The 114,884-nt window shown below is 42.7% G+C and overlaps 4 protein-coding genes and 1 pseudogene across 6 annotated transcripts; 2 read left to right on the forward strand and 3 right to left on the reverse strand.

Annotated features, from left to right (window-relative positions):
• Positions 1–19,793: 19,793 nt before the first annotated feature.
• On the reverse strand, positions 19,794–82,017 carry LOC120032043 (transcription factor EC-like). Of its 3 annotated transcripts, XM_038977969.1 has the most exons (10): positions 81,967–82,017; positions 76,967–77,113; positions 64,163–64,468; positions 30,967–31,218; positions 28,613–28,714; positions 26,352–26,394; positions 24,415–24,471; positions 24,146–24,221; positions 23,064–23,211; positions 19,794–21,020 (listed from the first exon to the last, which is right to left on the reverse strand). In XM_038977969.1, the coding sequence occupies exons 2-10, from the start codon at positions 76,982–76,984 to the stop codon at positions 20,556–20,558; spliced, it is 1,467 nt and encodes a 488-aa protein (XP_038833897.1). In that variant the 5' UTR covers positions 76,985–77,113; positions 81,967–82,017; the 3' UTR covers positions 19,794–20,555. The 3 variants fall into 3 exon arrangements, 1 of the variants encoding a protein (XP_038833897.1); XR_005473782.1 differs by lacking the exons at positions 19,794–21,020; positions 23,064–23,211; positions 24,146–24,221; ... (4 more) ...; positions 64,163–64,468; positions 81,967–82,017 and adding exons at positions 74,664–75,700; positions 76,126–76,373; positions 76,814–76,875 and having other exon boundaries at positions 76,967–77,219; XR_005473781.1 differs by lacking the exons at positions 19,794–21,020; positions 23,064–23,211; positions 24,146–24,221; ... (4 more) ...; positions 64,163–64,468; positions 81,967–82,017 and adding exons at positions 74,664–75,700; positions 76,126–76,875 and having other exon boundaries at positions 76,967–77,219.
• Positions 81,587–93,338, forward strand: LOC120032045 (annotated as a pseudogene).
• A 325-nt stretch (positions 93,339–93,663) lies between these two features.
• LOC120032046 (aldo-keto reductase family 1 member B1-like) lies at positions 93,664–98,258 on the reverse strand. Its single transcript, XM_038977970.1, has 10 exons — positions 98,187–98,258; positions 97,537–97,704; positions 97,094–97,210; positions 96,908–96,985; positions 96,666–96,788; positions 96,442–96,548; positions 96,091–96,172; positions 95,357–95,440; positions 93,988–94,070; positions 93,664–93,896 (listed from the first exon to the last, which is right to left on the reverse strand). Exons 1-10 carry the CDS (start codon positions 98,256–98,258, stop codon positions 93,854–93,856), a joined length of 957 nt encoding a protein of 318 aa, XP_038833898.1. The 3' UTR covers positions 93,664–93,853.
• Positions 98,259–109,065: 10,807 nt separating this feature from the next.
• LOC120032028 (short transmembrane mitochondrial protein 1) lies at positions 109,066–110,820 on the forward strand. Its single transcript, XM_038977941.1, has 3 exons — positions 109,066–109,212; positions 109,401–109,454; positions 110,085–110,820. Exons 1-3 carry the CDS (start codon positions 109,198–109,200, stop codon positions 110,157–110,159), a joined length of 144 nt encoding a protein of 47 aa, XP_038833869.1. The 5' UTR covers positions 109,066–109,197; the 3' UTR covers positions 110,160–110,820.
• On the reverse strand, positions 110,804–112,477 carry LOC120032027 (small lysine-rich protein 1). Its single transcript, XM_038977940.1, has 3 exons — positions 112,210–112,477; positions 111,965–112,040; positions 110,804–111,797 (listed from the first exon to the last, which is right to left on the reverse strand). The coding sequence occupies exons 2-3, from the start codon at positions 111,965–111,967 to the stop codon at positions 111,522–111,524; spliced, it is 279 nt and encodes a 92-aa protein (XP_038833868.1). The 5' UTR covers positions 111,968–112,040; positions 112,210–112,477; the 3' UTR covers positions 110,804–111,521.
• Positions 112,478–114,884: the final 2,407 nt, after the last annotated feature.

Genomic DNA, 114,884 nt, shown 5'->3' on the forward strand with positions numbered 1-114,884 from the left:
TTGCTTTTTGCTAATAAGAATTGTTTTTCTTCTTTTTGACCTTTTTTTAATTTAAAACAATCACAGTAACGTACTTAATTGTTCCCACAGAAACTATTTGATATTGAGATAAAAATGGCTGCATTGGACCTTTAAGAGTCAGTGTAAGACTGTTCCGTGTAAAGGTATTGTACAGTAACACACCTACTAATTCAAGGGATTTTCTTAATTTCTACTGTTGTTCTACATTGTAGAATAATAGTGAAGACATCAAACTATGAAATAACACATATGGTATCATGTAGTAACCAAAACAGTGTTAAATCAAAATATATTTTAGATTATTCAAAGTAGCCACCCTTTTCTTGATGACAGCTTTGCACAATCTTGGCATTCTCTCAACCAGCTTCACCTGAAATGCTTTTCCAACAGTCTTGAAGGAGTTCCCACATATGCTGAGCACTTGTTGGCTGCTTTTCCTTCACTCTGTGGTCCAACTCATCCCAAACCATCTCAATTGGGTTGAGGTCGGGTGATTGTGAAGGCCAGGTCATCTGATGCAGCACTCTACCACTCTCCTTCTTGGTTAAATAGCCCTTACACAGCCTGGATGTGTGTTGGGTCATTGTCCTGTTGAAAAACAAATGATAGTCCCACTAAGCACAAGCCAGATGGGATGGCGTATCGCTGCAGAATGCTGTGGTAGCCATGCTGGTTAACTTCTTTGGGCTGCAAGCCCGAAGCCGGGCACAATATGACAACAGCCACTTCAAGTGCAGGGCGCGAAATTTAAAATATATTTTTTAGAAATATTTAACTTTCACACATTAACAAGTCCAATACAGCATATGAAAGATAAACATCTTGTGAATCCAGCCAACATGTCCGATTTTTTAAATGTTTTACAGCGAAAACACCACATATATTTATGTTAGCTCACCACCAAATACAAAAAAGGACAGACATTTTTCACAGCACAGGTAGCATGCACAAAGCCAACCTAACTAACCAAGAACCAACCAAACTAACCAAGAAACAACTTAATCAGATGACAGTCTTATAACATGTTATACAATAAATCTATGTTTTGTTTGAAAAATGTGCATATTTGAGGTATAAATCAGTTTTACATTGCAGCTACCATCACAGCTACCGTCACAAATAGGACCGAAGCAGCCAGAGTAATTACAGACACCAACGTCAAATACCTAAATACTCATCATAAAACATTTCTGAAAAATACATGGTGTACAGCAAATGAAAGACAGGCATCTTGTGATTCCAGCCAATATTTCCGATTTCTTAAGTGTTTTACAGCGAAAACACAATATAGCATTATATTAGCTTACCACAATAGCCAGAAACACAAGCCATTCCCCAGCAGCAAAAGTTAGCGATCGTAACAAACCAGCAAAAGATATATAATTTTTGACTAACCTTGATACGCTTCATCAGATGACAGTCCTATAACATCAGGTTATACATACACTTATGTTTTGTTAGAAAATGTGCATATTTAGAGCTGAAATCAGTGGTTATACATTGTGCTAACGTAGCATCTTTTTCCCACAACGTCCGGATATTTTTCTGACACCCACATATTCTGACCAAATAACTATTCATAAACATTACTAAAAAATACATGTTGTATAGGAAATGATAGATACACTAGTTCTTAATGCAATCGCCGTGTTAGAATTCTAAAAATAACTTCATTACGACATCCAGCTTAGTTATAGCGAGAGAGTGCCCAAACTCTGGGCGCAAACTACTAGTACAACATATTCGACAGATATATGAAATAGCATCATAAAATGGGTCCTACTTTTGACGATCTTCCATCAGAATGTTGTACAAGGGGTCCTTTGTCCAGAACAATCGTTGTTTGGATTTAGAATGTCCTCTTCTCCAGTCAATTAGCACGGAAAGCTAGCAAAGTGGCGCGAAGCTCTCCTTCCTGAACAAAGGCACACAACGCAACACGCCTAACGTCCCGAATAAATTTCAATAATCTAATAAAACTATATTGAAAAAACATACTTTACGATGATATTGTCACATGTATCAAATAAAATCAAAGCCGGAGATATTAGTCGTCTATAACGACAGCTTATCAGAAGGCAAAACCAGGTCCCTTCACGCGCTCTCCAGAAAACAAGAAACTGGTGACACGTCATACAAAGAGCTTTTATTCGACCCCAGATCAAGTTATACACTCCATTTCTTCTCTCACTGCCTGTCGACATCTAGTGGAAGACGTATGAAGTGCATGTATTCTAATAAATATCAAGGACATTTATAGGCAGGCCCTAGAACAGAGCATCGATTTCAGATTTTCCACTTCCTGTCAGGAAGTTTGCTGCAAAATGAGTTCTGTTTTACTCACAGATATAATTCAAACGGTTTTAGAAACTAGAGAGTGTTTTCTATCCAATAGTAATAATAATATGCATATTGTACGAGCAAGAATTGAGTACGAGGCCGTTTGAAATGGGCACCTTTTATCCAGGCTACTCAATACTGCCCCTGCAGCCCAAAGAGGTTAAGTGTGCCTTGAATTCTAAATAAATCACTGACAGTGTTCACCTACTCTGCGTCTCACGATGTCACGGCGGTTAGAACCAAAAATCTCAAATTTGGACTCATCAGACCAAAGGACAGATTTCCACCGGTCTAATTTCCATTGCTCGTGTTTCTTGGCCAAAGTAAGTCTCTTATTTTTATTGGTGTCCTTTAGTAGTGGTTTCTTTGCAGCAATTCGACCATGAAGGCCTGATTCACGCAGTCTCCTCTGAACAGTTGGTGTTGAGATGTGTCTGTTACTTGAACTCTGTGAAGCATTTATTTGGGCTGCAATCTGAATTTATCCTCTGCAGCAGAGGTAACTCTGGGTCTTCCTTTCCTGTGGCGGTCCTCATGAGAGCCAGTTTCATCATAGCTCTTGATGAATTTTTGTGACTGCACTTGAGGAAACATTAAAAGTTCTTGAAATTTTCCTGATTGACTGACCTTCATGTCTTAAAGTAATGATGGACTGTCATTTCTCCTTGCTTATTACAGCTGTTTCTTGCCATAATTTGGACTTGGTCTTTGTGAAGCAGTAACCGAAGCAGCGGATTGGACAGTGAGGAGACAGACAGGATGTTCTGGTGCTCACCAATCTTAGAGGCTTTTATTTACAATATTAACAGGTGCAGGACTAATTGGCCAATAAACTATGTACAGAAAACAACAAACAGGATGTTGACAAAGACTTGAATAAATCAAACATTCTCAGTATAAACTATTCCGGCAACAACTGTTTGCCTTTAACAAACCTCAGGTATAACTCTACTCTAGCCAACCTGTTACCTGCCCAGCCTGCTCTCCCTCAGGTATAACTCTACTCTAGCCAACCTGCCCAGCCTGCTCTCCCCCAGGTATAACTCTACTCTAGCCAACCTGTTACCTGCCCAGCCTGCTCTCCCCCAGGTATAACTCTACCCTAGCCAACCTGTTACCTGCCCAGCCTGCTCTCCCCCAGGTATAACTCTACCCTAGCCAACCTGTTACCTGCCCAGCCTGCTCTCCCCCAGGTATAACTCTACCCTAGCCAACCTGTTACCTGCCCAGCCTACTCTCCCCCAGGCAAAACCCAACTGAGCACCTTAAGTACTCTCCCTTCAGCTAGGAATGTTCCATCACGATAGCCCCAAAACTAATTTCTACCATAAATGCATAATTTCCCATAGACCTAACATCATAAGCAATGGTTTTACATCAACACACACACTTCAATAACCTGTGCCATAACTACTTCATGTCACACAATACACATTCATGAAGTAATTCGCCCCCGCAATAATTCATCACTGTGGTTATTCCTGTCAACCAATACATATTTTGATTTGTTGAACACTTTTTTGGTTACCACATGATTCCATATGTGTTATTTCATAGTTTTGTTGTCTTCACTATTATTCTACAATGTAGAAAATAGTAAAAAATAAAGAAAAACCCTGCAATGATTAGGTGTGTCCAAACTTTTGACTGGTACTATATATATGTCCATGCTATGTGATGATATTGTACATAGTGCACCGTACCATTAATCATTTTCTTTAGGCTGAATGTCACAGTCGTGTGCAATGCCTCCTGCTTCTAGCTCGCCTTGTATAAACATCCCTTCAGGATCAACCTTCTCATATTTCTTTGTATTTTCATGTGATAGTGTCTTCTGGTGGCTGGTGAGGCCTCAGAAGGCTAGACGAGCATGTACAGTAAATAAAATAACAACGGGACGCGTGTGAGACTGAGTGTGTGCATCGGCCGGCGCGTGTGTGATTACACTGAGGCATAGCAGGTCCCCTCTCTTTCCCTCGTTTGTTATCGTTAGGGTGATTGCCTCAATGTCTCGCTGACCTTCAGACACCATCCTCTGCTCTAGTCTACACACACGCGCACACACACACACACACACACACACACACACACACACACACACACACACCAACAGATGATTACTTCTGTTTCTATATATTCTCTCTATCTCTCCCTTTCTGTCTTTGTCTGTGCGTGTGTATTGCTGTGTAATAGCAGAAATGTGGATATTTTCATAGCGATGTATGTTTTCACTGTTAATTTTCAGCTTCCTATGATGACTTCCTATGAGGCTACTACTTTCACTCCCTTTCTGTATTTCCAAAATAACCTGTTCATAATGGACAGTAGTACAGTACAGTGCTGTGTAGCTAGCCTAGGTGGTTGCTGGGGGCAACGCATGGCTGTCCAATCCCTGATTCCCAGTTGGCAGTGACAGTTGGAAGTTTCCTGTGTGTGTGAGTGTGCATGTGTGTGCTGAGACTGAGGCACTGTTTCACTGAGCGGCTTTGACCTTCAACCGTGATTAGGGACAATTAAATTGTAAACAGGCGGTTGAAACAGGCCCTCAGTAGAGAGGAACAGTCCACACGGGGGGAGAGTAGAGGGCAGTTGGGTGTCAACGTGTCACTTCCTCCTGAACCAGGAGCCAGCCCTGACTGGTCAGGGCTACTGTGGGCGTGGTCATCATAGGGTCGTGACCTCACTGTCAGCGTAGAGGCCAACCGTATCATCTGAAGTCGACAGAGAAATGGTAGTGGGGGGGGGGCTTGAGTGTGTGTAGATGCATGTGCTTGCTTGTATTTCTCACATTTTCACGACCTCGCCCAAAGTTAGCAGTACATTATTTTTGTTATTGCTCATCGTCATCACAGCACCATATCAATATTTATCAGCAGCAGCAGGACTGAAATGGAGGAACGATGATGAATATTAATTACAGGCGACAACGTGATTGAAGGCAGCAAGGTTTCTCATGGTGGAGTGGCTGATGATGTCTCCAGAGTCCCTCCCACGCAGAGTGAGCAGCCCCAGCCAGCCAGGGGAGGGTTGCCTGAGTAGCAGCCCAGCCGGGACTGACATAGTGGGGAGGGAGGATTCTCTCAGTGCTCCATGCTGTCTGTTTCTCCTCCACAATGTTTTCTCAGACTGCAACGTGGTTGAGCACGTTTCCCCTTCCTTCAGATACGCCTTATTGGAACAAATTACGCCGTCGCCATTCCTCCGCGAAATACCCCTCAGCACCAAGTGATTAATTATGTCTACTCAACCATTTAACATACATACAGCTATGTCAGTCTCTCCTCCCAAACAGTGAGACAATCATGGGTGGCGAAGGGTGGTGTGCTATGGAATTGATTTCTATGGTAACAAGTCAGCCAGCATGCACGCGCCACTCATCTGAGATGAAAAGTGTCAATGTTAGCATTCTGAACTCTCTCTCTCTCCTACCAATAAAGTTGGTTTGAGTCTTCCAGACCTTTAGACCCCACAGTCCAGCCCTTGTCTGTTATTGTAGACTGACTGAAACGACTTCAGTATCTCTATAGCTGACCAGTCCTAACCCGGGTGGTGCTATAGTAGATTATGCATGATGTGGTCCACTCTGTGTTGAGTGTTAATGTGTGTGGAGGCTGGAGGACCAGGCTCTGGTGATGGGGTTGTGTTGGGGCCCCGGGAGGGGTTAGTTGGGGTAGTGGGGGCACTGAGGGACCTCTGAAAATTAAGAATGATTATCACCAGGAGCGGTGCTGTGGAGCGGGGCAGGGGAACAAGTCTCAGCTAATGAACAGAGCCAGGGGACGAAAGGAAAGCCCAGTGGAGATGGATACAGAGAAATGCACACACACACAAACACACACACAGTCGGCTCTGATCAAATGCAGTAGTTCAGGAGGGGTAACTATCTTGACGGCTTTGGGTACAGCTAGCATGCTAATGCTAATTAGCAATGGCTCGCGAAACTACCTCCTTCGTACTGGACGGGGAGCCATAAAAATGGTATCCACAAGTTCATCTGACTCGAGGAAAATCCTGAACTATTAACTTCACCATAACTAGGAAGTCAAGTGTTCATTTATTTCATTTTGTGTATTTAGAAGAGAAATGGGTGTGACAGAGTAAATGTTGAAAAAGCACAGGCAGCCGGTGTGGTATTATTGCAGCATTCACTGCTCAATAATTTGATGAGTTTATAAGTGTCAGCATAATTAATATCACTGTCAAGTTACTTCAATGAGAAACATTTTTGTTGGCTTCGCCGGTGATGTAATTTACCTTTAGACTTTCCTGTTAGCGGGAGTTTTTCAACGCAGATGTGCCAATGAAAACAGCTCCGCCGCTACACCCCCCTCTCCATTTTCCTCCTCTGACTCTCACTCTCTCTCTCTTCCCCTTTCTCTCATTCTCTCTCTCTATCTGCCATTTTCTCAAATGTCCCTCTCTCTCTCTTTCTATCTCTCTCTCTCCTTTCTCTTAGTCCCACTACCCCTGGCACTGGAGATGTTTTCAAGCATAAAAGCTATCCATACACACCATAAGGGTTTGTAACCAATGTGAGTGGCTTTCACTTCTCTGCCATCAACACAAAAGCTTTTCCTTGCTTTGTAACAATTTACTATTCCCGGGAGAAGTGCGTGTTTACGAGTAGGCTTCAATCGTTCTGACACTCTGGAATTGCTTAGCAGAGCAAACATTTCATCAGTTTCATGCATTGTGTTGGACGGACTGAAAATAGAATCCCATACATGTTTGCAGGGAACATGTTCTTGGCGCACCCCAGGAATACTCCATAAAAACAATTCTGGATTTCACTTCACCTACTTACTCATATTGCACTGTTGAGTTGTACTTTTAGAATGATGAAGAATGAATACATGGCATAAATTCACTTTGAATAACCCCCATCGTAGCACTTCACATTGCATGGAGGTAACTCACCACACCTGTAAGAATTAGGTGGTATCTCCCATGGGGGGTTGAGGTATGTAGACGTCAGGCCAGCCCACTCCTCTCAGAGGACCAGTGCACGGGGGAGTCAGTCAGTGAGAGGGCATGCAGCCCTCCCACACAGAGCAGGTGTGCTTTTAAAACCTCCCTGGCCATATCATCTCTAGTGAATAATGATGCTGGGGCTGTTGTTTATTTGCTGGCTCTGAAACAGGATCAGGCTTATTTAGCAGGACCTCTCACTCGTCCTCCATCTCTCTCAGCCCTCCCTCTCTTTCTCTCCTCTTTATATCTCTCTCACTCTCTCTCTCCCTCCCTTTCTCTCTCTCTCGCTCTCTCTATCCCTCTCTCCCACACACAATCTCGCTCTCTCTCTCTCCCGCTCTCCGTTTCTCTCTCTCTCTCTGTTTTTCTCTCTGTTTCTCTGTTACTCTCCGTCCCTCCCTGCCGATACATAGCTAATGGTTGGCAGATGCAGTGGGGAGCCGTGTGTTTGTTTGCACAGGCCAATTCCTCAGACTAAACTGGTATCAGCCTCTGCCAGCTGGGTTGTATCAAAACAGTGCGACTGTGGCGGCTCCACCTGGCAAAACAAGATGGGAACCAACGTGACCGGAGTATAACATCTCTCTTTTAACAAACGACCAGTTTACTGAGCGAACGCATCTGAGCCCCCGCTGTTGTTTTAGCTGTAAATCCTATCGCGTCGCGCAGACGAAGAAGTGAGATATTAGATGTGTTGAGAAAAGGAGAGGAAGGGAAAAAAAGAAAAAAACATTGAGTGCTTTCTTTGTCTGTTGAAACGAGGTCAGACTGAAATATGTGATCCAACGGTACAAAAGCCCGACTCTATATTTAGTCTTTAAGGGTTGTGAAAAGATGGAAAAAATATTTCCTCTCCTGTCTGACTTATATGATACAGTACACACACTCAGTGATACTGATGATAACAACCTTAAGTTCCTCTCAAGTGTCTTGCCAGCAGATGCTCCTCTGTAGCGTTTATATTGGCATTTGGTTTACATTTAACCATGTAAGTCATGCTGTTAAAAATTTGTCTGGGAGTGTGTGTTTATAACTTCGTCATACGCAAGCCTAATCAAGTATCATGTTGGAGCCCAATAACTTTGACTGTCCTAGCTAAGTTTGTTAAGTTTGTTTAAAAGGAAAAGTAACTCACCTTAGTTACTCAGTAAACACCACTGGTACTATGTGGCCCTCGGGAAATGGGGATTGCAGTTAGTTGGTAACAGAATGAAGTGAAGAAACAATGGGGGATGTGTTCCTGATGCTTCACTACTCCACAGGTGTGTCCGGTTTAAGCTGAGGTAAAATAGGCCACCTCCCCCCGCGTACACCCCTTACAGTACCTCACCTAGCTCTCCCCCCTGGCAGCGGGATAGGGGAGGAAGAGGCAGGGAGGGAAGGATGAGAGGGAGGAAAAGGGAGAGGTGGAAATGGAGGCAAAGAGACAGAGGTAGAAGAGGAGGAAAATTGAGAAGAGGTAGGAGTGGAAGCCAGAAGTGGTGAAAGACAGAGTGGTGGTGGTAGAGGAGGAAAAGGGAGAGGGTAGCCGAGGAAGGAGTGGAAAGGAAGGGGGATCCATCCGCCCCATCTGCATCTGTCTCCACAGGTGGGTGGATCTGCAATGAGTGTAATGGATTCATTTTGGTGAGGAGTTGTTCCTCTCTGGGCAGTACTGCAGAGATTTCCTGATTTCCTGGTTTTAGAGACACGCCTTTCCATGACTGGAACGTTCCCCAGGTGTCGTCGGCAAAAAGGGATCTAGTCATGCTTTTCTCAGCCTCCAGTATTTATGCTGTAGTAGTTTATGTGTCGGGGGCTAGGGTCAGTTTGTTATATCTGGAGTACTTCTCCTGTCTTATCCGGTGTCCTGTGTGAATTTAAGTATGCTCTCTCTAATTCTCTCCTTCTCTCTTTCTTTCTCTCTCTCGGAGGACCTGAGCCCTAGGACCATGCGTCAGGACTACCGGGCATGATGACTCCTTGCTGTCCCCAGTCCACCTGGCCTTGCTGCTGTTCCAGTTTCAACTGTTCTGCCTGCGGCTATGGAACCCTGACCTGTCCACCGGACGTGCTACCTGTCCCAGACCTGCTGTTTTCAACTCTCTAGAGACCGCAGGAGCGGTAGAGATACTCTTAATGATCGGCTATGAAAAGCCAACTGACATTTACTCCTGAGGTGCTGACTTCCTACACCCTCGATAACTACTGTGATTATTATTATTTGACCATGCTGGTCATTTATGAACATTTGAACATCTTGGCCATGTTCTGTTATAATCTCCACCCGGCACAGCCAGAAGAGGACTGGCCACCCCTCATAGCCTGGTTCCTCTCTAGGTTTCTTCCTAGGTTTTGGCTTTTCTAGGGAGTTTTTCCTAGCCACCGTGCTTCTACACCTGCATTGCTTGCTGTTTGGGGTTTTAGGCTGGGTTTCTGTACAGCACTTCGAGATATTAGCTGATGTACGAAGGGCTATATAAAATAAATTTGATTTGATTTTATGGCCAGTTAGAGAGCAACTGTTTTCTCACACAATTCCAAAAATTTGACTCAACACGCGTCAAAAGAGTCAGTGAATACTGCACTGTAGCTACTGATGCTGCTGATTTGAATGTAATGACCGTGTCAGTGTGATTTTAATTGTCCGTCAGTCCGACTTGATGATCAAGCAAACCGACAGAGGGAGAAGATCATCTCAAGGGCATTTTTCATTTCTCCGGACTATTCAAATCCTCCGGTGGAGACCTCACACGTGATTGCCTCCCGTTAACGACATTCAAATCAGATGAATGTGATCATACGAAATCATATCTTTGAAATATTTTCAACACCAACAATTACTTGTAAAATACCGTTACGGAACAGAAATTATTTTTATTCCAGCACAGCATTTTATTTACGCGCTTGCCCTCAGTCCCCTGACTGCCGCTCACATGATGGACCATTCCTCACGCAAAACAGCATCAATCTTTAAAATGTGTGAGGATTGCATAGCTACTGTGGCTGACTGCATTATCTCGCTGCCTGCCAGCGTGTACTACTTCATAAATAAAGCCATTCCACACCACTGAATGTACTGAGGATAGGTAGCTAGGTACTCATTCTTCTGTCATGGGACGATTCAAGCCCCCTCTCTCTCTCACTCACTCAACCCTGATGGAATGACTTCTCGGGGTAGAACTAAGGGAGGTAGTGTAAATGTAATATATTGACAATATAAGCCAATCTAATACATTGACAATAAACAAACAATGAACGTATCTGATATTATACTTTCCTTCGTTGTCAATGTCAATTGATTGCTTTTAAAAGTGGTATGCTTTTATGACTCTTTTAACTGGAGATTCTGAGGGGATAAGTACGTAGGTGGCGGCCATTTTCTTTCCTCCCCTTCACTCTCCCCCAAATTCTCCCGTTGATTGGCAATATAAGGCTTGAATTTGTTTCAGCACTTCTAGTAACTTCAATACAGCTGTCTACGGAGCAATATACATACAGCACTTGCAAGCCTGGGTCTGTGAGTGATTTCCAGGCGGCTCAGTCAGGGTTTGTGCTGATGCTGGGGGAACAGAGTGAAGGCCTGACTGAAGTGTTGGGTCTGACAGAAACCTCCATCTGCTACATGCAGCTCCCAATGGGCCTCAGGGGCTAAAGCCCTCCAGAGCCCGTTGGTGTGTTTGTAATCAGCCCCCCCACCATCACCAGCCTCTCAGGCCCTTTCTCCGTTTCCACAAAAAAATGGAGGAGGATCTGAGCCAAGCAAAACGGGAGGGCCTTGTTTAAAACATATTTTTTTTTGAAGACGCCCTCACGGTGATGTGGCTGTGCGCTGATGTTCCAGCAGTCTCAGGTGGGGAAGTTTGAACAAACAGGCCTCTGTTGAGGGAGAGAGAAGGAACAGGGAGAGGGGCCGGGCGTTTTAAGCCCTGCTGTTATCGTACACCCGCTGCAGGGAGAGCACGAATTAGGACGGTGGCTCTGCTCCTCTTTCCCCGAGGCCCCAGCCCCAGAGAGGGAGAGAGAGGGGGATAGGATAGAGAGGGAGTGGGGGAAGAAGTAGGGAGAGGGAGACATGGGGGGAGGGAGGGAGAGAGAGAGAGGGATGGAGAGAGGAAGCAGGAGAGAAGGTGGAAAGCTTTCAAATGTTCTCTTTTTTCTTTCTACCTGCTTCCTACTTAAGGGGGAAGCAACAAACTGGCATACATGCACTCTGTGGCATGCTTGGGTGAAACAGTGAAAGATTGTGTGGAATAGTTTGTAAAATATGTATTTGTTTTCCACGTTGCGGCTTTGATTTGAATTCTAGCCTAAAGCATTTTTGTATCCACTCTGCTTGATCCTTGCTCCTTGGCAAACACACACACACACACACACACACACACACACACACACACACACACACACACACACACACACACACACACACACACACACACACACACACACACACACACACACACACTCACCAGCCAGCATCATAATAGAACAGCAGCCAGCCTCTGCCAAAGTGGATCATTATTTACTGAACAAGTTGCTTGCCTAACAAGAGAAGACTGATGTGTTGCAAAGCAGATGACACACATTAACGCACACACTCCTAGATATGACAGCTCCAACTGAACATGACAAATTCCATAATGCGAGAAAAGGTATTTTGATCCGGGTATTAGGATGCAAAACGGCAAGTAACAAAGGAGCATTTGCATGTTGTGTGTGTGTGCGTGTGTGTGTGTGTGTACACGCACCCCACCTCTCTCTCCTCTTCTCTCCCCACTCCTTAATTACATTTTATTTGTTGCAGAAGGTTCCTTCTGTACTGTAAACTGTTGTTGGCCTGGCAGGCCTTCTCCTCAGTTCATAATATATTCACTCATCTGTGTTAGCTAATCCTAACATGGCATTAGCTACGTAGCTGCTCCGTACGATGTGTTTGAGCTGGGGGTGACAGCTGCTGTGGTATTATTTACAGAACGCGACGCATGTTATCCATAGCACAACAGAGAAGCTCATTTAAATTGGCTTGCTCATTCATTTGGACGGCATTAGCCTGCTCTACCGTCAGGCGGTATAAATAGGCTTTTGGATAGATGCGCGTTTCACTCCTCACCCTTCTCTCTCTAGTTCAGTTAATCAACTCAACAGCGTTGAGCGGGTCTGCCTCTGGAACTTCAGTTTCCTTACTGTTCAGTAGTGTACGCCTTGGTGGAAGGATGAGGAGAGTTGTATCTAGATCGGGTCGTGGCTATTTGATAAAGGCCTACATCTGATAAACCATTTTCATAGTTATTTGTTTTTGTAATTTATTTCATTTCCGATTTTTTTTAACTTCAGAATAGTATGTTCTGTTGTTCACGTGTACCGATAGTTGATTTCACTAGTAGCCATTTCTTTATCCAGGCTGCGTTTAGTGATTATGAGTTGAGGCAGAGTGCACTTTCCCACAAGGTTTCTATAGCACTAGGTGAGCCTGAAGTGCAGCGTCTACAGTTAAAATGCACTGTATTACACAACGTTGTATGTGTCATTTAAAATGTTTCAATTACATTTTGTCCTTTGCACAAACTTCAGTCTTATCAGTAATATTATTATGTATTTATCATGTTGTAAATTGTGCTATTTTATCACAGCATACATTAACTTTGATTAACTCAATATACAAAATGTTTAATTCAGAGTCTATTTTAGACTGTTATTGTGAACCGTGTTATTGTTTTAATACATTTTGTTGAAAAGAAGCCAGCAGTAGCTGGATCTCTACTGTGTGTTTATGTGTAGAGAGGAGCGAACTCTTCAGAACTGTGTCGTTAGATTAGCAACACACCCACTCCTTAGGCTACGATCTCTTAATTAACACTCCGTGTTAATCACCTTGAACCCAGCCAATGTAATGACATTCCATCTTACAGATCTCTACACACACTACACCTCACACAATATTTCCTCCTTTCATTTCATCTCTGTGTGTGTGTGTGTGTGTGTGTGTGTGTGTGTGTGTGTGTGTGTGTGTGTGTGTGTGTGTGTGTGTGTGTGTGTGTGTGTGTGTGTGTGTGTGTGTGTGTGTGTGTGTGTGTGGAAAGATACTGTAGTATTTCAATGAGGGCTTTTGTGTAATGAATGTGTGTAAAAAGGGAATTGTATTGAACAAAACTGTCAATCACTTTGTGGCGTCACATCGACTATACAAACACTTAGTGTGATATGACACCAAGTACGCTAGGAAATTAAACACCCCGCCTCCTTTTACACTCAGCCATCTGCGGATATGCATAGATTTTTAAAAACTATTTTCCCCAAGACTTAATATAACTTAATGGCACATTAATATGTGTTAGGATACATGCAGCACACAGTAGGCTATCTAATCCATTAACCGAGTTCCTACTTTATATACACTGATATAGGCTGTTTTAAGTACATGTTGGCTAAATATCTTCTGCCTGCCTGGCGACGCGTTAGCTGAAATAATGATTTCGATATAAGTTAAGCTGATTTGCCTAAGCTACCGAGTAATTAACTGAACTTAATCATTTCATTTTGATTCATTTCCATCACCTGAATTATGTTTTGTCCTCCCTTTTGTGATGGTTGCATCTTCTTAAGCTTTAGCCTCAGCCATGTCAGGCATTTAGAGATACCTTTTAAATCTGTAGCCACACTGACCTCTAGTGGTGTCTGGTCCCAATCAGGTCCTCTCTGCGTCTCTGTCCCTCCCTGGCAGAGATGACATTTAACTGGGCTCAGTGGTGGCCAGACAGACACTCACGCTGTGTCCCAAATGGCAACCTATTCCCCTATATAGTGCACTGTTTTTGACCATAGCCCAACACGGTGCCATTTGGCACACAGCCTCAGTCCCATCTCAGGTAATGAATCCGCTTTGAACGGACGGTCTCGTCGGAGGCTTTACCCTCCTAACGCCCAGAGCTGGGATTGCCCACGACGGGCCGTGGAGAGATTAAGAGTCAATGTAATGAGAGCAAAAGAGGTTCTTTTAGCTCCTTTGTCTCTCGTCCTATCCTCTCACTCTGTACGGAGACTGACTTAACTTCTCACAAACTCCACACGGGCCAATCGCATTGACTTCTTTCTTCATCATTCCTCTCCTCCCTCGGCCGGCTTCCTCTCTTTCGTTTTTTTCCCCCTTTCCCTACACCTCCGTTATCCCTTGCGTCCATCCATCCATCCATACCCACTCATCCATACGATCCCATCTCCTAAGATCTTTAGAATATGGAAAAATGCACACACTACTACTCTGCAGACATGGTAATAGGTATAATAGTGTCAGGTCTTGCATTTAATAAACAATTACCCATCAATTATGAATGAAGGCCCAGCGATGGCCTGGATTCCTGGGCGAGGGAGGAGAGGAGAGGGAGATAAAGAGGTGGATGAATAATGTAGACGAGTAGAAAGATGCCCATTGGAGAGAAGAGGCGCCCACCAAACGCCTCGGCCCACACAGCTAGATCCAATTATCTCAGTGTGGTAATGATCATCATATCAACCCCAAACTTGGCTGACATTTACCCACACGTCACGCCCTGCACCTCGCCTCACCTCGTCTCTCTCTTGACTAACACACACTCACTTACGCCGGAGACACGCAGGAGAATAGACAGACACACTACAGCACATTGTCCAATTGCACTCTCCACTATTAGATTCAACTTTTTTTTTTCTCTTTTTTTTTACAGAATATTTTTGGCTCGGTTGGTTTCCCCCTCAGGTGTTTGGGGGGTTCGGGGCGGTTCTGGTTCTGGTGTTGGCAGTTATAGCAGCGAACATCATAGCCCTAGACCTGCCGCTCCCGTTTTGAATTACAAATCAATCAGGGCCTTCCATGGCCACGGCCCCGCCGCCCCCCCCCCCCCCCCACTGTTCCCGCCAACCCCACTGCCCCACCAAGGTCACCCAGATTACAGAAGGTTACCAGAGAGAGAACGAGGAAGAGTGGGAGCGGGGGCCAACGATGGGAGGATTAGCATAGCAGTTCCCAATAGTGGAGGAATTAAACGGGGAAAGTTAGACGCTAGCCCAACAAAACGGACCTGCTTTTCTGCTCCGTTAGAATACGTTAGCCGGAGATATTATGGATGGAGAGGGGGAGAGAGTCGGAGAAGGGATATTTTGGCCCCCTCGGATCAGAGGCTGGGCCGGAGGTGCTCAAGGCAACCCGTTAGTGTGGAGAATGAGGCCGAATCAGGGAGCCACAATTGAACCCCAATTGAGCCCCAGTGGATGGCTCCTCTATGGGCCAAGGCTGGATAACACGGACATCTTGGATCCCTGGTGGGTCCCCAATGGCTCCCTCAGGCCCCGGGGCTCTCCTTGTAATGGGATCAGAGGCAGCCAGGACCCAGCCTGGACACAGTGCAGCTAGACACACTATTAGCCGAGTCTGTGGCATAAAGGAGGCTACCGGCTGCAACTACTTCATCAGTACCTTCCTTCTTATACTGTAGTTCTTGGTATGTTCATAGACTTGCATATAGACATCTGGCCATGTAATTGAATGTATGTCCATATGCATGACCATATGCCTAGGCTATTCATGTGAACACCCATATAAAATAGTGAGTTCAGTAATTGTTCCCTTTTTCATTTCATTTGAACACTGAAAGAGAGATATGCAGAGGGATCACATTAACATTTCAGAGAAACCTTGATACGGTTTGTCCTGGCTTCCTGCACGGAGATATTAACTGACTATATGAACGCTACAGTGTTCTGTTCTCTCTGTCGCTGGTTGGATTGACATTTTCCTAATGATGTGCTTTCTGTCTCTCTTCTATGTCCCCCCACTCACCTCTCAGCCCGCCCACTGATTTAAAACACATACAACTGTAACCGCCTGCCTTTATTGTCAGATTAAAACAAAAACGCAGTTCGAGACACCTTTGGTTCCCCCCCTCCGCGCCTCCATCTGTTGAACATCTGGAATTGTGTGGCTCAAATAATTGGGAGTCAATTTGTTTGAAGTTATGTTTTGGCATCTGTTTCGATTCATAAAAACCTCTGGAAATCACATTCATTTAATAGCGTTTCGAAGCCCAGCTGGTTATTTTTCATCCCTTTGTGTTCCGTCGTTAATGCGATGGTTTGCTGGCGTGTGACGTGGGAGTTTGTGAGAGACTGGTCATGGTGTGGTCTCGCCTCGTAAAGGCTCAATGGACTGGAGGCCCAGCCCCAAAGGATCATGGGATGTATTGTGGTGCATGGCGGAGGGGCGCTACAGTATCTGCAAATATCCAATGACACTCTGGTTCTGTTCAAAAGTAGTGCATTATATTATAGGGAATACTGTGTCACTTGGCCATGGTCAAAAGTAGTGCATTATATTATAGGGAATACGGTGTCACTTGGCCATGGTCAAAAGTAGTGCATTATATTATAGGCAATACGGTGTCACTTGGCCATGGTCAAAAGTAATGCATTATATTATAAGGAATACGGTGTCACTTGGCCATGGTCAAAAGTAGTGCATTATATTATAAGGAATACGGTGTCACTTGGCCATGGTCAAAAGTAGTGCATTATATTATAAGGAATACGGTGTCACTTGGCCATGGTCAAAAGTAGTGCATTATATTATAAGGAATACGGTGTCACTTGGCCATGGTCAAAAGTAGTGCATTATATTATAGGGAATACGGTGTCACTTGGCCATGGTCAAAAGTAGTGCATTATATTATAGGGAATACGGTGTCACTTGGCCATGGTCAAAAGTAGTGCATTATATTATAGGCAATACGGTGTCACTTGGCCATGGTCAAAAGTAATGCATTATATTATAAGGAATACGGTGTCACTTGGCCATGGTCAAAAGTAGTGCATTATATTATAAGGAATACGGTGTCACTTGGCCATGGTCAAAAGTAATGCATTATATTATAAGGAATACGGTGTCACTTGGCCATGGTCAAAAGTAGTGCATTATATTATAAGGAATACGGTGTCACTTGGCCATGGTCAAAAGTAGTGCATTATATTATAAGGAATACGGTGTCACTTGGCCATGGTCAAAAGTACTGTACTAGATTATCAGTGGAGTGCAAGTTGCCATATGTATCCAGTACCCAGGATCTCTGGATCAGAATCAGCATGTTGTTTACCACACAGCAACTCTGAGTCCAGGCATGAAAATACATATCACACTGCTGTCACTTTGTTACTCACAGTCAAGTTCATTGAACTTGTGCACAAGCCTTGTCACAGTCCAGATGCTGATGACCGTTTGTAAAAATGTATTTTTTTCCCCTCAAGCTCGGGTTGGTGTGGCAGGTGTGTTCCAGAGTTGCCATTGGCAGCTTCAGCAGGGGGAAGCGTTGTAGCACGCTACACTGGCAGCGGTGGCATTCTGTACAGGTGACAGCTCTGCAGCATCCGTGTCAACCTTAGTGGGAAAAGGGGTGAGAAATTGTTAGCCGCGCTAGTACCTCGGAGGTTCATTACATCAATTGGGTTCATAAGACTGGTCTTTATTGGAGTCCATATACTGTACATCTAGAAGAAACTCAAATGTACTTGTAATTTTACTGGCATAATGTTAAAATTATATGTTCATAATAAATAAAAAAATATACTAGAAAGGAAGGAGTCAATTAACATTAACATGAAAGCCTTTTGGGGTTTGTTCGTTTGCCTCGCTGGTTAAATCAACCACAATAACTCTCTGGGTTTGTATTGGGATTGGTAAAACGAGAGCTATGGGGTTTTGACCAGAGTACACAGCATACTGCTGCCACCTACTGGTGAACTATGGCATTGAACTACTCCTGCTTCAGGAAATGGTGAGGTAACGCTCTGCTACGCACAGAAGTTATACAATAAAGCAATGGAAAGATTGTTTTACAAACCACACAGTTTTGGCAGTTATTCTAGTAGAGGAATAATTATAATCTCTGTCGTATGCAGAAGATTAGACAGGGGGCATGGCAGCACCATATCAAGGAAGGTTTTAAATATTATAAACCAATCTGTTTTACATCTTTACATAAAATTTGTTTTACATCTTTACGTTCATCTTTAGTTATTGAATGTATCGGTTAATGTTTTCTATATTAAACTGTTATCGGATACATTATTAAGAGTATGACTGTTTTGTCAATACATATGTTGTATCCTTGTCTTGCCCCTGAGTTTCCAAAGCTGCGGTTTAATGAACTGTGATATTCCCGAATAAAACTTCCTAGTTCTGATGTCACCGTTGCCTTAGGCCAAATCACTGTTTGAAGCCCTTGAGTCGAAACCATGAACTTTGTTCAATATTATCTTTGATGACGCAAGGATTCTGGACAGGGTTGAAATGCATTCAATTTATGTGATGTGTTGATTATTTTAGTCACATAATGATAAGCTTGTGTATACAAATAATGTATTTTATATTTTTTTGCAATAGGAGAGTATCTGGAGATAATCATATTGACATCAAAATGTAAATTGTGCCTTTGGAAAATGAATTTTAGTCAATCAAAATTCTCCGAGACCCTCCATGTTTTCTCGTTAATGAAAATCCATATTTACCTTCCATAATTGCATTGGCCAATTACCTGTAAACATCACTCATCGCTTTGTAGTTGGGCTGTCTATTGAATAATGATTGGGGATTCAATTTAATTTTGTAGCTATAGAGGAGATGCAGGCAGTTATCTTTCAATTTCATTATGGGAGAAACATACAAGCTAATAACATTCTAAAACATTAATTTAGAAGAGCTTTGATGAGGAACACAGGGTATCCACTGAAACGCATTGAATGTTGCTTTTTTTCCCAATCTGGACTGTTTGTTGTATTATTAATGCATAAATGTAATATGGTTAGAAAATATCCACTAATGAAATATTTATTCAAAAGATTTCAGCGTTATATGTATCCAAAACAAGTCTGACTAAACTTTTATGAGTAAAGTTTAGATTTTATTTTAAGCAACTATTTTGATTCTCAATGATTAATTGGACAGTATATTCTTTAAAACCAGTCATCTAGCTTCTTCAGAGAACTTTTAACGGACAAGTTTTTTAAAGCCTACTCTATACTCTCCTTTAATTCGGCCTTTTCCCAGTCCTTAAGAGCCCTTAATTGGATCAGCACCATCACTCCTCATTTTCCCATTCTCTCTGTCTTCTCTCTGTCACTCATTTACTGTCTGTCACCCTGGGTGAAACCCTCATTTTACTCACACCCACCTCTGTTCAGACACAGCTCCCCTGTATGGACCTTCATTCATCAGTTTAGCCTCATAGGTCTTGCCTCTGACTATGTGATAATCAACCTCTCTGTCACTCTTCCTGGTTCATAACTGAAATGCTCCTGTTGGATAGGAAAGAATGAAAGTTAACAGGTCTCCATACTTTTTTGATAATAGAGTAGGGCGTAATATTACAAATTAGACATGAGAGCTTTTGTGTTGGGTATGTGGTGCGCATGTGTGATTATAATGACAAAACGCCAAGTCTGATTTATTAAAAAAAGGGGTTTATTATATTTTCCCCACCCCCACCAATAGAAAAGAGAGCATGTTAGATAATGTAATGTTTTTTAGGAATACATGGATTAAAACACATATAAATACATAAAACATTTTATAAAAATAAATGTAAAGATGAACGAAGGACGTGTTAGGCTTTTTCGGCTAGTATCACTGTTCCATTTTAATTTCTGTTTGGAAGAGGAACCACCAGTAACTAGCTCTAGATAGGGCCCATCAGTGAACCTCAATGGTTTAAAGTCCTTTTATACAATAACAGTAATACTATACCTCTGAAAAGGAAGCAATCCTCTTTTGGCATGTCGCAAAGACACATGATAGGTACAGTGAAGTAGTCTTTATAGTTTACAGTGGTGTTCAACAACCCCAGTGTTCAATGCACTGTGGAGCAGTATTATATGATCAGTATGTACCGATTGTCTTTCTCCCTTTTTCTCATGAGTCTGGTTCTGTCTGCGAGGCAGAGGTGCTGTATGTACTCTCGACCAAAGTTTTTAAAAAGTGGGAGTGCCAGTGGTAACTAACCCTGGTCCTGGAGAGCCACATGGTGTGCAGGCTTCTGCTCCAGCCCAGCACTAACACACCTGCGCCCACGAACCAAGTTCTCAATGATTCGAGCTGGTCAGTGGAATCGAATATGTTGGTGCTGGGCTGGAACAAATCCCTGCACCACTTTGTGAGGGTGACCAACTGCTGTTTGTCCTTTGACCTTTGACACGGGGTCACCGTGGGGTCGCGGAGGGGTCAGGGATCATAGGTCATCGTCGCCATCGTCCGAGCTGAAGCTGCTCCTGTGACTGGAGTCCTTGGAGGCGTCGGGCGAGCCGGCGGAGAGAAGCGGGTCGGTGCCGAAAGGCGAGAGCGGGTTGTCCATGAGGATCTCGTCCAGCCGTTGCTCCTCTTTGAGCGTGGAGCTGAAGAAGTCTGTGAAGTGAGACAGCGGGTCGGAGAAAGTGGTGGAGCCATCAACCACCCCCTGACCCTGGTCTGTAACCCCGGTGACCATGGCTGGCATGGAGGTCCTCTGGAGGTACTCCCCGTTCAGCTCTTCCTGGTACAGGGGTGGTTGGAGACCCTGCTGTGACTGGGGAGCCAAGGGCTGCTGCTGCTGCTGCTGTTGCTGTTTTTGTTTGAGGAGGTGGGAGGAGAGCTCTACAGTACCCAGGGAAGTGGCCATGTTGGGGAGGCCGTGAGCACGGGCCTGGATCTCCAGCTCCTGAAACGCACAGAAAAGGACCAAGGATCAGGACAGTGTTATTCTCAAATACATATGAATGGGAACAGTGTTGAAGAAGAAGACTTTTAATGAAGGAGATGACTTTTCTCAGAATGAGCTCGGTACGAGTTGGCAACCCTTACACACACACACAAACACACACACACACACACACACACACACACACACACACACACACACACACAAACACAAACACATGGGTGCATACACATTACACACATACACCCCCCCTCCTCCCCGACACACACGCACACATCCCTCATATTCTGGTAGATTATTATGGATTGACTTTAGAACTTCTTCGGGATCGGGGACGGTTGAGCTAACGTAGACTAATGCGATTAGAATGAGGTTGTAAGTAACAAGAACATTTCCCAGGACATAGACATATCTAATATTGGCAGAAAGCTTAAATTCTTGTTAATCGAACTGCACTGTCCAATTTACAGTAGCTATTACAGTGAAAGAATACCATGCTATTGTTTGAGGAGAGTGCACAATTTTGAACATGAAAAGTTATTAATAAACAGATTAGGCACATTTGGGCAGTCTTGATACAACATTTTGAACAGAATTGCAATGGTTCATTGGATCAGTCTAAAACTTTGCACAACACTGATGCCATCTAGTGGCCAAAATCTAAACTTGCCCTGGCCTGAAATAATACATTAGGGCTTTTCTCTTGCATTTCAAAGATGACGGTACAAAAAAATGACAAAAGAACGGTTGTTTTTTCTTTGTAATGTCTCTAACCAGATCTATTGTGTTATATTCCACTACATTCTTTTGACATTTCCATGACCTTCAAAGTGTTTCGTTCCAAATGGTACCAAGAATATGCATATCCTTGCTTCAGGGCCTGAGCTACGGGCAGATAGATTCGGGTATGTCATTTCAGTCGAAAATTGAAAACAAAAAAAGGGGTTAATCCTTAAGAGGATTCTAATAGCACTCTAATGTAGTGGAGGCCAATCCATTTAATCAACCCCTCGTCTCCAGACCCCCCCTCTCAGGAAGCCAGGGCCCTTGGGGTTTGTGTCATAAACATGACAGGGAGGAACCAATGACAAAACCTCATCAATCAGCTACCAGCAATATGGTTCACGCCTCCCCATCGACGCTCTACTAGCAGTAACAATATGGATAATAGTCTGTTTGTCAGTCTACCTTGATAACGGTTAACCTAGCATGTCGTTTAGCTAAAAAAAAAACACGGGGGATGAAAAAAAAAGTGTAGAGTAATGCGCAGCAAGTTAGAAGCATCACTGTTCCCGCGTTACGTGATGCAAAGTTATAACCGCCTGTTTTTCTCAGTTTAAACATCTTTCTGTAGGATTCCAACAGTACATTTAAGTAAGACTAGCTGTGATGCTTCTGTGGGTGACGCTTGGTGTCGATGCCGTCTTTCTCCCTACAGTGTGTTATCAACTGTCACCAGCACTTATTTGGCTAACACTGTGAAGCTAGCATTCGGTTCGATGCTTTCGTTAGCTCTCTCCACATGAAATGTCTCTTTACGCCTCTTTTGAGTTGTATGTGTTTTGTTGGTCTCAACGTCCTTTAGGATGACACTGTTCCATTGAGAAGTTTAGCTTGACTCGGCGTAAGAGACAGAGCCGTGAATGTGCTGATTCATTCGGTGGTTAATTGTGAAGTCTCAGTGGCTGAGGACTTGTGGTAACGTCTCCACTGTCTGCTTGGCTCTGCTCTGCTGCCATGTCAATTATTGTGTCTTGGAGAGGTGGAAAAGAGGAGAGGCGGAAGAGAAGAGAGGTGATGGGGAACTGCTTGACAAACATCAATACGAGCAGGGCCGGTCTCTGCCAGGGAATGGGGGTTAGTTAGGTATATAGCACTGAGCTAGCTGGGGAAGGGGTGGGGGGGTCTCTATTGAGCATCAGGGCCCCGTGATGGTGCGCATTGGCATGGTGTTAAGGATGAGGAAGTCGCTGGGTTGGGGATCAGTAGTGGTAGGGGGCCGAGTTTTGAGGGTGTCTGTCTTTCTCTCTCCATAGTCCATACCTGGATCCTGAGCAGTAGCCTCCTGTTGGCCTGCTCCATCTTCTTCTGCCTGTTCTCCAGCTCTCTGGCGTGCTGCTGCTCCTTCTGCAGCCACTTGATGTACTCCACCGACGCCTTGAGAATGGTGCCTTTGTTCCAGCGCATATCACTACGGCAGAGGGACGTAAAAGATAACCTTTTATTCACCGCCTCAGCGGAATGTTCTGTACAAAAACGTATGCAGGGACCCATTTTTTATATATGAATAAGAAATGGTGATTTACATGGCCAATTATTCATTTCATCGGACATTACATCCAGCCTTTGAATGGGAATTTTAATAGAATAGTTAAGTATAAGTACGTCTACAGAAAGTCCATTCTGGAACTGCTTGTATGGTAAAATTAATCCTCAAGTAAAAATAGGTATCGGAAGAGGGGGGGGGGGGGGGGGGATGTGACTTTGGAAGAAGCCAAGAGTGCAGGCTCCATTCCCTGATACCATTACCTTTTTAAACCAGGACGCTGCTGTAAAATGCACCTTTCTTTGGAACAAGACGTTGGTCTGCTCCACAGCCAATAATCTTCTTTATCTTGTCTTAATGGCACGGCGACAGCGGTAACCTTCCATTTAAATTCTATCAAAAGTTCAATTGCGGTTGGGCCAGTCGGATTCCAATTCCGGCTTCCGTATTCCACCTTAGTGGGCCAATTGTGCTCAAACTTTGATTCAAACGGGTGGTGGCCCTCTTTGCGTTTGACCCCAATCTTCATCATTGAGCTCTAAGCTGTAGTCTACTGTTAAGAACCCAAAGAAGATTCAGACTCACTACTTTGCAGAGCGTGAAGACTACAATAGCTACTCAAGTACACCCTTGAAATAGGAGCGAAATGTGCTCTTGAGTATTAATTTGAATTCAATTAACAACATTTAGCGGGCTGTGCTTAGTTTTTGATATGCTTTACAGCAGCCAGACATGTGTACATTTATTCATGGCAATAGACTTGACCGTGGGGAGTTGCTTTGCAATATTGAGTCAGGTAAACTAATGTTTTGAACATAATAAACACTGAGAAAAGTGTAACAAGCGCTAGATCACTTACGGGTCATTCGACTTTGGTATCATTGTTCCAAGTTCTTTGATTCTGTAGTTGATGTTGTACCTTCTTCTTCTTTCAACTGGAGAGAGAGAGAGAGAGAGAGAGAGAGAGAGAGAGAGAGAGAGAGAGAGAGAGAGAGAGAGAGAGAGAGAGAGAGAAAGAGAGAGGGAGAGAGAGAGAGAGAGAGAGAGAGAGAGGGAGAGGGAGAGGTTACTTTAGTGCCCCACACAATGTTTCTGAAGGCAGTCTGTGTTGAGTGGGGCGGCTCGTACTCAAGTTGTGGTTGTCTTTCTTCTGTCGTTCTTTGGCCATCACTCTCGTTTCATGTTCTGTGAAACACAAAAAAGAGCACAGGCTGATAAGAAACACACAGAGCATCAAAGAAGCTCCAGTCAGTTGATACACAGTTCTGGCCTGGATATTTCTGGGGTGGCAGACAGAGTGGAGATCATCTTTGCCACCACAGACACAGAGTCTGAACCTTCCACAGAGCCTGAACCTTCCACAGAGCCTGAACCTTCCACAGAGCATGAACCTTCCACAGAGCCTGAACCTTCCACAGAGCCTGAACCTTCCACAGAGCCTGAACCTTCCACAGAGCCTGAACCTTCCACAGAGCCTGAACCTTCCACAGAGCCTGAAACTTCCACAGAGCCTGAAACTTCCACAGAGCCTGAAACTTCCACAGAGCCTGAACCTTCCACAGAGCCTGAACCTTCCACAGAGACTGAACCTTCCACAGAGCCGGAACCTTCCACAGAGCCTGAACCTTGCACAGAGCCGGAACCTTCCACACAAGCACACTCAAGGACACGATTTATCCCGCTCGCTCCCGGCATACATAGCATCGTCTCTTCTCTTTGGTTCATTGTGAAAAATCTGTGTCCTCTTTTAAGCCACTCAGCCTGGCAATTAAGTCCGCTTAACAAATTTGCTGATCTACCCATGAGGGGAAAGGCATGCTATAGCGTTCATATTCACGTTCACATTTCTCCCAAATGATATAATCAGAACCTGTGATTGGATTTCTCAATTCGTCTCCGTTGATTCAATAAGGTCATTTAGACCTCTGTGCAACTGCCCGTTGTCCAACCGCACACTTATATGAAAAATATACTGATTCACTTATTGTCTCGTCGGAGCTAATTCAATTAGCTTTACTTGATGCATGGCATTCATAAACCGTTTCTCAGAGGTCCTTTGTGTTGGGGACCAGAACACAAAATAAATCCATGATGCGTCCATAGACTATGAACCGAGGCCATTGATAATTAGGGATGTGAGTGATACAACTGTAATCCAAACACTGCACATTTAAGGGAAACATCTGTTTGCTACATGGAAACACATTTGTCCTGCTTTCCTTCAGCTTCCTTGTTCATCGGACTTGATAACGGCTAGACATGGAACTCAAGCTACTACCCATGCACCCTATAGAAGCTATCCTTAACTTATCCAAACAAATCCGTGTTGAATCTCTCCTCCGTTATACAAGGTGACTGACAAGCTATAGATGCTGTATAGAATACACCGTGGCAATCAGCTGAGAGCAGACAAACGTAATCGAAGGACACCGATATGGAGGAGTTTATTTAGTTTAGGGAATAGTTTGGGAATAGTTTGTATAGGATGAATGCTGTACACATCAGGGCTAAAGAAAGAGGGCTTTCCCAGTAGAACATGCTGCTCTATAGACCTCTTGACCTCTACTGCATCCCATTGGTCAGTAATAGACTGTGGGAACACCTTATTAGACTGGAAGGCTCGGTTTTGGTTAATCCTGTCACCAGATTTAGGATCTGTGCATTTAGAGCATGCTGCCTACACAGCGTTTTGTCTTCATTTTAGTCAGCCAAAGAAGAGAAATGACTAAATGGATGACTCTTTCTCGTTTCCTGTTGTCGTGCACCTTAAAAAAAATGCTAAACGTATTCATTCATGAAAGAAAATGAGATGCCAGTGACTGCCATGGTTTGTCAGGAATGTGTTTCCTAAAGTGCTGTATTCTTATGCTGCAGTATGCGGTTGAGTTTCGCACTTCTGTCCTGTTGAAATATGTTTGATGTGATCATGCATTGATTATTTTGATGCATTGATCATCTTCAGCGCTATGATGTGCGTTCGCACCTGCGACTTCCCATTTTTACAGTAGTGAGCATAGTGGGGCGTGAGGTGGGTGTCGTTCGGCTATGAGCGGCCGTAGTCATACCTGGTTCACCCCCATAGATGTCCAGCATGCTGCTGCTGAGCACCTGGAGAGGAGAGAAGGAGAGGAGGGAGATGTCAGGGAATGGTTGAACACAGACACACAGACACAGAGAGAACGTTTCATTCAGACTCAGCGACCTCAAGTTCACAAAGTCATTGAAACTTTTGGAAGCAGGTTGACTTTGGCTCAGTTGAAAGCTTTGAAAAGGGTAACAGGAATTTGTAAGGTTTCAGATGAGGTTGGGTGTGAGGGCAATCATAGCACTGTTGGCAGTCCTATTGCTTCTCAGCCCTCAGGGCATTGCTTTTGTGTGATCCACCAGGAGGGGCTAGGGGCCTCCATGCCTCCCCAACAGGGGCCTGCCTGACCACAGCCTTGTCTGGGTCCCCTAAGGCCCACTCAGGTCCTTCTCTGGGAGTACGACCTCGCTCCGTGCCCCCATTTACTAGCCTAATAGTACCATTATCAGTGACCACTATGGCTACTCTGCTTGAAAAGGGCCCCAGAACACAGAGAACACTGTGTGTTCAAAATAGCACCCCACTGGATGAAAGCCGGGTCATAACCCGCCCAAACAGACACCAAACTGTTTTTCTACGCCGCTTGTCCACTGTGAGAAAATAGGCATATATTTTCCGAACAAGCAGGATAACTACAGTCTCTTTTAGGAACTCTGTTGGATTGCAGAGGGATATATGGGCTTCTGACACACACTGTATGCATGTCTAATCTTAGGGAGCTGTGTATTTCTAGGAATCCTACAAAAGCCGGCATAGATGCCACAAGCTGTGTACAGACAATTTGTCACTGTGCATGTGTGAAATTCAGTTCCTAGGGTAGTGTAGAGAGGGATAAGAATAGAGGTCAAGTTATGGGAGGGAGGGAAGGAGGGAGTGAGAGAAAAAGAAGGAACTGCAGACATTTCAATATTTGCAGTTAGTTTGCTTTCTCTCTCTCATTATCTCTAACGGGGGGGGGGGGTACTTATCAAAATGAAAGATTGCGACAGTCCCCCGACTGCTCACATCGTAATCACTTCAATCCGTTCCCGTCTGTGTTCCTGGGATATGTTGACATGGCAAAACGACGTGATGCATCGTACTGTATGACTAATTAAAATGAATTGATCCATTTAAGCGCGCTATCATGTCAGAACAAGCCCATCGGGAGTGTAGGCAATGCCTCACTGCCTCACGCTAAATCTCTCCTCCTCTCCCTTTTTTTTCTGGTCGCTCTGATCTTCACTCTCTACACCCCCCTCCCCCCTGTCTTGTCTTTTCTCCGCTTTTCTGTCACCCTGTTGTTCCTCTCTGTTTCTACGTGTGTGTTTATACGCATGCCTGCCCGCTTGCCTCTGTCTGTCTCTCTCGATCTCTCTTCATCTCTCTCTATCTCTCTGTCACATTCAATGCTGTGGGGACACATTCCCCTTAGTACCACATACCTCAGGATTCAGGTGTGCGCTATAATCGTTACTCAAATGAGTCTTTGTCCGAGCATCGGCTCAAAGTTTTACAATTCCACTCCAGATATAATTTGCACTGGGACTATTTGTCTCTGCTGCCATTCAGGGCATTTTCTTTCTAATGGAATGCCTAGTCCGATTAAGATCTTTTTTGTCGTAGTAGATATCTAGCATAGTCTCGCCGTTCTCCCCCTGTCTTCTCGACTACCATTCCCAAACTCTCTGGTAGTGACCATGTAGGGCTTTCAGCAAAAAAGAAGAATCACAGATGTAGTGTTTATACTAATTAACACATTATTCTCACACTGTCATCATTTGCCGCGTAGTTATGTGTAATGGCATCACTTGCGGATTAATCTGTATTGTTCGGCAGCTTGAGAAATGTGAGAAATGCTTTAAGCCTCAACCCTGGTGAAATGAACTTTGACTCATCGGTGGACTTAATCTGACTTCACACAAAGCCAGCTCCTTTTTTTCCCAAGCAAGTCAAGCCTGAACGTTCATGTTTGGCAGAGGAAGTAGTTCTCACATCCCCCTTTAAAGAAGTCAGTAAAGCAACTTAACTTTACAGCTGAACTTGACTACTCAATATCTGCTCTTCGTGATCAATGATCTTCTGGGAATCACTTCTGGATCAAGGAATCATGTCAGCAAGAGCCAATAGACAGAAACACCTGCATGTCGATAGCATCGTTGCATTTCTTCTGTTTTTACCCGTAGCTTTGCAATTCAAATGAATGTTTTTCCCTTTACATTTGCGATTGATATAATAGTTCATATGATTAGTCATACTTACATTGTTTTGCATTATGATGCTGGGATCCATACAATCCAAGCCCCCGTCATTGAAGCCGGACTCCAGGCTAATCAAGTCATCAATAACTTCATCCATTGGAAACTAAAAGAAAACAGTCATATTGTACCAGCCTCAGCTCAATTCAGATACATAACAACAGATAATAAAAACGCTAGGTGGGCAAATGCGCTCGCTGTAATTCAATGTAACATTTCTCTTTGCATCATTCGGAGGGAGGGACAGTTCGGATCCTAATCCAATAGCAGACATTTCTTCACCACCATGCTGGAAGAGATCAGCCGCCACGGTGGGAACAAAATGTTTGTTATCAAACTAGTTTCCTCCTTAACAGAGATTCTCTTTAGGAACTGAATCTCTGAAGTTATTGATGAGCGTTTTAGAGAGAACGGGCGCGTCACTAGAGATAACTGAGTTGTTTACACAGCAGGTATCTCATGTCAAAGAGATTTAGGACTCAAACCTGCATTGTGTTATTAAATCACATAACTATTTCTGGCAATGTAAGGACCTACTAAACAAAGACACTGAGAAAAAAGAAAGAAAGAAAAAAAAGCTGGATCCCAACACTAAATATTAGAGGTGTAATAATAACACAATAAATAAAGGAAAACTTGGCTGTATACACAGGGTACCAGTACTGAGTCCCTGTGCAGGGGTACAAGGTATTTGAGGTAGAAAGGTACAGCTGAAGTCGGAAGTTTACATATACTTAGGTTGGAGTCATTAAAACTCGTTTTTCATCCACCACACATTTCTTGTTAACGAACTATAGTTTTGGCAAGTCGGTTAGGACATCTACTTTGTGCATGACACAAGTCATTTTTACAACAGTTGTTTACAGACAGATTATTTCACTTACAATTCAGTGTATCACAATTCCAGTGGGTCAGAAGTGTACATACACTAGGTTGACTGTGCCTTTAAACAGCTTGGAAAATTCCAGAAAATTATGTCATGGCTTTAGAATCTTCTGACAGGCTAATTGACATCATTTGAGTCAATTGGAGGTGTACCTGTGGATGTATTTCAAGGCCTACCTTCAAACTCAGCGCCTTTTTGCTTGACATCATGGGAAAATCAAAAGATATCAGCCAAAAATTGTAGACCTCCACAAGTCTGGTTCATCCTTGGGAGCAATTTCCAAACGCCTGAAGGTACCACATTCATCTGTACAAACAATAGTACGCAAGTTTAAACACCATGGCACCACGCAGCCGTCATACCGCTCAGGAAGGAGACGCATTCTGTCTCCTAGAGATGAACGCACTTTGGTGCGAAAGGTGCAAATCAATAGCAGAACAACAGCAAAGGACCTTGTGAAGATGCTGGAGGAAACAGGTACAAAAGTATCTATATCTATAGTTAAACGAGTCCTATATCGCCATAATTTGAAAGGCCGTTCAGCAAGGAAGAAGCCACTGCTCCAAAACCGCCGTAAAAAGCCAGACTACGGTTTGCAACTGCACATGGGGACAAAGATCGTACTTTTTGAACAAATGTCCTCTGATCTGATAGAACAAAAATGGATCTGTTTGGCCATAATGACCATCGTTATGTTTGGAGGAAAAAGGGGAACGCTTGCAAGCCGAAGAACACCATCCCAACTGTGAAGCACAGGGTTGGCAGCATCATGTTGTGGGGGTGCTTTGCTGCAGGAGGGACTGGTGCATCATGAGGATGGAAAATTATGTGGATATATTGAAGCACCATTTCAAGACATCAGTCAGGAAGTTAAAGCTTGGTCGCAAATGGGTCTTCCAAATGGACAATGACCCCAAGCATACTTCCAAAGTTGTGGCAAAATGGCTTAAGGACAACAAAGTCAAGGTAATGGAGTGGCTATCACAAAGCCCTGACCTCAATCCCATAGAAAATGTGTGGGCAGAACTGAAAAAGCGTGTGAGTGCAAGGAGGCCTACAAACCTGACTGAGTTACACCAGCTCTGTCAGGAGGAATAGGCCAAAATTCACCCAACTTATTGTGGGAAGCTTGTGGAAGGCTACACAAAATGCTTGACCCAAGTGAAACAATTTAAAGGCGATGCTATCAAATACTAATTGATTGTATGTAAATTTCTGACCCACTGGGAATGTGATGAAAGAATTAAAAGCTGAAATAAATCATTCTCTCTACTATTATTCTAACATTTCACATTCTTAAAATAAAGTGGTGATCCTAACTGACCTAAAACAGGGAATTTTTACTTGGATTAAATGTAAGGAATTGTGAAAAACTGAGTTGAAATGTATTTGGCTAAGGTGTATGTAAACTTCCGACTTCAACTGTACACGATGAACACATACTGTTGTTGAAAATCAAAACGCTCACTCACCTCACTGTCATGGTTTGATGCCAGGGTCAGCAGTGTAACAGGGCTGCTGGGGGTGCTGCCATCGCTGAGGGGGGCCATGTGGCCGTTCCTCATCACTGGAACGGTGCCCAGGAGTTGCCCTCCCTGCCCAGTGGGGTGAGGGTGGCCCCCATGTCCCCCGGCCACCTTGGAACCCAGCGTCAGGTACTGCTTGACCTGCTGACTCTGGGCCTGGTGCAGGTGGAACTTAGAGCCCTCCAGGTGGCTCTGGACCTGTTCCATACAGACCTAAGATCAGTTATTGGGTAACACAACAGGCAACGGTTACTATGTAGTCTCAAATAACAGTTTAGTGTTAGTATGCAATCTCAGATAGACATTAAAAAATAAAGGTCACTGCTCAGTGCAGCCTCAGAGAGAGCACTGATAGTGTAGCAAGTCATGAGACATGTTTCCTCAAATTGTTCTTAATCATGTTTTACCCCTGAATGCAAGACATATCCTCTTGACTTCTCAAGCAAATTACGAACCAATCAAACTTTAGACAGGAAGTAAGAAGATGATTTTACCGCAAGTGTAAAAAGTTGTAACAGTAAGTAGAGCATTAGCAGACGTCCCAATGTACTACCGTATCCTTCAAATGTCTATGCCCTAAATGTATACACACACCATACAACTAGAACCAACTTACTAAACAAATTATGAATATCTCAACAAAGTCTCCAAGTCGACTTCATTGGAGTGTGGAGTCTGTTGCTATTGAAACATGAATCCTTACATTGGAAACTCGGGCTCCGTCTCGCATCTTGTAGTAACTACAGTCACTTAAGTGTGGCATTCTCATCAGTCAGAGAGAGAACAACTGTCTTCAGGTCTGGTGTACTAGCTGTAGAGCAGCTCAAAGTAGCAGTAGGATTGTGGCGAAGAGGCTTCTAAGAGGCTATCCGGTGGCTGTCCTGGTGAGTTGATGGGTTGAGGACTGTCCCCTCCTGCCCTCAGCTAGTGTCTTTATAAACTTCTTAAGGCTCTGCACTAAATTTGCTAATTAGGCGAGAAGCCGGGCTATCCCTTAGTTTCCCTGCGTGATAATCACTTCAAACAGAGACTCATCAGATTACCCCCGGGTTTGATCCCAACAGGATATCTGTCTATGGCTTTTGCCTATATCTCGACTAATTCAACGGGACCGCCCTGTTTCTGTTTGGGAGTTATCGGCCAATCACGATTGACCCCTAGTCCGGACTATCTACGATCTCCTTCGGGGGGTCTAGTAGTTGACTCTAGTACAATTGGTTCTTTCTTGTTCTTCTTTTTAAATCATTTTGGACGGCCATTTCTACCATGACCCCTCCGTTGGCCATTCATTGTCTGTCAATTACTCTAAGAATAACCCGAGATGGACTATTCTGGGGGCTAATTTTAGTACTGTAGCTATCGTGACCCTATTTTTATCCTCTTGTCGGAAAATGTTTTACTCTTGTCTATAAAGGGGATCATTGTTGTCCTTTTTTTATTGGTTTACGGTTGCTTAAGTATTTTGAGAAGAATTGGTTGATTGATCATTGGGTTTTATTCTTCTCTACTATCAGTGAATTCCCATGAGATGTTCATGACTTTACCATAAACCATTTGCCATGCTGGTTGAACTCCTGGTCGTAAATGTTTGTCTCCTTTTAGCAATAGTTTCTGGCATCATTCCTCGTTTAATCAATACAGAGAAGAAACAACTCAGGTCAACTTAGGTCTGTACTACAGTTGTAAAGTTGTAATCCTTGTCATCACACAGGAACATTCAGAAATACCTTTTTTTTAGCTCCAGACCGCAGCAGACAACAGTAACCACTTGCTCCCCTTTACTCCAATACTAGTAACAACATCTTGAGGTTGTAAAAAAAAAGAAAAAAAGGTCTGTACTACAAAACAAAAGTCCTAGAAGCACCTGATTTGACCACAGACACAGATGCACACTTTGCACATAACGATAGTATAGAATCAGCATTTTTGGTCAACACCAGTGCTGTCGTCTGTCACATAGAAGACTGGCCCTGCTCAGAATGGACTCACGCACGACAATACTGAACTTGTCACCAATGAAGAGAGAGCAAGTCTCATCGCTGGCAGCTAAGGGCTAAACAAGATGCCATTTGTTACTCAATCAACATTCTTCAAGAGCGGATGGAAAGACTGCCAGCGTACTACACTCAGCTTGTTGTCTAAAGAGACAGAGGTTGTCCTTGGATTAATAGCCTTCTCTCTACTGTACATGCAGCAGGAGACACGCCTATTAGGTCGTTAGGGGACCTCTAATTAGATTCCACCAAGTAATGTATCTTCTGTCACTAATGCGCGGCACGACAATGACAGGACTGTGCATGAAGACAAGACACACTGCAGTTCACTAGGCACAGAATAAGATATGACTGGAGAATCGGCGATGTAGACGTTTGTAAATTACTTTGACACTCTTGAAAATGGAAGAGTTTGTGTTTATTCTTTTCCACTTGTTGGAACTGATTGTTACGTCCCTTCTTTCATTCATTGGATTGTCGTGATCAGAGCCATATATTTAAAGAGTTAGGCCAACTTTTAGAATTGTGAATATTGTTCTAATTCAAATTGTTTAAATATTCCCCATGTAATGTTAATGGGGAGCTAACATGGCTGCCATAGAATGTTGAAGTGTCTGGTAAATGCATCATCATTTATACAACGGCTGGGTCTAATCCTGGATGCTGATTGGTCAAAATCACATTCCAACCGGTGTCTATTCCACAAGTTTCCACCAGCTAAAGCAATGATGTCGAAATGCCTATTTACTCTGTTCCAGCTCACTGCATAATCCACTGACTCATCAGCCCAGCCAGGCAATTTATAAACTTGATGTCCACTATAAAAAGCATCTAGACATTATCTTCCATTTCTTTTATACTAGTATTTGGTTTTCAACAGCGGAGATTTGTATAAACCTTGCTCTCTTTCTCTCCAACATTTGCAACATTGTTCCAATATTGAAATTCAATCTCCATCTGTCCCATAGTAATGAACGTGTCAGGAGTCGGGACGAGACAGACAAACTGTCTGCCTATCTCAGCCAGTCAAAATCATGAATCAGCTGGCATAATTTTTATGGATATATACAATGAAATGTCAATGGAAAACAAAGTGATTGTGCTAGCTGTGTTGTTGGCTAGCTCCTCTGAACAACAGTGTCCTGACGAGAGAGCACATTTTCTATGCCAGGCCAAATCGCGCATCATTAGCTCATTGTTATGGATGTATCCAAATAAATGTCACTAGAAAACAGCTTAAACAAATGCAAGTGCAGCTACTTTGCTGTTTGACGTGACTGTAAGTTAGCTGTAGTTGGCTAGCTAGCAAGCAAGGGAAAAGAACGTTGCCAGCCAGTATGGCAATGGAACATTTAGAACAAACGACTGGGTCTCGTCCATAGATACAGAACAAAAAGACTGAACGACTGGGTCGCGTCCGTAGATACAGAACAAAAAGACTGAACGACTGGGTCGCGTCCATAGATACAGAACAAAAAGACTGAACGACTGGGTCTCGTCCATAGATACAGAACAAAAAGACTGAACGACTGGGTCGCGTCCATAGATACAGAACAAAAAGACTGAACGACTGGGTCTCGTCCATAGATACAGAACAAAAAGACTGAACGACTGGGTCGCGTCCATAGATACAGAACAAAAAGACTGAACGACTGGGTCGCGTCCATAGATACAGAACAAAAAGACTGAACGACCGGGTCGCGTCCATAGATACAGAACAAAAAGACTGAACGACCGGGTCGCGTCCATAGATACAGAACAAAAAGACTGAACGACTGGGTCGCGTCCATAGATACAGAACAAAAAGACTGAACGACTGGGTCGCGTCCATAGAGACAGAACAAAAAGACTGAACGACCGGGTCGCGTCCATAGATACAGAACAAAAAGACTGAACGACTGGGTCGCGTCCATAGATACAGAACAAAAAGACTGAACGACCGGGTCGCGTCCATAGATACAGAACAAAAAGACTGAACGACTGGGTCGCGTCCATAGATACAGAACAAAAAGACTGAACGACCGGGTCGCGTCCATAGATACAGAACAAAAAGACTGAACGACTGGGTCGCGTCCATAGATACAGAACAAAAAGACTGAACGACTGGGTCGCGTCCATAGGTACAGAACAAAAAGACTGAACGACTGGGTCGCGTCCATAGAGACAGAACAAAAAGACTGAACGACTGGGTCGCGTCCATAGATACAGAACAAAAAGACTGAACGACTGGGTCGCGTCCATAGATACAGAACAAAAAGACTGAACGACTGGGTCTCGTCCATAGATACAGAACAAAAAGACTGAACGACTGGGTCGCGTCCATAGATACAGAACAAAAAGACTGAACGACTGGGTCGCGTCCATAGAGACAGAACAAAAAGACTGAACGACTGGGTCGCGTCCATAGATACAGAACAAAAAGACTGAACGACTGGGTCGCGTCCATAGAGACAGAACAAAAAGACTGAACGAATGGGTCGCGTCTCTGGCAACCGAACCAATAGAACGAACGACCAGCCGGCTTGGGTAGCAACCTTAGATTTGTGTCGGGACTATATCTCGTGAAATAGTATGAATAAATTCTTCAAAATAAAAAAAATTAAGGAAAATAATATGTCCATCATTATTTGAATATGTTGGTAACTTTTGAATAAAAGTGATAATGCCTGAGAAGCCGGTGTTTGGAGGATATATTGACACGGTTTTCTTCCTCGAGACAAAGTATCGTCCAAATAGTGGCTTCTCGGGCATTATCACTTAAGAAGAAACCGGCCCGACTCTCTAAATATATGGGTCTGGTTGTGATGAATGGAGGACGCACCCACACCCTCTATTGGTTTGGACATCGCTTAGAATGATTTCCTCCTATGTCAAAATGACCCAAAATCATGTTTGTTTGTGCACTCGACCCATGCCGTTATTCTGTCCCACTGTGCAAAATACGTAGTTGACTGCTGTCCATGTCATTCCACTAGCATAAACATCATCAAGCAGTATTTCTAACAGACTTTGGCGCTGTAGATGTATGCCTGAGGCAGACATATTGTGTACTCCCAATGCAGTTTGCTTATGATTGAATCAGAGCATGAATTTGTTGTTGTTTCGTTTGTTTTTCTAATGGCCGGTGGAGAGAATATCCATGAGAGCTTTGATTCCTATTAGGACGGCAGCTATGTCCTCTTCACAACTTTGTTTTCACTGCTTAAGCCACTAAAACGAGGAATGTCTCACAGGCAGAGAAGAGAGAGACAACTCACTGATCTGATCCATGGCTCACTCTAGGAGTGTCTCCTACTTTGATGTATAACCTACCGCATCATTTCACACGACGTAGCTGTGATGGCACTGACAAAGAAAGTGCATCACGTCTATGACATTTTCTGTCAGTTATGATAAACGAGAGTTAAACACGAATAATGTATGGACAGATTCAGGCATCCCATTGAATTAGCTTTTATGATGAAGACGCTCATAAAAAGTTGGGATAGTCATTTTCGAGACGAAACTTGGTGAAAATCATTCACATTCCAACAACATCACTTAAAGACAGCGCAAAAGTCACTAAGAACCGAATGTCCACTTTAAACATCAAGCGACGTTAATTGACGTTTTTAACATATAAAAGTACTCTACGAACTAGACATAATATCCATACTCAAATCTACTTCCAACTGTGACTAAGCTGCGCTGATTTACCTCAGTATGCACTTTCTCCTTGAAGTCAGACGGTGAAGCCCTGAGGTAGCACAGCGATCTAGGGTCTTTGATGACACCTCTGCATGTCACAGAGCTCACTCCCAGGTAGCTAGTGTTCACTATTCTAGACGGCCAGCTGTTGTTTAACTCAGTTTCAGTTCTTCAGTTCTTGTTTCACTTCAGACTAATCTGGATTATGAAACACAGGGTTATTATTTCACTTGGACAGGCTTTGGCAATTCTGGACATAACCTTATAACCTCACAACTGTTGGGGATCATTTCTACTATGAATCCCAAACTTTAGTGTTATATTGACCTACTTAACTTATCAAGCATGAAGTATTTTGAAGTAGTACTACTACAGTAATGTTGTGCAGTAATGCTCTTTCTGTGGTGTAGATACAGACAGATATGTTCGCAGACATGGTTGCTGTGGATATGCTGAGCCAGCTAACCAGTTAATAGCTGTGACCACACATCTGAGATTGTATAGAGGGAGGAGAGATAATTCCACACTGAGTAGAATTGCCCTTTTTTGGAATGTCAGTCTTGAAGAGCATGCTCTTAGGAGCTGTGTGTGTGTGTTGGTGTGTGTGTGTGTGTGTGTGTTCATGTGTAAGTAGTAAGTGAATATTATATAGGTCACACAGAAAATGCCATTACAATAACCCACCATTCATAGACACCCCATCAACCAAACGATGCACTTACACTTTTATCCAAGCTGCGAGTACCTCCATATACATACAGTATCCTGGGTGAGACTGCAGAGACCCTCCCCCCCCCCTCTCCACCCTCTCTCTCTTTCCCTATTTATCCCTCTCTTTCCCCATCTCCTTTGCCTGCTGATGTCACCTACCGGCAGTATCTGGATCTCAGTCAGAGTGATCACTTTGACCACACAGGATCGACTCATGGCTCCGAGAGTGACGGCCGCCCCCTACAGACACGACTCAGGCAACAGAAGAAGAAGCGCTACCGTACCGTCTGCCTGTCAGGATCCCAGAAACAGAAAAAGGAGAAGAAGAGAGGTGCTGCCATGTCGTTCCAGGAAAGGAAGGTATGACACATCAGCTTTTTGGAGAGCAGCTCCGCTTCCTTCAACTGTGTGTGGGCTTGCGTGAGCCAAGCACTCATTGCAAACCCTAACATTCGTTAGGAAAAGGCCTGACTGTGGCAGAAATACAGATGGCAGTTGGTCTGAAGCAGACAGGGGGGGGGGGGGGGGGGGGATAGTTCTGTGTTCCTGCCTTCGACTTGCCACACTTTCCTGCCTGAAACACTTTCAGCTCTGATTAGCACATTCCTCCCAGGTTATCTCACTGACACTCACTTCCCCAGCAATCCCTTTACTACACACACAAACAGGTCTCACTGGGTCTCCAAGACACACACACACAGGACAGAGGACAGGTCACTGTTCTAACCCACGGACACAGTCCGAGCGAGTTTACTATGGAAGCCCTTGGCAGGTCATTCAGAAGGTATTGTGCTTACCAGAACCTCTCTGTACCAGAAATACTGAGGACAGCAAAGTGGAAGCTTGTGTGACTTAACCTCTTGAACCTGAAGCATCAGATCGTGTCAAAACAATCAGCGAAATGTCCAAGCCAACAAACACCTAGTCTGGGAAATGGATTCTTCCACATTTTAGCAGAAGCATTGGAGGAATGAGACTGATAGTCTTTTTTTTTTTTTACGCTTTCTCTGCCAAATATTCTGCAAAAACATGTTCACTACCTCAGTGATGATTTAACGCCCAAATAACTTTAGACACAGTTAAGTAAACGTATCAGAGCTGGATTTAAGTACAGTGAATGCAATAAGGGTCAAATAGCATTACAATGATTACATTTCAAAAGCAGATAGCAAGCACATGGTCTTTTATTTACCTAGACAAGTCAGTTAAGAACAAATTCTTATTTACAATGACAACCTAGGAACAGTGGGAAAACTGCCTTGTTCAGGGGCACAACGACAGATTTTTACCTTGTCATCTCAGGGATTCAATCTAGCAACCTTTCGGTTACTGGCCAAATTCTCTAACCACTAGGCTACCTGCCGCCCCAGGGTGCACGCTGTCTTTAGTGTGCATGCTTAACTTGACACTTAAATGCTCCATTAAAGTCATGTCTCGCAGTGTCGAAAAGACGCATATTGTTGTGAATTATTTTTCTGGTGGGAGGCTTGTTTGTGACCTAACAAACACACATGTCTCTGGGCCTGAATGGTTCATGATTTTATTATCGTGGGAAATCCTTAAGCTGATACCGTTAGGCTACTGCCCTTAGTGGAGTCATTGTGTTGACTGACTGTTTTACAGTTTTTTCCAACTGCTTACACACAAAATCTTTTCATGTCACACGAATTTTGAAACCTCTCACTCAAAGTGCAAAATTACACACCAAATATCCAAAACCATAAGCTATTTCTCAGCCTTTGACTCAGTTGTCAATTGAATAAAACACTTTTTTCAAAACACTACACACAATTCTCTACCTAAAACACAAAAATCTAACAGGAAGTGACTTGCTTTCCTTTTCCAAACACAACCAATCAAAATGCTACACTTATTCACCAGGTCACACACACAGAAGAGGACGAGGGCAAAGAAGAGAAGGAAGGAGAGCCATCTCTGATGAGATTAGGGCAACACTTGTTGATCATGTGATCAACCACGGTTTGACCATGAGAGAGGCTGGACTGAGAGTCCAGCCCAACTTGAGTCGATTTACAGTGGCGTCCATAATTCGAACCTTCAGAAATGAGAACAGGTATGCAACTATCTAATGACTATTTTAGCATTACAGTAATGTACTGTAAAATACGTATGACTGCATAGTATTGCATAAACATTTGTAACTCTAAGCCATCCATTTACTGCACTGCATTGAATGAATGAGGTTGGTTATCATGCTGTACTACATTTTCTTTGTACATTGTTTACAGTTCCTATGCTGAACACATACTGTGTTTGAATTCTGTACAGAGTGGAAAGGCAAAGACATCATGGAGGACGAGGACGCTTGTTTACAGATGTACAAGAGACCGCAATTATAAATATGGTTTTGGCCAACAATGCAATTAGGATTCGAGAGATAAGAGAGCATATCTTGAATAATGACACCATATTTAACAACATCAATGCTGTAAGCCTGTCGACCATACAACGCATCCTCCAACGGCACCGAGTGACGATGAAACAACTTTACAAGGTGCCATTTGAGAGAAACTCTGACAGAGTCAAGAATATGCGACATGACTTTGTAGAGGTATGTATGCAACACTACTTCCAGGACTTCAGACATACCATATTTACTCATCTGTATATCCTTTTGTCTGTTACAGAGAGTATTGGAGCTGGATGCCCATGTAATTCGCCATGAATTTATTTATGTGGATGAGGTTGGCTTCAACCTCACCAAAACCAGGCGCCGCGGAAGAAATGTAATAGGACAGAGGGCAATTACCAATGTCCCTGGACAGGGTGGGGGTAATATAACTGTGTGCTGCCATCACTCAAAACGGGGTCCTCCATCACAAATGCCACACTGGGTCCGTACAACACCGGCCATATGCTCACTTTTCTGGATGCAATTTACACAATGCTTGTCCCTGATCCAGATCAGGAGCCTGATAGATTTGTGGTTTTATGGGACAATGTTAGTTTTCACCGGGCTGTTCTGGTCCAAAACTGGTTTGCCACCTATCCACAATTTGTAGTTTTGTACCTACCCCCATATTCACCTTTTCTAAATCCCATAGAGGAATTCTTCTCAGCCTGGCGCTGGAAAGTGTATGATCGCCAACCCTATGCCTGCATGCCGCTTCTCCAGGCAATGGAGGACGCATGTGGGGACATAGAGGTTGCCTCTGTCCAAGGTTGGATACGCCATGCTAGGAGATACTTCCCTCGATGTTTGGCAAGAGACCCAGGCCGGAGAAGAGATGAAGCGTAGCTTAGCACTGGTGACTGCCCCCCCCCCCCCCCCCCCCCCCCCCTACCAATTCCTGGACTGCCCCCCGGGACCCCACACACACAATTGTGTTCTTTACTGTATTCTAAAGAATATACTTTTGGTTTACATATGTTTATGGTTTTGTTGTATGCTACTGTATACAACAGTAATGTTTGGCCTAATAAATATTTTCTGTTTCTACATTGCATTGGTGTTTACAGTGTACTTGTTACCCCTCTCAGCAGATTACTTTCACTGTAGAACATTGTATTGAAATGTAGATATAAGCCTATGAAAGACCAAAGAGCTTTAGATTTAGAACAACAGTGTTTACATGGTATATCCAAAAATGTACTATTATGAAAGCAGTGTTTGCCATTTGATGCAAATGCTTCATTCTGACATGTGTTTATGGCATTTTGAATGCAGTGTTACATTTTGAAGGAGATGTGAGGCATTTTGCATTTTGTGTGTGCAGTTTTGGGAATTGTGTGTAGAGTTTTGAAAAAAGGAGACAGTTTTGAAAACGTGTGTAAGCAGTTGGAAAAAAACTGTAGTTATCTGAACAAATGAGCAGTCAAATTGAAATGACACTTTAGTCGATGTTTTAGTGTCATTTTGTTCTTCGTTTAGTGGACACATTTAGTGGACAGGAAGTTCTCAACTGGGAAGGAAGTTGGAGTTCTCAGACAAGTGCTTGTTCAGCTCTCTCTCTGTGGTGTGTGTGTGTGTGTGTGTGTGTCCTGGCTGACCATTTTCCATTCATCTTGGGGCCCATCCAGAACGCTCACCTTTGTTAGTCCCACACACCACAGCAGGTATATTTAAAACATGAGCAAGGTACTTCCTGTAAGAGTTGGCCTGCTTCTGAGACAAGACTTCAAAGTCCCGCTCCCACATCTAAGGGCTGTTTTATCCTGCTAGAAAAGGAATGCATAATAGCCGCTGCACCTCACTTTAATGATTCATATATAAATTAAATATTACAGCCACTTTAACATCGGTGCTATATATGTGTGCCAGCTGTTACCTTGAGCTTGACGTTGGTATAGGGGTGGTATGTGCCTGTACTGGAAATGTTGACCTTGTATTTGTTTTAAAAAACGATCATATCGTACGTTTCTTTACAATACGCATGTACAGTAGCCTACGGTATATGGGGAACAGAGGGATGTGTACTGTGTAGATGGATATAATGTTGATTGGTTTTAATGAAGACTTGCTTGTCCGTATCTATCACAATATCTACTGTACAACATAAAAAATCTGACAGCGTGCAATAGATATTGTAAACTCTGATATGAGTGAATTAGGAATATCATTGCATTTCTCTAATCAGTATGAGCATGCCATATAACATTTTAAGTGCACAGATCTTTTTACTCAAGATAAACCTATAACTAGCTAATTAGTGCCGATCTCTCTGTCCAACGCATATCTTTCAGTTTCTGTTTAAATCATCCATAGGCTAAAGAGGTCATCAAACACTGAATGGCCATGTGGCCAACTAACAGTACCATCCACACATACAGTGCCAGTCAAAAGTTTGGACACACCTACTCGTTCAAGGGTTTTTTCATTATTTTAACTATTTTCTACATTGTGGAATAATAGTGAAGACATCACAGATTACTGCACCTGTACATAGCCCATCTATAATTTAGCCCAAACAACTACCTCTCCCCTACTGTATTTATTTATTTATTTTGCTCCTTTGCACCCCATTATTTCTATCTCTACTTTGCACATTCTTCGACTGCAAATCTACCATTCCAGTGTTTTACTTGCTATATTGTATTTACTTCGCCACCATGGCCTTTTTTTTGCCTTCTCTCACCTCATTTGCTCACATTGTATATAGACTTATTTTTCTACTGTATTATTGACTGTATGTTTGTTTTACTCCATGTGTAACTCTGTGTTGTTGTATGTGTCGAACTGCTTTGCTTTATCTTGGCCAGGTCGCAATTGTAAATGAGAACTTGTTCTCAACTTGCCTACCTAGTTAAATAAAGGTGAAATAAATAAATAAACATCAAAACTATTAAATAACACATATGGAATCATGTATTAACCAAAAAAGTGTGAAACAAATCTAAATCTATTTTAGATTTTAGATTCTTCAAAGTAGCCGCCCTTTGCCTTGATACAGCTTTGCACACTCTTGACATTCTCTCAACCAACTTCACTTGGAATGCATTTCCAACAGTCTTGAAGAAGTTCCTCTGCTGTCCAACTCATTCCAATCCATCACTCCATCCCTCCATCACTCTCCTTCTTGGTCAAATAGCCCTTACACAGCCTGGAGGTGTGTTTGGGGTCATTGTCATGTTGAAAAACAAATGATAGTCCCACTAAGCGCAAACCAGATGGGATGGCGTATCGCTGCAGAATGCTGTGGTAGCCATGCTGGTTAAGTTTGCCTTGAATTCTAAATAAATCACTGACAGTGTCACCAGCAAAGCACCCCCACACCATCACACCTCTTCCTCCATGCTTCAAGGTGGGAACCACACATGCGGAGATCATCCGTTCACCTACTCTGTGTCTCACAAAGACATGGCGGTTGGAACCAAAAATCTCAAATTTGGACTCATCAGACCGAAGGACAGATTTCCACCGGTCTAATGTCCATTGCTCGTGTTTCTTGGCCCAAGCAAGTCTCTTCTTATTATTGGTGTCCTTTAGTAGTGGTTTCCTTGCAGCAATTCGACCATGAAGGCCTGATTCACACAGTCTCATCTGAACAGTTGATGTTGAGATGTGTCTGTTACTTGAACTCTGTGAAGCATTTATTTGGGCTGCAATCTGAGGTGCAGTTTACTCTAATGAACTTATCCTCTAGCAGAGGTAACTCTGGGTCATCTTTTCCTGTGGCGGTCCTCGTGAGAGCCAGTTTCATCATTGCAACTGAACTTGAAGAAACTTTCAAAGTTCTTGAAATTTTCTGAATTGACTGACCTTCATGTCTTAAAGTAATGATGGACTGTCATTTCTCTTTGCTTATTTAAACTGTTCTTGCCATAATATGGACTTGGTCTTCTGTTTACCACCCCTACCTTGTCACAACACAACTGATTGGCTCAAACGCATTAAGAAGGAAAGAAATTCCACAAATTAACGTTTAACAATGCACACCTGTTAATTGAAATGCATTCCAGGTGACAACCTCATGAAGCTGGTTGAGAGAATGCCAAGAGTGTGCAAAGCTGTCATCAAGGCAAAGGGTGGCTACTTTGAAGAATCTCAAATATAAAATAGATTTTGATTTGTTGAACACCTTTTTTGGTTACTATGTGATTCCATATGTGTTATTTCATAGTTTTGATGTCTTCACTATTATTCTACAATGTAGAAAATAATAAAAAATAAAGAAAAACCCTGGAATGAGGAGGTGTGTCCAGACTTTTGACTGGTACTGTACACATGCCCCCCCCCCCCCCCCCCACACACACATGCTCATACACACACACATGCTCATACACACACAAACAAATCGAGATTTTTGAATAAGAGGAGCAGCAACGTTAAAAACAATTTCATACACTTCTAATAGGTTCATAGGGTGGAGAGGGGGGAGATGAATGAGACAGTTCTTCTTTAGTCATTTCGCAGGAGATGCAATTACAGCGAAATGGAGTAATGCGATTTTCGCTCTTAAATCAATTAGCCCAGTCCTTCCCTGTCATGGATGACAAGAGGCTGTTCACAGGGACACCTGGGAGCTGAGGCATCTAAGGTCATCCTCCTCTTTCCCTGCGTCCTTCTCTTTGCTCCTGCTTAAATGCCTGAGATTAGAAGCTAGCAGTGCCAATGAGAGGGGTGCCTGTAAGGTTCTCCCTGTGATAGTCCTGTGTTGAACTAGGGTAATGAGCTGCTATAATAGGGGAGAACCGGGCCGAAAATAACACTACATTTTCTTCCTAATTACTCAGAGATCGATAGAGCTAGAGACACCATATTTAATGACAACTTACGTATGTATATATGTCCTCTACCATTAGCAACTGTAATTTCATTTCTAAGGTAAATGAGTTTAAATGAAATAGACCGAGAACAGAACAACTGCACCGTTACTTTTGTACCTGCCGGCGGGGCGGGAGTAACACAGCCATGGGACAGATTAACAGCTGGCGAGAAGTGCACAATATCGGTCTTATCTCCATGTTTCTGGTTTGTAATGCATGCTACTTTCAACAAATGTACCATCAGCTATAATTGCATGTTTATGTCGATTTGAATAATTAATGCTATAGGTTCATAATTTATGAAAATGAACAACGTGTCAATATCGCAATGTTGCGCAACCACAATATTGTGCCTTCCAATATTAATCCGATTAAAATGTATCCCATAATTCATGTTACCCATCATTTTCTCACTTTAATGGGGATGTAGTAGGAGATGTTTTTCACCATTTTCAATGAATATTCATGCTTAGCCCTACCAATCAGGTGATCTCCAGCTTGTCATGTCTTGATAGAATAAAACATCTTTATTCTCTTGGCAGACAGGCATAGAAACAGGCAGACATAAAGACAGACAGACCTGGGTCATACTGTAGTAATGCGCTTAATTACACTGTGTATGGGTTGAATGGGGTTTTCAGGTGTTTTATTCACTGTGTTGTTGAAAATGACGAGATGTTGAGATGCTACTGAAAGGCTAAAGACATGCTGTTAAAAAGCTGCTGATAGTCTACAAATGACCACCTGTAGATGAACTACAGACACGTTCTTATTCAATCAACATGTTACTGATGGTCTTCAGATAGATTGTAGAGTATTTACAGATGGGCTATCCATATAAAGCGTTACTGATTAGAGAAGCATGATCGACTACAACAATACAACTTGAGAGCTCAGAATGTTCCCTCAGTGTCCATCTTACCTTCAGCAGACACTCTTATCCAGCGCAATTAGGGTAAAGTGCCTTGCTCAAGGGCACATCGACAGATTGTTCACCTAGTCGGCTCAGGGATTCAAACCAGCGCCCTTCTGGTTACTGGCCCTTCGCTCTTAACCACTAGGCTACCATCAAGTGGCCATAGTTGTTCTTGTCATTACACACAAGATTACACAAATATGAGCAGCTTCAACTTCAGGAAGTAATAGTGTGAAAAATCTGAATCGTAAACCTCCCTGATGGCACTCACGAAACCCTCACCTCCCCCTGAATCACCAAATGGCCATCTCCTGCCACATGACTCCTCCATCCTTCCTGACCCTCAGACACAAAGCTGCCCAGCGCCGCAGAGCAGTGGCCTATGGGTAAATTGCTGTGACTGTGTCTGCGGTTTTGAAGGGCATCTTTATCCCTAACCATGGCTGACCACTAGGTTGACCACTGGTCTGTGACTAAATGGATCCTCTTTATTGTCATCCTCTGGGTGATGTTAAGAGAAGTGGTATTGCAGGCTACTTTAATCTGTGATTTGGCAGAGAGGGAATAGGAGTACAGAGCTGTCACTTCTGTAACATTGAGGTCCTAAGATATGCACTTAGTAAAGAGATGTCTATACCGTCACTACAATTTCATAGGACAAATGTACCCAAGTTTTTTTTCACGTCCAAGAAGATACCAGCCTACAGAGGAGGCTGGTGGGATGAGCTATAGGAGGATGGGTTCATTGTAATGGCTGGAATGAATCCATGGAATGGTATCAAACTGATCAAACACATGCAAACCACATTGACGCCGTTCCATGAATTCCACTCCAGGTATTACAATGAGCCCATCCTCCTATAGCTCCTCCTACCAGCCTCCAATGCGGAACAACTAGATGTTCCGATAGCAGAGTGGTAGTCTGAAAAGAATGCATGTCAAAAGCAGACTGAATACTATCATTGTCTACTGTATACCGAACGTAATGATATTTTCACTGATGGCCTTTCCATTGGAGAAATCTATTTTCACAAATTGATTGAATTTGAAGGGGTAAAGTGAAATACTATATCTCATTGTGACCACCACCATTTTCTTGTTCTACTTTATTTAATCTTTTACCACGCTCAGAGTGTTCTTATTATCTTATTATTACCTCACACACTAGATCTTTTTTGTCATAAGCATTTTATGCTGTCTTTCTACATGTTTTATTTAACCTTTATTTAACTAGGCAGGTCAGTTAAGAACAGAATCTTATTTACAATGACGGCCTACCGAGAGGCAAACGGCCTCCTGTGGGGACAGGGCTGGAATAAAAATGTTTCAGGACAAAACACACATCACAACAAGAGAGACACCACAACACTACACAAAGAGAAACCTAAGACAACAACACAGCATGGCAGCAACACATGGCAACAACACGTGGCAGAAGCACAAACATGGTACAAACATTGTCTAATTGATTCTATATAGGCAGTCAATACAGTTGAAGTCGGACGTTTACATACACCTTAGCCAAATACATTTTGTTTTTGAATTTCACAATTCCTGACATTTAATCCTAGTAAAAATTCCTTGTCTTAGGTCAGTTAGGATCACCACTTTATTTTAAGAATGTGAAATGTCAGATAATAGTAGAGAGAATGATTTATTTCAGCTTTTATTTCTTTCATCACATTCCCAGTGAGTCAGAAGTTTACATACACTCAATTAGCATTTGGTAGCATTGCCTTTAAATTGTTTAACTAGGGTCAAACGTTTCGGGTAGCCTTCCACAAGTTTCCCACAATAAGTTGGGTGAATTTTGACTTTGTTGTCCTTAAGCCATTTTGCCACAACTTTGGAAGTATGCTTGGGGTCATTGTCCATTTGGAAGATCCATTTGTGACCAAGCTTTAACTTCCTGACTGATGTCTTGAGATGTTGCTTCAATATATCCACATAATTTTCCTACCTCATGATGCCATCTATTTTGTGAAGTGCACCAGTCCCTCCTGCAGCAAAGCACCCCCACAACATGATGCTGCCACCCCCGTGCTTCACGGTTGGGATGGTGTTCTTCAGCTTGCAAGCCTCCCCCCTTTTCCTCCAAACATAACGATGGTCATTATGGCCAAACAGTTCTATTTATGTTTCATCAGACCAGAGGACATTTCTCCAAAAAGTATGATCTTTGTCCCCATGTGCAGTTGCAAACCATAGTCTGGCTTTTTTTGGCGGTTTTGGAGCAGCGGCTTCTTCCTTGCTGAGCGACCTTTCAGGTTATGTCAATATAGGACTCGTTTTACTGTAGATATAGATACTTTTGTATCTGTTTCCTCCAGTATCTTCACAAGGTCCTTTGCTGTTGTTCTGGGATTGATTTGCACTTTTTGCACCAAAGTACGTTCATCTCTAGGAGACAGAACGCGTCTCCTTCCTGAGCGGTATGACGGCTGCGTGGTCCCATGGTGTTTATACTTGCGTACTATTGTTTATACAGATGAACGTGGTACCTTCAGGCATTTGGAAATTGCTCCCAAAGATGAACCAGACTTGTGGAGGTCTACATTTTTTTCTGAGGTCTTGGCTGATTTCTTTTGATTTTCCCATGATGTCAAGCAAAGAGGCACTGAGTTTGAAGGTAGGCCTTGAAATACATCCACAGGTACACCTCCAATTGACTCAAATGATGTCAATTAGCCTATCAGAAGCTTCTAAAGCCATGACATCATTTTCTGGAATTTTCCAAGCTGCTTAAAGGCACAGTCAACTTAGTGTATGTAAACTTCTGACCCACTGGAATTGTGATACAGTGAATTGTAAGTGAAATAATCTGTCTGTAAACAACTGTTGTAAAAATGACTTGTGTCATGCACAAAGTAGATGTCCTAACCGACTTGCCAAAATTATAGTTTGTTAACAAGAAATTTGTGGAGTGGTTGAAATATGAGTTTTAATGACTCCAACCTAAGTGTATGTAATCTTCCGACTTCAACTGTATATGATCTTCTCTATGTCTAGAGTCTATAGCCTACAGTATATCTTCAGTTTTTACATTGTTACGCTGAGAGTCAGGCTGAACACAATGCAATTACCCTTCACTTTATAGCTGCCTAGACCATACCTACTGTAAACCTCAAACCCTATATTTAATCATTAATGGTTTTAAACCTGATCATCAATAGGTTTTAACCAAGCCTTCTTGGTCTGTCTTATTTCAGGAACATTTAGGAAAACAATGACTGCAGACCATCCTAGCTCCCGCTCAGAGCAGAAAGCGATCCGATAAGAGGTAAGAGAATGGAAAGCAATTGGTCCATTTTGCACCAAATGTCAGGGTAAATGAAATGAGGGGGAACTATTAGCTGGCCTGTCATGGCTGTCTGATTCTGGGAAGCTCACGCTGCTTTCCTATTGTTTTGATTTATAATCTACTCTGTGACTGAGGGAGAAAAGCTGACAGCTCACAAAAAATGGTTTCATTCCGACCAGGGTGATATTTACTGCGTGTTGTGAATCATCTTTCATTGATTCCTCCTATATCAGAGTTACTAAAAGCAGCCCTGCCTGGCTTATAACGTGCAGACTGGAGATTTTTTTTTAATCTACGCTGGTCGCATCCCTGCCTTACCTCCTCCTCCAGTTGACCTTTTGGATCTCCCTGGAGTAAAATCCGCCCCCAAACTTTTGAAAGTGCACATTAAGTATACAGTGGGGCAAAAAAGTATTTAGTCAGCCACCAATTGTGCAAGTTCTCCCACTTAAAAAGATGAGAGAGGCCTGTAATTTTCATCATAGGTACACTTCAACTATGACAGACAAAATGAGAAGAAAACATCCAGAAAATCACATTGTAGGATTTTTAATGAATTTATTTGCAAATTATGATCCTTAGAGATCCTTTTTATCTCTCTATTTTGGTTTGGTCAGGGCGTGAGTGTGAGTGTGGGTGGGCATTCTATGTTTTGTGTTCTATGTTTTCTATTTCTGTGTGTTTGGCCGGGTGTGGTTCTCAGTCAGAGGCAGCTGTCTATCGTTGTCTCTGATTGAGAACCATACTTAGGTAGCCTTTTCCTGCCTGTGTTTTGTGGGTAGTTGTTTTCTGTTTTGTGTCTGCACCAGACAGAACGGTTTCGGTTTCGTTCTTTCTCTTTGTTGTTTTTTGTTATTCAGTGTTCAGTTTTATGAATAAATCATGAACACTTACCACGCTGCGCTTTGGTCCACTTCTTCATGCAACGATGGCCGTTACAATAACGACTGGATATAGATTTTACAAGATCATCACAATCCCATTGCTCCAGGGATTTGTTGTTATGGGTCACACTCTTAGTAACCCACATGCATTCAGAAAGGATTCACACCCCTTGACTTTTTCCATCTTTTGTTGTTACAGCCTGAATTTAAAATGGATTACATTTACTTTTTATTTTGTCACTGGTCTACACACAATACCCCACAATGTCAAATTGAAATTATGTTTTTAGAAATGTTTACCAATTAATAAAATATGAAAACCTGAAATGTCTTGAGTTAGTAAGTATTCAATCCCTTTGTTATGGCAAGACTAAATAAGTTCAGGAGTAAAAATGTGCTTAACAAGTCACATAATAAGTTGCATGGACTCTGTGTGCAATAATAGTGTTTAACATGATTATTGAATGACTACCTCATCTCTGTACCCCACACATACAATTATCTGTAAGGTCCCTCAGTAGAGCAGTGATTTTTTTTTTTTTTAATCCAGTTTGAATTGAGGCTGTAACACAACAAAACGTGGAGTCAAGGGGTATGAATACTTTCTGAAGGCACTGTATTCTGTTTGTTTAACTGGCTTTAATTTTACTTTACTATCTACTAAAGTTCTATAAATATACTTACAATTCGGCTTGCCAGCAAAGCAAATGTATTTTTTCCACTGGCAACAGACAAAGGGATGCAATGAACCATGAACTATCTCCAAAGTACTCTAATATAGAGTTCATAACGATACTGTTTTAACTTAATCAAATAGATTTTAATATTCAATCATTTCTTTATAGATTAATACATTAATTGTCCAGGCCAGTCTGCTTTAAATTGGATCAATGGACCCCCCCTCATTTCTTAATTGATTAATCAGCTCAGCCTGAGTTTAATTTGATATTGAAGAAGACGAGGCCCCCAGAGCGGGGAGTACAAAGTACACCACTGTGCCAGCCTCCCTTGGCCGGCCTGTCAAAGAGGGGCCTTGTCTCCCCTTGTCCAGGGGTCTCTGTCCCAGTCCCCCGTCCCAGTCCTGTCTCTTTAGGACCTGGGCCAGGATCGAGCGCCAAGACAGTCACGGAGGAAATGTACGAATCAGCTGTACTCTTAGCCTGTCTGCGTGTGGAGGAGAAGCCTCTCCTCCTTCTAAGTTCTCCTCGCTTCTAAAACCCTCTGATGACCAGCTGATCTACTCTGAGTTGCATGCATATAGTAGCAGGTGTAGACTAGCACAATCTATACCAGGGATGGGCAACTGGTTTCCCGTGGGTCAATTTCCCCCCAAAAAACACATTTAAAAACTGTCGGGGGTCTCAATTTAGGGTTGAGAGTTAGAATAGGAGAATACACAAGATGCAATTTCAAAATGTGGTTTGTGCGTCCGCAGTTTTTCTGTGTCACAGACAGTCACTCGATTAGCCCATGTCAGCAAATTTTTTTTAGATTGGTAAATAGTCTACCATCCAACTATCTAAATTTGGTCCAATTATGGTTGAATTACCAAACATTTCTCTCCACCCAATTGCTCTAAAACTGCAAAATCTTCTCTCTGCCCCATGGCCAAATGTGTAGAATTGCAGGAATTTAACTCTAAAACCTTTTCTCCATGGTCAAGAGGGGTCCACTAAAATGTTTTGATCGTAAGGGGGGAGGGGGGTCCCTCAAATGTTTTGGTTAGAGGCACCCAAATGGCAGGGCTGGCACTTACTGCATGTGTGGGTATGGATGGGGTTATGCAGAGTTCTGATTTTTTTGGGTAGCCCCCACCCCCATCAATGTTGCCCATCCCTGATCAATGCTATAGCTATTGGTCGATAACAAGAACGATCACAGGGATTCCAACCTGCAAAAACAATCAATTATCAGGGGGTTCTCTTTAATCTTAATCTCAGAAAAGGATAACAGCTTAGATTTTTTGGACTTCACTCAAACCCACTGAACCCTGAGTACTAACTGCCATGACAGTTCAAACGGTGTTACGTGTGATGTCAGAGTGGGTCAGCTCAGCAGCAGGCCTCTAAACCCTTTAAAGGTGTAACATAGCGATCCTTAAAGAGGTCCAACAGATGTTTCAGCCTGGTCTTTTTAATGTAGCCAGAGAGGGCTAATAATCCCAGTGTTAACTCTAGCACTACCAGAGCAGAGAACATTCCTGAGATGTTTCTCTCTACCTCTCCCCCCCCTTTCCTCTCACCTCTCCCAATCCCCCCCCCCCCCCCACCTCTCTCCGTCCATCTCTCTCCTCTTTTTTTCAGGCTCAGCATCACTATGATCTGATGCGCAGCGGAGAGAGATGGAAAGAGAGCGAGAGAAAGGGAGAGAAAGGGAGTGAGCACCTGTCTGAGGCTAATGTGACACGACACCAGTCTTTTCATCACAGCGGGGTGCGCTCCAGACCAAAAGACTGACTTTAGACTTATTAGGATATTAATTGCTTGACATGGCACACCCAGGTAATGGTACTATGGAAACCTTTTAACAGCAATTAAAGCACAATTTAAAATAAAAGAAAGAAGAGTGAGTTGTAATAGGTTAGATTGGAACCATAACAAGTGCTGAGGTATTTTTTTTTTTTTTACAACAGTCACGTGTCTTCCGCTTGAAAACACGGGTTAAGGCAATTGAGTTAAACTCTCCTACACTCTTCTCTCCGCCATGGTGTGTAGCGTGAGTTGGGCTAATTACACGTAGTCTGATGTTTCAGTTCCTTCTGAATTGTGTCCTTTGACATGGAATGCTCAAAGGACACAGCTCTGTCTGTGATCAGGCAACACAGAGTATCAGTCTCAAGATGTTGTCCTCAGTTTGAATTGATAACAGGCCTATTTCAAATTGTTAAATTTTAGCAGACACTCTTATCCAGAGCAATTCGGGTTAAGTGCCTTGCTCAAGGACACATCGACAGATTTTTCACCTAGTCTGTTCGGGGTTTTGAACCAGCGACCTTTCGGTTACTGGCCCAACGCTCTTAAAACGTGGCTATCTGCCGCCCCTATCTATGATTCTCTTTGCATGGCATGTCTCCAAAGATTGTCTTTGGACCTCAGTGTAAGGGAGAAAGCTCAGAAAACCTGTTCAATACTCAGGTTGCAGCCTTAACTATAGCTTTCACCTTTCAAAAAAACCACAGTTTCAAAATGCTACAACTCTCTTCCCCTTCTACTTGTTCTATGACCATGTGCGTATTACATGGTCATTAGACTATTAGTGTAATAATAATATTACAGTAATCATGTAGCCATAACATTGCTGACGTCACCAGACTTTCCTGTGCACATGCTGTTAATATCGTAGCCTGTTATCCTAATTCAACTACCCGTCTCACCCTACAGGATAACTACACTGCTGGAGAAGATGAGTGGTCATGATAAGAGCATGCCAGAAATGATTATCTGTAGACCAAGTGGTTGGGCCTTGACAAAGGAATATCTATCTTGTCATCAGAGTTCATGAAACTTTGGTGATCCTTTTCCTGGCCTTGTTGCATTATCTAAAAGTGAATTCAATTGTTACAACTTTGCATGCACATGGTCCATTCGTGTACTCTATTGAAAATGTTATTTGTGAATTGGTAAAATGCTCATAATTCTCAGAGTGATGCCATATTATATTATTATATTTGTACCATTTGATAATTATTGTTATTTATTCTACATTATTTCTAATCTTACTTTGAAATTAGTGACAAAAACAATACACAACTATAAACAGCATTTCCGTTTGACTTACCTGTCCATACCAATTATATTCCAGCATAATGGCTAGCGCTTGATCGTAGCAGTGTGTGTTCCGGTTTAAACTGTTCTTAAAATATGATGACTTTTCGGTTCTGTATCTGTCCAACTCTTTACTTTTCCCTGGACGTTGTTGGCTAATAATGTCGTCAGGTCTCGGGGGACTAGCTAGCTTAGCACTCACCCATCAACATAGCACAGCCCAGCTCAGCACAGCCTAACCACTACACTGTTGAAAGTTTTGCACTCCCAGAGCTTACGACCTGTTGATAATGAACCTGAACCCATTATTTTGAGTCAATGAATTGAAAGAAATAGGGCAAAGAATGAAAGCCACCGGGCCAATTACCGGCCCGCTTTGATGTATTACGCCGCCCGTGCTCCTCAACCAAACCGCTCCACGTCTTTTGTCTTTATCCCCTCTGTTATTCATTAATTATTCTGACCGGGGTCAAGGGTCGCACGGCTAATTGTGCAGACTGTCTTACTTTGAGGATGGTGGGGATTCTGCCTAGTAACACTGACACTCTCCCTCGCTGTGCCTAGCCACCTTGCATTATGCCAATTAATCCAATTCTTGAATTTTTTTATCTATTACTTTTTCTCATGGCCCCCCTTTGTTTCTTTTGGGTTCTCTTTCTTAATCTTTATGGTTCGTACGTTCCACAACACCAACACCCCTCTCCCCCCTCACTTATTTGGGGGTTGTTGGGGTTGGTGATGCTAACGGGGGAATTTACCATTTAGACCAGTGGTGGGCAAACCTTTTAGCCTGATTTTTATTTTTGTCCAAATCAATTTGTAGGACAGAAAAAGGGCAATATATAGGTCCATCATCATTTAAAAAAAAATATGTTACCCCTTTTTCACGGTATCCAATTGGTAGTTACAGTCTTGTCTCATCGCTGCAACTCCCGTACGGACTCAGGAGAGGCGAAGGTTGAGAGCCGTACGTACTCCGAAACACAACCCAACCAAGCCGCACTGCTTCTTGACACAATGCCCACTTAACCCAGAAGCCAGCCGCACCAATGTGTCGGAGGAAACACCGTGCACCTGGCAACCATGTCAGCATGCACTGCGCCCGGCCCGCCACAGGAGTCGCTAGTGCACGATGGGACAAGGACATCACTGCCGGTCAAACCCTCCCCTAACGACGCTGGGCCAATTGTGCACCGCCCCATGGGTCTCCTGGTCGCGGCCGGCTGCGACAGAGCCTGGACTTGAACCCAGAATCTCTAGTGGCACAACTAACATATCTTTGACAGGAGGGATAAACTCTCTGTGTAATCATTCATGACAATTTTAGTATTTCAAGAATCTTATCCAAAGTGACTTAGCTTGTTATGTAACATATTCAAACCCACAACTCATGCTTGAACCAGCCATTGAAGACACTCTCTGTCCCTAACCTTGATTCCCACAAGTCAAACCCAGCTAAAACTACACGGCTCTCTTTGTCCCTCCACAGTGGACTTTGCTTGCTCTTTCCATTTAATTCCCAACAGCTGAATGAAGGGTTAACCGCCCTGAGCTCTGTCACAGCTTGAGCCAGTTTAACGGCCTGTTGGAAAGGCCACACTTGATTTACGGTATAGATAGATAGTATAGATAAAGTATAGTCAATCACATTGTTGTCTGTCTTTCTGTCTATCTATCCTACCAAGTAAGACACTAAACCCCACAATACATGGGTTGTGCATTTCAGAAGTATGTGGCCCAATAAAGAATGGAACTAGCCTTGTCTCAGATCTGTATGTTAGCCAACTCCTCAAACTCCTCTGTTGCCAGATATAAATCAGACTGGAACCAAGCTAGAATGGAATAGGCCTATACCCAGTGGACTGCAAACACTGAGAGACATTCTTCTTGCTCCCTTTCATTTTAATTGAATTAAACCCTTATTTATACAGGATAGTCTCATTGAGATAACGTCTCTTTTGCTAGAGAGACCACCTCCAACAGAAGCACTGCTTCGGCATTGTACTGTAACCGATCATGTTTGGATCCAATGATATGGACTCCCCTTTTACTACTGCAGGGCAAGTCATACACCCTCAACATCACAGAGGATTCCATGTAAATACAAGAAACAAAGGACATATTATCCTAGCGGTGAAGGCCATGGCGGAGGAGAGCGGGCCGTCATCTGTTAAGCAACCCGTGTCAATGTGAGGAAAAGACGGCAACTTAGTGTCTGTTGGGTCACTTTATCTCTCCCTCCATCTGAAATGATGAATACGGAGATGTCATGTCCTTGTCTGGAGATGATGGGTGAGGAAAGTAAAGTGTTCATGGACGATTCTATAGATAGATAATGTACTTTTATTTATACGTATAAAATATACAGGACAGCAAGATACTCTACAGTACAGCACCCACCAATGGAATTAGTGTGAGGATTTGAATTAGCTCAGTAATTGCTGTTGTGTTTTGCCTGTAAGCTCTTTAAACACTTAGGGGACTTAAGGGATTGTTCTAAGTAGACTGTAGAAAATGAGAGTTTTACAGCTCTATATTGGGCCAGTCTTCCATGCTTAGTGAAAGTTCACATTCTTTTTAACCTATTATATTATTTCAGGATGTTGTTAAACCAGCCTTTTTTATATACCTTTATTTAACAAGGCAAGTCAGTTAAGAACAAATTCTTATTTACAATGACAGCATACCCCAGCCAAACCCAGGCGACGCTGGACCAAATTGTGCACCGCCCTATGGGACGCCCAATCACAGGCAGATGTGATACAGCCTGGATTCAAACCAGGGACTATAGTGACACCCCTTGCACTGAGATGCAGTGCCTTAGACCACTGCGCCACTCGGGAGCCCAGTTATTGAGGGATTTTAAAATGGAATTTAGTTGCGTACAATTTAAATATGCATGTATAAGATATTGCATATCTCATACTGCATATCTTATCATTAATTGTATTTTAGGTTTTTATTTCAGTTTATTGCATCTCCGAAACCAAATTAAAATTTGTATTTATTTTCGACGTGTGGCTGTAGTCTTTTTATGCCAGCTAGTCCTCTAAATGCTCCCTTAGTTGTCTAGTGATGGAAATCCCAGATCTAGGGAAAGGGGACACCTAGTCAGTTGCACAACTGAATGCATTCAACCAAAATGTGTCTTCCATATTTAACCCAAACCCTCTGAATCAGAGAGGTGCGCGGGGCTGCCTTAATTCACATCATCGGCGCCCAGGGAGCAGTTATTGTGGGGGTTAACTGCCTTGCTCAACGTACTGGCCCAACGTTCTTAACTGCCAGGCTACCTGCCACCCTGGCAACAGCCTGTCTGCCTAGGGAGACTAATAGGTGTCTCTAGTCTCACCCCTACTGTGTTCATAGTGGTCTAGTTAATGTGACTGTGTATCACTGCTAGCCCGGTCTCCATGGCTGTGCTCTTTAAAGGGAGTCACTGCTAGCCTGGTCTCCATGGCTGTCCTCTTCAAAGGGAGTCACTGCTAGCCCGGTCTCCATGGCTGTGCTCTTTAAAGGGAGTCACTTCTAGCCTGGTCTCCATGGCTGTCCTCTTCAAAGGGAGTCACTGCTAGCCTGGTCTCCATGGCTGTCCTCTTCAAAGGGAGTCACTGCTAGCCTGGTCTCCATGGCTGTCCTCTTCAAAGGGAATCACTGCTAGCCTGGTCTCCATGGCTGTCCTCTTCAAAGGTAGTCACTGCTAGCCCGGTCTCCGTGGTTGTGCTCTTCAAAGGGAATCACTGCTAGCCTGGTCTCCGTGGCTGTCCTCTTCAAAGGGAGTCACTGCTAGCCTGGTCTCCATGGCTGTCCTCTTCAAAGGGAGTCACTGCTAGCCTGGTCTCCATGGCTGTCCTCTTCAAAGGGAGTCACTGCTAGACTGGTCTCCATGGTTGTGCTCTTCAAAGGGAGTCACTGCTAGCCTGGTCTCCATGGTTGTGCTCTTCAAAGGGAGTCACTGCTAGCCTGGTCTCCATGGCTGTCCTCTTCAAAGGGAGTCACTGCTAGCCTGGTCTCCATGGTTGTGCTCTTCAAAGGGAGTACATGCAGCCCAGCACCCCTGGCTAAGACTGGTCTCAGACTGGTCCCTTTCCCCTCTCCAAAGGTTCGTTCCTGACGCCACTGGTAATAGGTGTCCCAGTTTGGCCTAACTTGGTTGCCGGAGAAGGGACATGGGGATGAAGGGATGAGGGGGCTAAGTTACATCAAATTAGGACAAGGCACAGTGGGTCTGTCTGAAGGAGTTGCTTCTTCTCTCGCATCTCATCCTCTTTAGATAGGAGCAGGTCATAGGTGACTAGAAAGGACAAGATAAGATCACACTAGGGTCTTTCATGAGGCCACTGATGCATTTGACCTGGTGGTGTTAACAAATCGAGATCGCGAACGATTAGGAACAATTTGTCTGCTTTGCCGTTTAGAACGTAGGGAAATTATGAAATGTTACGGGCTTTGCTGAAGCAATTCCTATTTCTCTAAAATATGATCAGCATGAAATGGACTCCAGGTTCATATTGTCCATGAACATGACACAAACAATAGAGCATGTATCCCTTGTGTTGTCCCTTTGATGAGCACAGTGGGATAAGGATCAATCCAATAATCAGACAGGAACGTCACCGTCCACAAACATCCCCCACCTCAAACCCCTCACTAGTACCATAACCACCTAAACCCACCTCCACACCCTCCCACCACTGAGTCCTGATCCCCCTCTCAGCACCTCTAGCCTCCAGAGACCCCGGCCTCACCCCTCTCTCATTATAAAACAGATCCCAAATCAGCAGGGGGGGGGGGGGGGGGCAGATCTCCTCGGGCCTCCTCGTAACCTGTCTGGGCTCACCGCTCACCGCTCACTGCTCCAGCCACACACCACTGGACTTACTGGTTGCTTATTTTATTTCATGCATTGTACCATTGTAGCTTTTCTTTTGAATCCTATTAGAGGCTGAACTTGGTTTAACGGAAAAAGACTGACGACTTCACTCAATTAGCCGTAATAGGATTAACCGCTGGTATGGGCCGGGAGGTTTAAATAGGAATGGAATTTTGGCAGACACCTGCTACATGCACTGCATTCATCTCATAACGTCTAGTATGTGGGGGCTGCTTGTTTAATGGGGGCCAGTGAGGCCAGTGTTCCAGTGTGCAGTAGGCCCTGTGTGTATGTGGATGATGGGGCAGGGATCTGAGAGTTGGCACACACACAGAAGGCCGTCCCTGTCCTATCCCAAGCCCCAGCCTAGGCCTGTGAGGCTGCCAAGAATGCCTCAGGACTGGGATTCTGTATATGTATGTGTGTGTGTGTGTGTGTGTGTGTGTGTGTGTGTGTGTGTGTGTGTGTGTGTGTGTGTGTGTGTGTGTGTTCGTGTGTGTGTGTGTGTGTGTGTGTGTGTGTGTGTGTGTGTTCGTGTGTGTGTGTGTGTGTGTGTGTGTGTGTGTGTGTGTGTGTGTGTGTGTGTGTGTGTGTGTGTGTGTGTGTGTGTGTGTGTGTGTGTGTGCATCCATTTGATATATGGAAAGGACATTTTATTTATAAAGAAAAGGTGGGTCACCTGGAAATGGTCTGACATACGGGACTGTCCCGGAATGACGTCGTATTATTAATATTAACATTTATTTTGACAGGGCGTCAACGCTGAGACCAAGGTCTCTTTTCCAGGTGGGCCCTGTATAGCACCACAATACACATCAAAATACAATAAACACATTCCAACACATGTTATTATACACAACAACACACAAAAAGCAAAACACAATCATAAAAAACAGACACACTCTTCAGTCGGAAGGTGACTCTATTTCCCCCATGTCGTAAAACACACCATTTAAATGCTTTTACGAATCACATCAGAAAAATTGCCAAACGTCAAACAAGATCATTACTTTAATGTTTTAAATGAGTTTTTAAAAAAAGTGTATTTCCTTCTTTTAACCATCGGGGAGGAAAGTACAGTATGAGATATACAGTACCAGTCAATAGAAAATATATTTTGATTTGTTTAACACTGTTTTGGTTACTACATGACTCCATATGTGTTATTTCATAGTTTTGATGTCTTCACTATTATTCTACAATGTAGAAAATAGTAAAAATAAAGAAAAACCCTTGAATGGGTAGGTGTGCCCAAACGTTTGACTGGTACTGTACGTATTGACCTATCATGACCGTGATGATTTGCGAGGTCATTAACTGACAAGGGCCTTATTTAGTCTCTTCAATACAGTCTGTTTGGCATCCTCGCTGGTGTTAATACCTTATTTCCTCCCCGCGATATTACATCTATTCATTTTCATATTTGTTTCTGTCTCTGATACACAGCAAGAAGAACACAGTAGCTAGCCATTAGACACAGTTCAACTGAGGCCATCTTTATCTGGCTAAATGTAGTTAGTGATAAATGTACTATCCCAGGGCTGTCTCGAGCAGGGTGAATGAGATACTGTAATTACACTATTAAACCACTAAACTAACCAATCTTATAGTCTTGTCATGGTAAATACACATAGATGCACATTCAATGGGGGTTAACCCGCACGGGGCAAAGAGCTAAAATATTCAATTAGATGTACAGTTAAGTGATCATGCCAGAGAAGCCGGTGTTTGGAGGATATATTGGCACGGGTGTTGTTCGTATCGAGCCACATACAACAAAGTACATTACATATATTTTAGTTTTCCCTTTATCCACTTCGAGGGATTGGATTAGAATCGTGTGCGCCAGGGGAGGCCACATCTGCTCGACAGTGTTTCTCCATATGGTAGATGAACTGTTTCCCTGACGCTGTATTCTGGCCAGAGACAAGAAACCTAAAAAAGCTGAGTAGCCTAGGTATAGTTCAAAGACGCTACAGTACTGTATAGTAATTTCAACTGGCCCTCGGGTCTCCTAGGCAGGCTCAGAGTGTGTGTAGGCCTACACTATAAAAGCCTTTCTGTTGAACCACAGAGGCCCTGGTTTTATTTAACTAGGCAAGTCAGTTAAGAACAGATTCTTATTTACAATGATGGCCTACACCGGCCAAACCTGGACAAATTGTGCGCCGTCCTATGGGACTCCCAATCACGGCCAGTTGTGACACAGCCTGGATTCAAACCAGGGTGTCTGTAGTGACACCTCAAGCACTGAAATGCAGTGCCTTAGACCGCTGCGCCACTCGGGAGCACACTGGTTGTGTGGCTTTAATACCCTACCTCTGGCTCTGTCTCTCGATTCATCCCAGCAGAAATGGTGTCTGGACTGGAGTGTGTAGATACATAGATAGAGTCCCTCATACTGACTGACTGCAGGCCTAGTGGGCCACAACACGACATCCCCCAGGCACTGTGCCAGCCCAGATGGGTGGTCTGGCCCAATCACTGCCTGAATCCCTAGCTATCCCTCCTAACTACATCTCCCCCCTTTCCTACACCCAGCCCCTCAGTGGGGTCCATAGGGCTGTCAGCTTTGGGCCCCCCACCAACCCCTCCACCTGCCCTGAGACAGTCAACATCAGGCTCAAAGCAGGGGCTGCTTGTACATACACACTCTGGATTCTTATCCATCCATCCATCATGCCCCCGGCAACCTTAGGGGATACCCTGCTTCTGAGAGGATAGGCCCTCTTGCTATCTCTTACACACACACAGGCAAACACATGTGTGAGTACAAACACAAATGAATACACAGGTGTATAAACACACACTCTTTATCGCTCTCTCTCTCGTTCTCTCTCACACACACACACACTCAATGGCACACACCGGGACACAGGTGAGGCCCTAGCTCCCCTGAACCAGACACACTTTAACACATGAAAGGCCTCCTGCAGACCAGAGAAAACAGAATTGCTGCTTTGAAGTTTCCCTGACTTCTCCCCAACACCGGCTGCAAGTCTGATTCATTTCTTGCTTTGGGTGAGCTGGGAGTTATTGTACTGCATAGACAATAGCCCCAACATCCCCAAACTGGGAAATATAAACTCTCAGTTGCATAGCTAGAAGCCAAGGGAGGAGAGAGAGAGGGGGGAAAATACTCTAAAGAAACTGGATTTACGCCATAGCGTTAGCACAACCAAAATAAACACAGACAAGCACACACACACACGTTAACCCTGGAAGCTATAATTCCAGTGTAATTCCATGTCTTGGCTCAGTGGTCCATCAGCACTTTGTGAGGAGGACTTATTCTCAGGGACAATACCGGCCAAATCCTGTGGGACAGAATTCCAGAGAAATGACCCTTGAAACACAAAGAGCCTTTTTGGGTGGTTCCTGGCTCAAATGTGCGGACATCGGCATTCGTTTTTAATCACTTCATGAGATTAACTATCAATGGCAGAGCAGAGACAGCCAAAACGCATAGAGAGACACACACACACACTCAGCCAAGCCTCACACAACACACTCATCCATTGCTTTTCTCTCAAAGGTTTGTTTGATATGGTGTGTCTAATCTAATCAAAAGACAGATTCCACCACCACCACCGGGCCAGGGACAGTAACACCACCGGGCCAGGAACAGAGATAGGTGCCTCACCTCAATTGCCAGCCATATGAGCTCCAGAATGTGACAGGATCATCAACAATGAGCATCATTCACCTTGTTGATTTATGAATTGGCGTGCCTTCGTTGATACAGTTAAATAAGGGTTAAATAAAATTACAAATTAAAAACACCACAGCCATACTTTACAACAGATCGTAACTGGTCGATCTCCAAGGCATTCCTATACGATCACCAAACATTCTGGGGGGAAAAACAGCGAAAAATTTACTTTTTTGATTTTGAATTTGTTTTGCTGTTGGCGGTAGGTGCACTCGATTCAGCTGCCCTGCGCGTCGGGTAGGAGAAGTGTTCCCATTTTGAAGCATTTCATGTGTCAGAAGGTACCATGTTGGCAGCAACATAGCAGGCATAAATAAAAGCTACAGCAAAGTTGATACTGTGAGATTTCTAAACGTTTAAAACCATGACTAGAGAGAGACTGTCAACGAATACAGCAAAGAGCTGCTGTTTTTATGAGTGAGTTCATGTTTAAGTTCTTGCTCAGCACTGTCAACACTTTTTTTTCAACACTTTTACATGCCACAACAAGCACTGTAATGAATGAGTAGGAAAGTGTATCGGTAGACTTGCGTTGTTATTATTAGCGGCTTGGCTATTGTTTGATAGCGAAGAATTGGTGTCCCTTTTTGGTCAGTGTCAACGAAAGAAAGAGAGAGTGGAGGAACGTTGAGAGATGGACCATCACATGCTGACCAGACCGCTCGCGCGCATGTTGATATTGTCCACCTACACCAGACTTGATCTGTACACGCAGCTTGAAATATCAAAATGAACTCTGAACCAAGAAAATATTAATTTGGGGACAGGTTGAAAAGCATTTATGGCAATTTAGCTAGCTAGCTTGCTGTTGCTAACTCATTTAGCAACAGCAAGCTAGATATATATATATACCCAATATAAACATTGGGTTGTTATTTTACCTGAAATGCACAAGGTCCTCTACTCTGACAACTAATTCACAGATAAAAGGGTAAACTGTGTAAGTTTCTAATAATCTCTTCTCCTTCAGGCTTCTTCTTCTTTGGACTTTATATGGCTGTTGGCAACCAACTTTAAGGTGCATTACCACCACCAACTGAACTGGAGTGTGGAACTCAGTTAATCTTTCAATCACCCACATGGGTATATGCTCCTAAAAACCAATGAGGAGATACCACGTGGTTATATACACCTAAAAACCAATGAGGAGATGGGAAAGGAGGGACTTGCAGCGCGTCTAGTGTCACAAATAGGATTCCCAATTGGGGTCACAAGTAGGCTCCCGAGAGGCGCAGCGGTCTAAGGCACTGCATCTCAGTGCTGGAGGTGTCACCACAGACACCCTGGTTCAAATCCAGGCTGTATCACAACAGGCTGTGATTGGGAATCCCATAAGGCAGGGCACAGTTGTCCGGGTTTGACTGGTGTAGGCAGTCATGGTAAATAAGATTTTGTTCTTAACTGACTTGCCTAGTTAAAAAAAGGTTGAATTAAAAAACATTTGAACCAAGTTCTATTTCAGTGCCTGGCTACGCAGACGCCCGCGAGCAGTGTGGGTGCAATGATTGAATAACATGTGCGTGTACATTTATTTAGCAATTCGAGCTGTGTGGTCAGCATGTCAGTCTGCTGCTCTCTCCCTCCGCTGAGACTGACCATCAGATGCAGGCACCGTCAGCCCAGTAAAATACAAATGTAAAGCGAATTCTTTAAATGTATGCTCAGTCAGCTGTGCCTCAGAAGTAATACAACAACTGATCAATCTATTACCGGTGTGATCATATAGCCTACCTTAAATTTTGAAATAGGATTGTAAAAAATGTCCCGAACAACAATGCAACAGTGATAATGTCGTGGGCCTATAGCCTACTGCACAAACCTCATTGCTACAGTACTGTTTTTAATTGGTTAATGTTGCATAGGCTTACGTTTTTTAAAGTCATGTTTTTTAAAAATCTGAACGGTAGATCCCGGCATGCATTTTGACTCAGAAAGCGATCTTGACTCAGAAATAGGTTGGCGACCACTGCTTTACAATGTACAGTAGATTTGTCTCTCAATCACATAGGCTGCACATAAGGAAAGAGTTGTTTATCTCCCATGTGAGAAATGAAACAAGAAGGTTGTCCATACCTTCCATGTGTTGTGTGGTTGATACCAGGCTGGAGGCTGCTGCTCTGTGTAGTCGGCCCCCGGGTATGGGTATGGGTATGGAGGGCGGGCAGGCCGGGTTGGACAGGCAGGGTGAGGAGGGTAGGGGTAGGGGTAGGGCCGGTGCTGCTGGGGCCAGGTATGGGGGTGGGGATGTGGTCCTGGTAGGCCCAAGTATTCCTGCTTCACCTCCTCAGGCTGTCCCCTTAGTTGACCCCTCACCAGCTGCACCACAGGCAGGTCAGTCTGGGAATCGAACATGGCTCTCCTCTCCACGGATGGCCTTGTCTGGGTCAAAGAGAAACAGGACAGACGAGGGCCTATACAGTCATTAAGCCACTCTGTAATGTTTGGCTCGTTGAGCTAACAATCTATTGTCTGACTGACTGATCGTTAAGATGGCTGTCATAGACAGTAATGTTACGACTCCCCACAATAACCCTTCATAAAACATACTACTATACTGTAGGTGCCCACTAATTCTAACCACATGAGATTCCTATTAAAAGATTTTCCAAAGCAACTCCCTCTGAAACCTTTTGTCAGATGACAGCAGCCTGTTGAACAGTTTATTATTGGAATTGGCCCTTACCTGATTAGAACAGGCATTTCCTATATATGTGTTTCATATATATGAATGCCTCCTACTGGCCTGCCAGCACCACTTCAAGCAGCATCTGTTATCCCATCCAGGGACTGACCAGGACCAACCCTGCTTAGCTTCCAGAGGCAAGCCAGCAGAGGGATGCAGGTTGGTATGCTGCTGGCTGAACATGTATGTCTCTGAAGCTAAGCAGGGTTGGTCCTGGTCCATCCCTGGATGGGAGACCAGATGCTGCTGGAAGTGGTGTTCCATGGCACTTATTGTAAGAGTAGGGGTGTTAACCCCAGTTTCCTGGCTCAATAACCCAATATGGCCACCAAATCATCCCCAGCTTCCAAATGGCTCATTCCTGTAACTGTTCCCCAGGTTGTGGCTGTAAATGTGTTCTGTCACCTTACCTGGTAAAATAAGGGTTATAAAAAAAAGTACCCAGCAAACATTGGCATGATGTGGGTGCAATGCGGGACTAAAATATTGTCCTCACAAAGGCTACCCACATTAGGCCGATCCACCTTTGCTCATTGGCCCAAGAGCAGCTTGAAATAAAGCCCACCCTTTTGGATCGGCTGCCCTTTACATTGTATCAGAACAATAAAGTTGTTACTATCATATATATATATATATATATATATATATATATATATATATATATATATATATATATATATAAACTCAGCAAAAAAAGAAACGTTCTCTCACTGTCAACTGCGTTTATTTTCAGCAAACTTAACATGTGTAAATATTTATATGAACATAACAAGATTCAACAACTGAGACATAAACTGAACAAGTTCCACAGACATGTGACTAACAGAAATGGAATAATGTGCCTAAGGCACATTCACGCAGATGAGTAGGGACCCTGGGCATCTTTCTTTTGGTGTTTTTCAGAGTCAGTAGAAAGGCTTCTTTAGTGTCCTATGTTTTCATAACTGTGACCTTAATTGCCTAAGCTGTTGGTGTCTTAACGACAGTTCCACAGGTGCATGTTCATTAATTGTTTATGGTTCATTGAACAATCATGGGAAACAGTGTTTAAACCCTTTACTATGAAGATCTGTAAAGTTATTTGGATTATCTTTGAAAGACAGGGTCCTGAAACATACATTTAAACCAGATAAATTTTTGTCACATGCACTTACCGAAGTCTTTTCACAGACTTCATCATTGGCATTGTACAACATTGACATTGCACAACAGAAAACTTCCACTGGAACGTCATTCTCAGTAATGGTTACACAAAAATAACTTGTGAACTTAGAGCTGCGGTCCTATCTGAAAAAAGATGATTCCGAGATAATTGTCTTTAATTTTCCAAACCATCATTAATTTGAATAGTATCTTTTGTTATTTTTTTACTTAACAACTTGAATTGGAGTATTTGTAAACCACGCCCCCAAATATTATGATTATCCCTCGCCTCTACATTATAAAGTAGCTGGGCTTGGTGTGGGCTGGCCTACTGTATGTTGGGTTGGTGTAGGCTAGCCCGTATTGGGCTGGTGTGGGCTACCCCGTGTTGGGCTGGTAGGCTAGCCCGTGTTGGGCAGGTGTGGGCTTGGTGTGGGCTTTGTGTGGGCTAGCCCCTGCCCACCAAATACCCACATGGGACCAATGGGTTCATGTATGCTGGGTAATGTCCTTGTCTCTTCTAGTAGGAGATAATGACTGTCACTGTAGTAATAGGGAGCATCATGTTCTGGATAAACCATTGACATTACCGCGGCATACTGCATTCAGTTGATACATAAACCAAATCAAGCTGGGCAATTGAATTGGGAAAACAAGTCTGCCAATAAACCAATGTAAATGACCTAAGTGACATATTGGGGTGAATCCATCCAAATTATGCTTCAGCACAGTGTGGCCTGTCCTTAAACAGTGGAACACATTTAAATGCCATGGTTTACTTTATGTTATATAGTCCCACAGAGAGATTGTACCTCAATAAGTCAATTTGGGGCCTTTCTCAGTAGTCTATTTTACACATGCATCAAAGAATTGTCTGCAACCACTGATACAAGTTGACACTTTTCATCCTCCTTGTGTTTTGTGCAGATATGGAGTCGAGCAACTTCTGCCTACAGTGTGAATCACCGGTGGCACAAAAGAGGACCCCTTAGCCAGCATCGGCTGCCCTGGCCCATGCCTGTCTGAATGCCTGTGTGTCATCCCCATGTGTTCTCCGTTAGAGCTCAGGCAGTGGAGAGACGGCCCCACACACTCAGAGACAGCTTTGAGAAATAAACAGAGCAGAGACTAGAAGGGAAGGGGCCTCTAATAGGGAGGTAAGGAGAGGTGGCAGTGAGGTGGAAGGGAAGGAGAAGTGTGTCGGCCCTAAGCAATGGCCCTTCTCCTCTTCATCCCTTCACATGGAGGGGTAATTAGCAAGGTTCTGGCTGCCTCTCTCTCCCTCTCTCCCCTTCTCTTTCTCTCCCCAACTCTCTCTCCCTATCCCTCTCTCGGTGCGTAACGCAAACAGTATGTAATTGCCCCTTCTTTTTTCTGTCGCCAGCATTGCAGAACACTGGTGCTAGATAATTGCCCATTCTATCTCAGACAAAGGACAAATGTGTTGGATGAAGTTGGGTGACGGGAAAAATATATGTTGTCCACATATCTGCATTCCACGGGTGGTGCCTGTTTTAGCCTGCCCATTTTGAACAAGTGGCCTTGTCTGCACTTGACTTGGGTCTGTGTCAGCAATTGTTTGTGTGTAGGTCCCTCTATTAGGTAGAGGACATTCTGCCCTCTCAGACAAGGAGTCCATTTTGCCAGTGGTAATATACTAATGGGCACTTGTGGGCAAGGTAATGTCAATAAACCAGGCTTTTGTTGCCAGTTACACCCATTACACTACTTAGCCATATTTAGAGGTCAAATGGCCCTAAGTCATTTAGCAGTGACTGTCTTTGTCTATCATTTACTAAACAGTTGACACCTATGTTAGGGGTGGATAGTGTTGAATTGAAAAATAAGGATGTGACTATATATGCCCACTAAAATGATTTATATATGCATATATACTGAACAAAACTATAAAAGCAACATGCAGTGTTGGTCCAATGTTTCACGAGGTAAAATAAAAGATCCCAGAAATGTTCCATACACACAAAAAGCTTATTTCTCTCAAATGTTGTGCACAGATTTGTTTACATCCCTGTTAGTGAGTATTTCTCCTTTGCCAAGATAATCCATCCACCTGACAGGTGTGGCATATCAAGAAGCTGATTAAACAGCATGATCATTATACAGGTGTATCTTGTGCTGTGGACCATAAAAGGCCACTCTAAAATGTGCAGTTTTGTCACACAATACACTGCCACAGATGTCTCAAATGTTGACGGAGCGTTCAATTAGCATGCTGACTGCAGGAATGTTCACCAGAGCGTTTGTCAGAGAGTCTACCATAAGCTGGCTCCAACATCATGTTAGAGAATTTGTAACCACGCCAGCCCAGGACCTCCACATCTGGCTTCTTTACCTGTGGGATCGTCTGAGACCAGCCAACCGGACAGCTGATGAAACTGAGGAGTATTTCTATCTGTAATAAAGCCCTTGTGTGGGGGAAAACTCATTCTGATTGGCTGGGCCCAAGTGGGTGGGCCTATGCCCTCCTTGCCCTCCCTTGCCCACCCATCGCCCCTGCCTAGTCATGTGAAATCCATAGATTAGGGGACTAATGAATTTATTTCAAGTGAATATATTTCAATTGTCTGATTCCCTGATATGAACTGTAACTCAGTAAAATCTTTAAAATTGTTGCATGTTGCGTTTTATATTTTTGTTTAGTATATTTCAATGAGATGGACCTCATACTACATGCATATTCCATATAGAATAGATTCAGGAAATGATTTTCACAGTCTGCCGTAAAATCACGTTTGGAAATGATTGCGTCACAAGGTGACAAAACATGACATGTTAGGAAGCTTAAAAGCTTTAAATCCCCTTGTATTGTGTTCTCTCTTGCAACTTATTTTTTCACCGCATGGTATGATCACTTAATTCTCCATCAATGGGTCAATCCCAGTTACATCTTCCTGATTCAACGGGCCTCCAGAAAAAAGTCGGGGTCTTTCTTTTTTTGAGGGCAACATGCAAATGTTATTGTGTCTCGCTCCTTTTAAAACAGACAGCTGTCGTCATTGTCCCTCTGCCCCTCCTCTGCCCAACTCACACACACACAAGTGTTTGTTTGACTATCCTTGTGGTTGACCAAACAATTGATTCCCATTCAAAATCCGATTTTTCCCTAACCCTAAACATAACCCTTAACATAACCTTAACCCCAAAACCCTAAACATAACTCTAACTCTAACTCTAAACCTAACCTTAACTCCAACTCTAAACCGAACCCCTAACACTAATTGTAACCCTAAACCTAACCCCTAAGCCTAAAATAGCCTTTTTCCTTGTTTTACTATCCTTGTGAGGACTTCTGCTCCCCACAAGGATAGTACACACACACACACACACACACACACACACACACACACACACACACACACACACACACACACACACACACACACACACACGTCCTTCTCAGCCCCAGAGAGAGGAAGTCAGTGCATCGTTTCCTCAGGAGGATGTTATGTTCTGAGTGTCTGTGTCACAGTCTGACGAGCAAACCCCCCCTTCTCCCTAATACCCCCTTTCACCCACTCTTCCACCCTCCACCTCATTAAAACCCTTCCCATAGACACCACCGCTCTGTGAGGCTCTCTGCTCTCGCGTCACCTCCTATCCCCCACTGACTCGGTCTTCCTTTGAGCCTCAACCCTTTATTTTCATCAGGCAAGACATGAAGTGAAAAAAAAACATGTTTCTTCTCTCTTCCCTCTCTTGTCTTCAGTGGGCTGCTGGGGCTTTGTGGCTGAGCTTTCAAGTAGCAAGCACCTATTTATTTGCTCTTTTCACCGCTAATTCTCCATCATTGTCCCTCAACACCTCCCGTGGAGCTGTGAACAAGGCAGCCATGAGAGACTGCTTTCTCTCCTTAGGATGTGATTCACTGAGCTGGGATAATGATGAGGCTACGGACACTGGAGAGATGCAGGCCTTATTCACGGCACAGCCCTGCTATTCTGTTCTGTACAGCCCAACAGTAAGCACTCTGCTACTCTACAATCACCATGTGTGTTACGTGTGCAAATGAACTCAGATTATTGGTCATCGTTATGAAATTACTCCTTGTCATCACTTGTTCTTTCAACTGCTGGGTAGATGAGGCCTACCGGTCCGTTTTGTGTTCCAAGACGCTACCTGACAATCTGATCATTCTTTGGGCTTGTTGTTTGAGAAAGGCATGTTGACACATAGGCTATTTGTTTTGAGGTAGCAGACAGCTCGTGTCCTTCGTCAAGATATCACACGTGTTGATTGAACTTGACACCGTTAAGTACATTACTGGCAGGAACATCTCGTCACAAATTTGTGCCACCTGTGTTCAGTTATCAGACAGACATGTCTGCCTAGCGATTACAGCATTACCCTACCCATGAGAGAGAAAATGCACTTGTATCTGTCTGACTGTCAGCCTCACAAGTCAATCTGATCACTTTCATTACTTCAAAGACAAAAGCACTCCAGCATAAGAGACAGTGGAGTGGTCTCAGAGGGGGGAGATAGATTCCTCGTCTCCATCCTCTATGTCATCTCTGGTTGGTCAGGTCTGGGCGGCAACATATACTTTCACTGAACTCAATGAGACCCCCCCCACTGGAGTAAGGTTAGCATGGTCTCCACTTGGAAGTGAACTGTTAGACCGTACAATGAGACAATGTGTACATTATTTGATCTATTTCTCTCTCTCTCTCTACATCTTGGTCTCTGTATCTCGCTCTCTCTCTGTCTGCATTTCTGTCTGTCTCTCTCCCTCCTGTCTATCTCCATCCCCTATCTCTCGCTTCAAGCCTTCTGTCAGCATTTTAGGTTAGTCTCTGTGGAACAGTGAAGTGTCTACTCTTTTCCCCTCTATAGTAAAGTGAGTGTCTGAAGGGCTCTCCCGTCACCAGACATAGCACTTGATAGAAGAGTAGTGTCATCTCAAACCAAAGTCATCCTTTTCTTAATGAGGCAATGTTGTTTAGTCCACTATCATTAACATTAGTATAATATCTGAACTGTATTATATCTGAAGTACTGAACACTAAGATGGTAGTGGTCCAAGATGCTCAACTTGTCTTCATGCTCAAGTTGTCTTTCCCCTATGATCCACAAGAGGGCAATGTATACACTATTTCCTACGCTCCTAGTGGTTCCCCTCTCTTGCCATCTTACAGGAATGCATTGTTGAATCTCCACACCCAGTAACAAAAAGTACTATTATATGTTTAAGTCCAGCTGGGTTAAATTATATTAAATCCTATTATAGCCTAGGTATAACATGAATCATGAATGAACTTTGACTCATCCAGTAGCCTACTCCCACACAAATTACAACACACTGACAACACACCAACACTTTTCACATAGTGGACACACCACCCATAATGCACAGTATGCTAAGTCATAGTGACACATTCCGTAATGACTCACGTGCCCCTTTAAATATTAACACTGTGTCCCTCGCCTCGCCCCCCCCCCCTCACCAGTGTGTGGTGCAAACTATTGGGTGCAAACCAATACATATCCCGTCTAAACAGGATGCCCATATAACATGATAAAATCAAATGTCCCATGATGATCGTGACAAAATACAGAAGTCCAAGAGATTTTTCTAAACATATTGAGAATAATATCTGGTGACCAAACAAAAGAGGAAATCCCCAAAAGAGGGGGGTGTGGAAGGCTTTTCTTGCAATGTCATTGTGTACATTGTAGAAGTTGACTGAAACAAAAAAACAATCACAGCACATGAGACATGCTGTTCTCGGGGCAGAAGAACAAACACAAACAACTGCAAGGCTGTAGCAACACAACTATCTAAACTCAGTAAAAAAAAGAAACGTCCCTTTTTCAGGACCCCGTCTTTCAAAGACAATTCGTAAAAATCCAAATAACTTCACAGATCTTCATTTGTAAAGGGTTTAAACACTGTTTCCCATGCTTGTTCAATGAACCATAAACAATTCATGAACATGCACCTATGGAACGGTCGTTAAGACACTAACAGCTTACAGACGGTAGGCAATTAAGGTCACAGTTATGAAAACTTAGGACACTAAAGAGGCATTTCTACTGACTCTGAAAAACACCAAAAGATACAAGGGTCCCTGCTTATCTGCGTGAACATGCCTTAGGCATGCTTCAAGGAGGCATGAGGACTGCAAATGTGGCCAGGGCAATAAATTACAATGTCCATACTGACTGTGAGACGCCTAAGACAGCGCTACAGGGAGACAGGACAGACAGCTGATCGTCCTCGCAGTGGCAGACCACGTGTAACAACACCTGCACAGGATCGGTACATCCGAACATCACACCTGCGGGACAGGTACAGGATGGCATTAACAACTGCCTGAGTTACACCAGGAACGCACAATCCCTCCATCAGTGCTCAGACTGTCCGCAATAGGCTGAGAGAGGCTGGACTGAGGGCTTGTAGGCCTGTTGTAAGGCAGGTCCTCACCAGACATCACCGGCAACAACGTCGCCTATGGGCACAAACCCACCATCGCTGGACCAGACAGGATTGGCAAAAAGTGCTCTTCACTGACGAGTCGCGGTTTTGTCTCACCAGGGGTGATGGTTGGATTTGCGTTTATCATCGAAGGAATGAGTGTTACACCGAAGCCTGTACTCTGGAGCGGGATCGATTTGGAGGTGGAGGGTCCGTCATGGTCTGGGGCGGTGTCACAGTATCATCGGACTGAGCTTGTTGTCATTGCAGACAATCTCAACGCTGTGCGTTACAGGGAAGACATCCTCCTCCCTCATGTGGTACCCTTCCTGCAGGCTCATCCTGACATGACCCTCCAGCATGACAATGCCACCAGCCATACTGCTCGTTCTGTGCGTGATTTCCTGCAAGACAGGAATGTCAGTGTTTTGCCATGGCAAGCGAAGAGCCCGGATCTCAATCCCATTGAGCACATCTGGGACCTGTTGGATCGGCGGGTGAGGGCTAGGGCCATTCCCCCCAGAAATGTCCGGGAACTTGACTTGCTGGAAGAGTGGGGTAATATCTCACAGCAAGAACTGGCAAATCTGGTGCAGTCCATGAGGAGGAGATGCACTGCAGTACTTAATGCAGCTGGTGGCCACACCAGATACTGACTGTTACTTTTGATTTTGACCCCCCCTTTGCTCAGGGACACATTTTCCATTTCTGTTAGTCACATGTCTGTGGAACTTGTTCAGTTTCTGTCTCAGTTGTTGAATCTTATGTTCATACAAATATTTACACATGTTAAGTTTGCTGAAAATAAACACAGTTGACAGTGAGAGGACGTTTCTTTTTTTGCTGAGTTTACAATGAATACGCAAGGAGGAATTAATAGTGAACTTCCAAAGCAATGCAGTATTTCACATTTGTATTTCCTTTCCTGATACTTCTCAATCACAAAACGAGAAGGATTTTTTTTCTTTGTTTGGAGAAAATCAAATGGCAGTAAACCTCAGCATTACTGCATACATTTTAATGAGGGCATTATATAGACAACCTTTTGAAATGGAACTTATATTGGGGCAGCAGGTAGCCTAGTGGTTAGAGCATTGGGCCAGTACCTGAAAGGTTGTTGGATCGAATCCCCTAACTGACAAGATAAGAATCTGTCGTTTACCCCTGAACTGTTCCCCAGTAGGCTGCCATTTTAAATAAGAATTTGTTCTTAACTGGTTAAATAAAGAAAGCATATAGGGTTATTTTAGTTCCCCAACATCGCATAGCCAATCAGAACCATCACTTAAAAATACCCAACAAGTGTCAACCGTTTAAATGTTTCCTATGTTTGTAAAGAGCAATCCATCCTGAATAAGATACTTCCTGTTAAGCAGGATGTGGTTCGAGGAGAAGTTAGGGATGGATAGGACCAGAGTAGGTAGAATTTGTATCCAACCACTCGTCTAGGATCAGATACTCCATCCCCCCTTATGCTCAAGGGTAGCATCCTAGATCTGTGGTTTGATGTACCTCCTACTTCAAGCAACACAGACAAGTCTGCAGGTACAGAATTCCATCATCATCCAAAATCATGAAATTCAATTCAAATGAAAATCACACAGGCCTACTGCTACAAAACTTTGCTAGCTACAATTTATAAATCAGAAATATCTGTTTAGATAAATCTGTGATTATTGGTTATTAGTAAGAAACCTGGCCCTATATGGAATAGCCTACCTGTGTTTGGAGTGGGTAGCAAGTCTGGAGGTGAAGTCAATTGAGTCTTATAATTTAGTACTGAAACTTCAGATTTAGATATCAGCCCTGGATGGGCAAGTGAAAGGGCCTTAGATATTTAACCAAACCCCGTTTCCTCTTTTGTGTCTATTGGAGCGGAGTGCAAAGGGAAGTTGATACGTCAAATCCTTGGTTGGGCATATCTTGGACAGAAATAATCACCCACAGATTTTGACAAGTCATCACGCTATGTATACTGTTGAATGTGTGTCACATAACTCACTCCTAACAATGGAAGAGGGTTCCATTGTTAGGACAGAGGAGTTTGAGCCGTTTGGAGGGCTGATCGAAAGTGGTGGAATTTTTTGGAAGAGTTCCAGGTGAATTTTTCAGTTTTTGATGTGTCATCTATTTCCTCAATGAGGGATGTTTGTGAAAATTTTGAACAGAATATTGTTTACAGTAAACGGGGCTATTTGAAGTCCTGAAAGTCAGATACATTACCTACATTCATACTAAAACTCATTTATAGAGACAATTTGATATCATGAAAGAGAATTACTGACAGCAGTTACTTGATATTATTTTGTCATTTTGCACTTTATTTAGACAGTTGGAAACAGACAAGTAGGAGAACAGTAAGAAAAGTGGATGTGGGAATTGAACCAGGATTGGTATATGTGTCTAGCCGTCAGTGTTGCTGCTAGACTGCAGGCTCTGCACAGCTACTTGACTTTCAACTAAGTCTCGACTCCTCAACCCTCAATCATTCTTGAGACAGTCTATCCATGTCTGTCTGTCGAGTGCAGTTCCTCTTCTCATGAACAAAGAAGCACACAGGAGAACGTAATTGCCAACCTTTGTGGAACTCTGACACTCTGTTCCGTCCGGTACAAAGGCAAAGCACTCTTCTATTCCACGTCTGTTGAGCCCATGTCTGACACACACAGTATAATCTACATAATTAGAAAGACGAACAGCCCATCAGAAGTGATTTGAGGGAAAAAGCCTCCAATTCCCTCTCAAAATATATACTATATTGATTATGTTTATTCACACCAGTTAGGGCTGACGAGAGAGGGACATGGAGGGTCACTTGTTTTGATGAAAAATAAACATCTTCAGATTATTCACAGGGAGCAAACAATATTGAACCCCAAAAATTCAAGGCGTCAGAGAAGCACTTCATTACTCTGCTTTCTCCCTGCAGTATTCTGTCTGAGAGGATGAACTAAGTGGTTAATCAAGCTGAAGCCTCTGCCTTGTTTGAGGGGCCAGGAGTGGCCAGGAGAGGCCCGTGGCTTTGGATGATCCACGGACCGTACACAAACACACACACTCCGAACGCACACACACCGCATTACAAACACACAGGGAGGGAGTGGGCAGACGATGGAAGCAGACACTCAGAGGCTCGTGTCTGCCTCAGTGCCCAGCAGAGGTGAAAGGTCGCCCAGCTCTGAGAGGGGCAGCAGGCGTCCCACTGGACAGAGGAGCTCTTCTGTGTGATGGTGAGGTGGATAGTGCAGACTACTTGTTGCATGTCTTTATATGACCTCTCTCCTCTTCTTTCTGAGAACTCAAGTATCATCATCAAGGTCTGATTGTCCAGCCAGAATTCCATCAAACGCTTAAAGAAAGAGACACGTTTGTATTTCATGAACCATTGACTTTCTACAATGTTTCTGTTTCTATGTTTCTACATTGTTATGTGTTTTCCCGCAATAACTTTTCTCAGAAGATGATAATCCACTGCTTTAATTTGATTCACATTGATCAGACCCAATTCAATAATAACTGCTTTGTTAGTGTTCATTGTCTATTAACCCAGTTGAGATTGCTAGTATTCCTGGTATTTCCAGTGAAGATCTATACTAAAAGCATGTAGATGATTTGATTTGATTTGATTTTGTTTTGATGAAAATCATTTTCCATTGATTCCAGTAGAGATTTTTAATAAAAGCCTGATGACAATATCTCCTATGCTGTGTTTAGTCCGTAGACAGAATGTATGGTATGTGGTTGAACTCAGCAGGAGCTGACACTCAGTATTACCTCTGTGTGGACAGGGATGACCCAGTGCACCCTGGCAGACAGACAGAGTCGGAGAGAGAGAGAGGAGGCCCGGCGAGCCGATCACAGAGATACTGTTTGATCTCTCCAGGACAGGTCAGGACTCAAAGATTTAGTGTGTGATCTCTGGTAGGGAGCAGGGAGAAGAAGGGAAGCATGGCCACCGGCCCACAGAGACCCCATTATAACCATACACATCAGGGAGGCCAGACTTGGAGATCAGTAGATCACTAGGGGCATCGGAAAGGAATCCTGGGTCAATAATGTGTGATGGTCAATAGCCTGTGTGTGTGTGTGTGTGTGTGTGTGTGTGTGTGTGTGTGTGTGTGTGTGTGTGTGTGTGTGTGTGTGTGTGTGTGTTCTCTGTCCATATTTCTCTTTGTCTATATATGCTTGCCTGTACTTTAACATAGGTAATAGTAGGTATATTGTATTTCATATCAAGCGTATCTTGACATGGATGAGACAGTGACAGTATATATATATATGTATTTAGTGAATGACTTAAACATGAACTTTAGATGGAAGGTGATGAAAATTCCATCTTAAATTCAAATTCTTCAGAGTGTTCAGACAACTCACTACAAGTGTTGAACTTTTTGTCCAAAAGTTTCCTAGAGACAGTCAGATCAAGATTAACTAATCTCTCTTATCTTCAAAACTGATCAACCTCTTGTCCTTGATTCTGATCGATGCATTGACTCTGTTCTCCAGGAGCTGTGTCATCTCAGCCTAGTCAAGTTACACAAAAGATAAACGTTAAAAAATGAAAATGTTCTGCCTTTTTAGATGGCAATTGTATGTGGCTCCATGTCTGGCTTACCTGTGCCTCTTTGATCATGCCAGAGCATGGAGATGTGATGGCTGGGCGTTTGATTCCAGGGGTACTTTGACAGCTCACAGGCTGGCAAAAGGCTGTCGGATGTCTGCAGGCAGATCAGAGGAGACGGGGTGGAAATCAGAAGTCCAGCTGGGAGAAGATCAGAAGAGACACAAACTTCAGCGAGAGCCATTGTGAGGTACACAGACAGTGGCTCTGATAACTTTTCTGTTTCTTGTTTCTTTTCTTATTTTTCTTTTTTCTTTCAGTACGTCCTTTTCAGAATTTTGAACGGCTCATTTAAATGTCTGTGAGGTTTTGTCTGACTTTGACAAAATTGGTGGGTTGTTTTTTCATCATTTGGTTGCCTTTTGGGGTTTGGCTTATTCTTCATGGTGGGGAATAACTATTCGATACGTACAGTAGGCTCCACACATTCACATTGCACATGTTTCAAGACAGAGATTTTTAGAAAAATAATGATTACCCCCTTTTTTCAATTTTTGCCTAAAATGACATATCTAACTGCCTGTAGCTCAGGCCCTGATGCAAGGATATGCATATTCTTGGTACCATTTTAAAGGAAACACTTTGAAGGTTATGGAAATGTGAAAGGAATGTAGTAGAAAATAACACAATAGATTTGGTACAATCGGAAGAGACCTAATCTCAGCTGCAATGGCTCGAATGACTGTATTGGTCGTGATGTTCAGAATTTCATTCCGTGCTTTGGGGCCTTTTCATCTGTGAAGAGCACACTTCTCCAGCTTGCCAGTGGCCATCGAAGGTGAGCATTTGCCCACTGAATTCGGTTACGATGCCGAACAGCAGAGAGGTCAAGGCCCTGGTGAGGACGACGAGCACGCAGATGAGCTTCCCTGAAACGGTTTCTGAGAGTTTGTGCAGAAATTCTTCGGTGAAGCAAACTCAGTTTCATCAGCTATCCGGGTGGCTGGTCTCAGACGATCCTGCGGGTGAAGAAGCCGGATGTGGAGGTCCTGGGCTGGCGTGGTTACACGTGGTCTGTGGTTATTAGGCCGGTTGGATGTACTGCCAAATTCTCCAAAATTACGTTGGAGACGGCTGAACATTAAATTCTCTGGCAATAGCGCTGGTGGGCATTTCTGCAGTCAGCATTTCACTTGCACACTCCCTCAAAACTTGAGACATCTGTGGCATTGTGTTGTGTAACAAAACGGCACGTTTTAGAGTTGTATTTTATTGTCCCCAGCACAAGGTGCACCTGTGTAATGACCATGCTGTTTAATCAGCTTCTTGATATGCCACACCTGTCAGACGGATGGAATATCTTGGCAAAGGAGAAATTCTCATTAACAAGGACAAAAGGACAAAAAGAAATTTGTGCACAACATTTGAGAGAAATAAGATTTTTGTGCATATGGAACATTTTCAGGATCTTTTATTTCAGGTCATGAAACATGGGGCCAACACTTTAGATGTTGCGTTTATATTTGTGTTGAGTGGACTAAAGACTAGTCTATATTATACCCCCTAATCACATGCTTTAGGCTTTTTCTTATTTTTTAAAATAAGATTATTGATGGCAATGCAATGTTTTTTTCTTTCTTGACCACATCTCTTCCTCACATTTCACACAAATATAAAAATCTTAGTATCAATACCATATTAGAATTTAACCTTTTGACTTCATGCATGTATCACTAAATGCATAATTTCGATTTTTCCTTGGAGAGCAGTATTCCGAGGTGTAGTATCCATAATATGCCAGTTAAAGGTGCAATCTGCAGTTCAAACAATAAGAAAGCGGTCCCACAGCCCCTGAATTGGTAAATAGCTTAGGGATTGGGGCTAGAGAAATTTTACCACTCTCAAATTCATAGACAGAGCTATGGATGCAAGGACTGAGCATCCATAAAATCTAAGTGATAGTTTTAACCATGTTTGAGGCATTACAGTGTTTACAAACAAAAGTAAAAACAAGCTTATATTTTGGGTTCTGATGCGGTAAGACAATTTAACTAAGCTCACGAGGCATTTAAGTTATATTATTCAAGAATCAATGGGTATATGCATTTTTAAGTAAAAAAATGCGTAACTTTTGCAATTTCCCCTTTTAGCGTTTGATTGCTAGCTGAACGGTGTGGTAATGTCTCCCTCTAGTGCTTGTTACACATAATGCTTGAGGTGAAGCAAACGTTTTTGATTAAGTTTCAGAAACAAATTGATAAGATGCAAATGTGCAATTCAAGGTGTGTGGGGGGGGGGGGGGGGGGGGGGGGCGGCAATGATTATTCCATTTGTGAAAATGCTGATAAACTATTTTGGTTCTGTTTTACAAAGAACGTATTCGTATTCTGGAAACATTTCAAATCCATCTGCAGGTTTATGTCAAAGTAGTCTGAAGCGACTCATCTGTGCCATTGTAAAATCATTGATAGAGGGTGGCACTGTTGTCAAGGATGTTTAGCTAAATAGAATTCCAAACGTAATATATAACCAATATGTGCTGGCTGCTGTACCATTCGTAGTCTGAACTTTGCACTGCACTTGAGGTTGGACTAGTACACTCGGGACTAGCACACTCGGCAAATGCAACAAAGTATCTAAAGGTATATTTTGCAACAAAGAGGACGATGGCAACATCCGTGAAATTGAACACCGGTGCAGACATGCCCATTCTCGGTCTCGGGACGTGGAAGGTTCGTTCTAAATTTAGCAAGTAATCCCCTTTACTTGTATTTTGCCAAGAAAACTAGCTATACTACTAGCTAGCTAGCTAGGTCCAACTTTTTGAGTTCTTGGTCTTTGAGCAACTTTGGAAATTACAGAATGCTATGCATTTATGACATATGAATACGTTAGCTTTCTCTCTTCCGTTATGCAATTATAATATCTTTTCAAGTAACGTTACTTATCTCTAACATAAACTCACCCCGTTCCGTACAAATGTGCGTAACCGTGACATTCAAACGAGGCTACAAAGAAAACTAATGGGACTGTGTTGACTTCAAAATCGGGGGTGTGAACTAGGTTTCTATTCAAGCGTTGATCGACATGGTAATAGCTCTATAGTATTGGAGAAAAGTAGAAAAAACTGACCCTCCGTTACATCTTGACGTGTCATGTCGTAACGTACAGCACGCATAAAGCAACTATTTCTGTCTTACAATCTCTCTCCACCAGGTGTAGCACTTCTCTCATCCTTTAAAAACAAGAAATGGACAGTGACGGGGGTAAGGGGGGATACCTAGTCATTTTTTTCGTCATCTTGGCATGCGATCATCATTCTCAAAGCCGCTGTTTACTTGTAAGATCAATTTAGCACCGCCCTAAAAACCCGATTCAAATTCGACACAAACCTTCAAATAGGTATGTAATGACACATTATATAAACTCTTTATAGTTTTTTTATTTACATTTTAGAGGCGATAAGTTGATAAGTTGGACAGATCAAAAAAGCAATTTTCCCACACGACATCTGTCTTTCTCACTATAACGCATTAGTTTCGCTTCCCCACCCGCCATTTTTAAAAAGACCCGAAGGAGCTCATTGCCTTCTTGAATTATGCAGAAACGGGCAGCGTGAAGGTCTCGGCGTGAATTCTGTTGGAAAGCGGAGAAATTGTGCTTTACAATGGTATTGAAATTACAGTTGATCTGGAAGTATTACGTTTTGGGGGCGCTAAAATAAGGTCAATTGTACGGACCAAGGCGATGTACGAGTTCACGTGAGTTTACATTACTTATCACGCTCTCGACAATAACATAACCAGGAGCCAACTGTAATTCCATAAAATGAGCAATGAGATTTGTTCGATTTGAGATTTTTATATAGCCTGCCCTACTGTATTGTCAAAATATTAGCTAGTCAAGATATGTGAACTCTTTTTAGGAATAGGCAATAAACCCCATATTTTCTGTTACCCACTGAATACTGGAATACTGCTATTAGAGCTGTGCTAGGGCAGTATGAGCGGGTACTAAGCAGCCTAGAGGAGATGGCAAAAACTGCATCCAAGACAGCTTCAACTGCCAGTGTTTGAGGCATTACAGTGTTTACAAACAAAAGTAAAAACAAGCTTATATTTTGGGTTCTGATGCGGTAAGACAATTTAACTAAGCTCACGAGGCATTTAAGTTATATTATTCAAGAATCAATGGGTATATGCATTTTTAAGTAAAAAAATTCGTAACTTTTGCAATTTCCCCTTTTAGCGTTTGATTGCCAGCTGAACGGTGTGGTAATGTCTCCCTCTAGTGCTTGTTACACATAATGCTAGAGGTAAAGCAAACGTTTTTGATTAAGTTTCAGAAACAAATTGATAAGATGCAAATGTGCAATTCAAGGTGTGGGGGGGGGGGGGGGGGGGGCGGCAATGATTATTCCATTTGTGAAAATGCTGTTAAACTATTTTGGTTCTGTTTTACAAAGAACGTATTCGTATTCTGGAAACATTTCAAATCCATCTGCAGGTTTATGTCAAAGTAGTCTGAAGCGACTCATCTCTGCCATTGTAAAATCATTGATAGAGGGTGGCACTGTTGTCCAAGATGTTTTGCTAAATAGAATTCCAGACGTAATATATAACCAATATGTGCTGGCTGCTGTACCATTCGTAGTCTGAACTTTGCACTGCACTTGAGGTTGGACTAGCACACTCGGGACTAGCACACTGCAAATGCAACAAAGTATCTAAAGGTATATTTTGCAACAAAGAGGAAGATGGCAACATCCGTGAAATTGAACACCGGTGCAGACATGCCCATTCTCGGTCTCGGGACGTGGAAGGTTCGTTCTAAATTTAGCAAGTAATCCCCTTTACTTGTATTTTGCCAAGAAAGCTAGCTATACTACTAGCTAGCTAGCTAGGTCCAACTTTTTGAGTTCTTGGTCTTTGAGCAACTTTGGAAATTACAGAATGCTATGCATTTATGACATATGAATACGTAGCTTTCTCTCTTCCGTTATGCAATTATAATATCTTTTCAAGTAATGTTACTTATCTCTAACGTAAACTCACCCCATTCCGTACAAATGTGCGTAACCGCGACATTCAAACGAGGCTACAAAGAAAACTAATGGGACTGTGTTGACTTCAAAATCGGGGGTGTGAACTAGGTTTCTATTCAAGCGTTGATCGACATGGTAATAGCTCTATAGTATTGGAGAAAAGTAGAAAAAACTGACCCTCCGTTACATCTTGACGTGTCATGTCGTAACGTACAGCACGCATAAAGCAACTATTTCGGTTTTACAATCTCTCTCCACCAGGTGTAGCACTTCCCTCATCCTTTAAAAACAAGAAATGGACAGTGACGGGGGTAAGGGGGGATACCTAGTCATTTTCTTCGTCATCATTGCATGCGATCATCATTCTCAAAGCCGCTGTTTACTTGTAAGATCAATTTAGCACCGCTCTAAAAACCCGATTCAAATTCGACACAAACCTTCAAATAGGTATGTAATGACACATTATATAAACTCTTTATAGTTTTTTTATTTACATTTTAGAGGCGATAAGTTGATAAGTTGGACAGATCAAAAAAGCAATTTTCCCACACGACATCTGTCTTTCTCACTATAACGCATTAGTTTCACTTCCCCACCCGCCATTTTTAAAAAGACCCGAAGGAGCTCATTGCCTTCTTGAATTATGCAGAAATGGGCGGCATGAAGGTCTCGGCATGAATTATGTTGGAAAGGGAAGAAATTGTGCTTTACAATGGTATTGAAATTACAGTTGATCTGGAAGTATTGCGTTTTGGGGGCGCTAAAATAAGGTAAATTGTACGGACCAAGGCGATGTACGAGTTTACATGAGTTTACGTTACTTATCACGCTCTCGACAATAACATAACCAGGAGCCAGCTGTAATTCCATAAAATGAGCAATGAGATTTGTTCGATTTGAGATTTTTATATAGCCTGCCCTACTGTATTGTCAAAATATTAGCTAGTCAAGATATGTGAACTCTTTTTAGGAATAGGCAATAAACCCCATAGTTTCTGTTACAATAAAGATTTGCTTAGCCTTGGTCCTGTGATTTTGTCGTTGAAAGGCTGCACCCATTTCCTCATAGCTGTATCAATAAAAGTCACAAATCCCTTTTGTGCAATATCTTGTGATCAAGTCTGTATACATTTGAATCCACAAGGGACATTTGCCGGTTACTGCATTTTATATATATATATATAATGTTGTATTTATTATTGGACCATCCTCCATTCCCTCTTTGGAGGACAAACATTATTGTGTTTTTACTGCTTTTTCTTTTTTTGTTACATGTACAATTTACATACATGGAACTTTTTTTTACACAGTAGTTACATAACTATATTTTGCTATTTGACACATTACATCTGGATACATAGTACTTAAACACATCCGATAGAGATATATACATACATACATACATACATACATACATACTAGAGGTCGACCGATTAATCGGAATGGCCGTTTAATCGGGGCCGATTTCAAGTTTTCATAACAATCGGAAATCGGTATTTTTGGGCGCCGATTTGACGATTAAAAAAAAATCTTTATTTAACTAGGCAAGTCAGTTAAGAACACATTCTTATTTTCAATGACGGCCTAGGAAACGAGGCAGAACGACAGATTTTTAACCTTGTCAGCTCGGGGGATCCAATCTTGCATTGATTTATTTCATTGCACTCCACGGGGAGCATGCCTGTTAGCGAATGCAGTAAGCTAAGGTAAGTTGCTAGCTAGCATTAAACTTATCTTATAAAAAACAATCAATCAATGACTGTCATTGCTCCAATGTGTACTTAACCATAAACATCAATGCCTTTCTTAAAATCAATACACAAGTATATATTTTTAAACCTGCATATTTAGCTAAAAGAAATCCAGGTTAGCAGGCAATATTAACCAGGTGAAATTGTGTAATTTCTCATGCGTTCATTGCACGCAGAGTCAGGGTATATGCAACAGTTTGGGCCGCCTGGCTCTTTGCGAACTAATTTGCCAGAACTTTACGTAATTATGACAACATTGAAGGTTGTGCAATGTAACAGGAATATTTAGACTCATGGATGCCACCCGTTAGATAAAATATGGAACGGAATAAACGTTTTGTTTTCGAGGTGATAGTTTCCGGATTAGTCAAAGGTATATGGTTTAGAGAGAAATAGTCGACGCGTTATAATTCCTGTAATAACTTGAGGCTGAATTTGAAAGGGGTTCCTTCGTTATTTTACCGTTCATGTCTTCCATAGAGAATGTCTTGATCTACTTCAAATAAGGTCTGTGTTTCGTGCAGGCTTAAACCGCCTCGACGTTTTGATACCCGTGTAAATCTCACTACGATAAGGTAATGTTTGTCAACATATTTTCATTAATCCACTCTACAATTTTTTTTATCTTCGCTTATATTTAGCCAATATTGATCAGAGTTACCTTGTCCTATGGATATCTACACAGTTATAAAATTGGCACGGTGATGTAAGCCTACATGAAACACAGACCTTATTTTAAGTGAATCTAAAAATATCCTATGGAATAAATGAAGGAAACGCTTTTCAGATTTTGCTAGGTGTCATGGGAATTATGACTCGCACTTTAGTTGTCAATTCTTACCATGCCCATTATTAAAATAGGATTTCCTGCATATAGAAATTAAAGTTTTCGTTTTCAACATTCATCACAGGTAACTTAAACTCTATTTTTATTCAAACAGTTGAGAGTATTTGTCTCCTAAGCAGACTCTTCAGTATCATTGTCACTACAGCTGTGTGCGTGTGTGTATTTATGTATTATATTAAGTTAAAATAAAAGTGTTCATTGTTCATTCAGTATTGTTGCAATTTTCATTATTACAAAAATGTGTGTGTGTGTGTGTATGATATATATATATTTAAAAAAAATAATAATAATAATTTAAATTAATCGGTATCGGCTTTTTTTGTCCTCCAATAATCGGTATCGGTATCGGCATTGAAAAATCATAATCGGTCGACCTCTAACATACACATACATACACACATCCACCCACCCACCGCTTGGCTTTTTCCACATTTTGTTACATTACAGCCTTATTATAAAATTGATTTTAAAAAATTCAATAAAAAAAAAAAAAAATCCTTATCAATCTACACACAATACCCCATAATGACAAAGCAAAAACAGTTTTTTTTAAACATTTTTGCTAATTTATATTAAAAAATGAAATATCACATTTACATAAGTATTCAGACGCTTTACTCAATACTTCGTTGAACCACCTTTGGCAGCAATTACAGCCTTGAGTCTTCTTGGGTATGACGCTATAAGCTTGGCACACCTGTATTTGGGGAGTTTCTCCGACTCTTCTCTGCAGATCCTCTCAAGCTCTGTCCGATTGGATGGGGAGCGTCGCTGCACAGCTCTTTTCAGTTTTCTCCCGAGATGTTTGATCGGGTTCAAGTCCGGGCTTTGGCTGGGCCCCTCAAGAATATTCAGAGACTTGTCCCGAAGCCACTCCTGCGTTGTCTTGGCTGTGTGCTTCAGTTTGTTGTCCTGTTGGAAGGTGAACCTTTGCCTTAGTCTGAGGTCCTGAGTGTTCAGGAGAAGATTTTCATCAAGGAACTCTCTGTACTTTGCTCTGTTCAGCTTTCCCTCAATCCTGACTAGTCTCCCAATCCCTGCCACTGAAAAACATCCCCACAGCATGATGCTGCCACCACCACGCTTGGCATTCAGGCCAAAGAGATCAATCTTGTTTTCATTAGAACAGAGAATCTTGTTTCTCGTGGTCTGAGTCCTTTAGGTGCCTTTTGGCAAACTCCAAGCAGGCTGTCATGAGCCTTTTACTGAGGAGTGGCTTCCATCTGGCCACTCTACCATAAAGGCCTGATTGGTAGAGTGCTGCAGAGATGGTTGTTCTTCTGGAAGGTTCTCCTATCTCCACAGAGGAACTCAGGAGCTCCGTCAGAGTGACCATCAGGTTCTTGGTCACCTCCGTGACCAAGGTCCTTCTCTCCCAATTGCTCAGTTTGGCCGGGCAGCCAGCTCTAGGAAGAGTCTTGGTGGTTGCAAACTTCTTCCATTTAAGAATGATGAAGGCCGCTGTGCTCTTAGGGACCTTCAATGCTGCAGAAATGTTTTGGTACCTTTCCCCCAGATCTGTGCCTCGACACAATCCTGTCTCGGAGCTCTACAGACCATTCCTTCAACCTCATGGCTTGGTTTTTGCTCTGACATGCACTGTCAACTGTGCGACCTTATATAGACAGGTGTGTGCCTTTCCAAATCATGTCCAATCAATTGAATTTACCACAGGTGGACTCCAATCAAGTTATAGAAACATCTCAAGGATGCCCAATGGAAACAGGATACACCTGAGCTCAATTTCGAGTCTCATAGCAAATGGTCTGAATACTTATGTAAATAAGGTATCTGTTTTAGTTTTTTATACATTTGCAAAAATGTCAAAAAAAACTGTTTTAGCTTTGTCATTATGGGGTATTGTGTGTATATGTTTTTATTTAATCAATTTTAGAGTAAGGCTGTAACGTAACAAAATGTGGAAAAGGTCAAGGGGTCTGAATACTTTCTGAATTCACTGTATATAGTATTTTCAGTCACAACATTTATAGATCATGGTATTTTGAACCCACCCCTCAGCTGCTCTCAGCCCATTCCACCTACTGTATCTCTGTAAATCACCCTCTTATGATTTGTCAGCCAGGAGGTAACATCGAGATCCTACTACTACAAAGGGAGGCTTACTGGATATCCTATCTAAAAACATTGACCCCTAGTGGTCTGAATATTGACTTTGATCTCAGGCATTTCTTATAAACAATCATTTATTTTATGAACAAGTATTATATATTGATATATTTGTTTTACAGCTTATTAGCATAAACCTAATATGTTCCCCCTGTTGATGATGCTTATTATGCATTAAGGTTGAAACAAAAGATTATATGTAACAAATATGAAATGAAATTGAATTAAACAATAATGTATGTTGATGCAAATATTATGTACAATATTCAATTATGTTTCTATATGATAACAATAGCCTAATATATTTAATATCCCATAAACTATTGTTTTTTTTTACAGTATGACACACCCATCACTATTGTCATTGGTTGCACTAATTGCACTGTTTGTCTACATAACCTGGTTCAAGTATTCATGACATTACCCCGAAGAAGGCACTGTGATGCCGAAACGTTGGTAAATACACAATAAATTACTGGGAGTTTATATATGGAGTCTGCGACTCTATTTATTTTGATAGTTAATAGTTTATTTGCCATTAGTCAGCACTTCCACACAAACAACTTTTTTCTGGGTGTGCACCAGCTCATGTTTTTTACGTTGAAAATTCTAAAATAATCTGCTGCGTTTTTCCATCCAGTTTTCTTTATTTTTGTAATACACTGAGTGTTCAAAACATTAAGAACACCTGCTCTGACCAGGTGAAAGCTCTGACCAGGTGAAAGCTATCATCCCTTATTGATGTCACTTGTTAAATCCACTTCAATCAGTGCAGATGAAGGGGAAGAGACAAGTTAAAGGGTTTTTAAGCCTTGAGACATGGATTGTGTATGTCTGCCATTCAGAAGGTGCCTTTGTCACGGTGCCTTTTGAATGGGGTATGGTAGTAGGTGCCAGGCACCCCGGCTTGTGTCAAGAACTGCAATGCTACTAGGTTTTTCACGCTCAACCGTTTCCCGTGTCTATCAAGAATGGTCCACCATTCAAAGGACATTCAGGCAACTTGACATAGCTGTGGGAAACATTCGAGTCAACATGGGCCAGTATCCCTGTGGAACGCTTTCGACACATTATAGAGTCCATCCCCGACGAATTGAGGCTGTTCTGAGATGCAACTCAATATTAGGAAGGTGTTCATAATGTTTAGTATACTCAGTTTATATTACACTTGATCGTTCTTGAGTAAGTTTCTGCAGTTCTTTTTGTTTTTCTTCTAACTTACTCTGTGCTTCTATGGTAGTGTTTTATTTACATTTTTTGTTATTTTTGTACTTTCCCCTTTTTCTTCCCAATTTCAATCATGTCTCATTGCTGCAACTCCCCAACGAGTTCAGGAGGCGAAGGTCAAGTCTATGCATCCTCCGAAACATGACCCACAAAACCACACTTCTTAACACCCGCCCGCTTAACCCGGAAGCCAGCCGCACCAATGTGTCGGAGGAAATACTGTTAAACTGACGACCAAGTCAGCTTGCAGGCGCTTGGCCCGCCTCAAGGAGTTGCTAGAGTGCGATCCAATTCTAAATCCCATCAACACTCTTTAAACTTTTGGTGTAAGCGAGGACACAAGAAAGTAGACGACTAGATTGATTTTAAGCCTCCTCCATGTATATCTCAGTAGGTCATGGTTTTTAAGCCTCCATAAATCCACTAGTTCTAATGTGTCCATGGTTGTCGTGGTCTCCTTAAGTGCATGAGGGTGAACGTTTTTTTGTGATTTCCATTACTGTCCATTGAAGTACTTAACTGTGAGATCGATAGATTGTTATAAATAGTTTCTATGAAGCGTGAATCATCGTTATTTGGACCATAAAGATTAATGAGACAAATCTGTTTATGGTCCAATAGCATATATATATATATATATATAATTTTTTTATTTTTTATTTTACCCCCTTTTCTCCCCAATTTTCGTGGTATCCAATCGCTAGTAATTACTATCTTGTCTCATCGCTACAACTCCCGTATGGGCTCGGGAGAGACGAAGGTCGAAAGCCATGCGTCCTCCGAAGCACAACCCAACCAAGCCGCACTGCTTCTTAACACAGCGCGCCTCCAACCCGGAAGCCAGCCGCACCAATGTGTCGGAGGAAACACCGTGAACCTGGCCCCCTTGGTTAGCGCGCACTGCGCCCGGCCCGCAGTGGCTAGCGCAATGCAGTGCCCTAGACCACTGCGCCACCCGGGAGGCCCCAATAGCATATTTAAAAGGATCCACATTTCCTTGCAGATCTGTTTGGACAGTGTGTACATTCGGATCGAAATTATTGTTAGTTAATATCATCACCCCCTTTTGAGTTTCTTTGCCCGTGACAGAAACATTTCTTCCTCCCAGTCCCTTTTCCACACAACCTCATCTGTAGTTGTAGAATGAGTTTCCTGTAAACAATATTCCTTCTCTTTTAGCCAGGTAAAGACCGATAATGCTTTTTTTCTTTATCTGCTACGCCATTACAATTACAGCTAGCTATACTTATTTCACCATGCACCATAATATATGCCTGTATACTTACTACCAAAAAGTACCACGATGATCAACCTGCTAGACACCCTGAATTTATCCATACTTATTAATACTACCAGAATCAATGACTGACATCTATCCATGTAGCTGTACCATACTATATGCACTGCTAAACACACTGCAGCTGCAACTTACTATGTAGATCTCCAGTTATCTTTCCAAAATCCCTCCTGGGAACACCTCCCCCATCCCAGAAGGGGCTGTTGTCCCTGATGATTTCATCCCACCGCCGTATCCGTAACGCACCTTTAGCGTCCTAAGCACGCCTTCAACTGCCGATTGGCTGCTGAAGACCTTGATAATGTTGTAGTTGAATCATTTGAAAGAAATAATCATTCTGTTTCCTGCTCCCTCCGCAGTACCACTCCCACCCAGCTAAAGTAACTGATGCGGTGAGGGCGGCCATAGCTGCAGGCTACAGGCACATCGATGGGGCCTTCATCTACCAGAACGAGACAGAGGTGGGAGAGGGCATTCATGCCATGGTCAAGGAGGGGGTGGTGAAGAGAGAGGAGCTGTTCGTGGTCAGCAAGGTGAGATGCAATGTCACTGTCTTGCAGTACAGTTATCTCTGGTCTCAAGTTTGTACCACTGACATTGCAGTGAGAAGTTGAACCACTCCTTAATATGCTATTTAAAATAACGAACTTGCTATCAAGGCTATATAATTGAAGTGATCAAATCTTGGCTAGTGAATCTGTGGTTTAGGTTGAATTGAGGAAATTGGGTGGTAGTTACGCAAGTCAAGCATGTTCTCTTTTCAGCTGTGGTGCACATTCCATGGGAAGTCTATGGTGAAAGAAGGCTGTCAAAAGACTCTCAGTGATCTCAAACTGGACTACCTGGATCTTTATCTGATACACTGGCCCATGGGCTTCCAGGTGAGACTAATACCATTTTAACACTATCTCACGTGTAGCTTTTTTGCTCACGTAGGCTCCATTGGTTCATGGCAAATCCACGCCTGGAGGTATGGAGTGCTGCTGTTTTCTGTTCTACCTGATAATGTCCCAGGTCTAAATCAGTCCCCGATAAGAGAGGAAGAATGAGAATCGGCAGTAGAACTGGCTTCAAGGTCCAGATTTGAATTCCCCAGGTTTATGGAGCTGTAAGAGTGTCTTGTGACTTTTCTAATTGCTATCGTTGTTGCGCAGCCTGGAGAGGCCCTCTTCCCTACGGACAGCAATGGAAATAATATCGACGATGGGTCCAAGTTCCTGGAGACATGGGAGGTGAGTCAGTGCGAGAGGACGCGTCCTCTAAGACACTATAGGACAGTGTACAGTTCTCTTCAATTGAACATCACTTCAACTGGGTTATATTCATTAGACACCAAACGGACTGAAACAGTGACTACCTGGTCCAATAAGAAATGCTCATTTTTGTTTTCCGTTGTGTGCCCTAATGAATACAACCCTGAGTTTATTGTTATTTATCACATATTGGGGATGCCATATTGACCTGTTGTGCTGTATACTAGGCTATGGAGGAGCTGGTGGATGCTTGACTGGTCAAGGCTATCGGTGTCTCCAACTTTAACAAAGACCAGATTGAATCCATCCTGAACAAGCCAGGCCTCAAGTATAAACCTGCCAACAACCAGGTACTGACTTTCCTTCATTACTGAAGGAGTGTTTACTGATGGCGATAGTCACTCAAAAAGCTCACAAGCCTGGGATCAACACAATACATTGTGAAGCACACAATGCTGATCCTATATTCTTATGTGACGTTAATTGTATCTTGTATCCCTCAACCTTCTTCTAAATGAGACTTTTCAGGACACTGAGCACCCGACGCTTGTTTTAAACCCTCCCTCAAATGGCAGAGGCCTCGTTGTCAATATCCCTGCCCCATTGTCTTATTCACAGTGACCGCTTGGTCAGGTAAAGGCCTGTTTAGTGCCTTATAGTCAGCCTCTTTCCCTGAGGCAAGGCAGCAATGCTTTGGTGACCTTACTGCGGTTTTCCAGGCACATCTATCCCAATAGACATCCTGATTAACGGGTACATATCAATCTGATTATTTGAGTGGACGGACCCTCTTGTGCTTTCTATTGTCACCATACTGAACAACTTCCCAGGCTTCCTGAATAAACAGCAACACTTTTTGGGGGCTTATTTGACCGTAATACACAAAGGGTCTTAATTCAAAATAAAATAAAAAATTATTTGTAATCCACCATATCATTTAATTCTGTATCTTTATCAGGATAAAATACCACCACTAATTATCTTATAATACAGTACATCCCATGTGTTGTAATAAGAACTGTATGTGAAGTGAATAACCTCACTAATTATTTCTACTGCCAGGTTGAATGTCACCCCTATCTGAACCAGGAGAAGTTGATCAACTACTGTCACTCTAAAGGCATCTCTGTGACCGCCTACAGCCCCCTGGTTGCCCCAGACAGACCATGGTGAGGGCATATACTTCAACTAATAATACCTGAGAGATATGCACTGAGTATACAAAACATTAAGAACACCTGCCCTTTCCATGACACAGACTGACCAGGTGAAAGCTATGATCCCTTGTCACTTGTTAAATCCAATATTTCAACTCGATATTAGGAAGGTGTTCCTAATGTTTGGTATAGTCAGTGTACATTCACCTTGTATATGAATTCTGAACATACACAGCCATTTACAGTTGTCCCTGTGAAAAGATTGTAACACTGTGTGTTAATAACAGGTTCAAACCAGGGGACCTTTCGCTGCTGGAGGATCCCAACATCAAGGCCATCGCTGAGAAGCACAAGAAGACCTCTGCCCAGGTACTGTACTCTAATACCCTTTTCACACTATCGAGCCAACCCGAACCGTACTGATATTTTCTTTAACCTGGGATCTCATTTACATGTCCACTTTCCTCTCTGTCATCCTCACTTCAGGTCCTGATCCACTTCCATATCCAATGGAACACGATTGTGATTCCCAAGTCTATCACCCCCACACGTATCCAGGAGAATATCAAGGTATTATCTCCCATAAATTCTCCATTATTTGAAGAGGTGTGTCATCTGATTTAGTTCACACGTGTGGCTTTGGGGTAATTGTCTTTTTGAACCATGCAGGTGTTTGACTTTCTGTTGAGCGATGAGGAAATGAAGACCATTCTGAGCTTTAGCAGGCACTGGAGAGTCTGCCCAATGAAAGGGTGAGACCCTACGTGGTTTATTTTGACCCATGTACTGTATTTTATAGTATACACTCTCTCTGCGGAGGCTCAAACTGTTTAAATAAGTATTATGAAGTCAAATTTCAGTCGAATCATCATTTTAATGTGATGATGACAGCTATGTTTATTATGCTGTTACTTTTCTTTGAATTCAAATATACTTCATGTTTATTTGATTTCTGAACATGTGAAAAACTGTACTGTCTCTGAATGGTGTTTTGTTTTACTTTGTCACCCAGGAGCATGAAGCACAAGGACTACCCATTCAGTGCTGAATTTTAAGGAAACAGTGGATTCACAAATTTACATCTCTGATGTCTGCCCTCTCTCTGTTCTCGTTCAGATTCATTCTTATTTCTCCCGTTAAGACAATGTGCAGAAATAGCCACCCTTGAGCTAGTTTCTTGCGAATACCCTCTTGTGCTAGCGAATACCCATACATACTGTGATTTTAGTATCTGTGTGTTGCACTATTGTATTTCTCATGAGATATACACTCTGACCTATATTATTGCCTTCTTTCATAGCCTAATGCACAATGGTCATTATTTTTTCAACAATCATGGAAACATAATTTGACATAGGATCGATATTAATGAAGTATAAAAAAGCTTTTGGTTTCTGGTTTGATACTGTAGCAAATCCAAGGTGCCAGATTTCCTAACGCACAATACAGTGTTTGTGGCTTCTCACATGACCGAGTTTGTTTTACAGGCCATATATAATCGTATGACTTTAAAGAATTGATGTTAACCATAGGAATTCATAGTTCAACCATAGGAGCTGGGTATGTCATACCTGGTCTTACGGAAGTACGTTTCAGAAATGCCACAGTGGTACATGGACATTGTGTGTGTGTGTGTGATGTACAGTATTACATATCAACTGTGAGATGTTTCATTTTTGTTTCAGAGATAAAAATGGCCAAAGAGTGTTCAACAACATATCTTCATGAACATAGGTCAATGTACTATTAGGATAAGCTATGTTCATGAAGATATGTTGTTGAACACTCTTTCACTCAAATGCTTAGTCCTTTGGCCTAGAATGAGTCATTCACACTCCTTGCCTTACAGGATGAGAAAGCACTTCTCATTGACTTAATACTGTGTTCTTATTATATATGCAGATGATATTCATAGATCAAGGTAGTCAGATAGCAGTTTATATTTCAGGATTAGAATCTTGTTTCAAATATGTAGAAATACATGACATCTAAGTGGGAAATAGGCACTATTTCCCACTTGTTACATCACACTGACATTTTCTGTGGACGTTCTGTTCGCCTCCTGAACTTTCCTGTCTCTCATGAACAATGTCAAAGTAGTGGTTGAGTCTATATACAACTACTGGACTTCTCGCTGTATGTCCCCAGTGTTTTTCACAGACAGGAAGACGGGCACTAGGAATGGGTGTCAGGTCAGTGTCCTTTCTCTGTCTTTAGCTCCAGTTCCACTCTGAGGTTTCAGTACTCTGCATGCAGAGGGAAGTCTTTGTGCTTGTTGCCCCTGCAGCGAGGAGGAGGGTACGTCAGGGAAGAACAGGTGAAAGAGAAAGAGTCGAAGTCCGCATCTAGACACTCTGGAACTCTGGACTCACCATTCCATAGCGAATCCTCTCCAGTTCCTGTTGAAACCAAGGATGACTTTCATGTCTGCGGGACTTAACTTGAAATCGGACACCTGTTTGAAGGCGACAAAATAACAATTTAGGAGTGTGAAGGAAACAGTGACTCTGGGGTTACGTCCCTGCCTTGAAACCAAGAGGTTGTGGGTTCAAATCCCACAATTTCTCTTTTTGCGTGCAACTCTCAATGTGAAATATACAAAAAGAAAAGGTGAAGGTGTCAGTGGCTCCCAGGTTAAATCCCTGCCTTGCATGTAGGTTCAAAACTACTCGCCTGATGTCACTTTGTCTTGCCCATTCAAAGGGTGAATGGGCAAGACAATATTTAAGTGCCTTTGAACGGGGTATGGTAATAGGGGCCAGGCGCACTGGTTTGAGTATATCAAGAACTGCAACACTGCTGGGTTTTTCACGCTCAACGGTTTCCCGTGTGTATCAAGAATGGTCCACCACCCAAAAGGCATCCAGCCAACTTGACACAACTGTGGGAAGCATTGGAGTCAACATGGGCCATCATACCTGTGGAACACTTTCGAACACCTTGTAGAGTCCATTCCCTGACGAATTGAGGCTGTTCTGAGGGGGGGTGCAACTCAATTAGGGAGGTGTTCCTAATGTTTCGTACACTACAAAGAAGGGTAACAAGTGTGAAGGGGTCTGTGGCTCTGGTGTAAGGATCTTTCCCCCCAAAGCACAAGGTTGTACGTTTGAACTCTTGTGCTGGCTCTTGAGCATGGTTGGCTACTGAGGACTCTGCTGGTCAGTGAGCCAAGGCCACTTCAGGGAGTGGCTGCCACACATTTGATGCCCGGAGGGCACTGGCATTGGCTGGAAGAGCGTGACAAGCGGACGGGCTAAACCACTCCTGGAAAAAGTGTGAACTTTGTTTAAATATAGGCACGTCTTCATTTAAAACTAAGGGCCCACTTTTTCCAGGAGGGGACACCAGGTATTTATCACCATGAGTTCTGACAGCCTTCCAACTATCCCAGAGTGAACGCAACTACATTCAGGAGCTGAGCCTGGGATCCAACCTACAACTCTGTACATCAGAGGTAAGATTCTTACCAGAGCCAACAGCTCTTCCACACTTAGAATACCGCTCTTCGTATATTTGACATTGAAACAGACAAGAGAGGAGATTTGAACCTAGAACCTCTTCAGAATTCTGTGTAAGCACGCCCTTAGAACTTAGTGGTTTCCACATCTCTATCTAGGCAGTTATATTTGAATGGAAAATACACTGCCAAAGTTCAATAAAGTGAAACATTTTATTTGAAGTATAAAATATATATATTTTATTGAATCGATTCCAGTCACAATTGTAATTGTCAAAAAATACCTGGAAATTTTCCTTGATCCGGGAGGGCGTAGCCGACTTGGGAATGACAATCACATTCCTCTGGATTTGAAAGCGGATAAGGACCTGTGGAGATAAGAACAGGGATTGGTCCCTTAACTGGCCCTAGACCAAGACTCCTTTTACCCAGCCAAATAATGTAACTGTTACCATGTGAGTGTTGGACCACCACACCCCGACGACGTGGTTTCAAAACAATGATTCTTACGTTATTCTTACGTTACGTGTCTTGGGAAAACAGCAGCCAAAACCTTGACAATCCCTAGCTGTTTTCTGTAAATGCTACACAAGAGACCAATATCCCATTTCATACATAGATTTATAAACAATGATTAGCCTATCACCATATATACTTGTACTGTAAGGTTCTTTGAAGAGTGGTATATCAGCCACATTAACCTCAACTTGAATGGACTTTTGTTGAAAATTCAGAACTTCACAGGAGTAAGCATGGTTGAGAATACTGTTTGTTCTGCCCTTCGTATTCCCTATAGCCAGGACCCTGTGTTTGGTGCAGTCATGTGACATGCCTGGATTTGAACCTTTTCATCAAAGTGTCCTCTTTTCTTTTTCTGTCAGATGGTCCAGCACCATCCTCAGACGATTTCTTTCATTGTTGGTGTAATTCAATATTTCTGGATAAGGCATAAAATACAGGATCAAATCTTGTATGTCACTAAAGGCAGAATTAGGGGAAAGTGTTGTTTCACTCATACCTGTGCTGTGGTCTTATTGTGCTTAACAGCGATGGCCTTTATCTTTGGGTCCTCAAGCAGGGACGGCTCACCAGGTTTTGCCCTGTTGAAAATGTAATTTATTTTGTGTTGACGTGAAGTCAAACACACGTCATTGTTTGTGGTGGGTGGGGCCTGAAAAAAAATCTAGGGAAAGAGTAGGGTCCGACACTGCACGCACTCATTGAAACGTTGTCAATAACCAATTAAACACAATGCATGTTTTCAATCATTTCAGTGTACAGGTTGAGTGTATTTAATTCTTGAACCTTCTATTTGATCCAAAGTGACTGTATACACATCAGGAATATCTTAAAGTGTGATCTATCTCACCATGGTCTGTCTGGGGAGCCCAGAGGGCTGTAGGCTGTCACTGAGATGCCTTTAGAGTGACAGTAGTTGATCAGCTTCTCCTGAGTCAGATAGGGGTGGCATTCAACCTGAAGGGACAAATACAAAGATGAGGTGTTGGGAATACAGAGATGGGGGGCAATAATGCCTTGATACAAACTGTATTGACTGGTTTTGTCTGTCTTGATCACCACAGACTACAGTACCTGTATGTTGGCAGGTTTATACTTGAGGCCTGGCTTGTTCAGGATGGATTCAATCTGGTCTTTGTTAAAGTTGGAGACACCGATAGCCTTGACCAGTCCAGCATCCACCAGCTCCTCCATAGCCTATTCAATAGGTCAAGATCTAGCTCGGTAAACGGTCAAATATCTTACGGTATAATCTTGTTCGCTGGTGTCGGGGATGTTTGTTTTGAAATACAGTATACCATTTTTGTTTTCCTTACCTCCCAAGTGTCCAGGAAGTTGCTGTCACCTGCGATTACTTGTCCGTCTTCACCAAAAGGAAATAGATTCTCTCCAGGCTGCATTGACAAACAGATCAGTCACAGGGACAATGGTCTTCTCGCTCTTAACCAGGGACAGTTTTAAAGCTGATAGAGTCATTTTATTGACACAGACACACACAGTACCTGAAAGCACATCGGGGAGTGTATTAGGTAGAGGTCCAGGTAGTCCAGTCTGAGGTCACTCAGAGTCTTCTGACAGGCTCCCTTCACCATAGACTTCTGATGGAGAGTACACCACAGCTATTTGGGAGAAACAGTTATATTAGACTGCTGCAGTGCATGTTGAAATACAATTTAAATGCCAATATTATCCTATGGACAAATTGAAGTGTCATGGTGACGTGTGGCAGTTGAGTGAGAGTGCACCCAGAACAAATGATAGTACTAGCATGACATTGGTGACTATACAGAGAGCATGTACATGACATGCCTTCAGCCCGTATGGAGCTCTTTGTCTGCCTGGCGTCTAGTGGGAAATCATATGACCAAATCTACAAACATGACTAATGATTCTTGACACGTTTTCCACTTTTTGACACAGTGACCAAGTCGATAATCGTCCTCACCTTACTGACGACGAAAAGCTCCTCTCTCTTCACCACCCCCTGGCCAATCATGGTGTGAATGCCATCCCCGACCTCATCCTCATTCTGGTAATAGTAGGCTCCGTCTATGTGTCTGTAGCCTGCAGAGATGGCCGCTTTCACTGCCTCTGCTACCTTGCCCGCATCTGCCTGCACAGGGATTGAGGAATTACAGATTAGGGCTATATATTGTGTTCTATTGTGGTTACCTCACACTTGATTTAAGCCTCTGTCAGAAAGGTTACAGAATACTGTAGAAATACTCATCATGATAGATGTATGATTACACTGTATAATATAATCCTCATCATTAATATCACAGAGTTAGGCCATAATTTAGTTACCTATGTTGGTAAATTCAAGTATAGGCTAAACCGCAATTCCAAGTGTGACAGTAAAACATTGGTGCAAAAATAAGATGCTTCATCTTGGTCATCATCATAGTTCATTAAAACTCTCAGGATATATGGCAAATGAGAAGACTGTCATTTATTTGAACATAAACATACCGGTAGCTGCCAAAGGAAAGAAACAGTTAACTGCCTATTGTTGATTCCATGAGTTCAGTTCAACAATGATCAACGCCATCCATGCAAGATGACTAGAAGAAACACAATTTCGCTTTATCTTACCCTCCATGTCCCCAAGCCTACGATAGGCATGCTGGCCCCGGTGTTGAGAGTTACAGTTGGTGTGGGTGTCATCTTTAAAGATCTGCTGTAGTATCAATCCTAGGATCCTGGGTTGTGAGAGGAGAGGATCCCTGTATTCAGAGTGGAAGGAATAAGGAATCAGTGTTCTCAGTGCAGCACAAAGAGCTGAAACACAGATGTGAGGAGGGTTATGGGGTTTATGTAGAGGGAGAGCGACTGTGTTTGTTTGGTTACGCCTGCCTCCCGCAACCCTACATCTAAAGCAGCGAACGGGGACAGAAAATGGGGAGTGAAGGAGTAGCTGAATGAATCAACATGTATACGTGTGTGTACGTGTGCGAAAGAGGGTTTGCTTGTCAACAACAACAACAACAACAAGTAACAAACATTGTTTGCTTAAATAATTCAGGATGTGATGCAGGAGGCAATTCATGCTAATGTTGATTGAGTTGAAGAACATATGATATAACAAGGTCAAGTATACAGCTTTGTTGGTGTTGATCAGTATGTGTAGGTTGTCTAGAGCCAAATCATCTTCCTTATACAAGGTAATAACCTGCTCACAAATAGGCAAGTTTTTAAATAAAATATTGGAGTGATTTTTGACCTTGCAATGATTGTGATAAAAAGGACAGGTCATGGGGATTTCAGCAGTCAGAGACTCATGGTACAATGCTTGAGACACTGACTGTTGAAATCAGCATCCTGTGCATACAGTTTTGTATGCAGGTGTGACTAGCATAAAATGTATGAAGGAGGCCTAGCATAAAAACACAATAGATTAAACGCAACAGACCCACAACCACAGACTCCATATTTTATGCAGATCTGCAACACAAGCCTCAAAAGCATAGCTAGTTTACTAAATGTGAACCTTTCAAGGTCAGGCATACTGTTAGCAGTGTGGTTAAGGTTAGGTTTAAAGTCAAATTTTAAGAAGAGAAATTGTAGAAATGGGCGGGGTTTAAGACTTGACAACTACTGACGGCCCTGAAGAGCCTGTCTAGATGCCTCTGGAGCCACAAACTAGCTAGCTAGCGTCTGCAGTGCACACATTGCTTCATGCACGTTTATCTAAACTTGAGAAAAGTGGAAATGTACAAACAAAGGATGAAAGGCTGAGGGCGGGGGATTAGTATTAGCATTACTTTAAATGATAGGTATGTACAATCCTGTTACTCTGGTTGTGTAAAATGCTTTTGTCACTTAACTCTGTATCTAAATCCACCACGGCTGTGCACATCTCGTGTTCTTAACCCCACCCCCTGTCAATCTGAAACTTGCATATGTTCGGGACTGTAGTATCTGGGATCTACATCTGTTTATATTAGTTACTATGCTGTTACTAAGCAGTGATGTATTACGACAGTGTTACGTTACTACACCTAATAGGAAATGCACATGCGCACTAGTGTGCCCGGGAACTGTAGAGCACGAGAGGTTTTGACTAAACGAAAACTAACTGTACTCCCGTCTCCTGTCTGGTCATTTCTCCACAACACAAATATTACAGTGGCGACGAGGTGATTAAACTTCTTTAACGGACATTGCTTGAAGGGAAGAATGTTGCGTGAGTAATGAAACTCAAAATAATTATGTAATTCGTCAGTTATTTTTTAATTTTCTTTCGCCAGTAAAAAAAAGGCTAAGCACTGCTAGCAGGTACAGTGTTCAGGAGCTGCCAAGTAGCAAGACTATTGGAGTCCAGAATAGCGACACTGCCCTCTGGTGGTTAAATTAAAAAAAAACTGTCATTGAACCCATTGAAATTTGGCGATCTCAGTGGAGAAATATTGTCAAGAAGAAAAAAAAAAGGAAGAAGGAACGTAACACGGTGTGTACATTATTACAAATGAGTGCAGTGAACGAAGAAATTGCAGAAACTTCTGAAGTGAAGAATTAGATGAAAATTAAGGAATACAAGGAATAAGGAAACTGAACAATTAACTGTGAAAATGGCAACTATTGGTCGAGTACCAGAGTTTGAGGCTACAAAAGAGGATTTTGATTCCTATTTGGAGCGTTTTGAGCGTTGGCTGGCTGCAAATGAAATCAAGGATGAAAAGAAAGCAGACGTATTTCTCAGTGTTTTGGGTCCAACTGAGTATGGATTGCTGAAAGGTCTCATTGAACCAATAAAAGCAGTGGAGTTGAACTATGCAGAACTGACTGAAACTCTTTCAAGGCATTTCAAGCCTAAGCCAATTCTCATTGCAGAACGTTTCAGATTTTACCAACGTCACCAGAGTCAAGGGGAAACCGTGGCTGACTACATCCTTGCTTTGAAAAGGCTGGCAAGTACATGTGAGTTTGCACAATTTCTTGATGATGCTCTTCGAGACAAGTTTGTATGTGGTCTCACAGGTGAAGCATATCACAGAAGGCTTCTGTCAGAGAAGGACCTGACCTTTCGGCAAGCCTGTGATATCGCACTTGGACTCGAGCTTGCCCACAGGGATACTATTGAGCTATCGGGATATGCAGAACGTCAGAAAGGTGTTCACAAGGTCAGTGATGCACGTGGTGAAAAAGGCTCACAAAAGTCACACTTTTCTCAGTCCCGTCCTCAAGGTTACACAAGAACAAAGCAGCCCACATCTCAAAGGTCTAAGCCAAGTTGCTACAGATGTGGGGGAGATAATCATCAGCACAGTGAATGTCGATTCCAAAATGTAAAGTGCCACAATTGTGGAAAGGTTGGACATTTACAGAAAGTGTGTAAAGCCTCAAAACGCACAGCAAGAGCGCACAAAGTGTCAGACGCAGCACAAGAAGAGGAAGGTACTACTGAAACAGTATTGGAACTGTCCACAGTGTACACAGCTCAACAACAAAAAGATGGAATCTATCTCAACATGGAGTTAGCGGGAAAACCGGTAAAAATACAGCTGGACACCGGAGCGTCTGTATCTCTGGTTCCAGAGAGACTCTACAAAGAAAAACTGAAAGAGTGCCCTCTTCAGCCAGCGTCCATCCGCCTTTCTTCATACACTGGTGACACTATTCCTGTGTTAGGGCAGATCCAGGTACCAGTCCGGTATGAGGGGAAGGAGTGGACGCTACCGCTTGTCATTGTTAAAGGAGAAAAATCAGCCTTGCTAGGCAGAAACTGGCTACAAAAGATCAAGTTGAACTGGGGAGAAATCTTCAGTCTGAGAAAGGACAAACCAGTGAGTCAGGCTACACTCACTAACATGCTGGAGAAGCACAAAGAACTTTTCAAAGATGGCTACGGCGAAATACAAGACTTCACAGCAAAAGTCAGAGTGCAAGAAGGAACCAAGCTTATCTTTCACAAACCACGTCCAGTCCCCTATGCTCTTAAGGAAGCAGTAGAGAAGGAACTGGACCGCCTACAGAAGAATAACATAATCACGAAAGTAGCGAGGAGCGACTGGGCCGCTCCGATTGTTGTAGTCCCAAAGAAAGACAAGACCGTCAGAATGTGCGGTGACTACAAGGTCACAGTAAATCGCTGCATACTACCAGAGGAATATCCACTACCAAACGCTGAAGATCTGTTTGCCACTCTAGCTGGTGGGAAGGTTTTCAGTAAGCTGGACCTGGCATTCGCTTATCAGCAACTGAAGCTGGATCCGGAGTCAGAACAGTATCTGACCATCAATACACACAAGGGGCTATTCAGATTCAATCGCTTGGCCTATGGAATCTCGACAGCTCCAGCGATATTCCAACACACAATGGATCAGATCTTGGACGGTATAGACAACGTTGTGTGCTTCATGGACGACATCCTCGTGTCAGCACCAACCGTTGGAGAGCACCTTGTAGTGCTGGACAAAGTGATGTCAAGACTGGAGAAATACGGAGTGAGAATGAAACGCAGCAAGTGTGAGTTCCTCCAGGACTCAGTGGAGTATCTCGGATACAAGATTGATGCACAAGGCCTGCACCCAACCAACAGCAAGGTGGAAGCAATCGTAAACGCACCAGCACCCACAAATATCTCAGAGCTGAGGTCATTTTTGGGGCTCCTGAACTATTACGGAAAGTTTGTGGCAAACTTGTCCACATTGTTGCATCCGCTTCACCAACTGCTGCAGGCCGATACAAAGTGGAATTGGTCCCCACAATGCGAAGAAGCATTCAAGACTTGCAAACAGCGTCTGCTAAAGAGCAAGTGGCTTGCCCACTACAACACAGAGATGAAGCTGAGACTCGCGTGTGATGCATCTCCATACGGAGTAGGAGCCGTCATCTCACATGTTCTATCGTCAGGTGAAGAACACCCTATTGCATTTGCATCACGGACTCTGTCACCAAGTGAGAAAAATTATGCTCAAATTGAGAAGGAAGCCCTGAGCATAATATTCGGAATGAAGAAGTTTCACAAATACCTGTACGGAAGGAAGTTCCAACTGCTGACAGATCACAAGCCTCTGTTGGCCATCCTTGGACCAAAATCAGCTATACCAACCCTTGCTGCACTTCGAATGCAACATTGGGCTCTGATATTGTTAGCCTACGACTACGAGATTGAGTACAGACGATCCAGTGATCACGCAAATGCAGATGCACTATCAAGACTACCATGCAATAGTGACTCCGACAGTGAAGATGATAGAGCAGTCTTCCAGATCTCTCTCATTGACGAACTGCCCATATCTGCTTCAGACATAGCAGAGGAAACAAGGAAAGATCCAGTGCTTTCCAAAGTCTTGGACTTAACATTAGGAGGTTGGCCAAACTTCGTAAATGACGATAAACTTCGTCCATTCATCGACAAGAAAGACCAGTTGTCCACTGATCAAGGATGTGTTCTGTGGGGATCAAGGGTGGTGGTACCTCACAAATTCCAGAGGAGACTGCTATCTGACCTGCATGAGGGACATCCAGGGATCACTCGAATGAAAGCACTCGCTCGCAGTTATCTGTGGTGGCCTGGACTGGATCAGGACATTCAACAGCATGTAGGCCACTGCTCACCTTGTGAAGCTGTTCACAACAAGCCTGCTGCTGCACCTCTTCATCCATGGTCCTGGGCTGCGACACCTTGGGAACGCATCCATGTGGATTACGCCGAGATTGACAAGCAACATTTCCTTGTTGTCGTCGATGTCCATTCCAAGTGGATGGAAGTGTTCCCTACTCAACTGACCACAGCTGAGAAGACCATCAATCTTCTCAGACACCTGTTCGCATCCTTTGGACTAGTCAAGGAGCTCGTATCGGACAATGGCCCTCCTTTCACGTCAAACAATTTTGAAATGTTTCTCAAGAACAATGGAGTAAGGCACATCCGGTCACAACCTTACCATCCGGCATCAAACGGAGCAGCGGAGAGAGCCGTGCAAACCTTTAAGAAGGCCTGGCCTAGACTCGAGGTTCAGTCTGTGCCCACCCACCAAAGGCTTCCCCGGTTCCTGTTTACTTACCGTAACACACCACACACAGTAACGGAATGTACACCAGCTGAACTGTTTCTGAGACGCCAACCACGTACCCGCCTGACATTGTTGAAACCAGACTTGTCAAGCACTGTGGCAAAGCACCAGCTACAGCAGAAGAAAGCTCATGACAGACACTCAAAGACTGTCAGAGAATTCAAAGAGGGAGAGAGGGTGATGGTACGTGATTTCAGACACCCCAAGAGCCTGTGGAACTCAGGTGTGATCTTGCAACGCAAAGGACCTTTGACTTACCAAGTCCAAATTGGTCATCGCCAGGTCAACGTTCATGTGGATCATCTGCTACGGTCCAACGCCCCAGCAGAGACACGCCGAGAGAACAATAACGACCCCCAGGACTATTCTCCTGACTGTGGACGTACGGGAGAGACAGAGCCTGACCTTCCACCCGAACCTGGCCCACCACCGGAAGCCCAGGAGGAGCGGAGATATCCTATTCGACAGCGAAAGGCACCTCAAAAGCTTGACCTGTGAGTTGAGCTGTTTAAGGTAACAGAGAGTAAAACAAACAAACACTTTAATATGTCCTAGATAAAAGGAAAGAAAAAGGACATTACCTGGGTTAGTTATTAGGACACAAACTCCATCTTCGGGGCAGAATAATCCCCTGGATTTGTGCTGGGCTCTGAAAAGTCTGCTTCAACCCAGTAGTTGAAAAATGTTAAGAATGCATTGTTCAGATATTGCATTAGTAGTTCCCTAACATATTTACCTTGTTCTCTGGGGGTTAAACACTATGGGGGAGGAGTGTAGTATCTGGGATCTACATCTGTTTATATTAGTTACTATGCTGTTACTAAGCAGTGATGTATTACGACAGTGTTACGTTACTACACCTAATAGGAAATGCACATGCGCACTAGTGTGCCCGGGAACTGTAGAGCACGAGAGGTTTTGACTAAACGAAAACTAACTGTACTCCCGTCTCCTGCCTGGTCATTTCTCCACAACACAAATATTACAGGGACGAGGTCTGTCTGTTCCGAACAAGTCTCTTCTTATCCTCTATTCTAAGGACAAACAGTTCTTAGTGCGAGAACACAGGAGACTATGGGTTGGTTTGACACATTGGAACAGTTGTGGTGGATTAAGAAAATGTAACAAGGTTGGGCTATATAAGGCAAGTCCCAACTCAGAATCATTAGGCTTTCACTCTATCTACATCTGTGTGTGTACTGTGACCAGCCACCCTTATCAATACGTTTTTAATAAAGTTCATATCCTGATTGACCTGGTCTCTCCTCATTATTGGTCATTTAAAATATCCACCACACACCTTTATTTGCCAAGGTAGAGTACATGATCAGTGAATATATTCAATGTACAGGCTACAATGTGGGGATCTCATTGTATGGTAATAACTACATGTATATACGACTTGCATCCTTGGCACAAAATGATATTATATTCTACTCAATAAGCTTCATTAATGTCATTCAGACTGTTTTGAGGTTGATACAACTGGCTATGATAGCTGAGGTTCATAGCTAGGTTCTGAACTAATATTTATACCAAACGTTTTAGGGTCCATACACATATCGGCTACATAGCTAGCTATACATCCATAGGCATACAGACAATTTTTATCCTCCGCGTAATAAGCAAGAAAATAACTATGTAACTTCAGCTGCATTGCATGGCAAATACCTTTGCTTACAAATTTTTACATTAAATTTGCAGGAAATGCTTTGGCTAGCTAGATTCTTTACATCCACCGTTTCACAAGACGACAGTCTGGTTTGCTGGTTGTTTCAGGAGTCCCTAAAACATGAACATCTACGGGATCGGTGTCCCACCCGCGGGACGGTTGAGCTAACATAGGCTAATGTGATTAGCATGAGGTTGTAAGTAACAAAAAATAAATCCCAGGACATAGACATATCTGATATGGACAGAAAGCTTAAATTCTTGTTCATCTAACTGCACTGTCCAATTTACAGTAGATATTACAGTGAAATACTACCATGCTATTGTTTGAGGAGAGTGCACAATTATGAACTTGAAAATGTATTAATAAACCAATTAGGCACATTTGGGCAGTCGATACAACATTGAACAGATATACAATGGTTCATTGGATCAGTCTAAAACGTTGCACATGCACTGCTGCCATCTAGTGGCCAAAATCGAAATTGTTATTGGGCTGGAATAATACATTATGGCCTTTCCCTTGCATTTCAAAGATGATGGTTAAAAAAAATACAAAAAAGCATGTTTTTTTTCATTGTATTATCTTTTACCATATCGAATGTGTCATATTCTCCTACATTCATTTCACATTTCAACAAACTTCAAAGTGTTTCCTTTCAAATGGTATCAAGAATATGCATATCCTTGCTTCAGGTCCTGATCTACAGGCAGTTAGATAGGGTACAATTGAAAAAAAGGGTCTGGTCCTTAAGAGATTTTTAAACAACCAGAATTACAATGTCAAACTCATGTCACAACGCCCATAAAGCTAACCTGCTAGATGGCTTATAATGTTAGCTAGTCAGCTAGCTTGCTAAATAGCCATTTTCGTAAATTAGCTTTGACCCAAAAAAATATTCATAATCGTTTGTCTCTACATTAACTAACATATTCCTCACAACTGTATTTTTTTTTTGCATGATTCGTTATTTAAGTGATAATGCCCAAGAAGCCGGGGATATATTGGCACGGGTGTTGTTAGACCCCAACTGTTGTCACCCAGGAGAAGGATATTACAGTCGTGGCCAAAAGTTTTGAGAATGACACAAATATTAATTTTCACAAAGTCTGCTGCCTCAGTTTGTATGATGGCAATTTGCATATACTCCAGAATGTTATGAAGAGGGATCAGATGAATTGCAATTAATTGCAAAGTCCCTCTTTGCCATGCAAATGAACTGAATCCCCCAAAAACATTTCCACTGCATTTCAGCCCTTCCACAAAAGGACCAGCTGACATGTCAGTGATTGTCTCGTTAGCACAGGTGTGAGTGTTGACGAGGACAAGGCTGGAGATCACTCTGTCATGCTGATTGAGTTCGAATAACAGACTGGAAGCTTCAAAAGGAGGGTGGTGCTTGAAATCATTGTTCTTGCTCTGTCAACCATGGTTACCTGCAAGGAAACACGTGCCGTCATCATTGCTTTGCACAAAAAGGGCTTCACAGGCTAGGATATTGCTACCAGTAAGATTGCACCTAAATCAACCATTTATCGGATCTTCAAGGAGAGCGGTTCAATTGTTGTGAAGAAGGCTTCAGGGCGCCCAAGAAAGTCCAGCAAGTGCCAGGACCATCTCCTAAAGTTGATTCAGCTGTGGGATCGGGGCACCACCAGTACAGAGCTTGCTCAGGAATGGAAGCAGGCAGGTGTGAGTGCATCTGCACCCACAGTGAGGCAAAGACTTTTGTAGGATGGCCTGGTGTCAAGAAGGGCAGCAAAGAAGCCACTTCTCTCCAGGAAAAACACCAGGGACAGACTGATATTCTGCAATAGGTACAGGGATTGGACTGCTGAGGACTGGGGTAAAGTAATTTTCTCTGATGAATCCCCTTTCCAATTGTTTGGGGGATCCGGAAAAAGCTTGTCCGGAGAAGACAAGGTGAGCGTTACCATCAGTCCTGTGTCATGCCAACAGTAAAGCATCCTGAGACCATTCATATGTGGGGTTGCTTCTCAGCCAAGGGAGTGGGCTCACTCACAATTTTGCCTAAGAACACAGCCATGAATAAAGAATGGTACCAACACATCCTCCGAGAGCAACTTCTCTCAACCATCCAGGAATAGTTTGGTGATGAACAATGCCTTTTCCAGCATGGTGGAGCACCTTGCCATAAGGCAAAAGTGATAACTAAGTGGCTCGGGGAACAGAAATTTGATATTTTGGGTCGATGGCCAGGAAACTCCCCAAACCTTAATCCCATTGAGAACTTGTGGTCAATCCTCAAGAGACGGGTGGACAAACCAAAACCCACAAATTCTGACAAACTCCAAGCATTGATTATGCAAGAATGGGCTCCCATCAGTCAGGATGTGGCCCAGAAGTTAATTGACAGCACGCCAGGGCGGATTGCAGAGGTCTTGAAAAAGAAGGGTCAACACTGCAAATATTGACTCTTTGCATCAACTTCTTGTAATTGTCAATAAAAGCCTTTGACACTTATGAAATGCTTGTAATTATACTTCGGTATTCCGCAGTAACATCTGACAAAAATATCTAAAGACACCGAAGCAGCAAACTTTGTGGAAATGAACAGTAGCTATTCCTGTAAATCCACCGTGGCTACTCCCGCTTCCAGTAGTTGATCTAGAAGTGTTGGAGAGACTCCAGAAAGATATGAAGCGTGTTGATCCATCTGATTTGTTTAACAGCTACTGGATACTGTGTGTCAAGGTTTTGTGGCCATTTACACAGACGGTTCAAAAGATCCAAGGACAGGACGTACTGGGCCGGCATTTGTCGTGCAGGAATGTGAGATGGCAGTCAGGAAAAGTATTACAGATCATCTGTCTGTACATACGGCGGAGCGGATGGCCATACTGTTGGCCTTGCAGTGGGTGCAGGAGTAGTAATTTGTTCTGGTTAATGTGCAGTGTTGATGAGTCTCCAGTCCTTTAGCTCACGTAGCAGACAAGACCTGCTTTATGAGGTACTACAAACCCATGGCAGGATAAAACAGATGGTTATACAGGTAAGATTTACTTGTGTCCCAGCCCATGTGGGGTTGGAGGGGAACGAGGCAGTTGATGTACTGGCTAAACAAGCACTTAGTAGTAGAGATGTTTGATGTTGTAGTTTCAATGAGCACGGCAGAGGTAAAAAGCCTGATATGAACAGTGATGGTGCAGAGATGGCAGGAGCAGTTGAATAGAGATACTAAGGGCAGGCATTTATTTCAAGTACAGAGGAAAGTCAGTGAGGGGAGGACAGCAGGAAGGGAGACTATTTTTACAAGATTAAGGGTGGGACACATCCGGTTGAATAAGACCTTAAAAGTGATTAGAAAGCATTTCGCTACACCCACAATAACATTTGCTAAATATGTGTATGTGACCAATATAATTTCATTTGCAAGCATCCAAACAGGAAAGTGGGATTATTGCCAGGAAACAGAGACCATGGAGCATGTATTGCTACAGCGTGGGCAGTATCAGAGAGAAATAAAGAGGCTGAGATCTAGTATGGGGGAGAAGGGGATACAGGAAATTAGTTTAAAACGTATATTGAGTAGAACGTCATAAGATAGTCTTACATATTTTATATTTTTTAAGAGCAACGGAGCTGGCAGGTAGGATTTAGTTTCTCCCTGTTTCTGGCCCACACTCCAGTACAGTAGGTGGAGGTAATGCACCATAACTTTGGATGCCAACCGCCGATCAACCCCACCGAAGAAGTAGCGTTTTAATTACACAGCACCCGCGTAGATGACAGAAACGTTGCAGACAGGAGTCGTGGCCAATGAACATGCTTTTTGAAGGCGACATGACATGCGCATTATACACTGTTGATGACTTCGCTAGTTGTTTCGACCGAGCTTTGAAACTGGATCGCTAAAATACATAAAACATTGTCTCCTTCGTTAGATACGACAATGCTACAGTTTTTGGTGAGTTGATGTCGAAATGAAAACGATGTATTGCAAACTTTCTGCGTCTCTTTGATGTGTTTATTGATGATGGGCTAATTATGTTGTATGCTAGCTAGATAACCAACCATGCATTGTCAGTGCTGCTGACCTAGCTAGTAAAAACAACGTGTTCCGTCTTGATTAACACTTTATTTATAATCTTGCAGGCTGGGTTTACCTTGGGAAACGTTGTTGGGATGTACCTCGCTCAAAACTACGAGGTACTAAGAGGAACAACTATCGCCGCGGACTAAACTCCACTACCAACCGAGCAGAGTAAGGCTTTGGAGTCTTAACTACATCGACAAAGTCAATACTTAAAAACATATATTATGAAACGTCTACCCTGTACCAATGTTTGTCCTCTGTAGTTGCGTGCCTGTCTTTTGTTTGCTGAATTCCATACTTTTCCAATGAACGTTAATCAAATACAACCACCCTCTTTCCTTGTTGAGATTCAATTCGCGGCACATGCGCATTTGCGCTGAGTTGCCATCTTAGAGCAACAACAATGAGCAAACAGTCTGTGGTTGTAGTGGATTCACTTTGATTTAAAAAAAATATGGTATTCAGCAAAAGAAAAGCATACAAGCATAAGCACAAGGTAGGCATTTCATAATTCATTTTTTTCTTCTAGTATTGACATTGGGCAAATCGATGTAGTCCGAGAGAGATTCCAAATAGCCTGGTCTCTGCTCCAATTTCCTTCACGGTGGAGTTAAGTCCGCTAGGAAACAACCCACTATATGTGTCAATGGTTCCCCTGTGTATTTGCCTAACACACAACAGGCCTATGTCATTGAACTCTTTCTTTTTGGCACTCTTCTCTGATCACTCCACTTCTGTTTAAGGTCCCCAACATTTCCAAAAAGATAGAAGCTTTCAAAAAGGACGTGGAGGCAAAGAAGAAACCTCCAGCAGAGTAAAGAAGAGATTGCTCAACAACATGGATAGAATGAAACGGGCAGATTGAAGAGATGGGGACTATTGGAACAACAAGATGCACACTGCAGAGGATAGATACCAAATGTTCGTCTCGTTTAATATTTACTATCAAAAGCAGTATTTGTACTAAGGTTACACTGGCAGAGGAATAAATTGTAAAAAAGTCTTCTAAGCAGGGTTTTCACAGTGCCTGGACTGGGCCAGTGTTCTTTTTGTTGTTTGTGTTCTTAAAGTAATTAGCTACTTTTCAAGATAATGTTATGATGGTGCTATTTATGAGTGGATATGGAAAGATGACTAACTGCTGTGGGAACCTCTACACTTCAGGAACCTTGGCCTTATCCTTGCAAGAAGCTGGGCAGGGCAGGCCTTAGCATTTATATCAAGTCTAAACATGGCATTTTTACAATCTACGCTTGCCATTTTTGACAACTGAACAGAGTGCAGTTACTGCTTTTGAGTGATGTTATCATATGAATAGAATTGAATTGGGAGGCCTGTTCTATGGATTGTATTTCTGTGGGTGTTACGGTACTGAGAATGAGTAGCTCATGTAAGTTGCATTGTTTGCAATTCTAATAGAAATGCTGTTCTCTAACATCGTAGGCCTCATTCAGATGTGAATACAGTTGCTGAATTTGGTTCTGTTGTCATAAATTGAAAAGAGAAAGGTGTTGCATCACATAAGATAGTGTTGTCTAGCAAGGGACCCCTACTCCAATACTTCATCACCATCTAGTAAAATAGATTGTTTTGTAGGGCAGTTATTCTAACTCGCCATGTTTATTCTTAACATCCATTATCCAGAGAAGCATTCTTTACACGAGTCACAGCAATTTTTCCTGAGAGCATCTGGGTATGGTATGCCGGTATGCCAGTTGGCCAGCAGAGGTCAATGTATTTCCATGTTTTCTTTCCACTGTTCTCTGTAAATAACAACCAATCCACCAGAGGTAACCAGAGTTCTATTTTAAACTTGAACAGACAAGATAAACTAAAATATACATTATAATTAGGGCTCTATTCAATCTGTAAAGCTGAAGCGTTACAAATTCTGCCATAGAAATGTAAAGGTCATTTCCGATTTAGGCAACATAAGCAGCGTTTAGCATGAATGCAGTCTGATAAATCGGGAATAGTGGAGTGGAATGGAGTTAATGGAAGGGCATCAAACGTGAAACCAGTCCATTCCGGGCGTCCTCCCCTCAGCAGCCTCCACTGATCGGGAACATCGCCTTACCATTTATATCACGCTGTAAAGCTGGATTTCCACCATGAGGATTGAATAGAGCCGTACTAAACTGACAATGTTTGCTTTGGTCTTGGCAAGGTTTGTGGTAGAATCACTTTTTGTTTTTTGTTTTCTTGCCCTTCATTCCTGCTGTTTTCTTTTTAGTTGACTCAGGCCATCCAAAGCCTCGGAACGCCAGACAGTCAACTGCATTGTGGGAAATGTAGTAAACATTCTGCATGGCTGCTGGACTGAGAATGTCCACTTCTGACTTGGTGGCTTTGGCACTGACTGATCTCTTCTTGGATGACCTCCTCTTCCTCTCAGCCTTTTTGACAGGCCTGCCACTAGGTGACCTTGACTTTCTGGATTTTGTTGATTGTGTAGGCTGTGGACAAACCATTTGATAATCACTATAGATAACATGGAAAAGTTCATGTTAAGCAGTATGTTTTAGTAATGTAGGCTACTAGCTCTACACTGCACCCTAGACCAGTGATCAATGTATGCAACAACTGCATCAATGCTTCAAAAAGTACATCCAATTTACTGTACCATTGTGTGGACATTCCTCTCCTATTTGATTTGTGAGATCATCGGTCATTCTCTGCAAATGTGTCACCAAAGAAACCTGGAAACATCAGGGACATCACACGAATAGGTTACTTTTACTTTTGCCCACATCCCAAACCTTACCAAGTGGCATTTTTCTATTAGGTCCTTGTGAACAAGTGAAAACTATTTTTTACGTCAAATGAAATCACACCAGTATTGAAATAGAAATAGTTATGCTTACCAACCTTTCAGTGTAAACAGACGACTTCCCATGTGTTTGTATCCTGTTGTCGTAGAGACTAGGCTTGTGCTTGGTGTTTGAATAGGCAGCAGGCTTTAACAAGGTTGTCCCCCGTCTCTGTGCTGCTGGGCATGGCGTTAGTTGCTGTCTCGCGTGTCCTTTGTCTCCCACAAAGAATGTCTGTTTACATCACCATGGTAATCTGCTGATTATCTCCTGGCATCATGAATATTATATTACAAAAACACCATTCCTTATTCACAATAAATAGACCTATACCAAAGGGGGAGGGGGCTATTTTGCTTACCGTTAACTTTGGGATGAAAAAAACAACACTTTCAGACGAGAAATCATCACGTATTCGCACACTACCTGATCTCCAGGGAAACTATGTGGAATGCACATAAGTCAGACAACACTATCCTGAATAGGTTGTAAAAAGGGCTGGAGTCGAGAGTGTACACTTCCTAAACATTATCCATAGAAAGATGTATACTAATTAAAACCACTGATCTCTTTATTTAGAAAATACAGTATATGAAGGACAGAATTATCTTACAAGTTTCAACTCTAATGTCTTTCAACAGAATAATGCCGCTGTACAGGACAGTCATTGCACATACCCCTGAACAAAACCAATATTATTATTATTACCCTGTCCTATAATTATGACAAAAACACACAAATAGCAATATCCAAACACTGCAAAACACATCTAGGAACACATCCTCCAACTGCCAGAACTCATACATACATGTACTGTAGAGTATTTCCAGTGATTGTAGGTAGAAAAAGAGATATTGCATTGTTTCAAATGAGAGGTGCTCTGAGTAAGGCATTAATTTCTAATCAAAACTGGCACTCATTACTTTGGCACAAGGTTAGGGTTTCTGAAACAATGTCCGGTGTAACTGCAACAAGTGTAAAGAAATTATCAACATTGTGTTAGGTTACTGCATGTGCCAATCCAAGTGTAGACTACTTTTCAATGCTTAGATTGTGATTATCATGTTATTGCTATTCCACCAGTTCCACTCATACTTACATACTGTATAGGTAGTGAGGAGGAAGCCATAGTTGTTTATCTTTACAATTATTGTACATTCTGAACCTGAGAACCTCAAGATAAGCTGTTATTTTGAAAGCTTTTGCATTCAAGAAAACTCCGAACGTCAAATGACTTTCTTCTTCACCTGTGTGGGACAAACTTGACATGTCTTTTGAGACATACTCCAGAAGCAGACATGGTGCTGACTCAATAGACAAATGTAGGTGCATTTACCAAAACACCCTACATATACCAAATCGTGAGTGAGAGTACATTTTGAATTTGTGTTCTAAAATTGGAATTTCAACAAAAGTCACATTTTGAAATATTGTATAAAATTTCAGAATATAGTTTTAAATATGACATATTCAAACAGAAGTATACAACTGCAGCCATGCAGACTTAGATTCCACAAAGAAGCGCAATACAGTTACACAATCATCGTTCAATACAAAGATAATACAACAAAGGACATCTCAGGCGCCTACACAAATTCCCCGGAGAGAAACACTAAAGACTACACTAGATTATATGAAAAAGTGACCATGATCATGTCTTGTGTGCTTGTGTCATCAGAGAATGTTCCATAACCATAAGAGAAAGTTACAGAACACTCAAGAGAATACGTAATGGCCTTGACAGCCCAAGGTAGTTCTGCTTTACAATGAAAGAAATTGACTCGACAACAGATCTCATAAAAATCAGCACCATTGTGTGACAACTACTGTGTATTCAGCGAGGGAGATCAGCCTCACAAGGACACGTGTAACCCTTCAGCTGTTGTGCTGTTATTCAAGGTTAGCTGCTGTGCGGAAGTGGGGAGGTGGACTGAGGGCTGAACCAAGACAGCCATGACACCTTTGGGAGGACAGAGAGTGAAGCACACAGGACTCTTCGGGTTCCCAGAGGGAGTCAGCCTTCCCACGTTGGGCCGATGAACCCCCTCAAGTCTCCCGATCCCTGGTCAAACCCTTCAGATCAGCCTCAAAAAAGGTTTTCCTGTGTCCTTATTCTTTATTTTCTCTCCATCTGGCCAAAGGCTTCACAGACCTTTATAAACATAAATTAACTACCACATATTACTTACAGCAAGGTTCCCCAACTGGCGGGCCGTGGGCCGAATTTGGCCCGCGGGTGATTTTATTTGGCCCCCCAAGTTCTTATTTTCTCATTGTTGGACATTAAAAAATATATATTAAACTTAAAACACCAGGAAATCAGCTCCATGTGATTTTAATTTTGGAAATCTGTTCCCAAGTATTCCCACGCATAATAGAGACACGTGATCGCATACAAATGTAAGCAATTTTGGAAGTTATTATCTGTTTCGGGTTTTTGCAGTCAATTTTATGTATACAAATTATTTGTAATTATGTTGTTTCGGCTCCCTTGACCATCCACTCAAGAAAAAAAAACGTCCCGCGGCGAGATCTAGTTGATGATCAATGACTTATAGGAATATCTGTTAGTGACTACATAAATTAAAATACTATTAACCTAGAAAGGGTTAATGTTGTTAAATTCTCCCTTAAAGCTCAGTGCAGTCAAAAATGTGATTATCCTGTGTTTTATATACATTTCCACACTTTGAGGTTGGAATAATACTGTGAAAATGATGATAATGCCCTTTA

The sequence above is a fragment of the Salvelinus namaycush genome, chromosome 38 (assembly GCF_016432855.1).
Source record: "Salvelinus namaycush isolate Seneca chromosome 38, SaNama_1.0, whole genome shotgun sequence".
NCBI classification, from domain to species: domain Eukaryota; kingdom Metazoa; phylum Chordata; class Actinopteri; order Salmoniformes; family Salmonidae; genus Salvelinus; species Salvelinus namaycush.

Bases quoted from the DNA above. Each gene is read 5' to 3' on its own strand.
- LOC120032028 (XM_038977941.1), top strand. The intron at 109,455-110,084 runs GTACTAAGAGGA...CTTCTGTTTAAG, and splicing joins ACCTCGCTCAAAACTACGAG to GTCCCCAACATTTCCAAAAA.
- LOC120032046 (XM_038977970.1), bottom strand. From the start codon at position 98,258: ATGACACCCACACCAACTGTAACTCTCAACACCGGGGCCAGCATGCCT. The intron at 97,211-97,536 runs GTGAGGACGATT...TCTCCCAAATAG, and splicing joins AGCTTTTCGTCGTCAGTAAG to CTGTGGTGTACTCTCCATCA. The intron at 93,897-93,987 runs GTGAGTCCAGAG...TCCTCGCTGCAG, and splicing joins AGAGGATTCGCTATGGAATG to GGGCAACAAGCACAAAGACT.
- LOC120032043 (XM_038977969.1), bottom strand. The intron at 24,222-24,414 runs GTACGAGCCGCC...CTCTCTCTCCAG, and splicing joins GAAAGACAACCACAACTTGA to TTGAAAGAAGAAGAAGGTAC. The intron at 21,021-23,063 runs GTATGGACTATG...TGTGCGTTTCAG, and splicing joins GGCTACTGCTCAGGATCCAG to GAGCTGGAGATCCAGGCCCG.